The sequence below is a fragment of the Euleptes europaea genome, chromosome 1 (assembly GCF_029931775.1).
Source record: "Euleptes europaea isolate rEulEur1 chromosome 1, rEulEur1.hap1, whole genome shotgun sequence".
Lineage (NCBI taxonomy): Eukaryota > Metazoa > Chordata > Lepidosauria > Squamata > Sphaerodactylidae > Euleptes > Euleptes europaea.
The window spans coordinates 132,629,478-132,756,822 of NC_079312.1; the positions used below are offsets into that span (position 1 = coordinate 132,629,478).

At 46.6% G+C, this 127,345-nt stretch overlaps 5 protein-coding genes across 6 annotated transcripts; 2 read left to right on the forward strand and 3 right to left on the reverse strand.

The window, feature by feature from the left end:
- Window positions 1–23,715: 23,715 nt before the first annotated feature.
- Window positions 23,716–36,295, reverse strand: SLC25A10 (solute carrier family 25 member 10). Its single transcript, XM_056867328.1, has 11 exons — window positions 36,201–36,295; window positions 31,730–31,849; window positions 30,722–30,836; window positions 30,587–30,635; window positions 30,271–30,312; window positions 29,861–29,904; window positions 28,175–28,245; window positions 26,729–26,821; window positions 24,911–24,988; window positions 24,616–24,672; window positions 23,716–23,837 (listed from the first exon to the last, which is right to left on the reverse strand). The coding sequence occupies exons 1-11, from the start codon at window positions 36,288–36,290 to the stop codon at window positions 23,736–23,738; spliced, it is 861 nt and encodes a 286-aa protein (XP_056723306.1). The 5' UTR covers window positions 36,291–36,295; the 3' UTR covers window positions 23,716–23,735.
- An 8,150-nt stretch (window positions 36,296–44,445) lies between these two features.
- Window positions 44,446–50,299, reverse strand: MRPL12 (mitochondrial ribosomal protein L12). Of its 2 annotated transcripts, none has more exons than XM_056867332.1 (5): window positions 50,168–50,299; window positions 48,503–48,689; window positions 48,211–48,285; window positions 45,653–45,790; window positions 44,446–44,842 (listed from the first exon to the last, which is right to left on the reverse strand). In XM_056867332.1, the coding sequence occupies exons 1-5, from the start codon at window positions 50,218–50,220 to the stop codon at window positions 44,726–44,728; spliced, it is 570 nt and encodes a 189-aa protein (XP_056723310.1). In that variant the 5' UTR covers window positions 50,221–50,299; the 3' UTR covers window positions 44,446–44,725. The 2 variants fall into 2 exon arrangements, with proteins under 2 accessions (XP_056723310.1, XP_056723311.1); XM_056867333.1 differs by having other exon boundaries at window positions 48,503–48,685; window positions 50,168–50,289.
- Window positions 50,300–54,505: 4,206 nt separating this feature from the next.
- On the forward strand, window positions 54,506–57,253 carry LOC130493542 (methyltransferase-like 26 B). Its single transcript, XM_056867330.1, has 5 exons — window positions 54,506–54,699; window positions 55,531–55,690; window positions 55,823–55,882; window positions 56,769–56,836; window positions 57,094–57,253. The coding sequence occupies exons 1-5, from the start codon at window positions 54,506–54,508 to the stop codon at window positions 57,251–57,253; spliced, it is 642 nt and encodes a 213-aa protein (XP_056723308.1).
- Window positions 57,254–58,269: 1,016 nt separating this feature from the next.
- On the reverse strand, window positions 58,270–73,846 carry HGS (hepatocyte growth factor-regulated tyrosine kinase substrate). Its single transcript, XM_056867339.1, has 21 exons — window positions 73,756–73,846; window positions 68,986–69,070; window positions 67,741–67,816; window positions 67,446–67,538; window positions 65,600–65,723; window positions 64,842–64,894; window positions 64,230–64,298; window positions 63,949–64,073; window positions 63,604–63,682; window positions 63,347–63,445; window positions 62,775–62,870; window positions 62,348–62,386; window positions 62,112–62,255; window positions 61,563–61,776; window positions 61,071–61,243; window positions 60,780–60,920; window positions 60,142–60,319; window positions 59,872–60,005; window positions 59,463–59,588; window positions 59,156–59,251; window positions 58,270–58,552 (listed from the first exon to the last, which is right to left on the reverse strand). The coding sequence occupies exons 1-21, from the start codon at window positions 73,790–73,792 to the stop codon at window positions 58,439–58,441; spliced, it is 2,295 nt and encodes a 764-aa protein (XP_056723317.1). The 5' UTR covers window positions 73,793–73,846; the 3' UTR covers window positions 58,270–58,438.
- Window positions 73,847–74,022: 176 nt separating this feature from the next.
- ARL16 (ADP ribosylation factor like GTPase 16) lies at window positions 74,023–78,354 on the forward strand. The gene is given in 5 exon segments (XM_056848579.1): window positions 74,023–74,118; window positions 74,805–74,903; window positions 77,109–77,222; window positions 77,659–77,774; window positions 78,107–78,354. Coding segments are annotated over 5 exon segments (597 nt in total). The 3' UTR covers window positions 78,279–78,354.
- The last annotated feature ends 48,991 nt before the right edge of the window (window positions 78,355–127,345 follow it).

Sequence of the window (127,345 nt, forward strand, 5' to 3'; positions counted from 1 at the left end):
CAGGTTCAGACCCTGGCATCAAAGGATGAGGCGATAGATGATGTGAAAGACCTCTGCCTGAGAACCTGGAGAGCTGCTGCCAGTCTGAATAGACAATATTGACTTTGATGAATCGATGGTCTGAGTCAGTATAGAGCAGCTCAATGTGCTCGTGTGTGTGTGTCCTATACTGAAACTTGCTATAGGTCTCTCCCCCACCCTTGTTTCTTTCCCAACAGGCCCTCCTAAGAGATGCTGCAGAGGAGACAATAGAGCTGCCAGTAAAAATTGGTTCTTACAACTTTTTAAAAAACCAAACGCCTCCTCTAAATGTATTGTAAAGAAATGCCGCTTTTGTCCCCTGCGCTCTCTTTTTGGTAATTGGATAGAGCGATTGCAATCGCACTCTGAACTGCATATTACAGATGAGCCTGTCAATAGACAGGGAGCTTATCACATTAGCAGGAGAAAGAGAGACCACAAATCCTGCCGCACAGCAGGGAAGTTAGACTGAGAGCGTTGACAACAACTTGGGAAATTCAGGCTCAGACCTGAGCTTTGGCCCCCAGCCAAAGGGAGCATGTTACTTCCTTTTTCAAAAGCATCTCTCAATGTGCTGCCCTTTCTCTGCCAGCCTCCAGGGATGGGAACATACATTTACCATGGTGCTAACTCAGCTGATAAGCTGTTAGCTACGTGGCGCTCTGTCTCAGGAGCAAATGAGCCCTGAGTTGAGATTCAGAGCCACCTGCTTCCCACTGCTTGGGAAGATGGGCAGCAGAATGTCTAGGGAGGGTTCTTTGTTTCCTTGAGGAAGATGGCAAAGGGCAAAGGTGCCGCAGAGTGAGGGTGCGTTCATGAGAGGACATGTCTAAGCAGCTTCTGAGTTACTCAGCTTCGCCTGGAGACCAGCTAAGCCAGCACAGGAATATTGGCAGCCGGCAGAAGGAGCACATACTCAGTGCGGCACAATGATGGTTGCGTGCGTGTGTTCTGCACACTGGAATTTGCCAAACAAAAAGAGAGAATGCTTTAGAAAAATGCCACGTCTCCTGCTGCTCGCGACCTCCTTCCAAATCAGACCTGATGCAGAGAGCAGTGGAAGCCATCATAATGTTGTGCTTCAAAGGCTGTTTTCAGAGATCGCTCATACCTCGTGCTACTAGATCAACGTCACCCTTTTATTTTGGAGAACTCTCTAATGCCGTTAATCTGGGGGCAACATTGTACGTTTGTGGAGGGATTGCAAGGAATGATTAATTAGGGCTGACGAAAGGGCAGTATAAATAGTGTGAAACGATCTGATAGTTTACAATTTATAAACATGATTTTAGCATTATTATTTTTAAAAATATTGACCCTTAGCAGCAGCAATATTTGAGAAAGTTTGGGGCTAAATGAGGATCAGGGCCAGATTAAGACATGCTGAGGCCTTAACCTATGTTGTTTAAGAGGCCCCTATAGACTTGCAAAAGGGGGGTTAGTCAAACGTAGCATTTTTTTTTAATTTAAAGGCTCAACCTCATCAAGAAAAATCAGAAATTAGAAGCTGCTATTAATAATCTGAGGTCTTAAACGGTGAGTAAATCTAGCTCTGAGGATGGATAGGGTTGCCAGGTCCCTCTTCGCCACCAGCGGGAGGTTTTTGGGGCAGAGCCTGAGGAGGGCGGGATTTGGGGAGGGGAGGGACTTCAATGCCATAGAGTCCAATTGCTAAAGCGTCCGTTTTCTCCAGGGGAACTGAAGCCGATCTCTATCAGCTGAAGATCAGTTGTAATAGCAGGAGATCTCCAGCTAGTACCTGGAGGTTGGCAACCCTAAGGATGAAGCATTTGTGCCTCCAGGTCATTTTCAATGGTTTAACGCTTGCTGTAGGGAATAACAGCTCTCTTGTGGAGCCCCATTCCTGCCACCCCTCTAGGAAGAGGTAAGGCGGCATTTGGACTGAGTTTGGTACACACATCATCCTCTGTCTGCCTTGATGATCAGCTTGGACACTGCAGGCTGCATTTTGGGTCTGCAGAAGCATTTTCTCTTTAATTCCAGGTGTTGTATGACAATGTATCTTTCCCCCTCCCACAGCAGCCTTTTACAGCAAAGATGGAGCTGCTCTGCGTCTGATTTCTCCCATTTTCTGGACCAGAACATTGGACTGCAGGTAAAACCCAGCTTTGCTGTTCCATTCGGTAGGATTAGAGAAGACATTTGGCTCTTCTTTGTTTCCTAACTCTCTCCAGTATTACCTGGTTTAGGGATGAATGGATGTCCTGTCTTTCTTTGTACAAAAATTCCCTTCAAGCTGGGTTCAGAAATGCTCATGAAAAAGAAGAGAGGTACAAAAACCAACCACTGGTAATGTATAGAATCTACAACACTTTTTTAACAGTCTCACAAGGCACTTCTTACTGTGGAGCTCTTTACGTAGCAACGCTAGTGTGCAGTATATTAACTGATTTGTTTGGACAGGGGGTGATATCCACCAACTCCACCCTCCCTCTGAGGGCCCCCAATTTTCCCCTCATGCTTTCCTAAGGGTCCCCTGTCCCTGAGGGGGAATATTTTGGCCTGCAGTAGGAAAGGGGAAGCCCTATCCTGGTGAAGGAAATGCCTTCCTTTAGCAGAGATTTTCCATGGAAGCTAGGCTATAGGCTGCCACCTCACAGGTGGCTACATTTTAGTGGCATTATGTGGATATGTGCCACTTTCTGCTACAGGGAATGGCTGGCACAGCACTGTGTACACATTACCAAAGGCCAGGTTTCTCAGAAAACTAATTTTGAAAGACATCACACCGAAAGTCTCCTCTGCAGCACAACCTGTGATAAAAGCAGAAACCTTTGTTCTTTAGCCCCCTGGCCTGTAGAGCCACATTCAGGCCAGTACGAGCCCTTGCGCACTGCAAATTAAACAGGACTCCTGCTTTAAGGAGCCCTCTGGCACTATGGGTGATTCAAGAGAGCGGAAGAGACTTTAAAGCCACCCTGGCCTTAACATAGTTGTGAGGGTCTCTGTCTTTGTGTCTCTGCTTTCCATCACCTGCGGTATTATCAGTGAACTCGTAAAAGCAGTTCACACCTTCTGGTCTCAGGCGCCAGGCCTGATGGCCCATGTATCTTCCCCCCCGCTGTTTTCCTGCCAGTACTCCCTCAGGCCGGTGCGGCCTTGGAAGTGTGATAGCCGCACCAGACTTCCTGGGATCCGTCTGATGTTTTGTATTATGCCAAGCTTGTAACTTCCCATAACAATAAGTGTGAACCCCAGTGCCCCAGTGCCCTGGAGTCAATATATTCTGTAAACCCGTATAGCCCCTCACTTGCAACTTTCTACCTGTGCCTGTCTCATCTCCTGAAGGCTTCAATAAATCTATTGTTTCTGTATCAACGTCTGAGCAACTGATTTGGAGAAGCAAACTCAGAGAGGGGGATCTCTCACATTAAGTTGCAAGTCCTTGCCTCTCGGACTGCAGCTGTACCGCTTTGGACAGAATGTCAGCCGACGAGGACACCACCCCTATCCCCGATGCCCCCAAGGCTCCGGACGAGCCGGAGAAGCCGGACCCGAAGGAGGAGGGAGCCAAGCCAAAGAAACCGAAGGGTCGCGCCCCCGACCAAGATCGGGACGAACGTCCCCGGGGGCTTACTTATTGGCTGGACTCTCCCAAGGGCTGGTCGCTCTCGCGGACTGCGGCGAAGGATCGCCGGTTGGCCTTCCCCAGCACGGGACTCGAAGGGGACCCGGCCCGCAAAGAGGCCCTCATGGAGGAAGAACGAAAGCAGTGGCAGGAAGACCGCCGGGCTATGCAGGAGCAGATGGAGACCATGCAACGCGTAATGGGTGAGATGGCCACGGCCCTAGATGCGCTGAAGTTGCAACCTCCAGCCGGTGCTCCCCCAGACGGGGCGCCGGTAGTTCCGCCCGCAACCCCTGCCCCCCCGGCCCGTCGGGACCTGAAAGTCACGTATGACGGGTCGGGAGACCAATTGACCTTTTTTATGGTCCAAGTGGACATTTTTATGCGGGAACAAGGCCGAACCTTTGTTTCTGAGGAGTCCCGGGTGCAGTACGTGGCTTCCTTACTGCAAGGGGAGGCGGCTGCCTGGATGGTGTTGCAGTATGAACTCCGCTCGCCGGTACTGCGAACCCTGGACGAGTTCATGGTAGCACTCCGAAACCGTTTTGAGGACCCGACTCTGGGTGAGCGGGCTAAAGCCTCCCTGATGCAACTGCGCCAAGGGACTAAGTCGGTGGCGCAGTATGCAAGTGAGTTCCAGTCACTGGCTAGCCGAATTCTGGACTGGAGTGAAGCTACCTTGGTACAATGTTTCAGGGAGGGTCTCAACCCAGACCTCCAACATTGGGCCTTCATGCAAGGGAACCCCCCGGATGTGGAAGGTTGGGTTCGCCATGCTGCTGACATCGAGAATCGCAAGCAACTCCTGAACTTGTCCAAGCAACGGCTTGGGCGAGACCCCAGGCCCCGAGGTGACCGTGGCCGGGAACTCCGGCAAGGGGGTGGCGGGGGTCTCTCGGCCGCGGAACGCCGCAAGCGGTTCGAGGCCGGCGTCTGCCTGATCTGCGGGGGAAAGGGTCACTTTGCATCGCAATGCCCCTCTCGCTCAGGCCGTCCGACCCCTCCCCGCCAAACCCAGGCCGAGCCGACGAAACCGGCCGCCGACAGCCAGCCTCGCCGTAGAAGTGGACCACTGAGCCGGCGCTCCGGCGCACCCTCCGCTCTCCACGCGCGCCCCCAGGATGGGGCATCCGACTCTACGGTCCCATCGGGGTCCCGGATTACAAATACCGTCTTTGATTCGGACGGCTCCCCGGAGGCCACCACCCCGTCCCCCTCTTCCAGCGAAGAGGAAGAGTGGGAACAGCCGGCAAAAAACGCCGTCGGTCTGCTGTAGAGGGGGCTCCGCAGCAGACCGTCCCTATCGTTGTGCAAGGAGCTCCACCGATGGTAAGCGCCCAAGAGGACAATGTATTTGTGCGTGTTCATCTGTCCCTACCCAAAGGGGGTCCCCCGTTAGAGGTCCCCGCGTTGGTCGACTCGGGGTGTGCCCGCACCATGATAAATGAGGAAACTGCCAAGAAGTTGGGGGTCCGGCGCAAGCGGCTTCCGGGACCCCTCCGTTTTTCCCAAATGGACGGGAGTGACTTTAAACGGGGCCCTGTGACCCACAGAACTGCAGCCGTGATTATGTCCGTGGGGGAACATTGGGAACGGTTGTATTTCACCATCGCCCCTATTGTAACCCCTGTGGTGTTAGGGATGAACTGGTTAAGGGGACACAATCCCTCCATTGATTGGGTTAAACGGGTGCTTTCTTTCCCCGAAAACCCCTGTGGGTTACATGACAAGGAACGGGTACTCAGAACTCCAGCCGCCGCACTGGTAGGGTCCCCCGCCCCAGTCTCTCCACAGTTACCCTCTGAGTACTCGCAGTTTACTGATGTTTTCGATGTTAGAGAGTGCGACGAACTGCCTCCCCACAGAGAAACGGACTGTGCCATCGAGATCGTAGGGGAAGGCAAACTGTCTAAGGGAAAGGTTTACCCCATGAGCCCCAGTGAAAAGACTGTATTGCGGGACTATCTGGATGTCAATCTGGCGAGGGGTTTCATACGCCCCTCCAAAGCTCCTTATTCAGCCCCAGCTTTCTTTGTAAAGAAAAAGACGGGAGATTTAAGACTGTGTATTGACTTTCGCAGACTGAACGCAGTCACCCAGTCTAATGCTTACCCCCTCCCTCTTATTCCTGACCTTCTAGCACAATTAAAGGAGGGCCGAATCTTCACCAAACTGGACTTGGTAGAAGCCTACCACCGCATTCGCATCAAAGAAGGAGACGAACCCAAAACGGCCTTTTCCAGTTGTTTTGGGATGTTTGAGTACCTGGTCATGCCGTTCGGACTTTCGGGGGCTCCGAGTGTCTTTATGCAATTAATTAATGAAGTTTTGCATGATTTACTGTTTCGGGGGGTGGTGGTATTTCTCGATGACATTCTTATTTACTCTGAGACCATGGAAGAACATGTGCGCCTAGTGCGAGAAGTGCTCCAGCGGCTGCGGGAGCACAAACTGTATGCTAAGGTGTCCAAGTGTGAATTCCACCAACCTTCTATTACATTTTTGGGGTATGTGATTTCCCACCAAGGGTTGGAAATGGACCCCGCCAAGGTCCAAGCGGTGCGGGACTGGGAAACCCCCACTACCCGCCGCCAACTTCAACAGTTTTTGGGGTTTGCCAACTTTTACCGGAATTTCATTCCCAACTTCGCCCAAGTTGCGCTTCCCCTCACTTCCCTGTTGCGTACCAAGGACAGGGGGGCTAGCGCCGCACTCCCCTCAGCCCGTCTGCAATGGTCTCCCCAGTGCCAGCAAGCTTTTGAACGTTTAAAGCTACTTTTTTCATCCGAACCCGTTTTGGCTCACCCGGATTGCACCAAGCCCTTCGTGGTGCAGGTGGATGCCTCGGATGTAGCAATGGGTGGGGCCCTATTGCAGAGGGATGAGGGGGGACGGTTAAGGCCGTGCGCCTACTTCTCCAAGAAGTTTTCCCAGTCCGAAATCAACTGGGCCATTTGGGAGAAGGAGGCAGCAGCGGTCAAACATGCCCTTACCATATGGAGACACTTCTTGGAGGGGGCCGAACTGCCGTTCGAAGTGTGCACAGACCACAAGAATCTTGAGGCTCTCAAGGGAGCTAGAAAACTCAATGCCAAACAAATTCGGTGGGCCCAATTTTTTGCAAAATTCCGGTTCACCCTCAAACATGTCCCCGGCAAAGAAAATGCCCTAGCGGATGCTTTGTCACGACTTCCCCAGTATCGCAACGATTTCGATCGCCCCGTCGACTCCCTGTTCACTCCCGAACAGCGAGGGGAAGTCCCTGGCTTAGCCGTCACCACCCGATCCCAAGCCCGCCAACCGGAGACCCCCCCTACGCTCAAGGGTATCCCGGAAGTGTTCCAACAGCGACTCCGGGACGCCTCCTTGCAGGAGGAGGAGCACAATCTCCTCCCTCCTGGCTTGGAACGAACCAACACTTGGTGGGTGCAGGGGGGGAAACTATATGTCCCATCTTCCCTTCGCAAAGAAGTGTTGGGACTTGTACATGGGGCCAGGCTGGCAGGTCATTTTGGTTTCGTAAAAACGCTTCACCTGGTTCGAAGGCAGTTTTGGTGGCCCGGTATGAGATCTGATGTGGAGTTGTATGTGCGCAGCTGCCCCATCTGCGCCACAGCCAAGAAACGGATGGGAAAACCCCCGGGGCTTCTCAAACCGCTTGAGAACCCCTCCCGTCCCTGGGAAGTCATCGCCATGGATTTTATCACCGACCTACCTCCAAGTCGGGGGAAAACGGTTCTCTGGGTTATCACAGACCTCTTTTCCAAACAGGTTCATTTCGTTCCATGTGCAGGTCTTCCTTCAGCCCAGGGCTTAGCTAAACTGTTCATCACGCACGTCCTCAGGCTACACTCGATCCCGAGGAAGGTCCTCTCCGACCGGGGGGTCCAGTTTGTTGCCAAATTCTGGCGGGCTTTCCTAAAGTTAATGGGAGTGGAGGAACAGGGCCTTTCTTCCGCCTATCACCCCCAAACGGATGGTCAAACTGAACGAGTAAATGCGGTAGTAGAATGTTATTTGCGCTGCTATGTAAATTTCCACCAGGATGACTGGGTTGACCTGTTGCCATTTGCCGAATATGCGTACAACAATGCGCCTCATTCCTCTACCGGCTTTAGTCCCTTCCAAGTTATATACGGGACGGATTTTGGCCCTTTCGGTTCTGCCCCCGTCTCGCCAGAGCTCCAGTCTACCCCTGATCTTCAGGAGTGGATTCAGGTGGTTAAATCCACCTGGCCATGGTTGCTCAAAAATCTGGAAAGGGCAAAAAGCAAGTACAAGGAACAGGCGGACAAACACCGGTCTCCGGGATGGGAACTCAAGGTGGGGGAGCAAGTCTATCTGTCCACCAAAAACCTCCGCTCTCTTCGCCCCTGCAAAAAACTAAGCGACCGTTATGTAGGACCTTTCCCCATTACCAGAGTAATCAACGAGGTTACCGTGGAACTGAGTCTCCCTAAAACACTCAAGGGGGTTCATCCAGTCTTCCATATAAGCCTCCTCAAACCTTATGTAGCGGCTCCCCAGTTCCACCCCCCTCCCGCTCATGAGATTCCTACCGTAGTAGGAGGGGACACCCATTTGGAAATATCCAAGGTTTTAGATTCCAAATGGAAGAAAGGGAAACTGTTTTACTTTGTTCGCTGGAAAAACCTTGGCTCCGCTCATGACGAATGGGTGGCCGCACCCCACATGGCAGCTCCTCGCTTGGTCCGAGAATTCCACCTTGCTTATCCCGATAAGCCTCATCCTCCCGGAGGGGGGCCTTAAGGGGGGCAGAATGTGAGGGTCTCTGTCTTTGTGTCTCTGCTTTCCATCACCTGCGGTATTATCAGTGAACTCGTAAAAGCAGTTCACACCTTCTGGTCTCAGGCGCCAGGCCTGATGGCCCATGTATCTTCCCCCCCGCTGTTTTCCTGCCAGTACTCCCTCAGGCCGGTGCGGCCTTGGAAGTGTGATAGCCGCACCAGACTTCCTGGGATCCGTCTGATGTTTTGTATTATGCCAAGCTTGTAACTTCCCATAACAATAAGTGTGAACCCCAGTGCCCCAGTGCCCTGGAGTCAATATATTCTGTAAACCCGTATAGCCCCTCACTTGCAACTTTCTACCTGTGCCTGTCTCATCTCCTGAAGGCTTCAATAAATCTATTGTTTCTGTATCAACGTCTGAGCAACTGATTTGGAGAAGCAAACTCAGAGAGGGGGATCTCTCACAATAGTCCTCAGTTGTGTTAACATTGAGCTGGCTGCATGGAGAGAACCTGAGCTGGGGTTGGGAAGTGTGCATGATATGGACCCCCTTCCCCCCTATTCATGGTGGAAGGGGATATGGGTCACTCACATAGGCAACAGGCACAAGATCCATATGTGCTAGGGTTGCCAGGTCCCTCTTCGCCACCGGCGGGAGGTCTTGGGAGCAGAGCCAGAGGAGGGCGGGGTTTGGGGAGGGACTTCAATGTCATCAAGTCCGATTGCCAAAGTGGCCATTTTCTCCAGGCGAAGTGATCTCTATCGGCCGGAGATCAGTTGTAATAGCAGGAGATCTCCAGCTAGTACCTGGAGGCTGGCAATCTTAATATGTGATCAAAGGCCTGAGTGTGAATCCCATGTTCTCCAACAAACCAATGTGTTACTGAACTGGACAAGAGGACATGGCAGGTCCCCAGGGCTTCAATTTAATCTGCTCTACCCACCCGCTGCCCTTAGTTTTTTTCAGTCAGTTTGCCAGATATTGGCCTCTGTTGGGAGAAACTAGATCGGGAGTCCCTGGCTAGCTAAAATTTCCTTCCATACTTTGTACACTGCCCTCAGCTGGTCAACATGGAGATTACAGCAAGGAGTTTGCTACACCTTATGTTCTGCCCTGTTCCCTAAAGCGCTGTTGGTATAATTCAAAGGCCAAACCAGTTGTGACCTAAGAGATCCCCAATCAGGGCTCTTGCGTTTTAAAAAAGGAGATCAGGAATTGTAGGAGAGTGGGTTCCTTTGGGGTTATGATGGAGGTCAACCCTCCTTCTGTGCCATTTTCTCTGTAACTTATAGCCACAATGACATGAAGAAGAAGGAAGAAGAAGAAGAAGAGTTGGTTTTTATATGCCAACTGTCTCTACCACTTAAGGAAGAATCAAACCGGCTTACAAACTCCTTCCCTTCCTCTCCCCACAACAGACACCCTGTGAGGTAGGTGGGGCTGAGAGCTCTAAGAGCTGTGACTAGCCCAAGGTCACCCAGCTGGCTTCATGTGTAGGAATGGGGAAACAAATCCAATTCACCAGATTAGCCTCCGCTGCTCATGTGGAGGAGTGGGGAATCAAACCCGGTTCTCCAGATCAGACTCCACCGCTCCAAACCACTGCTCTTAACCACACCACCACACTGGCTCCCATGATTACACATTTACACACCAAACCACTGCATTCCTGGATAGGCCAAAAGCCTGCAGGATCTTGTTTGCTTTTTCTAGTATGTGCCAGTTGTTGTCTGCAGGCGGATATCAGTTCTACTAACCACAATCACGGTGAGACAACAGAATTAATCTTTGGTCTAAGAGATTGGTAGTAGAGGAATGCAGGGCTCTAGATGGATTTTAATTGAAATTAAAGGAAAACAATACAGAAGAAGCAACAGAGTATGTGTGTGTGTGTTAAGTGCCATCAAGTCATTTCTGACTTGTGGCGACCCTATTAATTAATGACCACCAAAGCGTCCTATCATTAACAGCCTTGCTGAGCTTTTGCAACCTGAGGGCTGTGGCTTCCTTTATAAAAATCCATCCATCTCATGTTGAGTCTTCCTCTTTTCCTGCTGCGCTCAACTTTTCCCAGCATTATTGTCTTTTCCAGTGACTCTTGTCTTTTCATAATGTGACCAAAGTACGATAGCCTCGATTTAGTTATTTTAGCTTCTAGGGAGAGTTCAGGCTTGATTTGATCTAGAGCCTACTTCTTGTTTGTCTTTTTGGTCATCCATGGTATCCATAAAACTCTCCTCCAACAGCACATTTCAAATGATTCAACTTTCTTCCTGTCAGCTTTCTTCATTGTCCATCTTTCACACCCATACATAGTAATGGGCAGTGCCGGATTTACGTATAAGCTAAACAAGCTATAGCTTAGGGCCCCACTCTCTTGGGGGGCCCCCAAAAATTTAAAGGAAATAATAATTATTTCACAATTAATATACTTCTTCTTAATTGTATTCCAGTTCAACAATTAGTTTGATAAAATACATATTTTGTTATGTGCAAATGGCTTTAGATACCTATTAGGGCCATAAATTACCATATAGCATATATTCAACACAAAAAGCAGTGACAATTTGTTGTTGACAAAGGACAACTGGACATATAAAGGGCCCCATTACCTTCAATAGCTTAGGGCTTCATCAAACCTAAATCCGGCCCTGGGGGGGAATACTATAGTCTAAATTATCTTGATCTTGGCTGATAGCAACAAATCCTTGCACTTAAGAATCTTTTCTAGCTCCTTCATGGCTGCCCTTCCCAGTACAATCTCCTGATTTCTTGGTTGCAGTGTCCCTTTGGTTGATGATGGAGCCAAAGAATAAAAAGTCTTTAACAATTTCAATGTTTTCATCATCAACCTTAAAGTTGTGTAATTCTCCAGTGTCCATTACTTTTGTCTTCATGATGTTCAGCTGTAATCTTGCTTTGGCACTTTTTGCTTTAACCTTCATCCATAGTCATTTAAAGTCGTCACTATTTTCTGCCAGCAATGTGGTATCATCTGCATATCTCAAATGGTTAATGTTACACCAATTTTCACTCTACCTTCATCTATACTTATTTAAAAATAAGATTTAAAAGCAAATGTGCAAAGAAAAAGAAAAGGAAGCCTGTGTAAAGACAAAAGAGTAGAAACATGATCATAGTTATTGGTAAGAAACCTGAGATGCAGAGTGAAGAACAGACACCAATCATTTAAATGGGATCAAGGACGAAGCATAGATAAAGTAACAGAACAAGCAAGAATCTTTGGAGTTACTTTACAAATATGTGCAAGTCATAAATAATAGCATAATTTTGGAATGATCCAAACGAGCAATGAATTCTGAGAAGTGTAACAAAATTGCACCAAGTTTTTTTGGATCATGAAGCAGGAGAAATGGAAACACTACCACAAGTTTTTAAAAAACAAAGAATTAAAGAAGGGGTTGAAGGAGGAAAAAATAGAAACCCAGCCCTGGCAAAATTCAACTTAAGCAAGTCAGAGGTCACCAGAGGAGAAATAAGAACAAGATGAGCAGCAGCAAGATGGGCAGTTGCAGATTGAGTAAGACCTAGAACTGAAAAATAAATTTGTAAATCATCAGTACTAATGAAAAACAAAAGTATTTTAGAGGTCTAAGTGGCAACAGATAAAGAATAAAAAGGAGCCTCGATATAGAATCCAACAGACTAAGGAAATGAAGTAGAAGATTCATTAATACCAACACAATAGAAACAGCTGGACAAGATGATAAAGAAACTATGCAAGAACAAGATCCTGGAAACCAAGGGACTTTTCACATGGAGGTTTTCCTCTGGTCCAGGTGCTGAACTGTGGCAGTTTTTCCTGTAACAGTGTCACAATGGGCGAAAATGCATGGTCGCTTTATCCTCCTTTAATCCTTGTTTTAGCCAGGATCGAACGCATGTCTTTTTCCATTTGTTCTTGTTCCCTGGTTTCTTTGTGGTTCCTCTGTGCTTTCTCAAATCAAAGGAGATTTGACAAGGCATGGAGAAACAGGGGAAACATCATGGGAAAAGAACAGACAGACAACGATGTCTTGAAGAAGAAGCAGCAGCTCAGGGAAAAACCACTGCAGTTCAGAACCGTGGCACATCTTCCCAAGAAAAGACCATGTATAGCTTTTGCAAAGATGACAGAAGGGCTGCAGGCTCAAGGATATCAACAGATGCTATTCTAAACCCTGCCTCTGAACAGCTTAGGATGGCAACTAAGCTCTGCATTGTGTATCTCTAAGACATGCTAGTGGGAAGCACCAGGCATAGGATACTGACTAGTAGTGCTGGCTGGCTCCACATCAGTGTTGGTGATGCTTCTCTTAGGTATGGGCTGAAAAACAACAGAAAGGTCCAACAGAGAGAGAACCTGGCCAGACCAGACAAGAAGTAAAGAAACCCGTGAAGGGCAGGGTTGCCAGGTCCCTCTTTGCCACCGGTGGGAGGTTTTTTGGGATGGAGCCTGAGGAGGGCGGGGTTTGGGGAGGGACTTCAATGCCACAGAGTCCAATTGCCAAAGTGGCCATTTTCTCCAGGTGAACTGATCTCTATCGGCTGGAGATCCGTTGTAATAGCAAGAGATCTCCAGCTACTACCTGGAGGTTGGCAACCCTAGTGAAGGGTCATCCCACTTAAGAGGAAGGGCATGTGGGTCCCCGATTCAGACTGGGGCCGTAGTACCAGGGTTTAATCCTTCCCCATTGCATTATTTGGCACTGGAACTGAGCCCACAACACTGTTATTAGCCCTGGAAGGGAGAAACAACAGGCGAAGAGAAGATGCCTGTGTGTTTTCCCTCCCAGGGTTCACACTGTCCTGGGAGGGCTGGCTTCAGTTGGTGGAATTGCAGAGATCTGTAAGGCAGTTACTTCCCCTTAAAAACTCTGGGGAGGATCCATTCACAGATTTCCAGGAATTGTGTTTAGTTCGGCCTCTAAGTCTAAGGAAGACCATTTCTGTCAGTTCCCCCTCCCCTTCCAAACCCCCATATCACGCTCAGTGCTGTTCCTAGAAGTTCCTTGCCCTTGGAACAGGTTTTTAGGGGAGGGTTGCAGTTAGGGTAAAGGAGAGGTGGGAAGTGGAGTTCTCCTTGTGATCCTTAGGATGCAACACATGAAAAAGAGAAAGAAGAACCAAGTAGTAAGATGGGTTCAAGAAGAAGAAATGATTTTTTAAAACAATAAAAGCACTTCCAAATGGCTTCCAAAAATAAACCAGTTCAAGGTCCATCAGTTGTGTAGGAAATACAAATTTAAAAGTTATATTGACATTACTAATGATTTAGCTTAGCGCTTTTAGATATCATTGATTTTAACAAGCGATCATGCTCTTACTAGAGTTGCTAGGTCTGGGTTGGGAAATTCCTGGAGATTGGGGCCTGGGGAGGGCAGGGAGGGTTGCCAGGTCCCTCTTCGCCCCTGGCAGGAGTTTTTTTGGGTGCAGCCTGAGGAGAGTGGGGTTTGGGGAGGGGAGGGACTTCAATGCCATAGAACCCAATTGCCAAAGCAGCCATTTTCTCCAGGTGAACTGATCTCTATCGGCTGGAGATCAGTTGTAATAGTGGGAGATCTCCATCTAGTACCTGGACTGGAGGTTGGTAACCCTACTTCTAAGATGGCTCATTTCCCTTCATGATGACAGCATCAGACTACAGAAACCTGCTGCTGACTTATCAGACTGGTGCAATAGTTTCTCCCCAGATTTGGGACAGATGGTCACAGATACTGGGCCATCTCCTACATACTCTGGCCAGTAATCCTCCTGAAACCTCTGCAGGGAGATTGGGGCTAGGCATTGAACAAATCAAGTATTGCAATGTTTACTTGGAAGATATTTATTTTTTAAAATGTACGCTCCGCTTTTCACATAGTTTTCAAGAGGCTTACAATCATGTGGCAGGGGAGGAAGCTGAGAAGAGCTTGCTAACAGCACCTGAGTACTATATGGATTGACTTTGTTTCTTCCTCTCCTTGGAAGTATTTTAGCCTGGATGGGACCAGGGGTAAGAGTCAAAGGGCTTTTGGCCCTTGGCTATTAGTCCATGGCTTGCAGTCTGAGATCTATGATAGCCAGTCCAGTGAATGAGGACACACCCAGAATATACTTGCTTGTTTTGTCAGTATTGCTTGTGTAATTATATTGTTTTAGAAATGTTAGCAAGCTGCATTGCATCCCTTTGAGGAGAGAAGCTGCTTAGAAATGCCCTGAAGGCCAATAATAATAACAGGATAGAATAAACTTCCAAGGGCAGGGTACCTTGGAGCTTTGGTGCCATTGCTAAGGCCATGAAATCAACTACGTATCCAGTAGTGAGGGATTATGCAATGGAGTTTCAAAGAAAGATCTTGATCTTCAAGCAGGCTCAGTTGGGCAACAGAAGCTGGACTACAAGGAGGGGAGATAAAATGAACTCTTGTACCTGGATAGCCCAGGCTAGCCCAATCACGGATTGTCCGGTCCCTCTTCGCCACCGGCAGGAGGGTTTTGGAGCAGAGCCTGAGGAGGGCGGGGTTTGGGGAGAAGAGGGACTTCAATGCCATAGAGTCCAATGGCCAAAGCAGCCATTTTCTCCTGGTAAACTGATCTCTATTGGCTGGAGATCAGTTGTAATAGCAGGAGATCACCAACTACTACCTGGAGGCTGGCAACCCTACCAATCATGTCAGATCTCACAAGCTAAGCAGGGTTTGCCCTCGTTAGTATTTGGATGGGAGACCACCAAGAAAGTCCAGGGTCACTACACAGAAGCAGGCAATGGCAAACCATCTCTGAATGTCTCTTGCCTTGAAAGCCCTATGAAGTTGCCTGCGACTTTCCACCACCAGGTCAGCTTGGGGGCCTTTGCACAGTGGCACGCAAGCCTATAAGAATCGCCTTGCTGCACTGAATTGCTTCTTTCCCAGCTATTGTCGGCCTGCCAAATGACTCTAAGAAACCCATAAGCATAGCAGGAGGAAGATAGCCATCTACTCTTATGTGCCCATAACCTCTAATATATGACCTCAGAAATGGAAGTTCAATTTTGGTTGTTGTGGTTAATAGCCATTGATTTCATCTATTCCCTCATGAATCTGTCTGATCCTCTTTTAAAAAGCCATCAGAGTTAGTGGGCAGCACCACAACCTGTGGTAATGAAACCACAAGTTATTTACGTGTTGTGTGAAGAAGTACCTTCTGTTATAATCCAGGACTTAGCAGCCATTCCAGGTGATTGGGAAAAGGAGTTGTACTTGCTTGAGAAACAGAATAATTATTGTCCGTTTACTTCTTCTACATCAGTCCCAGCATTATAAATCTCCATTATGTCCCCTGCTGGGCGCCAATCTGTTCCTGCTTCAATAAACTCCTTGACACTTCTGCTCTGCAAGAAGTGAACTCAGGACAACATGCCGGCAGCTGCTGTCACCCCAATAGCTAGGGTTGCCAGTTCCGGGTTCGGAAATACCTGGATACTTTGGGGGCGGAGCCTGAGAAGGGCGGGGTTTTGAGAGGGGAGGGACTTCAATGCCATAGAGTCCAATTGCCAAAGCAGCCATTTTTTCCAGGTGAGCTGATCTCTATCGGCTGGAGATCAGTTGTAATAGCAGACCTCCAGCCACCACCTGGAGCTTGGCAACCCTACCAATAGCAATAGCTGGCCAGTCAGACTTCTCCAATTCTCTCCTCCATAGCAGTAGTATTTTCAAAGGCTGAATGTGATTTACTGTGTTAGATTGCCAACTAAGGGCCAATGAGAACCTCAGAGCAAGGGTGGTCTGCTGATTTCACCCATCCTTCCAGCAAGCTGATAGCTGCTTCAGGAGCCATGTTGGTTGTGTGGCCATAAATGCAAGAAATATTAAGATAACACACACACCAATGTATGTAGGGTTTTGTCTGTCATTTTGGAAGCGTGTCTTGTTATTCCAAACAGAAAACAAAATGTTATGCAACTCAACATTTCATCAAGGATATATCACATGATCTTGGATGTCCACGTGATGGTACCTGTTTCTAAAAAGAACTTTCATACTCAAAATTAGTAATTCAGAGGGAAGCGTTTATCCTAACCTTTTTTCAGACATGCCATTTTTTATGTAAAGAGTGTTGAGTGTTTGCAGAAGGGATGTATACACTCCCCACCTCCCAGAACTGTAGTGATAAGAGACCAGGAAGAGCTTGTGTCAAAGGCTCATGCCTACGACCAAACTCCCTATTGTATGTTATGTGCCATCAAGCCACTTCTGACTTATGGTGACCCTTTGAATTAATGATCTCCCTATTGATCCTACTGTTAACACCCTTGCTCAGGCCGTGGCTTCCTTGACTGAGTCAATCCATCTCATGTTGGGTCTTCCTCTTTTCCTTCTGCCTTCAGCTTTTCCTAGCATTATCTTTTCCAGTGACTCTTGTATTCTCATGGTGTGCTATAAACTATAACAAAAATAATTACAATAATAGCAAGGTGTACATGTGGAAAACATCAACATCCATGTTTTCTTCCACAGAGAGACACAGCTCCTTGGGAAGCATCTGAGCTATAAGGGACGTTAGGAATATCTGATCTGATTCTGAGTTTTATCTCTTCAGGGAACTGAATGGCAGCTGTATGAAAACTGTGTGGTAAATCCCTTAGTCAGAAATCCTGCAGTCCTGTGTAAAGGCTAGGAGGGGGTAGATCAAAACTACTCAGGTGACTATGTCTAGTGGTACCCTGAAAGGGGTTACAATTTTGCATTTATGAATGACAATGCGGAAAGACCCTGGGAAACCTTTGGATTTTCAGATCAAGAATCTTGCTATTTGGACCACTGTTAAAGAGTTGAGGGGGAGGCACTGAAGAACAAGCTTGTTCTAGACCCTTTTCAGTCTGGCTTCAGGCCAGATTATTGGACAGAGAGGGCTCTGCCAGCTTTAGTTGATGACCTCCATCTGAGTGTAGACAAAGGCCAAGCCTCTCTGCTGCTCTTATTGGATTCATCGGCAGCCTTTGATACAGTAGATCATGCAGTCTTGTTGAGGTACATGGAGGCAGAAGCAGGTGTCAGGGGATAGAAGTTCAACTGGTTCAAATCATTCCTCACGGATAGGGCTCAAAGCGTTGCTATTGGAAACCAGTCATCATCCATGTGGGACCTATCCTGTGAGGTTCCAGAAAGTGCAGTTCTATCCCCACGCTTTTTAATCTCCATGTAAAGCCCTAAGGACAAATAATTAATGGTTTGGGGTCTGGTTGTCATCAATATGCTGATGATACTCAGCTGTATATATCCAAATCTCCAGGTGATGCGGTAGAGGTCCTGAATCTCTGCCGGCAACAGTGGTTTAACTGGCTAAAATTGACCAAATTGGAATTAAATCCCAAAAAGACAGAGATAATGCTGGGTGGGAAGCCATAAGCCTTGAAAGATATTGTTCTCCCCTCTTTTGATGGAGTTCAACTGACCTTTGCTGACTTAATTAAAGCCTTGGGGTCATACTGGATCCAGCTTTATTACTGAAGAAGCAAGTTTAATGCAACTGCAAAAAGGCTTTCTACCAGTTCAGCCTAGCCAGTAAGATAGCCCCTTACATAGACACAGCTGACCTGGCCACTTGGATCCACACCACAGTAACATCAAGACTAGACTACTGTATAGCACTGTACACTGGTCTCCCTTCAAAATCAACTTGGGAACTCTTAACTGGTCCAGATTGCTGCAGCTTGGCTATTAGCGGGAGCTGGGCGGAGCATGCCTATTACTCCCATTCTGCAGACTGCAGAATTGGCTGTCCATTTGCTACCGGTCTCAGTTTAAGGTATTGGCTGTCACATTGTCAGGAGCAGGCCATAAGGATGGTTCGTGGTTGTGCTTCCAGGTGTTGTTTTGCTATTCTGTCCAAGGCCAGTCCATGCCCCGTGTTTAGTCTTCATAGATTCCCATACTGTGGGAATCGCCAAGTACTCCTTCCTCTGGGAGGGGGGTTGCCTGGGTTACCAGTTATCTCCTGCTTTTCCATATATGCCATGTACCTTGCCTTTGCCCCTTACTAGTGTCCTTTTGAATATGGCTTCTGAAACCTGTCGATGATAACCAATAAAACTGCTTTCGTGGATTAGCCGTCTGCTGGAATCTGTTTACGGTTTGCCGCAGGGCTAGAGCTCACACACATACAAAGCCCTATGTGGCACGGTTGCTCTTATTTGTTGAACTGCCTCTCTCCCTATGCTCCACCCATGACAATTTTGCTCATGTCAGCAGCTGCTTCTGCAGGTGTGAACCTACAAATGGGCAAAATCACTAATTGCCTGTACAGGTGCTTTCTCCATTGTGGCTCCTGCTTTGTGCAATGGCCTACCCAAGGAGGTCAAGGATCGCTCCCATGCTCCTGGCTTTCCTTCTGCAAACTACGGAAAACTGAACTGTTCAAGATGGCTTTTCTGTGCAGGTAATAGGGTTGTACTGTACAAAATGGTCCAAAAACTTACCTGGATAGATTATTGGGACTGTGGTCTATATTACTGAGCATAGCTTATTGTAGTAGGATTCTATTAAGTAATCTTTGTACTGCTTAATGTGTCATGTAAATACTTATGCTATGCTTCACTCCTTTCTGGTGGTTCCTGACTTCTAAAATCCTAATGCATTGGTTACTGAATGTCCCATATTGTTGACTGTACTGACTCATTATGTTTAATTCACCTTAACTATAAATAACATAAATAAATAAAAAATTCTGAGGGAACAAAGGGTATGACATCAGTCAGAATAAGTGTTAAATCCATTCCTCTCCGGGAAACATGGTAAAGCAAACAGCATGCTGGATTTAGGGGCAAATTAGATGTTCCATGTCAAGGCAGGCAAGTCACACTCTCCCAAGCAGCAAGCAGCTATGGCAGGGGGTGATGCAAAAAGGAGAGGCAGAGGAAAGATATTCAGACCTTTTCTAATCCACCATTTCTCCTTTTCAGATTGACCCTAGTGACTTAGGGGTGGGAGAATAGAAATGCAGCAGGCAGGAGAAAGGCGTCCTCCCCATCCTGAAACTACTCTGTAGGAGAAAAAGAGTAGATGGGGTGCTACAAGTGTGTGTAAACATTCAGTTCAGCCTTTATAATATGGAATCCTCAGCAATTAACCTCGCTGGGTGGTGCCAAGACTATAACGGGATACCCTCCCAACTCCCAATTTCAAAGCCAAGCAAGCAGAATCTAAAGCTCCCAACCCTTCCAAACCACAACAACTAGATCCACACTAAATACTAAAATACAAAATTTAACAAATCCCTCTGGAAGACATTTCAATAGGTATGATCTCAGATGAGGGCCTGCCAGTTCTCTCAGTATATGAAAGTTGGATCTTGTTTAATTCGGTGGCTCATTCAAAATCCACTCATGAATGAAACTGCCAATATGCCTGCTGGAGTGTCTGGGCTCGTAAAACGTGGGAAATAAATAATGTAGGAAGCCCAGTCACTGGTGAAACTAGGGACTATGCAATTATAATTAAGATTTAATAGCCTTACAACCTTGCTTTGGGCAGCAGATTAGAGGTACTAGCCAGTTCCCTCCTGACAGCTCTCCTGGGTGTGTGCATTCCACCCTGGAGGAAAAGGGAGCATTCTACTAGCCTGACACATACTGTAGTTTTTTAAGAGAGATGCAGTTGCTGGATCATACCACAGGATCATGGCTCATGGAAAAGGGCCTTTGTTGGCTATTCAAGATGTTCCATACCAGCAAACCTCATCCCAGCTTCTTGGCCAGCTTGACACTCACATTTGCAAACACAGTCAACACTTTAAACATTAGTATGCACACCTTTTAAAACGTTGTCGCAAAATCCAGATTGTCTTGATCAGGAGGCAGACAAAGCATCCTTGAAGGAGAACACAAAATCACACATGCTCATCTCTGTTGCTAATTGGGCTCTGGAGTGAGCTGTCAGTGCTTGAGATCCATCTGCTGAACGCTAAGAATTGCCTGCGGCCACCTCTCGTGCTGCGCATCATGCAGCAAGCCAGCGCTGAATGCCTGTCAAGCTGAGGAGAAAAAAGAAAAATGTTCCACAAAAACCAAGGATGAATATAAACTGGAGCATGTCACACCGAACAATGCAGTTTATGACATCTACTCTACCTCCAGAGGTCCTTTGCAGGCTAAATACCAAGCCTGAGGGAGCAAAGAGGACCTAAAAACACCTGTTCTCTCTGCTGACACAGAAATCCGTGCTAACATATGTGGATTAATTGGATGGTGGCTGAAAGGGGAGAAGAGTTGATCTCTAAGCTCCTCCCAGTCTGTGTGTGCCCCAGCCATTAAAAGGCCCCTCTTTTACCCAGGGATATTGGAACACGGCCCAAGAAGCAGCATGGAGGATGAAGCACTGCTGGCACCAGGCATCATTAAGCTTTGCTATGATGAAGAGAGCTTTCACACACACCCCCGCCTCCCTTCCACAGCCCAATTAGCACCCCATGCAAGACCCGTGTCCAGATTCAGCCCCCCAGCATGGGATAAGTGGGGTTGGCACCCAGGCATGTATGTCGTAACCATCATGGCGGGCTTTGGAACAGACCCCTGTATACTTACCGTGAAGGTTCCGTCTATTCTGAGGGCATCCCTGTGTGAGGCAGGAGGCAAACTGGAGGGCGGACTATTCCGGGCATAAACAGGAAATGAAAGTTGATCCTGCCTACCCTGACCACGGGAAGGGAATCACCCGTCTCGCCAGATGCCCTCCCCCTCAGAATGAGAACAAGCAATGCTTTCACATTTACCCTTGCAGGAGCCATATCACTAACTGCCAGCCCGCCAGCCCTGTGCTGCATCTGTAGCAGAATGGGGGCTACCCACCAAAATCGACAGCCAAGCTGAACATAAAGGCTGTTAAGAACAAGCATAGTGGAGTGGCTACGAGAGTGGGTGACGGCCAGAGTACTTTTCCCCTCCCCCCACTCCAAAAGCTGACTGTGCCGTGGGCATCCTACGCAGCCCAAGGAGACCGGCCTTTCCACAGAGGCTCCACCAAGGCCTGCTACATCACCAGGGCCTTCCCTGCACTCAGCTGTGAATCACAATAAAGTGGCAGAAACATGAAACTAGGACTAGCAGCACAAGAGAAAAGGTAAACAAGACCCTTCACTCTGGACTGGATGTTCTATCTACCTGATGAATGGGAGACAGTCAGGCGAGCTGCATGTTCCATGTGACTGAGAAGAAAGGATATCAGATTCAGGCCTGTTCACCCCACACTCTTACTGAAACAAGCAATGCCACTACCAGTTTTCAGTTAAATTTGCTGAGAATCCTTCTTCCACACATTATTTCAAAACTGCTACAATTCAACATTTTGCTGAACTTATTCCAAAAGCAAGCTGCCATTGATATGATTTTTAAAAAATGTCACCCAATTTACACCATCAGGATTAGGTTTTTGTGTGCATGTGTTTTTTGCAACCAGCATTCTGTAATGCAACATTCAGATCCTCCAGAACTCTGAACCTGTGCACGTAATCCCAAAGTTACACGCCACACGCCAGAAGCAATTAAAGCTCCAGAAATGAACACCGGCTTTGTACAATTGCTTTATTAACATGATTACAAAAGTGCTGATCACTCGCTCTGGTTCTCCAGGCCCACGGGTCACCACCCTCTGGAATGAATGACAAGTCACATACTGGGGACAGTCCATCCACATGTCAGCGGGTGGGCAGATGGGTGATATGACCCAGCAGCAAGAAGGAACACAACAGACAAAATTTATTTCATTAAACAGAGCCTGGGGTAGGCCAGTTCCAGAGACATTTTTTTTTAAATCAATGCTACAGCAGAGGCAACCTGGAGAAGTTCCATAGCCTTCTAGGCTTCCTTCAGTGCTACCAGAAAAGGTTCAGCCAAATTGTCACAGCAGAGCTTGGACAGGCAGTATGGAAAGGAAGAGGCCTGAAGGTAAATGGGGGGTTTACTCTGACACTTGTCTTAAAGTAACTAGTAAATAAGGAGCCCCCACCTTGCAGTCTTAGCCCATCCTCCTGAGTACAATGCAGACAACATTATCCCTGGGTGAGGCCAGGTGTGACAATGACAAACTGTAGGTATTTAGAGAAGCACTGTCCGATGAGACCTTGACCACTCGGGCCTACCCTCCCCCCCTTTCCCCCCCCCTTCCCTCAGCTTGGAGCAGGCTAGTTACCTACTTGACTGGTATAAAGAAGCAGGGTGAGAAGTTGTCCTTGCTCCCCGCAGGCCAGCTAACTTGACTCCTGGTTCTCACCGGTACTTCAGAATCCTGCTCCCCACGGTCGTTGGTTCTAGACACCAACAGGGCTTTTTGGTTTCAGGAGGCTTTGGCTGATCAGGGCTTGAATGCGGAAGCAAGAGGCAAGATAAAGGCAAGGGATGCTAAGCTTCTCTGGGGATTGGTCTGTGGGTGTGGCTTGCAGATTTCTTCCAGACCCAGGTGATAACCACAAGGAGATACCTGCTCCTTAGGCTGTAGCCCTGAAGGCAAAGGGACACTGAGGTAGGAACAAGGGAGCAGGCTTGAAGCAGTGAGAGAAATTATGTCTTTCAAATAAAGCTTACACTGGGATCCTGAAGGGCAAGAAGAGGGGGGAGAAAGAGACCTTTACTCAGTTTAGAATATTGCTATTATGAGGTCCGAGCAGCCACCAGAAATCTCTTTCACGAGGAGCTAGCTGATCACTGCTGTAAACGTTTAAAAGGGCCAGAGTAATGATCATCTTAAGATTCTACATAACCACTTTTTTCACGCCCACCATGATGGGATGACTGGGAAGGAGGCTACTGGTGCAATAGCAGGATGGCAACAAATCAGAAGGCCACAAAAGAAGATGGCCTTGTGGGTATGGTGATTTACTGTCCACGACACTGAAAAGGAGAACTATGGGACAGCAGGGTACAGCTGAGAAGCACGTTGATCGGAAGTGAAGCAGATGCAGTTATTGGAATGCGGCTGTCAACCAGAGACGTTGTGGTATTGTTGGGTATAAAATAAGAATACTGTGGGATTAGCAGGGGTATAACACTAAAGGCAGCACTGTAGTGCTGACAGGCAATAGACAAGAGTCACCAGCGGATTCGTGGGCATGGGAGAAAGGCATTTCTGGATTGTCTACTCACTGACACTGGGCACTGAGTGAGGAAATTCTACAGTTGGCTGGCTGGCTTATACCATTAGGCAGCATACAATACTGAAGGGCTGGCTCATGATTAGCCAACACAATTGTGAGACTGTCAGGCACTACGGAGGGGGCGTTCTGGGAGAGGACAGCTATCGGCTATGGCACTAGAAAGGGCACTGTAAGACTGCTGCATTTTGAGCACGGCAGGGTCCCAACTTTCTGGCCCATTTCCTTCCTTTCTTTCAAGTCTTCTGCTGGACAAGCCTTTTCTGCCTTAGGCCAACACTACAATCCCAAAGTACTTTCGCAGCTGCTCCAGAAAGATGAAGGTGAGCACAGTGTGCGGAACCAAACGGATGCCAGCAGGAACAAGGCCCTAGAACAGGAGATGGAAAAGGTCAGTTTCTGCCAGTTTTGAAGACCGAGCTCATACCTACTTTGAGAAGCACTCTACTGAGAAGAGCAGGTTGGGCTAGAAAGCTGAGGGCAATGGCAGCTTCTGAAGCATTTAATCCCATGTGTCTGGCCTGGGACTGGGTAGGAAGCTGCCATGTACCAGAATCTAGAGAAACCATCCTCAGATGAGCCAGCATGGTATAGTGGTTAAGAGCGGTGGTTTGGAGCGGTGGACTCTAATCTGGAGAACGGGGTTTGATTCCCCACTCCTCCACATGAGTGGCGGACCCTAATCTGGTGAACCGGGTTGGTTTCCCCACTCCTACATGTGAAGCCAGCTGGGTGACCTTGGGCTAGTCACAGCTCTCTCTGAGCTCTCTCAGCCCCACCTACCTTACAGGGTGTCTGTTGTGGGGAGGGGAAGGGAAGGTGATTGTAAGCCGGTTTGGTGGTAGAGAAAGAGAAAGTCGGCATATAAAAACCAACTCTTCTTCTACCTATAGGCTAAGTAGCATGGTGTGTTGCTGCAGCGCTGGGGACACAGAGGAAAAGCAGTAAAGGGATGGCCACAGGGCCCCTTTCCATCTATTTTGGATGGACAGAGGGAAAGCAGCCTCGCCTGGTCAATGAGGTTTGGTGCAACAGGAATGATGGAGGCGCCGAAAGCTACACCAAAGCTGGGATTCAGTCAGTCTGCACTCCAGGCCTGACCTACTTGCTATGATTGTCCATTTCTGCTCATGCCCCATCCATATTACCTTATAAAAGGCCAATGGTCCAAGCTTGGCAGTCTCCACTGCGCAGTGCATAACGCCCTGGAACAAAATATGATGGCGTCAGTATCTCCTCAGGTACACTGGCCTCCACCTGCAGAGCTCACACCCAGTTCTGCAAGGCTCGATCTCAAAATCAACATGAAATCGCAGAGCCCAGAAAGTTGGGGGTAGGGGAAACTGTGTCCAGAGGGAGCAAGAGACCCAAACACAAGGCCCTTGAGCATATATGATGTGGTCTGGTGATGTAATCAAGGAGATAAAAGATCTGGTCACTCACCCGATACTCGCCCTGGGAATTCATTAACCGTGTCTTCAGCACGTCCAAGGGCTGACACAGGAATGTGGCACACCCACCCTGTGTTTCAGAGGGGAAAAAACACATCTGACTGTAGAGAGCTACAATCATTAGGTATTGTATATGCCTAGGATGGATACAAATGACCATTCACCAAATGGTAACTTACCACAGCTGGATAATACCAAGTGGTGAGATCATCAAGCTGTTTCTTAAATTTAGAACAGAGCAAATGGTCATCTGTATTCATTCAGGGAGGACAGTACATTGGAATTAATTGTTTAATTCACACTGGAAGAAAGTGTACAGAAGAACCGCAGTTCCCGACTTGAAACAACCTGCCTCAATCCATTCATCTTCCTTCACCACAAAATGCACTTTTTTCTGAGAAGGCCTTTGACTCTCCTTTTCTGCTGTGTCAACTCCTAGTTCTGTCTCTCCCCCATCCTTTTATCAGATCTTGCCCTCTTCCTTCACTTTAGCCAGAATAGTGTAGTGGTTAAGAGTGGTTTGGAGCGGTGAACTCTGATCTGGAGAACCGGGTTGGATTCCCCACTCCTCCACGAGTGGCGGACGCTAATCTGGTGAACTGACTTTGTTTCCCCACTCCTACACATGAAGCCAGCTGGGTGACCTTGGGCTAGTCACACTCTCTCAACCTCACCTATCTCACAGGGTGTCTGTTGTGGAGCGGGGAAGAGAAGATGATTATAAGCTGCTTTGATTCTTCCTTAAGTGGTAGAGAAAGTTGACATATAAAAACTTCTCCTCCTCTTCTTCTTCCTTTCCATCTCCATTAAACCTTTATCCAGATAACTCACCATCTATGTCACTTCTCCATGGCAATGAATGCGCAACTGGGAATAAACTGATGCTGAATAATAGAACAAGACCTGACCTTCCTGTACTGTCCACCCTGCCCGTTAAGATCCCAAGTCTTGTTCTCCATGCCCCTGCTGGCTGAAGCAAGGGGGGGGGCAACTAGAGACAGGGCTTCACCTCTGGAATACCCTCCACCGTGAGTGTTGCCTGGCAACTATTTTATTGTCCTTTAAGTGCCAGGCCAAAAACATTATCTTCACCCAGGCTTTTAATAGTCTTTTTATGGCCTGTTTCTAGCCTAAGGGCTGTTTTATGAATAGTGTTTTAGGCTACTTAATGAGGTTTTATGCCATTTTTATCGATTGTTCTTTGCTTGTTTTCAAACTGCTAAATTTACAGTGGTTGTTTTTCTGACTTTTATTATAATGTTTCTAGCCACCTTGAGTAAGTCTCTTGAGAGGGGCATACATTTATTCAGAAAATGTAGAGGACACACGTTAGTCTTGTATAGGCCTGAATATCTTATAGCCTCATCAAATGAAATACAGCCCCCCAGACAAGTATGGTAAACTGCCAGCTACAGCCCCTCCCCTCATTTTTTGCAATCCAAGCTCAAAGCAAAAACAGAATTATCAAGTTGTCAGTTGATACACATGGCTTCTACTTCAGCTTGCTCTTTCTCAAGTTGTGCAGGCCTTGTCCAAGATTTCTGCTTGATGGGTTTACTACTGAGGCTTGAACGCCAGACAATTCTACTTTAAAGCCACAAGCTTCCCAATTTTGCAGTGCAGACTGTGATTCTTACAGGAATGAAGGATTTCACAATCTCCATCTCCCTGAGAAGACAACTTACAATTCAAGTACAAGGAATTTCATTCAAATATGGCTAGTGGTTGTACCTCCAACACAAACATACACACTCTTCCCTAGTTTTGCATCCACACACAGATATATATATATATATATATATTTACTTACAGCAATAAAGCTGGCCAGAAAGTGGGTGAAAATATTGTCAGAGAGCAAACCGGTCCCAAGAACCAACTGCTTGGCTTGATCATAGCAGGAAAGCTGCAGGAAAGTAAACAAGTGGTAAGACTAGCCCCAATTCTGTCAGGGCTCTCAAATAAGGACATGCTGCAGAATTGCAACTAATCCTCCATCTCAGTGTCTCCAGGAGACAGCCTAGGAAGGAGAGAGGTCCCCAGTTCCATTTGCACTTCTAGTGAGATATGTTAGAGGCCTGACCGGGTTACTGAGTTCCCTGTCAACATGCTAAGGGTTGCAGGACAGGCTTGCAATCCATACCCCATAGCTGGTCTCTTGTACTACTAGGCAGGTGTGACATCATCACACAGACTCCTGTCCCAACAAAATGATTACTAGCTGTTCAGCCATCATGCCTCAACTACCCCCTTCCCAACTTATCTCTGCTACATGAGAGAGATACAGTGCATTGTTAAGCCTGTTGGCCACTGTCTCAGTGACTTTAGAGACACAAAGAGAAACCTTACATAATTAAGCATCCTAGTGGAAAATTAACATGACCCCCCCCCCACGCTTCTGGAATGATCCAACACAGAATATGTCTACAGTGTTCTATCTTGCACTGTTTACAAGTCCTTCTTGCAGATTATCTCTCTACAGAAATCCATGCTGCCTTCTGCACACTGCTGTCCTAAGGCAGCTGCCTTTAGCCCTCTAGTGCTGACAGTGGCTCTGAACAGATGGATTGCAGGAAATCATGCCTAAATTCTACATCTAATCCTCCAGCACTTGCAGAGGGGTCACTCTTCCCTTATGATTCCTTGGGTTAGAACACAGTTTCTACTAAGTCATATTTTCCTTCCCCAAGGGATGAGTGAATAAGAGCCTTCAGGCATAACAAGCCTGTTCATATGAGAACAAGTATCTCAACTGTTCAGAGTCACACAAACCCTCTCTCAACCTCTTTTTCTCACATGCAGTCATATATGAAAGCATTGGAGTTCCTGACAAATCTTGACACGGCATCATCACTAGACAGAAATGAAAAGTTGTGGCTTGTTCTCTCCTCCAAACCTGGATTAAACTATGGGCTTGGAATCCATGCTTGTATGCAAGAGAACAGATCACAGTTGCTTTTTGCCCTAATTAGATATAAACTACAATTTCTCAGGAACCCAGAAACTTTCAATACTTGAGCTGCCTAACCGGGTGGGGGGAGGAGGGTGGTACTTCAAAGGATCGTTATTGTAACCAACACACCAAATTTGGCTTTTGTTACAGGTGAATGCAGCCTATGGGTCAGTCATTTGCACGCATATGCTGAGATGGTGGTAGATGGTGGGACCTAAGTGCACATGATGGAGATGTGCCTAGTTCAATGCATGTGTATATAGATGTGCATACTCAGGTAGCTACAAATCTCTGCTGAATTCCTACCTGTCCAACAGTAACCAGGGCTCCTCGACTGGATGCCATTGTTGCTCCAGAGAACAATTTCTTTATACCCTCTGCAACAGTAAAAAGGATCAGTGGATAGAATTTATATCCTCAAAGCAGAGATTCCCAGCAGACCGTTCACTGACACCTCCCCAAGCTCCTCCCACCCATAAATCTGCACTGGTTCAGAAACATCCGCATCTCCTAATCATGAAATCTATCTCTGCAGCTCATACTTTCCTGGCCCCAAGGCATTGTTCAGGAATTCTCCATTGTTCCTGCTCCTGTTATGTACTGTAATGTTCTTATTTAGGAAGAAAATTAGAAAGCAGATCAATAAATAACTTCACTGAATTCTAATTACAGAATAGAAGTCTAAAAGTAATAAATAAGTTTTAATGGGTCTGAAGGAGTTTATAATCTAACCACAGTCGGAAGACCAGAAACCCTTATAGAGCATGATAATGATCAGAAATTGATGCCTCAATCAAAAAACATATCTGTAGTTGAAAGGGTTTTTAAAATCTGTTGGTAGATATTAAAGCACTAGGTGGAGATAAGATACCCTATTAGATATCTGCAGAAGGTGTGCAGTTTTAGAGATACCGGAGTTAGTAAAAGTAGAATGTGGCGGAGCCAACAGCTAGCTTTCAATGAACAGTACCAAGAAAGGACCATTCTTCAGAAACTCTAGTACTTTTGTTTCTTAAGTTTTCAGTCGATCCCAAACATTTCAACAACTTTTTTTTTGGGGGGGGGGTTAAAAGTCAGATATGATTAATGGGTGACTAGCCTCACTATCACCCATTTAGTAAGGCAGTGATTCCCATACTTTTTGGGCCACCGTCCCCTTGGTTCTACAAACTCAACCCCAGCACCCCCTACCCTATCCAACAACACAGTCAAAGGGGCCCACCTCTAGCACCCTTCTGCCCCCTTGCCTCTTAGTGCCCCCCTAGGTAATCCCACCGCCCCTCAGGGGGTGGTACTGCCCACTTTGGGAACCACTGCAGTAAGGCCTCCTACCCAGTACATTACCACTGGGGGGAGGTTGCTGCCACCCAGTAGGCCTAGTTGCTCAGACTGGTATGCAGATGCACACCACGTGAAGTTGGCAACTGGTATCCCAGCCAACTTGGATTTGCATGCACAAGTCCCAGGAGGAAGGTCCCTCTAACCCCACTTTTTCATACAGAGCAATAACTCTTTTATGTTCTCTTTTCACACTGTGCACGTCCTTTCTCTCCGAGGACCTATAATGCAAAGGTGTGGTCACCTTTTACACTTTTAATTCCATGTGTACCAATGCCAGATTTGTAGATTTCTTCACTCTTCCAGACAATTTATCCCCTTCCTGCCAAAGTTCAGTAGCCAGTCCTGGAATGCATGCCCAGGTAGCTTGCAAGCACCTTGTGCTACAGAACACTGTGTGGGTCGTTAAGGAAGGCCTTTTCCCATTATTCTTGTGCTTCTGCATCCACATACAAGCTACACTTTCTGGAAACCTGCCATGGTCAGATCTGCCCATTCCTCCTGCCACTAATGCTGCCACTAGCCACCAAGCCTAGTACCTCCCAACACCTATGCACAAGAGGCAAATATTTCAGTGGATTGAAAGGAGACTGCTCCTTGGAAGCCTCTCAGAACTCCCGATCTAACCCAGTCATGCATTGACCAAGTTCTTACCTTCATGAAAGACTCGATATAACCCATTCAGAGCATGCGAGTAGCTGAGATGCAAAGAGAGACAATCAGCAGCCTGAAGCCATCTTGGTGCAACCTTTGCTTCCATTTATCACTTTGCACCCGCAGTACAGTCGGCTGCCACTGCAGGCTCCAGTCATGAGCCCTCACTCTTATGGCTCTGACCAGCACAACTGAAAGCGCCGGGGTTTTGTCCCCACAGGACTCATGTTCAGGTATGAATCTTCCAAAAAGAGGCATTTCAGTAATTATGTTGCCTCCCTGAGGCCACACAGTTTCAGTGTAGCCATCTTGGGAGGATAAAGGCTTTCCTGGTACATCTTGCCCTTCGTCCATCTCTCCCCCCACCCCCCGCAACCTGCAACCCCACTCACTGCAAGCTTGACACTCACTTGCGCCTCAGATGCAGCGGTAGTTTCATATCATTCTGCATCCTGGAAAAGAGTCAATGCAGCATTAAGAGGATTTGGACAAGATAAAAGCCACCGTGCCTTGCCCCCAGAATATATATTACAGGGATTGTTTAACAGCAAGGTTAAAGAGATGCTGGTGTTTACCCATCTCACTGGATTTTAGTAGGGAGTATTACCAGTATCCCCTCCCCACAAGCACTGTATTTCTTGCAAGGATAAGCTAGCCGATTACAGAGAACCAAAATAGGGGAAAGATCTGCATCGATGTGGAAAAAAAGGGAAAGGAAACACTGACCTGACATTTACCATGTCAGCCGGGGTCCCCACGAACCCACCAGTGAAACCTGCAACCAGACAACAACAGGTGAAAGAGGACTGTGTAATCTGCCCCGAGCTGCCCGTCAATTGTGCTCGCCCAGTTCCAGCTCACCTCCTACTGCACCTAGCAACACCTTCTGGTAGAAGGGCATTGGCCCCTGGGCACCCTGGGTCAAGTGGTCCCTCACAGTCTCATAGATGGCAAAGCGGGTGAGGGAGTACGTCATCTGAGGAAGCACAAAGAACCACAGGATGACAGCAGTGTCTTGGTCCCCTGGCCCTGCCCAGAACATGGGAATGGCTCAGCACAACCACAACACAGCCACAATGCCAGCCTTGCCTCTGCCCAGGTGTGGCTACTGTCCTTGAGTTACGGAGCCCAGGACACTCATGATCTCCATAGTCACAGTGTGTTCCTTTTCAACAGTTAACTGGCATTGCCTACTACGTGCGAGAGGCCAGGGCCCGAATGATGCCTCCTTCTTCCCCCTCTCCCCACAGCCCAACCTTTGCAACAAGAATTGTATTCAAGAATGCTTGATTGTAGCTACAGAAATTGCATAATCCTGTTGAAATCCTTCATCTTGTTTCTTGCATGGATGCTCATGCACAGTTGTGGGAAATGCAGCAGCAGAGACACTGGTGCAAAAAAGGAAAAGCCATTGTGACTGTCAGAAGCAGGATATCAAGAAGGAAGGTGGAAGCAATTCAACAGACTGTTGCTGTTCCCAGTTTGTCCTCCACACAGGTGTTCTACCTCAAAGGTTTAGAACCGAGATGCTACAGTCTAGAAAACTGGTCCTAGAACCTTGATGCTCCCAAATGGAAGTGGTTACTGGGTCCCTGCAGTCTTACATTTTAATACCAATGCCACGTTCTGCAGTTCTGGCACTACCATGACAATTTATGAGAGTGCAGAACTACAGAGTTCACAAGCATCGGGTCATGAAGTAGAGCAGAATTTCAGTGCTTAATTTGCCCAGGCCTTTGGAAGATACTGGGAGAAGCTGCAGAACTGTTATGATGGAACCAAACAGCTAGCAATTGAAGGCCCTACAACAGGATCATGCAGGTCAGAATGGGTTATTGTAAGCAATCTTTGCAGTGGCCCAGCATTCACCTGTCGGCAGAGGGAGGCACTAAGCCCATTGTAGAGTGCTAGAAAGCCATCACAGCGAATCACATGTAGTGCCATCCCTGTCATGCGCAGCTTCACTTCCTGCTGGGTTTGCAGATGGACCTAGGCAGGAACAGCAGACAGCAAATGGGTCAGGCTAGAATTTGTTGAGTTTTTCATACTCTGTAGGACAGCCCAGGGTGACGGGAGTGGGGCTGTTCAGGCCCTGTAGCACTTGTATACCTGGTGCAGCAAACCCAATGAAGTGACAACCCCATACATCAGCAAGACTTCAGGAATCCATTGTAGCTCCACCCCTGAAGGCAGGGAGAAGCTTAAGGGGCACGGCGAATGAGCGCTCCAGCAGGGATTCTTCTAGCTTTAAGGCATAAAATTCTCCCAAACCTGTAACGCTTCTTCATGCAATGCAAGAGAACTCCTTTGTATAGGGATTTACAGTATGAACATTTTACTGTCTTCCCAGAAGCTGGAACAAAATTCACTCCTTAACCCCCTACTCCAGGCTGCCTTGTTCAATAAATCACTTTGTCCTTCAAGGCAGCATGTGGCTAACCTGAGAAAACCTTCCAAAAAGACACAAGCCCTGATTCCTGAACACCTCCCTAGCCCCACTTTCACCCACTGTCTCCCTGATATTATTCTCCCCTTCAACAAAAAACCTGCATTCTTTACCCCAGAGCCCCGTGGTTCTGATTGTGAACTCATCCTAATGTTGCTCCCAAACAACAATCAAATGCATAAACTGCCTGGCCTTGCTGTGAAGCTGGCCTGTGCTCATGAGACAGCAACATGGGAAATCTGGGCAAAAGGCCTGCAAACTGATAAAAATTAAACCTCTGCAGGGGCATTGGCCATTCCTCCTCCTGTAGTAGGGCAAGGGTCTAACACGTGGAAGACCAGGCAGTCTAGATGGGTTCTGAAATGGAAATAAGACACAAAATACACCCACATTGTGCCCACAGGAGGGCCCCCCACATTGTGTGGAATGCTCCCAAGGGGCAGGATTCCAAGAAAGTAACTGGCAAGAGACACTTAAATGTGCTACCAGGGATTTCTACAGATTTGGTCCGTCGAGCAAAAGGCAAAGTCCAGACCCACTTCCTTTAACAACCAAGTGGCCCAAATTAGCCCTGAAGAAAACGCAGAACAAATTAGTTATGGGTGCAGAAGTACTGGATGCCAGGAGAGGGCAGCGAAGAGAGGGCTGTGTAGCTTGGATGGGCAGTGTTCCCAGGCAGCCAGTGGCAGCTCAAACATCCATTGTAGAGGCTGATGCAAGAATTTGCTCATCAGGCAGCTGGCAGGATCAGAGATACAGAGGGAACAATGACGGAGGCTGAAATCTGCAGGAGTCTACAGAGCTAGCAACCTCATGCTAGCATTAATGTGCCAGAATATTGTACAAGAAAGGAATTTCACCCACAGAGGACCAGGCTAAACATGCCTGATGTCTTGGGGAAGAAGGGAAGGGGAATTGTAGAATAGGCTTTGCCTTATGATTCATCATTGGTAGGACCTGGAAACTTCAGAACACAGTACGTTGTAGTTCTATGCAAGCTGGCTTTTTGGTTTATTCACCCTGGCCTGTCCACCTCCTCCAGTTCTACACTAGCAAGTAGGCTCTCTGTTGCTCAGCTTTAACCAGACAGTGCCAGAGCTAGGCAGACATGGTAGTCATTATAAGGAAGGCCAGATTCCACCATTCTGATCACTGTTGCTTGAAGTTCAAAAAAGTAGAAGGGGGAGCAGAAGGGCTTAGAACAGAAATGTGGAACATCAGAGAATGACCAAGGGAGGTTCAAAGTCCTTGCTAACGCTGACCTCTTCCTAGAGCACATGTTGACAGTCCCAGTACACATGTTGACTGTCATTGAAAGGAATCAATACGGCAGTCATTTATCCCCCCCCCATAACTTTTGTCTTGCTTTGAAGCATTTATTAGCAATATTTGTGCGCCATTTTGCTACCAGTGGACAGCTACAAGAACATACAAGCAATCTTGCTGAATCAGACCAATTATTTGTCTAGTCCGACATTTGGTTTCACACAGTGACCAACCAGATGCCCCTGGAAGATTTGCAAGCAGGGCAAAAGCTTCCTCTGTGGTTTCTTCTAGTGCTCCAAGGGTTACTATATTTGAAATTGCAGATTTAGTTGCCATGGCTAATAGCCGCTGACGGACTTCACCTTCATGCATTTGTCTAATACTCTTTTAGTCAACTAAACAAGTAGCCATCACTACAGAGGCTCAGGACACACAAATAATAAAACACCAAGCATCATAAACCATATAAAATATACAAATGCAAAAACTACAAGATAAAATATAACTAAAACATCAAATTAAAAAAATCAACATTCTAAAAGCAGCATAGCATCAAACTGTCTAAAATCCTGATGGATAAAGGCAGGAACCTGCTATAAAGGGGAATTTTAGAAAGCTTGAGAAAATAAGAACATCTTCACCTTCACTCGCCAGGCAAACCTGTGGGAGGGTACATTTCAGAGCATGGCCACTACTAGATTGCTGTGGACTACTCAACCTCACCTCCTTTTATTTGCTACCCCTTTTGTCGAAGTGACTGCTACAAGCTGAGCTCTCTTTCTCCCTTACATTTGGGGAGGCTTCACCAGCTACTTTCTTGGCTTGGTGGAACCCCCACCTGGACTGTTTTTGAAAATCCTTGGCTTCAAAATAACAGCAATGAGGCTGACAGAATCAGTTAGGGTAGTGTAATAGCAATTTTAAAACCAGGAAAATCATTTATCAGGATCTGTTCCTTGCTTCTAAGCAGTCTGTTGATCATTTATCGGGATCAGTTCCTTGCTTCTAAGCAGTCTGTTGATCAGAACTGTGTCCCAGGGACGGAGAATCTCTTCCTGAGCTTATCTAGATGACCTTGGGCAGGCTACTTCCTCTCTCTGCGCTCCTCCCCTTTAGAGCAATAAAAGCGACTATTTTATGCCTATATCAAGCAAGAAAAGCAGTATCATGACTGACTGGGTTATACTTCTACAGATGTACCTAAGTCCCAGAAGATAAGGCTACTGAACCAAGACTGCACCCCAGAAGCTACTAAATAGAGCAATCTAACTTCAGCTAGCTTGAACCAAAAAACTGGTGCCAAGACTTCTGAAATCACTGAAACAGACCGACAAGTTAAACTAGCTTTGCAAGGACCTATCAACTGATCTCTTTGCCTAATGCCCAGCCTTGTTGTGGCGATGACTGGCACAGACTCCTACGGGCACCTGGGCACCGTTTACTGGAAAGGAGCCACTGTCCCCAGGCTGGAGGGAACCACTGCGTGGCACAGCCCTCGCTGCCTATTCCTAGGAAACGAGACGCCACAGGGTGCCAGGGGCTGAACGCCAACCGCTGCCCATGTCTCTTGCCTGGGCAACAGGGGGCTTCTGTACACTTGTCTAAAGCAAGGCTCTCCTCGTGGGGGTTTGACAGGCACTTCCCAGGATAAACAGAGCCAACAAGGCAGCGAGAGGGAACGGCAGCCACGGGGGGGGGGGATTTCTGCCTCCAACGCGCAAGTCACCACACACACACACCCCTTGCTCTAGAAAGGGTCTCTTGGTCACCTACAGCAGCCTGGGGTGGAAGAAAAAAAAGGGGAATGAAACCCAGCCTAAACACAAAAGCTGGGTACCCGAGGTTGGGTGAGAGGAAGAGTTATATAAGTCTATGTAGAAGTATTACAAATATAATTTATGAGAAGCGCTATGCAAAATTTAAAATTCTTTGTGTGTGTGTGCAAAGTGCCGTCAAGTCGCAGCCGACTTATGGCGACCCCTTTTGGGGTTTTCATGGCACAAGACTAACAGGGGTGGTTCTTGAAATTTCTTTAAAATTTAAAATTCTTTAAAAAGCATTAAAATAGCTCTTTTTGTATTTCTTGTATTTTTGCATTGCTTTTCAGTTATCTGTTGATGTGATTTATAATTTGTTATTTTTTTTATTTTACAAAAAATTATATATTAAACAAAGCATTAAAATAGCACAACGGCAAAACTTAGGTTGATATCTATGACCCCAAACCCAAACGCGTTTCGGCCATTGTGCTATCTTAATGCTTTTAAAGAAGTTTAAATGTTGCACAGCGCTTCCCAGAAATTATATTTGTAATATTTCTACGTAGACCTCTATAAATCTTTTTCGCACCCAACCTCGGGTGCCCACCTACAGCAGCCTGCCAGGCCGTTGTGTCCGCCCTCGAGAAAAACTGGACCGTGCGTCCAGGCACCTGCGGCTGCAGCCCTTGCCCGGCCACCTGCTGCAAGGGGGACGAGCGGCCTGCAGCCCAGAAGGGGGGAGAAAGAGCAAAGGCGCGGCGGCGCACGCGCACCTGCAAAGCGAGGGGGGCGAGGCGCGCGCCGCGAGGCGCCTCCTCCCCTCCCAGGGACCCCCGCCGGCCCTTTCCCAGAAGGCTCCCCGGCACACCTTGAGCAGGTCCAGCGGGTGGGTGCAGCAGGCCGCCCCGCACGAGGCCAGGCCCCCGAAGTACCAGCGGGACACGCGCTTCTCCGCCATCGCGTCGCCTCCCCTGCGCCGGGGACCCCCGCAGCGCGCGCGCTCGCCGCCGCCTCCCCACCCCGGGCAGGACCCGCGCGAGCCGCCCAGGCCTTAAAGGGGCAACGCCAGCCAGCGGTGGGGGCGGGAGCCCTTAAAAGAGGCGGCAGAGGTGCGCCCGGGAGGAGCCGGGCCCGGCCCGGAGGAAGGGCCAGGTCTTTCCCCGGCGGTTTCGCCCCGCCCACAGATCCGGGCTCCTCTATCGGCTCCACGCGGCGAGCTCCTCTTCGCGGCTTGGCGCGACTCGCCCAGGAAAACCATGGCTCCGGCTCAAGGGAGCAGTAAAACTCCCTTTGATTTGCGCGAAGGCAGTGCATCGCTGCAGGCTGGCCCGTTGCCTGGTTTATTTTTTAAAAAAAGGTTATTTGTAAGATGCTTTCGGCGTGCCCCTCGAACATCAGGTGAGGTTTTAAAACCAGATGTTTGAAAACAGGTGCGTCGCACTTATCAGGAAGTACTGAATGCACACTTGGGAGGCAGGGTCTGGGTTTTCATATGAAAACGGCCCTTAGTATGGAGACTGAGACTTAGGGAGCTTTCACACATGTTGAATAATGCATTTTTAATCCACTTTCAATGCACTTTGCTGCTGGGTTTTACTGTGTGAAATGGCAAAATCCACTTGCAAACGATCGTTTGGAAGTGGAATGAAAGTGCATTATTCACACGTCCTCAGTGATGTCCCTCTGCCAAAGCAGCTCTCAAAAGCAGGGGAGCACCCCTGCTTCTCTCATCTCTGGGTGAAAATAAGCCAATTTCAACCAGTAGGAGTACCAGAATCCCTGACCTGGATGGCCCAGGCTAGCCTCGTCAGGTCTCAGAAGCTAAGCAGGGTCGGCCCTGGTTAGTATTTGGATGGGAGACCACCAAGGAAGACCAGGGTTGCTGTGCAGAGGAAGGCACTGGCAAACCACCTCTGTTCGTCTCTTGCCATGAAAACCCCAAAAGGGGTCGCCATAAGTCGGCTGCGACTTGAAGGCACTTTACACACACAGAGGAGTACCAGAAAGAAAGTGGCCCTCCCATCATCTGCTTGGAGCCCGAGTACACCAGGAAGAAATTTAAATTACTTTCACACCAGCTCTGTTCCATTGTGATATATTTTTGTGGCAGCAGAGCCAAAAGGTAAAGTCTGGTTTAAATGTGATGTTGAGGCAAAACAGCGTCCCTGTGTGAGTTTATGAGGCCCTGATCCAGTGCAAACTACGCTAGCTCCTATGCAAAGCAGGGACAAGTACTTAGTTTGCACACCTGAGATCCTTTGCAGATACTGTGCTGGCATGCAAACTAAGCACAGGGAGCTGCTTTGCACTGGTAAAAACCTAGTAAATGAGATCCTGCTTAGAAGTAAAGTCCCATAGGGGAATTCTTATGCCTGGGTAGTGTCATTTTTAAAGGAGGCCTCCCCCCCCCCTCACTGAAGCAGCCCGAAAGGTTTGCTAGTGCCTCCCATACCAGTATTGCCTTTCCCTTGTCATACAGACCCGGCTACAAACATGCTGTGATCCTTGAACCCACAGTAAGATTGAAGCTCTTCTGGGCATCATGTCATACAATGCAGACTTTCCCTTACCTACCAAGCTGTTGTGATTGGAATAACAGCCCTTCACCTGCCTGTTCCTGTTAAGAGGGTTTTTAGATATTTATACACTACTTCCCCCCAGCCATGGGGACTCAAAGCAGTTAACATCATCATTCTCCTAATTTTATCTTCACAACAATCCTGTGAAGTAGGTTAAGCTGATAGTGATTGGCCTAAGGTCACCTAGCAAGCTTCCATGGCAGAGTGAGGATTCAAACTTGGTTTTCTCAGATCCTAGTCCATCAGTCAGCCACTACGGCACAGTGGCTGTTACTGTCAAAACCCTGTTGGGTAGTGGTGAATGGCTTGCAGCCATAGGCATGAATCATTTCCCTCCAGCCATTGAGCTCTGAAATCTGATAAGAAAGGCCATGTGGCCGCTTCTTGTAAGCATAGTTGTGGAGTATGTGTGGGAAGGAAAGGTGTGGATGGGATCGAATGACAGTTTAGAAAAGAGATGACTAAGGGGGGAGGTGGTCACATGATAGAGGTTTATAAAATTATGCATGGGGGTGAAGAGAGTTGACAAAGAACTTTTCCTCTCTCTCCCAAAATATCACTTGGGGGCATCCAACAAAGCTGATGGTCAGTACTTTCAGGATGGACAAAATGAAATACTTCTTTACACAGTGATTAAAACGAGGAATTTGCTGCCAGACGATGTAGTGATGGCCACAGGCATAGACAGCTTTAAAAGGGGATTAGACAGAATCATGGAAGATAGGTCCATCAGTGGATACTAGCCATGGTGACGAAAGGAAACCTCCACATTCAGAAGCAGTAAACCTCTGAATACCAGTGTCAGGAGGCAACATCTGGGAGGGCCTGGGCCTCTATGCCCTGCTGTTGGACCTCCAGAGGAACTGGTTGGCCACTGTGAGACAGAATGATGGACTAGATGGACCACTGGTCTGATCTAGCAGGGCTCTTTTGCTCTTATGACATCATCACAGTGTTTGTGCTATCACAACAGGTTGGTAGCTTCCATGTATGACTAACATGGGTATTGTCATTGGCAGAGATGCTGTGGTCAGTGGTATTGCTACATTGTCTCATTTCTGCACCTACTCTTGTGCCTCTTACATTGCTGCTGGGACCACACAAGATCACAACATTACAGATTTGGTGGTGGGAAGTGCCATCAGGTCGCAAGGCATGAGACAAACAGAAATCATTTGCCCTTGCCTGCTTCTGCGTAGTAACCCCAGCCTACATTTGTGGTCTCCCGTCCACATACTAACCAGGGCCGACCCTGCTTAGTTCTACGATTTGATGAGATCAGGCTAGCCTGGGTCATCCAAGTTCAGGACACAGCAGATGTAGCCCTGACATAATGGTAACTGGCCCAGTGGGATGATGTGAACAGTCTGCCTGTATAGCAAAAAGAGGGCCTGGACATCTGCCTGACCACGATCACCCCATGCACCACAGCACTGAAGCGTCTGATGCATAAGCTTGCGCAATATCCAAAATTGTGAAAATCTCTTTGCATTTTGACAGTACGCCATGGAAGAGCATGAAAATACATGGGCACTGGTTGATAAACTACTGAAATAGAGTGCCAAGGTTTTTTTAGTATGCCAAGAACTAAGCTTTGCCACATTTTGTAGCACCTCACATCACGCTTTCATCTATAGAAGTTACTCTTGCTGAAAGTCCAAATTTCATTTTTTTCAATAGAAACCATCTATTGCATATTTGTCAACTGTTTTGTGTGATTTACTCATTGCAAAATGTGCTATTTTTAAGACAGCGGCCCAGAGTCCCCAGGGTCTTGCATTAGCTTTACAGTGTCCCCAGAGCTGGCATGGGATACCTTTTATTTTTCCATTGCCTAATTAAAAAAAACCTACCCCTCACCTGCTTGTCTGTCAATATTATTTTAAGAGCACCCACCCTAACACGTTCATTAAGCAGAGTGAATAGGTTCAGGTGAGTGTCACACACATTGTTCCTAGTGAAACAAGAAATAATACATTTAGCAGCTCAAAACAATGCATGGTTTTTACATACACATGTATACTATTGTTATTTCAGACCGCTTTGAGCTAGTTTAGGCATTTTAAAATGTTCTACATGCAATCACAATCATCCCCAGGATTGTGCTTGCATGTAAGCCTACCACGTGATCCAGCCCTTCTTCATTACAGACAAGACCTTTTGTGAGAAATTTCTGTGACTGTAGTAGCTGAAAACTATACCACCATACTGGCTGAAATTGCTTACAGGCCATGACATACATGGAACGGCCATATCCTTCATTATTCCCTCTGGAGTCATGGTTGGGGGTCGTGGTCATAATGTATTGCAGAGACCATTACAATCTACTTGAGAAAACATGGTACTTTGTGTTAGAGCGGTTTAGCTGAAATACCTAATAAGAGCCCCTCCTAAATTCAAAGCTCCTCTTTAGGGAATAGTCTGCAAGACTGGCCATTTGCACAACTTGAAATCTAGCAGAGCTACCAAGTTCTCCTGGCATTGATAAAGTCTACAAGAAAACAAAGCTTTTCACTACCACTCTTCAATAAAGCTACATTGAAAGCAAATTATTCCTCCCGGTAGGTGGGCCTGAACATGTCTGGTCCTGATTTAGGAACCACCTCCAAAATTTAGGCGCCACTATCAATCCCTTATTCAAAATTTATCAATACCAACTATTTAAAATCTGAATAATATAAAATACAAACATTATGCTGATTCTCGGAAGACTCTTTGTTTTTAATGACCACTCATTCAATGCATGTGCATTTGTGTTCTGCGAAAGGCTGAAGTTCAGGGAAAAGGGAACCTCATCCTCTGATGTGGAGGAACTCTCTATTGGTAACGTGCTGTGAGAATGCCTAGTGTATAAAGGACAAAATCAGACTAGGGGTGCAGTCCAATGCACATTTACCTGGGCACAAATCCCATGAATTCCATGGGACTTGCATGCCTAGAATGGGTTGTGAATGCCTTTAAAACAGTAGGATGAATCACAGTAGTAGTGGGAACACACAGTTCTGAATTCTTTTGCAAATGGAGCATCTACAAAGAGCTCAGGTTGTCAGCTGCGGTGGGCTAGGGCCAGAGTTCAGTGTGCTCCCAGAGAAAATTATCCAGCTATATTTACTTTAGTCTGTAAATTATTATGTACTTCCTTTGTTAGTGATTTTTAAAAAGACTTCACATTTGTATAGCAGCAAGTATGGTACAACAAAATCACAAAGAAACTTAAAACAAGTGAAATGTGTTTTGGGATTTGTGAAGCTAAGACATCTGTAATAAACAGCCTGGTGTCAGCTATCCAGGGAAATGTAATGTACTTAACATCATACTGAGCCCTTTCTTGATTTAAGTCATTGTCTGCATTTGGCTCTCCAGTCATATTGTGGGGCAAAATATTCAAGGATGGAATTCAAAACTGTGATGGGAAAGGTGGCGTGAGTAAGGGAGATCGCTGTAATTCATCATTTTACTTACTAAAATGGGATATGGCCAAGTATTACCTTCCTGCAAATCACTTCTGGCTACCTAGAAACTCATCCCATAACAGATAGGCTGCTGTGTGTTATTACTGCATATTGGAGGAAAGGCCCTCTCTGCACATACCAAGAGTAGCCTTTTTATCCATTTGCAGTTTGGGGAGTTACAGCAAGCATTATCCCTAGCTCAAACTCATCTAGATCCTCCCCAAGAGCTTACTTTTCTGTAGTGACATGTGGTAGAGCTTAAAACTGCTAGATGTTATGCACCAGTGAGATTTTGCGCAGAACGAGATTCTGTAGTTTTAAGCCAGTCTTAACATTAAGCTTCTTCAGACCTTTAAGCCATGGGTATCAAACTCATTTGTTGCAAGGGCCAGATATGACATAAATGTCGCTTGGTCATGCCAAGCCATGTCTCGCCAGCCCAGATCGGGACTAGTGGGAGGAGTGGCTGCCTCAGCTGATTCGTGAACCGGATAAAAGCTCTCAAGGGGACGGTTCTGGCCCCCAGGCCATATGTTTGACACCCATGCTTTAAGCCATAATCTCAGGGCTTTTAATAATGGTCATTCATAGGCGAGGAACAGCGATTCTGCACATGCTCTCCAAAACCACATTATTTCACACCAGCAAGCTGCAGCAAAGGGGACTTGCAACTCAGGATTCAACAGAGGTAACTGGGTGAATGAAACTGGACATTCGTTTTTCTGCTCTCCACCTACTAAAGGAAATTTCCACTGCAAACAATTAAGGCAACACCCAGATAATAAACATCTCAATCTTGCTTTCTGCCTAGTCCTCTCACTTGGGGCTGCTGCATTTAAGTGAGAAAGCAAATAAGCGAAGAAGGAAAGTGTATGAAATGGGGCGTACAAGAATTAATCTAGTCAGTAAAGGGATTAACAAAATCAGGACAAGAGCCAGGTCTAGGGAGCATTCTTTCAGCTTTCCTTCCCCCATCCCTTGCAAGGCAAGAGAAAAGCTGATTGCTCATTTTCCTTTCAACACTGTAAGGGAAAGAGCTAGACACTCAAAGCATGAAAGCTGGAAATTCACTTGGGAACCATCCATGCCTCATGTCTGCCCCAGCTGGACTCCAACCTAGCAGCTGAGTTTGCAAAGCTCGGGAAGCTGGATCCCCTTCCACGAGGCAGGGGACAGAGGAGCTGGAAGTAAAAGCCACCACACTGTTAGGGTCTCTCTTTGCTGCTGCAACTCAGTTGGGTAACAGCCTCTGACCTGCTTTAAGCCACTGCAGAAAGGTGCCATGAACTGCTCAGGGAGTGGGCACCTGGAAACTGTCCAGCCCTGAAGTTCCATACTGCATAGTCTCTCCACTGCAGCCTCCTGCTCGGAGCTAGAAAAGCACAAACAGTCAAAACAGTTTTCCCTACCATCAGCCTTGCCTCAAAAGCTGCCTTGGGACAATTGTCTGCACCTTGTCTGCACGTATGGACAAGGGCCAAGTTAAGGGGACGGCAATAGCACAGATGTTGGCTGAACCTGTTCCATCGGTTTGGCCTACTAAAAACAAACTGAGGATATTTTACTTTGGGCAGTTCGGCACAGCAATCTAAGAAAGAACACGTTGCTTTTGCACAAAACAGGCCAGGCTAAAGAAAATAGTGGACTATAACCCACTGACCCCCTTCTGCTGGCACCAATCCCTCATTTACAAGCAAGCCTCCCTAACCCTGTTCTAAACTGCGGCACTCAGTACTGGCTCCCATCCACCCTTGAAACAAGAGCTTCCTTTCGGGTAGATTCAGCACTCAGCCTCTACTTTGTGATGCCGTAGCTCAGCAAGCAACACTGGGAAGAGGCGGGTTGTAGGCTGTGCCACTGTAAATCACCCCAACCAGGACTCGGGGAAGGGGGAGGAAAGAACATAACTGAGCCTACGTCTAGCTGAGATCAGCTCATTATTCTGGAAGGTGCCCAGGGAGACTTTCCCACAAGGCTCAGATTCATGGAATAGAAAATCAGGTGAAACAGACCGGCACGTCCAGGAGCAGTGATCAGGGTGGACAAAAGTAATTATACCTTATGGAAGCCTGCGCAATGCATTATCCCCACCTAGGTTTAACCAGGGGCAGCAAGGGGTTACAACACAGGTGAATACCCCAGGAAAAAGAAAAAAATAATGGTCCACAGATATACTCAGCGTGGTAAAGATTCCCTCCCCTCTTAGCAATTGTCACTCTCCACACAGCTCCTTCATCTGGCTTCTCCCTTCCATGCCACACAGTCGCAATCCATGTCACGTGCTCAACAGCACTCCATGCACAAGTGGGCCATGTCAGTGCCTGCCAGCTTGGGCAGATCAAAGCAGATACTGTGGGACGGACCACAATCGTTTGCATGGTGGCCACTATAAATGAGAAGGATAGCCTGCTTGGCACCCCCAGCGCTAGGAAGTTGGGGAAGAGGCAGACACAATAACGATACCCAGAGAGATGGGCAGATGTAGGGAAGAAGAAACAGCTACAGAAGGGTCCCCTCCTCAGCATCAAAACTGTGAGGAGGGCAAAGAATGGAGATCTTCTGCGTGGCACTACATTTTCAGGTGCACCTTTCAAGAACAGCGGAATACAGACAATCCCCTTCCTGAGCTTGGAGAGGCAGATGGCAAAGAGTTTTCAGATTTGCCATTTACTTCAATGGCACTCGCCTATGAAATTCAGCACCAAGACCTAGACTAGACCTCGCACCTCTGGGACAGGCAAAAATAAATTTTGAGCATGGTCTGCCACAGAAAAAGATGAGGGCTGATAATCTCAGGGTCCTCTTCTGTGGGGGAGGGAGAAATTGTCTGGTGACAGAAAGTTCCAGTTGCTATATGCTACAATACATTACAGGCAAAAAGGACACCTCCTTTCTGATACACAGCCCCTTTCCTTGCACCATCCATCTCCAAGTAAGTCCTATTAGAAGTGGCAGCTTAAGACAGTGCTGTTGAATACTATCAAAAGCAGATCTGGCAAGTGCCTGTGATGAATTATGAATGTAAACACACACAAACTGGTGAGGACATGGTACATTAAAAAAAAGTGTTCTCACACATCACTTGTTCCAAGGTGGTCTCCCTCATATAGATTCTTTATAGACTCAGTTCTTTGCAGTGCTGGTACAAATAGCAAACCTTACGGTGCCAAAGGCATTCATCACGGACTGGGCTATCCCAGCAGAAACCCCCCATTGCAGAGGAAACAAGGCAGGGCACAGCTTCCTGGGATCGCACATTACCCTCCACCAGTTGGCAGGCAGTAAAAGCCAAGGGTGGGCAAGACAGATCAGATGGCTGGCCTCTGCTCCGCTGTAGTCTTTTGACAGGGAGACTGACCCCATTACTCCAGAACCACAGTCCCTCCGGCTGCCTCTAGAGCAGCTTTGATCTTCTCCGCTTCATCCTTAGAGATGTTTGCCTTGATCTCTTGAGGAAGAGACTCTACCAACTTCTTTGCCTGCCAGAGATGAAGAACAACTTCGTTGAGTAACAGGGGAAATGCTGGGCACAAGAAACTGCCTGCTCCTGACCGTTACACACACTCCCCTTATCTCACACCCAAAGAAGACTGGTTCCCAGAACAGGCATTTCTTGAGCAGAAACTACAGCATTAATTTTGCTAACTTGGTATTAGTCTGTGGGTCAGTTCTGATCAACCAAATATCTACAGAAAACCCTTGCACAGTTACCACAACCCATAAAGGTTCCTGCTACATTCACTGTCACTATTGTTAGAATGCCAATTCATTTTCACCAGCTTTGGCACAGGGGAACTGATGCCAAACTGCCCCCTCAAATTTTCTTCATACTAACACTCCTCAGCTGAGTTTCTCTATTTGGAGTTTGCTGCCCCCATGTGTCAAGAGTGTGTACTAACGGGGCTGGAATGGGTATTAGTCCTTTTTTTTATCCTGCCATTCTTTCAAGGAGCGCAGAATGACACACATTGTTCTCCCCTACTGCACTTTATCCTCACAACAATTCTGTGAAATAGGTTGGGCTGAGAGAGAGAGAGAGAGACTGGCCTAAGGTCACCAGTTAACTTAATGCTAGAGTGGGGATTCAAACCTGGGTCTTACTGGCACGTCAAATAAGTTGCAAAGAAGCCCCTGCAGGTCCACTAAATGCACCATGATGAGAGCCTGGCAGTTTTGGGAGCACATTCTGCTTGATTGTTTGTCTTGTGTGCACCCTGTGCAGAAAGAGCCTTGCCTCCTCCGAGCCCTTTTAATAAGCACGTCTTGAGAACTTGGCACTATCTTCTTACCTGGACAAGGTTCAGGCCTTGCATACAGTTCTTCACTTCCTTGATGAGCTTCACTTTCTCTGCAGTCTTCACCTCAGTCAACTTGACAGTGAAAATGACCTTCTCCTGTTTCTTGGGCACATCTTCCTCCTCTGCTGCCTGGGGGGGCGGAAAAACTCTATTCACCATCTGCAGGTGTAACCTCCCCTCCCATCGGCTTCATAGAGCTCCATCAGCCAAAGGAGGGGCAGGTTTGCTCAGATCAGAGCCAAATGGCAGCAAGACTTAGATTTAGGCCTGTCTTACGTCCTCTCCTGTATATGTGTTGGATTGCTGGATCCTTGTATCTCCTGGCGGTGGAGACAGCTGGTTAGGCTTTTTAGTGTAAAGGCTTGCTTTATTTAACAGCAGGCACTTTCTGTTGTTGCAGTTGGTAAATTTAAGCAGGTGCTGCTATAAGGAGATTGTTCTGAGAAGCTCCCAGTGAGGTGGTGACATCTTGGTAAAGAGATAACAGTTTATCAGACTACTGGGGTAGTAGCAGGTAGTTTAGAAATTCAAACTTACATGTGAACTTTTGAACTGGAGAATGGATTTCAGGCTAACAAGGCTACTATAAGGATAGTGGGGGATAAAGAACACGTTTTTCACTCAACGCATAGTTCAATTGTGGAACTCCCTGCCCCAGGATGTGGTGATGGCTGCCAGCTTGGAGGGCTTTAAGAGGGGAGTGGACATATTCATGGAGGAGAGGGGTATTCATGGCTGTTAGTTAGAATGGATACTAGTCATGCTGCATATTTATTTTCTCTAGTATCAGAGGAGCATGCCTATTATTTTGGGTGCAGTGGAACACAGGCAGGATGGTGCTGCTGCACTCATCTTGTTAATGGCTTCCTAGAGGCACCTGGTTGGCCATTGTGTGAACAGACTGCTGGAATTGATGGGCCTTGGTCTGATCCAGCAGGGCTGTTCTTATGTTCTTAGCAATGTTATGCAGGGAGAAGAAGCTTAATTAGGGTAGTCACAGGCAACTGTGGCCCTAAGCTGCTCTCTCATCAGTCTGGGCAATGCAGATCTTCGCAGAAACAAAGCTGACGCTGCTTTTTACTAATGCAAGCTCAATGACCTCCCCCCAAAGCGAAAAAAAGACACCCATCATTCATGATCTAATCCTGGTTGAGATGTCTGACTTTATTTATATACATCACTAAGACCTAGCTGGGTAGTACAGGTTTGTTTGTTTTGACCACACTGGTTTCAGCTTGGTTCTAAGTGCAGCAACAGTCTTGAGATACCCACCAAGGTGGGAGATATTGCAGCTGCGGGTAAAAGTTTGCTACTTGTCAGCTGCAAAACTGCTGGCTTCGGCTTTAATGTGCCCTTCTAGCTTCATTCTGTCTAAGCAACTGTTCTCAACCACACATTTGCTGCATTCACAAATAATTGTTTAGAGCAGAGATGTAAAATTTCCAGGAATTTTGAAGCCACGTAAAAACATTTTTGTGTATTTTCAAAAGAAAAAAGGAAATATAAGCAATACTTATTCCTCTGTCAAGCATAAACTTATTTTAGGGATTTAATAGCATAAAAAGCATCATTTTTAACTTAGCATATAAAATTTTACTACTTGGCATATTTATGGGATTTAAAAGTATAAATCCCTTCATTTTCTATAAGAAAAATTGCAAGTATACCAAATACTTGACAAAGAGTTGAAAACTGCTACCCTAACACATGTATTGTTGCTTCTTGCCCTCAGAGTTAGGGAAACAATAAGCTGAAGGTATAACATAAATTCTGTAGTAAACAGAAGAAACTATATTATATGCATAGAAACTGAGTCATAATAGGTAGGACTGTCACAATGTTTGGATATTAAGTTAAACTTTATAACATTGAAAACACAACTGTTTAATAATGTACTATCATTAAAAACATTAGAATATTAATTGTTGCCAAAATTATTACATTTAAACAAAAAAATCCTGAAATTATTGTATATGTCAATAGCATAAGAGTGTTTTCACTCAGAGCTCCCCAAAATTTCCCAATGTTTCCACTGGAAAAATTGGGAAAGTCCTTAGACTTTTTCATGCTATACATTATGAGTGTGAAAAACCTTGCCTTAAGAAGCAGTTTACTCAGTCTAAAAGAGAAAATATTTCATAGGAGGCTTTTGCCAGTCCTCCCCCAAATTTCCTTTCAAAAAAACTGAAAAAAGGCCTTACAGGAAAAAAATGGGGTTTTTTCCCCGTTAATTTTTCTAGGCCCTCTCATTTCTAGCTCAGCAACACTATGCAACAGCTCCACTTCTCCCTTAAAAAGCCACTTACTACTGTATTAGCCACAGGGCAACAATAGGCATCCTTGGCTCTGCTTCTCCATCTTGTAGGGTCAATGAGCAGCTATTAGAGCACTGCATTCATACAATATGGTGCTGTGGGGCTTGCAGGCACAGTTCCCAAACCAAGCACACCTTTGGCATGTTCCTTTGGTGCATTAAGTGCAAGCTGCTGGTCTGGGGTAAATTGCTGTTCAGCCCAAGGGAATGGCAAGTTGCAAAGCTGATCTCTTACCGAGGCTGCTGGTTGTGCTGCTGGCATCATCCCTGCCATTGGCATGAGTCCCATGTCTTGGATCTTCAAGGTTTTCTGAAAAAGCAAACATAGGAACCACGATCAGACCCTACTTCATGTGTTCCTTATACCCAAGAGGCAGGGAAAGCCACGACATCCCACCTCTACCTACATACACACACACCCTGCTACAAATCAGTAGTGTCAACTGTGCCCCTCCTGACTCTGCCCTCTATGTATATTGTCATTCCTTGGTACGGCAGCCACTCTGCTCATCATGCAAATATTGTACCTTTAAAAGCTCATTGAGGTCAGAGATCTCCAGCAGAGTCAGGCTAGCAATATCCTGAACTAGCTGGTGAATCTTGGGCGAGTACACTTTGGGGGCATCATCCAGAGGAGGGCTTGCTAGGGCTTCACTTTGCTGGGAGCATGTAGCCTTCAGCATCCTTACAGCACAGGCTCGTGGCTGATGCTGTCTACATAAAAAGAAGAAAATGGAGCATTACACATCATGCTTTCCAAGACAATGATATGCGTGTAGCAAATGCATACAGCTTCAGATGACCATAGACCACTGCCTTAAGAGAAAATACTAACCCAAGCCCGACCTGTTTCCCCCCCCCCCAGCAATATGCATGAGAGAAAATGTTATTGGAGAGGGCAGAGGATCCAGCTCCCAACAGATGAAGCTGCAGCTTCGCAATCCAGTTAGCAAAATTACCCACACAGAGCTAGAAGGCATTTTCAGATGGCCAAAGAGAGTATTCTAGTATGCGGCAGATAGTGATTTGCTTCACACACAGTGGATAAATACCCAATGAAGTGTTAAGAGGGCAGCAAAATGGAGGAGAGAATCAAACATGTTGCCCTGAATGCAAGAGGAAGGGAAGAATGAAAATGTGATGACAGAGAAAGGTAGATTCTTGTATGATGTACTTTTTTACTATACTCTGCCTCCACCAATGCATTTTAAAATTTCAAAGCAAAAGTAGGCACTTGAGATATCAAACAGTAGGCACAATGACTGTTTAAACTGAAAAGTATGTGCCCCTAATTAAGGACATAAGAAGTGCCTTGGATCAGACCAAAGTCCAGCAGAGTCAGTGTGGTCTAATGGTTAGAATGTCAAGACGAGGCCACTGAAGGTCAAATCCCCACTCATTCCATAGAAGCTTGCTGGGTGACCTGGGGCCAGTCACAGACTTAACCTACCTCACAAGGTTGTTGGAACAATAAAACTGAGAAGGAAACAATATTGTAAGACACTTTAGGTCCCCACTGGAAAAAAGCAGGGTATAAATGAAGTTTTTAAAAGTCCTGTACTGGCTTTCTTTAAAACACCACCAGCAAACAGGAGGCCTTAAGCAGTCCATCAGAAACTGTCCATTGGCTCACCAACAGACCACAGTCAATCTCTTGCTAATTCCTAATGTAGCATCTGTAAAGCATGAACAAGGAAGTTGCCAATTCAAAAGTCACGTCAGCCATGAAATTAGTAGGTGGGGCTAACCATGCATCTACTTTTCCAGAACAACCCCCCCTTGAAATGTAAGAGTGATCTATACATACAAAGCTTCCTGAATACTAAAACAATATGCAGAGATGCTTTTATTAAAAGCAAAGCAAACGGCCAAGCGTGCCTCAGACAAGGCAATCATCGCTCCCAGTACCCTACTGGTACTGGGGCATCTCAGCAGCAATTCCTCCGCCCATAGGGATTCTGCGAAGACGGGCACCGCATGTCAGCCTTGAGCTTGCAGACACCACTGATCTTCCATAGGCTACTACTGGCGAAAGGCTGCAGGGATGGGCGCTCCTCTGATAGCTCCCCCCAGGTTGTGGGACTTTTGCTCGGCCTCTGGCTCACGTGAGAACCCCAACCCGGGGTGACCTCTAGCCCTCCTTGGTGTCTTTCTGCTCCCCACGACTCCCTCTCCCCTCCAGCTCCTCCTACCGCAACAGAAGGCGGATGGCGGCCCCCATCCGCCCCGCAGGCAACATGGCCATGGCGGCAGCTACAGGAGGCGGCAGGAAGGAGACACCGGCAGCCTCCTGGACCTCAAGCGTGCGAGCCTCCCAGGGCGCCGAGAGGGCGTTCTAGCCATAGCATCTCGGTGGTTTCCCCCAAACTGACCAATCACCGCCGACAGTACAATGCGGCGCTCTAAGCGCCAGTTTTTTCATTTCCGGATGTGACGTCTCGAATCGCTGCGCTTTACGGTGCTGGGCTTGGCCGAGGGCCGAGGCCATAGATTAAAAAAAACCAAGTCCTAGAACGACATTTCCATCGTTTGGAGGTGTTTTTTTAAGGTGGCTTATGGTGCAGAACTTTCCCCTTCTTCTGGGGTTAAAAGTGGCAGCTGCTTATGCGAAAGGGAAAAAAAAATAAGGGTTTTTCCCCCCCAGTATTTAAATATAGCCGTGATTGGACAGCACAGCAGAAACTCCTCTCCTCTCCAAAGACAGGAACAGTGGCAGGAGTCTGTGCTCTGCTCCTATTTCTTTGAACAATATATATGAGTATTGTCAAAGGCTTTCACGGTCAGAGTTCATTGGTTCTTGTAGGTTATCCGGGCTGTGTGACCGTGGTCTTGGTATTTTCTTTCCTGACGTATTTTCTTTCCTGACACAAACAGGACACAGGGTCTTATTCCAAGACACTGAAAGACTGGACAATTCTACCAACTATTTTGTCAGATTGCACAGAGAAGCCATTGAAATTCATAAACATCAGCACAACTTTAACAGAAAAGAAGAGAGTTTAAGAATGAATAAGGCTTGGCTTCCTGTCCTGAAAACCTCCAGACTAACAAAGACTACAGTCCACAGTAGCCATGCAGATTAGCCTTGGATTTCACACATTAACTGATCACTTCAGGATACAATGGTTCCATATTAACATACCACACCCTCATTAGCACATTATCTTGATACTTACAGGACAATGATTAGCACATTACCTTTGATACTTTTTGCAGGACAATGATTCAGCTCAAACCCAACCCCTTTCTGACTATATATTACTCTTCCTACACACTTGACACTGAGAGACACTGTCCTTCAGTGTTACTCCTCTGAAGATGCCTGCCACAGCTGCTGGCGAAACGTCAGGAAAGAAAATACCAAGACCACGGTCACACAGCCCGGATAACCTACAAGAACCAATATATGAGGCTTTTATGTGATTTTAAAATACATACATCGTAGAATGATAGAGTTGGAAGTGGCCATCTAGTCCAACCCCTGCTCAATCCAGGATCAGCCTAGCATCCCTGATACGTTTGCCCACCTGCTGCTACCAGAGAGGGGGAAGCTCACCACCTCCCTAAGCAGCCGATTCCACTGTTGAACAACTCTTAAAAAAATTCCCCCTAATACCCAGTAATACCTTTCCGCCCGTAATTTACACCCATTATCGCCTGTCCTGCCATCAGGAACAGCTCCCTGCCCTCCTGTAAGTGACAGTCCTTCAAATACTTCAAGAGAGCAATCATGTCCCCCCTCAACCTCTTGTCCAGACTAAACATTCCCAACTGCCTCAGCCTTTCCTCATAGGGCTTGGTCTCCAGGCCCCTGATCATCCTCATCACTGTCCTCTGCACCCGCTCCATTCTGTCTACATCTTTTTCAAAGCGAGGCCTCCAGAACTGCACACAATACTCCAGGAGTGGACTGACCAATGCAGTATACAGTTGGACGATGACATCTTGCGACTTGAATGTTATGCCTCTGTTGATATACCCCAAGATTGCATTAGCCTTTTTTGTCACTGCATCACACTGGTTGCTCATATTTAACTTATGGTCCATCTGTACCCCAAGATCTTGTTCACACCCACTGTTACCCAGAAGTGTATGTGTATCCAATATGTATATTCAGTATGCGTGCTCCTCATTTTTGTTACCCAGCTATAGAATTCGGCACTTACCCTTGCTGAATTGCATCTTCTTCACATCTGCCCACTTTCCCAGTGTTTTCAGATCTCATTGAATTCTATCTCTATCTTCTGGTGTATTTGCTGCTGCTCCCCATTTGATGTCATCTGCAAATTTAATTAGTAGACCCTCCACCCCTTCATCCAGATCATTTATAAAATGATGGTACCCCACTAGACACCTTCCTCCGTTCAGAAGAAATGCCACAGACAACTACTCTGAGTGTGGTTCTCCAACCAGTTCCATATCCACCTAACTATCCTAGAGTCCAGTCTACAGTCCTCTAGTTTCCCATCTGAACATCATGGGGAACCCTGACAAACGATTTACTGAAAGCCTCAGTTTTGTCATTTTAGCTTCTAGGGACAGTTCAGGCTTGACTTGATCAAGAACCCACTTATTTTATTTTTGGTGGTCCACAGTATCTGTAACACTCTCTTCCAACACCTCATTTCAAAGGAATCTACTTTTTTCCTGTCACCTTTCTTCCTTGTCCAGGTTTCACACCCACAGAGAGTAACAGGGAATACTATGGCATTAATTAATTTGATCATGGTTGCCAGTGACACAATACACCCATTAGGGGTAAGGGTAGTCCCCTGTGCAAGCACCAGGTCATTCCTGACCCATGGGGTGACGTCACATCCCGACGTTGCCAAGGCAGACTTTGTTTACGGGGTGGTTTGCCAGTGCCTTCCCCAGTCATCTTCCCTTTACCCTCAGCAAGCTGGGTACTCATTTTACCGACCTCGGAAGGATGGAAGGCTGAGTCAACCTTGAGGCGGGTACCTGAAACCAACTTCCGTCAGGATCAAACTCAGGCACTCTCAAAAATGTTTTTTAACTTGATTAGGTTTTGGTATACTATCTATTAAAGCTATTCGGTTTTAGCTATTCAAGTAATTTTCCATTTCCAATGCTTTCATTAAGGCCCACCCATTAGCAGCCCTATATTGCAGGGGCCTTGCGGGTGGGGCTGAAAGTAGAATACAACATAACAGACATTGTAAGTGTGGTGTAGGTCATTTTGTTGCCCTGAAAACAATACATCAAAATACACTGTGTGCGGAAATGATTTCCAGTACATTTCAGAATACATGACTGTTGCCACACAGTGAACACTCTCAGGAAATAGTTCTAAATTAAATTTTTCTGAAAGGGTTTTGTCAATGTTCAAAGTTAGTGGTGACCTTTATGACAATTGCTATTTGATATGTTTTAGCACTTGAGTGAGCTAGGATTTGTATAGAGCATATAAGTGATGCCCTCTTTAATCACAGGGCATGCAGTCTAATCCGGCCTGTGAACAGAAATAGCTTTGTAGTATTCTGTTTATAGCCTGATCCGATCTGCCTTCTCCTTAACAAAGGACTTCTTTCACTGGGTGCGCAACCAGAGACTTGCGTCACCCTGTGCTCAGTCTGTGTTAACTGCTAATAAGGAAGAAACAGGTAGGAAGATGTAGTTCAACAATTCTGCAGAGCAGGAACCCAACAAAGTTCACTTGGAATTTTGTATATCTAAGCTGAACCACTTTAGCAGAGACTTCAATGGGCACCTATAGGCTTCATCAAGGATATAATAACATGCCAGACTTTGTAATTACATTAACCTGGTATTTTAGTCCTAGAACACATTCTTTAGATTGAATTATTTATTATAGTCAAAGACCAGTTCTAAAATACATACAATAGCACCACTAAAATACAACGTTCTTTACCTTTAATACTGATACATTTATAATATAGACATTTTAAGTTTTCCTTGTTAATTGGCACTGCCCATTGATCCCAACTGTAACAAGTCAGAAAGTAGTCAAATATTTAAGGTGATAGTTCACAACAAAAGGAAATGGTATGTTTTATTTTAACCCACTCCATTCCTTTACTTGTTCCTCAGTGGACAATGGTGACATTCACCATACCAGTTCCAACACTGCACTAATCAGAAAAGCACAGATTTGCAGACTTTTCAGTTTAGGATATCCTAGCCAAGATTTCAAAGATATCAGAATATTGAATAAAAGAGTCCAGGTGGCATTTAAAGCCCAACAACTTTTATTGTGGCATGAGTTTTTGTATATGAGCTTATTACATCAGAAGTAGGAAGCTGGCGGTCAGATGATCAGAATATAAAAGGATGTTCTCATGAGAATAAATGTGGTTAGCAGGAAGTGCCTGAGCTGCAGATCCCAGAACAGCACTTCTCCAGACAAGTGTGTCTCAGCATAATCTCCTTTGCTTTAATAAACCTAGCTTAGTCCAGTTGTGTGGGGGTGGGTAGGTGGAGGGCATCAGAGGGTGGACAGCAGGAGGACAGAAGGAGGCAGACCATCTCCTGCAGCAGCCAGCACCAAGATGTTGGTTTCTCCCGTGGCAGAGAGGAACAAAAAACCTATCCTGGAGGTTCTGGCTGATTACGTAGATGAAACAAGTTCAGCTTTCGGGCTGGAACTAGGATCTGGGACTGGACAGCATGTAGTGCACTTTGCCAAGGCCCTGCCCAGCGTAACCTGGCAACCTTCCGAAATCAATCCAGCTTCTCAACAGAGGTACATTGGGGGCCCTGTGCTGCTAGCAGGAGTGGACGGTGGGCTATTCTCTCCCTTGTTCCCATGAGATAGAATTGTGTTAAAATACAAAATCTTCACTTTATTACCCTGTTCTGTCTCAGGGCTCAGTATGTGTAGCAATTTCAAGGGGTGGCTCATTTTGGTCTCAGTTTGTAGCAGAGCAGAAAGGACAGTTAAGGACTGCATAAAAGTACTTGTCTTCTGTGGCTTGGAAAAGCAGCTAGGTCATTTCGTATTGTTGGGTGGATCAACTTGGCATGTCTTTTGGGTATGTTGTTGAAGGGATGCCTGTTGGTATATGTCCAGGGGAATGATCACCTGTAGTACAGCACCAAGGATCACTCAGGTAGGTGCACTTTGGGCTTCAATATCTAGTGTTGCTAAGACTGCTGAGCCTGGTTCTGCATGCTCTTCAGTGGATGACGGGTATTGTGTGCCAGATTAAAATACAAAAAATTAGCAGCCGTTTGGAATTGTGATAATGAGAACAAAGGGACATTGACTATATTGCATTGAGTATGAAATAAGGGACAATGGTCAGCTTTAATTTGGGGCAGGTCATAAGGATTTTTCAGACAGCCAACCAATATAAGCACCAGCGCCACTGTATCATGTTTCTAGTCCAAATTCCTGTCAAAGTAGGACAAGTTTTTTTTTTTACAACAGTCTCGGAGAGATACTTGCTATCCTGTTATATTGCCCGACTGAATCTGAAGCAAGTGCTGCTTATTTTGGAAGACTGGGAAAAGCCATTCTTCCATTTTGTGACAGCACACTAGAAAATCATATGACTCTCACCTTTGCCTACAGCATCCGTGCTTACATCAGTGCCACCAAAGTGACCAATGTCCGAGAACCTCTGACCATAGATGTATCGCAGCCATGGAGCCAGTGGGCTGGCCTGGGGCAGGGCTGCTGTGACTTTATTGTCATCATCAACCTACTACACATGACTGACCAAGGCCTCGAGGTGAGACGGGAGAAGTGGGAAACACATGAGGGACCCAACCCTCTCACAGAGCTACTAACTGGGACCTTGTGGAATGCCTAGCATCAAAGGGACAGGGTAGAGCTTTTTCTGACTCTGTATTTTATGTTGTAGGCGATGTTTAAAGGTGTAGGACAACTGCTGAAACCAGGAGGCATTTGCCTGGCCTATGGGGTGAGTATAGAAAAGCCTTTCTTGTAAAAACTAAGTGATGAGCATTTACAACAGAATTCTAGTCTCTCTGCATCATGAACTGTCCCAGTGATGCTTCTATGCCATTTATATACCATTGTTGAAGGGGGGAGCAAGGAGCTGTAACAAACTCCACCAGTAAAGCACCACAGGGACTCAATGGCCAGAATTTCCTGTGCCTGGAGATTTAAAAGCTGACATCACTTCAAGCTCTTTCTTCCGCAAACACAAGAGAGGCCATTTCTACTCCACTAGCAGGGAAATAGTATGGTTCAGTACTATTCTAAAGAGCCAGCATATTGTAGTGGTTAAAGTGTTGGACTAGGATCTGGGAAAGCCAGGTTAGAATCCCCACTCTGCAGTAGAAACTGGCTGGGTCACGTTGGGCCGTTCACACACTCTCAGTCTCAATCCTGGCAAGTATTTCGATGGGAGACCTCCAGGGGAATACCAGGGGCATGGTGGGGAAGCAGGCAATGGCAAACCACCTCTGAACGTCTCTTGCCTTGAAAACCCTACGGGGTCACCAAAAGTCAGCTGTGACTTGATGTGGGGGAAAGGTGCCTCCCATTAATGGGGCTATGCAATTTCACTTGCTCATTGCAGACCCCCACATTGCATCTAATGTCGTTATGTCATTGCTGCTGTGTGTGTGGGGGGGTATCCCTTGCACCCCAGAGGCATTAAAGGAGCATGAAGTAAGGCAGGAAAGTTCAATTCCACTTGTTCACATTCAAGAAATTTAGCTCTTTTCAAAAGTTGTTCATTAGTCCTCATCTTGATGTGCCTTCAAGATGGCCTACGAATGCCACAAATTACTCCTATCTGCAGCAGCCAACATAATTCTGATTCTGTTTCAACTTCACAGCCCTTTGCCGTGAATGGGATCATCCTACCAGAATGCAACGTGCAGCTAGACAAAATGCTTCAGGCCAGGTAAGTTAGAACGGAAGGACTGGATCTCCCCTCTGTAGGACCACCAAAGCCCCAGCGAGACCAGCCAGAAGGGAAGCACAAAGCCTGAGTGTAACATTTCGCTGTTATGCCATAAACATTCAACTGACAGCATAACAGCATAGGTGATAGAAAGTGGGGTTTTATGTGCAGCCCCTTCACCCCTTTCCTTGGGATAAGGCCTAGATTCAAGGAAGTTCTGTTCCATCACTATCTCACTGTACTTTTTTCAACGGCAGGAACCCTGAGTGGGGGCTGAGAGATGTGGAGGAGCTTCGTCAACTGGCCAACACCAATGCGTTATGGCTCGAACGGATGGTAAGAGGCAGAAGCCAGCCCAGACTGTCACAGGGCCCAATGCACTACAACTGCATGCCTTGTCCTTGGAGAACTCTGTGATGCTTGTTCCCCCCCCCCCACTAGTTTGCACTAATCCCCTCTTCTACAGTTCAATAGGTTATTTTCCTTCCTCAGCTGGAGATGCCTGAGTACACCAAATGCCTGGTTTTTCGCCGGAGGTCGTTATCTGAATGCTAGCTATTGGATAGGAGTGGCAGAAGAAAATATGATCGCAATATTTCCAGGAAGGATGTAAAAATTAAACACTGAAATCAAAATGGATGCTCCAGTTGTTTCTTCAGGGTTGGGGTTCTGTAAAGGGCTTTGGGGACCTGCTCCCTCAGTAAAAAGTTGCTGAAGGGCTCCTTTTTCTACCCTCAAACCACACGCTAAGTGCTACAGTCACACATCACAATAGCTGCTTCTGCAGAACGCCCCTGCAGGCAGAACTAAAGCTTACTACAGAGAAAACCCAGACTGGGAAAGTTTTAAATACTTTATTGTCACTGATTCCATTCTGTCTACGCCAGCACTAAATATGAGAGATGAGTCTTCAAAAGCAGAGAGGGTGGGGAGGGGCTAGGAGAGAACAAAGGGAACAGAAGAGATAACAGTCCTGGGGTGGGGGAGGATGTATAGATTTGTTAACGTATTATGGGCAACATGGAGGGTTCGGAGTTCATGGGGGTTGGGGGAGTAGTTAAAGTGAAGGCCACTTGATTGGCAAGATACAACCATACAGGGCACTAAGGGGGGGGGGGGAGATGCAGGCCATGCTGCGGGTTGGACCCCATTTACTCAGGCTTTGGAGCATGCTTAAACGTTGTAGTCCCAGAAGAAATGGAAGCTCTCTGGCTTGGTAGTAGTGCACACAGGAGCGAGTGGCTTGAAAAACTAGTCTGCTACACAGGCTCCAGGGAAGCTAGGTGAGTCTGGGGGGGCCACCATCACTTTCCAACCAAAGAGAAGCCCCAAAGGAAATCCGAACACCGCTGGCCCTGGCTCCGGCCCTGCCAAGAAGGCTCATAAGTAGCATCACAGACAGGGATGGAGGTGGAAACGGGTGTGTGGGGATGGGGAGGTAGCCAGTGGGAGACTACCTAACAACAGAGGCTCAGTTCTCCATTCCCCTAAGGGAAGGGTGCAAGGTAACAGCCATGGTGTAGCAAGTACAGCAGTGACCAAGAGATAGTAGTGTTCAATGTCTTAGAAACCCACCCCTCCTCTTCCTTTTAAGATGAGAGGTTAGTCAAAGGAAATGAGCTGAGCCTCTCCACTGCCCCCCTGTGCCTGTTGCACTTGGGCTGGAGCCTGCTGGGGAGGGGGCTGCTGCTGGGGAGGTCCTCCAGGGGGCGCCATCTGCAAGGAGACAACCACAGAGGTTAGCATATAGGCCATGCCCAAAAAACATCCCATGCCCAAAAGTTTGTTCCCACACAAACTTTACTGTAAGCAAAAGGTTCCTCCCTGATCTCTCAGCCCTCAGAGTTGGTTGACAGGAATTATGTAGAAATCACAGAACCATAAAGTTAAAAGGGACCGCCAGGGTCATCTAGTCCAACCCCTGCACAATGCAGAAAAGTCACAATTATCTCCCCCCCACACCCCAGTGACCCGACTCCATGCCCAGAAGATGGCCAAAAAAAAACCCTCCAGGATCCCTGGCCAATCTGGCTTGGCAGAAAATTGCTTCCTGGCCCCAAAGTGCCCCAAAAGTATTGCCCTGCACATGTAAAAAAGGGCCACGAGAGCCAAACACTGACACAACCCTTCCTGCCCTCCCTCTCATGATCTGCCTAAGTTCACAGAATCAGCATTGCTGTCAGATGGCCACCCAGTTTCCACTTAAAAACCTCCAAAGAAGAAGAGCCCGCCACCTCCCGAGGAAGCCTGTTCCACTGAGGAATTCAGGGCAACCCCCCCCAGCCCTGAATGGAGTACTTCCTCAGTGTCAGGACTCACCTGCTGATACATCGGTTGCTGGCCTGATAAATAAGGCTGCTGGGGTGGCAGATTACTCAAAGCGGGATCCTGGCCAGGAAGGGTTGACATGAGGTTCTGCCAGGAAGAGAGGGGAGGGGAAGTACAGCTGATATCAGTCCAAGAGCCCCCCGCTACTGCAAGCAGCTTTAATACCAGGTGAGATTTCCCTACCTCTATACAACCGCAGTAAGAAACTGCCCACTCACCCCCTTCTGCCAGTCACCCTCATGCCCACACTGCACAGCAGAGAAAGCAAATGGCACAGCAGTATGAACGACTTTCTTACCTGCATGTTGTAGGGCTGGTAGCCCATGGAGACAGACTGACTGCCCATGTAACCGATTGCGCCACCAGACTGTGGAGCCTGAGTCATGGCAGGAATCGCCTGGGTCTGTGAGGGGGCAGCTGCGTTCTGCAAGGCGGAGAAGACAGGAATAGGCAAGAATGCAGAATCTGTGACGGAGCAGCGGCTTGGCAGCAGAGAAACTGCAGGTCCCTCCAATTTCCCAGGACAGTATGGACATGACTTAACTCGCAGGCCAGACAATGTGTCAGGACAGGACCTTTGACTTCTTACAAGCCAGCAAAATTAGTACTCTTCCCCACCCCCGCCTTCCACAACAGCTTACATAGTGCCAGGGCGTGGGGGTAAAGCTCCTGCTCTGGGGCAGAAGTGAAGCTCTGGGCAAACTTGCCTGATAGCCCTGGGTTGGTGTAGGCTGGTAGGAGGAATAGGCAGGATTCGTGGCGGGCACAGCCTGCCCCTGCGGAGCGGTTTGTGCATTATTCGTGCCTGCTGGGTACATGTAGGTGCTCACCATGTTGGGATCTGAAACAAGGGTACAGAGTGAGAAAACTAGAGCTTAACCACACACTCACACCCCACAGCTGAACATCCGACCCACCAGCCTGGGTTTAGGAGCTTTGGCTGAACCTGCGCAGCCCTTCCCTCCCAGCTGACTCACCTGTTCCTGCCATGGGCATCGCAGTGTAGGGCCCCGTGTTGCCCTGGGCTGGCTGGCTCATGTACACCGTGTGCATAGGGGACCCTTCCACAGAGCCTGCGGGGCTGAAAGTGCCTGGGAAGTTTGTGGGGCCCGATGGCTGGTAGATCACCCCGCCAGCAGCAGGCATGGCCTGGAGCTAAAAGGGACAGCAAGCGGCCTCGTTAATTTTTTTTAATTGTTTTTTTAATTAGAGTTTTATCCCGCCCTTTCCCAGCCTACACGGGGCTCAGGGCGGCTCACAATATATGAAACCTTACCAGGCGATAATATAAATACCATCTAAAACAATACGGTAAAATTTATATAAGAATTCAACTAATGATGGTGCCATTTAATATAGTTTATATTTAATATCGTTAGAGAGGGGTGCCAACTTGGCCACTTCATTTCTATCTCACCTTTTGATCCCAAAGGATTCCCAGTATGGCCTGCTGAAGATAAATCTGGGAGAGTTTCCATCCTCTGTCCGAGACATCCCACCCAAACTACACTTCTCATTATATCACTGCAGTTACTCCTTTACACATTATTGCATCAGTATAATAAGCAGGCAGGGAAAGGAGGAGAGTTATCCCGGGCCTCTCCATCCCTCATACCTGAGCATAAGGCAGAGAGAAAGCAGGCATCTGTGCCCTCATCTGGATCGTTTGCTTTTGCTGCTCCAGCCGTAGCTGGCGCTCCTTTTCCTGCTCCTGAAGGCGCTGGATGGCCAGCTGCCGTTGCATCTCCAGGTATTCCTGCATGTGGTAGAAGGACACACTGTATCAGCCACCACAGCCGCCATGCCTTAAAAGCTCTTTTAGGCCCTGCCGCTCGCCAACCATTTTACAAAGAATGACAAACCCAATCTTGACACTAGTTTGCCTCGGCACATGCACGGGCCTTACCTGTTTCTTCTGCCGCATGATCTCCAGCTTCTGGGCTAGCTGGATCTGCCGCTGACGCTCCGCCTCTTCGGCCGCACGGCGCAGCTTTTCTCTGTGCTCCTCTCGCAGGGCATTCAGGGCTCCCCGTGCATCCCGGATCTGGGCAAGTTTATCTTGGAGTCCCTCATAGTACACTGGTGGGGAAGACTGTGGTCAGGGTTCCTGTTCATGCTCCCGTTGTACCCACATTTCCCCTTAGGATTTAAGACCAAATTTGGATCCACAGATCTGTAGCTCTTACAGGAACAGACAGAAAGGCTGGCAAGGGCAGAAGGTGCCAAACCACCTCCCCCTCCCATCCAAGCTCTAAAAAACAGCACCAGGTACTCAATGCCATTGGAAGCACACAAGAAAGCTGATCAGCCTCCCGTGATTCTATGTGGGGAGAGAGGGGATCCCAGTCCTGCTACAACCCTCCTGTCTGTAGTGCCGACTGAGGCCCTAGTGACATACAGCGACGCTCGTCCAACTGGTTGAGCAGCTCCAGGAGCTGGGGGTGCATGCTGTTGATGGACTGAAAGAGCGAGAGCACTGCTGAGTCATTGGTGATGCTCCGGCCCCGCAGGTGGTTGCTTTTCATGCGGTTGACAAAGGTGGTGACGGCATTCTGGAGGGCCTTAAGGAACTGCTCGTGGCTCTCGTCGGTTTCGCCGTTTTGATACTGCTGCTGTGGAGAGACAGGAGACCATCAACCGGGAGCCTCAATTCCTATCTCAACTCAGGCTGCAATTCTGGTATAAAACTTCTTCCAAGTGGTTTCTGCCTAGCTAATGTCGCCACTCTTTCCCATTGCCTTGACTGTTCAATGGATGCGTTGCCTATAAAGGCAGAAATCCCAACCCCAGGGGAGCAGAACAATTAACTTGGTATGCCTAAAACTTTGGGGGCCAGTTTGGGATACAATAAAATGAGGCATCACTTCAAAAAAAGAAGCAGCCAGGCCTACTTTCTCTTTACCGAGCAAAACCCAGTAATATAGTGGATGAGAAGGCTGTTACTTACTTCCACCACGCTGAGTGGAGCAGGTTGGATTTCAGTGGTCTGGGCAACTGGCTCCCCCATGGAGAGTGGGGCTGATGGGGTGGGACTCTTGCGGACCTCTTCCTGCTTCTTTTCCCAGTAGTTGCGGTTCAGATAACGAGCCAACTGTCGGGAAATATTGGGAAAGAGAAGACAACTCAGATGCCAGAACCTCTCTAAGACCAGCTGTAAACTGGTTTAGGGGGCTGAGACCTTACCTCCGGGTCAATGTCCTCAGCCAGAGGAGCAGAGGAGTTCTGAAATGACACACATGGAATTCACTACAATTGCAAAAAATCAAGCCCTCCCCACATCTCATTAGGAGCCATCAGCAAAGAAATAGTGGCAACAGGAGATAGCACGATTCTTTCTTCCAAGCCTGAAAGCATGGGAAGGCTGAATGGTAAAGGGAGCTGCTTGTGGAATTAAAGCAATGGGAAGCCACCCCCTCATCCCCTAAATGGCCCCAAACAAGACTTGCCAAAGCACCACAGAATTTTTATGAGTGATGGGAGAAACGTTTGAACCACAGCAGGGAGCTTGCTGATCTGTATGGCTTCCAGGCTGTAGCCAGCAAGTGCGAGAAACTTGCTGGGAAGAAACATTTTCTTGCTGCCAAATCTCTCCAGCTGGGTGGACACTTACCACAGGTGAGGAATAGAGGGTACTGACTGGAGGGGCAGATGAAGTGATGGGTGTTGGCTCAGCCTTGGGGTACGTGGAATATGTAGTTTTCTGCCTCTGAAGAAGAAAGCACAAGAGGTTACGGGAGTGGGTTTTGATGCCCCAGCCTGCCACATCTAGACAGGAACATGGATGGAGTGGAGATGGGCAAGAGCATTAAGCTAGGCCTTGTTATAGCTGCAGCAACACTTACTCTGCATGGTTGTGCATCTCATTACAATGCAAGTGGCAGAGGCAGGTTTGCAATTAGAGTGAAATTAGGTTCATCCTGATTTCATAAGACCTTTATTATTTCAATTAGGCAACCAAATTCAAAAACCAGTATAACATTTTAATTATTTGAACACAATTATGATTAATGACCTTTCTTTAAAACACGTTTCCTGGAATCAGTTTCTGGGTCAGTTACAAGCAATGGATCCTCATTTACAGAACCCCACTCTAAGATTCAGCCCCAGAAATGTTCTAAGCAGCCAAAAAGATTCATGTGCATCCATGGCATGGGATCCCCCCGTTATCCCCCCAACACAAACCATCCTCTCCTTCTCCTCTGCTTCTGACTGGGATAATGCAATTGCCAGCTGGAGCTCCTCCTCCTCCTGCAGGGCGGTCTCATCCCGCTTTGGGGGCAGCTGTGGGGCAGAACAAGCAGCAAATCAACACAAACCAGGAAGAGGAACTGACTGGTCAAATCAAAGAATCCCACATGTATCCAACATAGCCAAGGGCTTACCTGAGATTGCTGTGAAAGAGGGCTGGTCAAGGACTCAGGGCGCAGCTCTGTGCTTACCTGAGATTGCTGAGAAAGGGGGCTGGTCAAGTACTCAGGGGGGAGCTCTGTGGTGCCAGTTCCTTTCCCTTCAGCTTTTCTACGTGGGGAGACAGAGAGGCCCCAAGGCTGTGACCAGAGCTCAACTGCTGGCTTCCTTATCCCACCGTGGATAGGGGTGGTGGGAAAGAAATGCTCAACAGCTCCTAAATAGGGGCCCTTGGTGATTTGTTACACGCCAAGTATTCTGAGGGAGGTTGGGCTAGACAATTAAGAGAGAAGTACAAAAGAAGAATGCCAACGTATCACCTTTCCCACAAGTTCAGTACCAAGATCCCTCTCTATTAGCCAAGCCCCAGTACTCACTTGTTGAGATGCTCGTAACAGGGCTCACACACCCGCACCTCCTTCTCTATGCCAAACTTGGGAATGGTAGAGTACTTGGATGAGCACTTTCCACAAAAGATCTGCCCACATGCCCGGCAGTGATGCTGTGAAGACAGCAGACAAGTCAAAGGGGCAGCCGATCAGGCTAGAGAAAGAACAGGCTTATGGCTTCTGTACCCTCCTGCTGCCCCAACACGGCCTTTGCCATGTCATCCCAGCAAAGGGTGCCCAGGAATGGGACAGGGAGCGACACCACCCACCTTGCGGGTCACCACTCCAAACTGGACTCGGCAACGGTGACACTCCTCTGCATCCACCCAGTCCGGAGCCTGCCATGCAGAAACAGAGCAGCAATTGGGGTGACAAAACAACCATCACAGATCATAGCTGTGGACAGGTAATAGAGATGAGGGAACTGCACATATTAGCTCGATGTGTAGAATTAAAGGGACAGTTAAAAACCAAAGGATTTTCCTGATCTGTAATTTTGTCCCAGAAGTTGTAGACACTGAAGAAGGGAGTAGGCTATTCTGCTGTGTGCCAGTAAATAATGACTGCAGGAGTAGAATAACCCATGGGAGCTGTAAAGTAATTGGTGATGGAGAGGGAAAGGGGTTAGGAGGGAAATGAACAGTTCTCTTGTGCCCCATTTCACAGTTCCAATGATGCAGATGCAACATGATACTTGATATTGCCATCTGCTGCTTCAGTCAATGTGTCTCGGTGGGGGGGGGATAGTTCAGCTGGAACACTTGCAATCCCCCCAAAGAAATACAGTATCGAAAACAGTACTGACAGATCATAATTACTACTCGAAAAATCCAAGTAATTTCCCTTTATAGGATCTTCCCCTCCCCGACTCCAACACTCACCCTTTCTGCTGCAAACATTGCATCACTTTCCTTGAATTCTGGAAAAACATGACCTGCAAAAGTAACATTGTCGTTCTGAACTGGAACCATTATAGCTTGTGCATTCTATCAGGTCAGTTGTACAAGTTCTATCCCTAGCTTTCCTTCCGTTGTCAAATAAATGCAAACAATTAACCTACCCAATCTCTCGCTTTTCTAACCAAACTTAGTGTGACATTGCATTATACTAGTGAGATGGGATTAAGATGCCTGGCATAGCCCAGAGAGCCCTCTAGAATACAATATAATGGGACATTTGACCCACAACATAATATACAACACTGTAAGGTTGCAAATGGCTTCCTTCTAATCAAGTGGCAGCGATTGCTCCTTTGGGGCTTATTCTTTAGCAAGTAAATAATAATAGCCTGTGAAACAAAATGCAACAAAATTATGTGCGCTCCCTTTATTCTGTCTACCACTCTACCCATCATGCTTAGAACAACAACATAATGTGATGCATCAGCATTTCCCACACTGGTCATTAAGGGACTGGCTGCTAATTTGCAAGCTCAGCAGAAGGCCCAAGAAGTGAGGCAGTTACCACCACAGCTACTGGAAAATACAGCAACTAAAATTAACACACACACACACACACACACCACAACAACTCCACGGAGAAGAAGCTCTTCTGGTTCTTCCTCATAATCCCTAGCCAGACATCAGCAGCCTGTTATGTGTCCCACCCACACAACAGAGGAACCTCCATCATTCCTTACCTTCCACCTTCATGATCTGATAGGTGTCCTGCACCACCTTGTACTTGGGCTCATTGCGGAAGGCATGAGCCCACGCTTGGATCAGGTAGAGGATTTTATTCCGAACATTGGCCTCAACTTGTCTCTGTAGAAATGGGAACAATCAGGATCAGGCACTAGGCCCAGCGGGAGCAAAGTAACCTACAGCCTTCAAGATGACCACATAAATAATGCCTATTCGGAAAATAATATTCAGAATTGTCTCCCATTCCATGTTGTGCTAGAACCCTCCCATGTCTCTATATTAAATGTTTAGTAGCAGCCAAGACAGGATTTTCTACTCAAATCTATTCTCACTGGGGAAGAACTTAAAGTTTGACCTAAGAGGTATTTCAGGGCCTGAAAACACTGTTCTTACCTCATCAGAATCTAAGACCATATAGATAGCCAAATGTAGCACAAAAGATGAATGTAGCCAAAGGTATACTGATCAAGACTTTGGTTTCTTTTTATTTAAATGACTTTTCTTGTCAATTAGCATCTCTTTGAGTTACTGATGAGGGGTGGGAGCGTATCCCCCTCCCGTGCTTCCTCTTAATGGTCCTCTGCCTAGTAGGCTCAAGAACTGACTTCACCTTTAGATGGACCAAGAAGTAAAACCACGGGAAGAAAATTTATATTAAATTACTACCCATGAAGAATGGTTTTGTCTTCATAAGATCAGTACATAAATAAAATATACATACAAAGATTATTTCTCGGTATCGAGTACCAATTAGGCTAAACCAAACTGAGAGTTCTAATATTTGTTGAACACAGAATGAAAACAGTGCAAACTATCTGCATATCTGCTGGTGGGGAATCAAAACCTGAATGTGCTGGGTAGAAATGATGAATAATATCTACATAACCACTGGGCACAGAACTCTTTTTCCAGGAGGTAATTCTTTGGGGATGACTGAGAGAACATATGAATGAAGATTATTGTGAGTCAACACAGGATTTACTCAGGCAGTTGAAATATTAGTAGCAAAAATAAAAATAGAAGATTAAAACTATCCCAAGTCAGATGCGAGGAATACCATTCACATGAATTATATTCCTTTTGTATACACCAGGACCAGCACTTTTAAATCATCTGAAGCAGCTGGATATTTTTGCTGGACTTACTTGACTGTTATCAAAGAGCACACTTCATTTTTTGTAATAGTGTTGGAAGAGACCATGAGGACCATCCAACCCCCTGCCATGCAGGATCCCACAATCAAAGCACTCCCGACAGATGGCCATCCAACCTCTGCTTAAAGACCTCCAAAGACGGGGACTCCACCCCCCGCCCGAGGAAAAGGGGGCGGGCAGCATAATTGGATGTGCTGTCGACCCCAAGCCCCCCCCTTTTTCTGCCAACCAGCTGAAACGGGGGGAGCTTGGAGCTGAAAGTACAGGTGCTCCTTCAGTTGCAAGCTCCATACATCAGCTGGCCAGAGATGTAATACAGAGCTGCCTGTGGGTGTGTAAAGTGAAATCAAGTCGCAGCCAACCTTTAGCAACCCCTGGTGGGGTTTTCAAGGCAAGTGGTTAAGCAGAGGTGGTTTGCCATTGCCTTCCTCTGTAGAGTCTTCCTTGGAGGTCTCCCTTCCAAGTACCGACCCTGCTTAGCTTCCGAGATTTGACACGATCGGACTATACCATGCTGCCTTACCAAAGAGCTATCTAGCAACTCACAAATGACACCACTGTGCAGATTTTTTGATCTACATGCTGGAACCAGCTTGGGAATTAGACACATGATGTTCAAGGCTGTTTTTTATTCTCCTGAAGCTTCTTCTAATACCTTTTAAAGGAAAAATGGCCAAAACATTATTACCTTTAGCAATTCCTTCAGCTCCTCCATGGTCTGTTTGTTAGCCATTTCGTCATGGACCGTCTGACCACAGTTCTTTACCACAGATTCCAAAACCTACAAAGAAAATATGCAAGAACATGCAGAGTCCCTGGCCATAGCGCAAGGAATTTATTCCAAAGAATAGCAGAAGCATAAGACCTAGTTCTTCTTTAAGTGTGCTGGCTGCACTTGCTACAAGAATGGGGGGAAAGCCAATTTTCCCAGATGCCAAGTAAGAGTGACTATAATCAATAGAGGCAGTATGCCTTCAGATTACCTCGAGTGCATACAGAGCCACATGAGGATTCTTGTCATTGACCTTCTTCTTTATTGCGCCCACAGCGTATTTAGCCCTAAACAATAAAAAGCAGACAGAACACAGCTTAACCTATAGTGAGCCTGCAGTGAAAGCCAGCTATCATTTGTAAACTGTTCCAGAGAACATCAACATTCACAACAGGTGCAAACTCTGTGAAGGAGGGAAGAGAGCCAACTGCTATACATGACGTTCTCAGACCTGTCACTGCTCTAGGCTAAAATAGTCAACAAACTAGTCAACATTAGTTATATTGCATTACTAAGCATATTCTGCACATATGGGTGTTGAATATAAATGCAGGAACTGCCATGTGATTAAAGAAAAAATATGATCCATTTTCCTACAAAGTGTTTCTAGCCTTAGAAGCTGTGCTTGAACTGAAACCTCTTTGTTGTAACTAGTTTCTGAAGAAAAACTCTCCAATCCCATATCCAAAGCCAGCTATCTAGAACGGTAGATTTTATCTTTAGAAGAGTTGGTTTTTATATGCCGACTTTCTCTACCACTGAAGGAAGAATCAAACCGGTTTACAATCACCTTCCCTTTCCCTCCCTACAACAGACACCCTGTGAGGTACATGGGGCTGAGAGAGCTCTAAGAGAGCTGTGACTAGCCCAAGGTCACCCAGCTGGCTTCATGTGGAGGAGGGGGAAACCAACCCGGTTCCCTAGATTAGCATCCGCTGCTCATGTGAGTGGAGAATCAAACCCACTTCTCCTGATTAGAGTTCTCCACTCCAAATCACTGTTCTTAACCACTACACCACGCTGGCTGGTGTTAAGTTTTTTTCTGTTAATGTTGGTATTTCCCAGATTTCAAAACAGTAATAAACTGACATGAATAGCAGCACTCGCTTCGCCTGCTAACCCTGTTTCTGTTAAGGAGTTAAACTTGCAGCTGCTCAAAACATACCTTCAGACACCATCTGGAAGGCCTACTTGTATGGTTAGTCTCATAGAGCGCCATTGTGATATAATGACTGGAGAAGTAGATTTAAGACAAAACAATTCAAATCCTTACTTCATGGACAATCTTAGACATACCACAGCCCCTCAGGCTCCTATTGTACTGGGCGGTGGTAAACATAAAAATAACACCTTCCTAGCCTTCCGCCTTTTATCAAGGATACAACTGTGAATACAAAGTGTTCTTGATGGACAAAAACTGAAGAACACAAAGGCTGGTGTAGATTACAGCACTTACTGGGTGTCCCCCTGACGAATCATATCACAGATCTGCAGGATGGACTCCCAGTCTGTCTCTAACAGAAGCTGACTGGTAGCTTTATCTGCAAGACAGAAATAATCATTTATATAAATAATAATTAGGACTTCTGGAGATGAAGGCAGTAAAAGTATCTTTGCTGCAAAGAGTTCAGGGCAACTATGACTGGGCCTGTTTGATATTTGCTTGCAGTTCTCCACAGTGATTATTCAGAACTAAGACCATTTTGGTCATTTATGCATGGTCGCTTTAACCTCCTTTAGTCCCCATTTCAGACAGGATCAAAGTAACCCGGGTTGGGGGAAACTGTATGCATTGACTGGAATGATCAGGGACGAAACTGTGTGCTAATGGAGGCATGAATACAGAAAAGCAGTCTCCCAAGTTCAAATCAAGTCCCATCCCTTTAAATGCTGCTCTGTAATTGGCTGACCTTGCGAGAGAAGATCTTCTTCTACCCAAACCCAACTGCCGCATAAAAAAGCATTTTAAAAACAAAAAAACAGAGCAATCTGAAAGAAGGAAGGGGGGAGCAATCCAAGCCTCGTTTTAAAAAAGCCTTTCTTTTGCTCAGAAAGAGCTCCGAGGTAGCAGGAAGCACTTGAATCCCTGCCGCTTTACACACTGCTTCATGATTGGCTGTTAGAGAAGCCAATCTTCTGTGCTTCCCCTGATTGGCTATCTGCATGCTGCCTTGAAGAGGGGTTTGGAAAAGGGTGGGGCGAAACTCAACCCGAGAAAGTTGTACGCTCGCTCAGTGATTCCACAATGAGCCAGGAGGAACGGTTTAATTCGGGCAAGAAGAGGAATGGGAAAAGCCGGGTTCATTTTGCATTGAAGCAGTGTTGAGCTTCCAAGGAATGAGGTAACGTGCACACCCAAAAATTTGATCCTGGCTGAAACAGGGAATAAAGGAGGGTTAAGTGACCATGAATAAAACACCTTTGTTAGATAATCAGCCATCTGTATGTCTCCCAAGCTTTAGCAATTTAGCAGATGTTTCTCCCTCAAACAGAACTCCTGCAGTCCTATCATCTCTCTGTTGTTCAACAATCATCTACACCCTCAAATGGCTCCATTGCCAGAATGCCCTTTTCCCAAGCACTCATAAAGCCTTTGGCTTAACTCTTCATCCATAACTGGAATAAAGGTTCATTACTGGTAACTGCATTTGTGCATATTCATCCTGTTATCCTAGCCTCTCCTTTTCCTTCCTTAAGTAACCCCCCCACTGGAAAAAAACAACATGGATTATACACTCTTTTTTGCTCACATTATTCTAAAGCAGCAAGTACATCACCATCATCATTCATACATTCTAACGGTTAAGTTGGTCAAATCCGAGGATACTTAAAAGCAGAGACTGGTTTTAACCCTAACTGTGAACAGACAAGATATATCTTTCTATAAACCTGAAAAACACCCCAAGTTTGAAAAATCTGAATTTTTTTAAAATTACATTAAGGGTTAAAAAATCCCAGAAGGAGAATCTACAGCTTTAAGAAATGGAAGCCCTCAGTGACCACTGCTAGGCAACCAGTGAATTCTAGGCTTGGTTTGTCAGCAAAAGACAGGGGGAGGGGCAGGACCTTTTCCAGGATTGTTTTGGCCTTTGAGGGAGGACTTATTGGGACCAGGCCTGGCAGCAACCAGAGAGTGACTTGATACCCCAGACTTGCATGGCTCACCTAGGCCAGGCTGCTTGCTACTGTTCAACAGCAGCCACCCTATGAAAGCCAGTGTGGTGCAGCTGTTCAAGTTTCAGAGTAGAGTCTGGGAAACCAAGGTTCAAATGACCAGTCTGCCATGGAAGCTCACTAGGTGATGTTGGGTGAGTCACATACTTTTAGCCTAACCTACCTCATAGGGTTGTTGTGAGGATAAAAAGGAGAGGAAAATGATGTAACCTGCTTTGGTTCCTACTGTGGAAAAAGGTATAAATGAAGTAAATAAACAATACATATAGCTGAAAATAGGAGGCAGATAAAAGGTGGGTTGGTGAATGGCTGAGAAAATGAAGCAGGGAAAGGAGAGAGGATATGAGGACTGCCAAGAGGAGGGAAAGGGGAAATAGTGTGAGGAGGGGGATACAGGGGAAAGTGATATGTCCCCCCCACAGGTTCTTGAGGGTTCCTTACTATGCAAAATAGGCTTGGCCCAGCAGCCAGCACCACATAACCGGGCTTTAGTTTTCCTAGGTAGATGTTGCTGGGGGCGGGAGGTGATGCCGAAGAGAGGCAAATAAAGGTAGGTTGGCTGGGGTGTGAAGGACAGAAGGAAGCAGGAATAGAAGAGAGTTTATGGGGCATTTCAGGGAAAGGAATGAAGAAATAGTGGAGGAAGGGGAAATGATATCCCCCCACAAGCTGTTGCAGGTTCCCACTTCTGTATTCTAACAGCACAGTCGGCCAAATCTGAGCATACCTAAATCTGAAGATTGGCCCGTAAGTGGACAAGACGGATCTTTCTATGAATCTGAACAATGTCCCAAAAAAACAAAAACAAGAAACAAAAAACAAACATGGAGGGGTTGAAACCCCAAAATGATAAAAGGAGCACCGGTAACTTTAAGAAACAAATGCCCTCAGTGGCTGTTGCCAGGGAACCACAGCTTGGGTTCTGTCAGTAAAAGGCAGGATCTGTCCAGGGCTGTTTTGGCCTTTGAGGGAGGACTACTCAGAGAAGGAACTACTCAGAGATTTGATCCCACATGACTTGCATGACTCACCTAAGTTTGGTTGCTTGCTAATGTTTGACACCAGTCACCCCACAAAAGCCAGTGTAGTGTATTGGTTAGAGTTTCAGACTTGGACCTCAAATTCCCATTCTGTCCTGGAAGCTCACTAGTTGACCTTGGGACAGTTACACATTCTCACCCTAATTTACCTCACATGCAGGGCCAAGACTCACAATTAAAGCACACCTGGATGTTTCCTGTGGGCCGGCCAGCCCTCTGACAGAAGGGCTGAGCCTGACCCTCCCAAGTCCCATGTAAGGTGGTGCCCCGCCAACCTCAGATGAGGCAGGGCAGACAGAGCCTGGCCTGCAGGAGACAGTGCAAGAGGCGGGGTGGTGGCCGTGCCTGTCTCAGCCCACTTGAGGCGAAGCAGACACTGATGTCCCACCCGACCAAGCCCCACGCCAGGCAAAGTAGACAGTGGTGGTCAGCCAAGCTTTATGTGAGGCAGTGGGCATTGCCTTGGTTGGCCCAGCTGAAAGCTGTGTGAGGTGAGGGAGGCAGCATCTGGCCTGTATTAGACCCGCCTGAGTCAAGGAAAGCAGCACTTAGCCAGTTGTTTAGGCAGGCTACCTCTTCCTCCCCCCTTTGGGTGGGAGGGATAGGGTCAGACAGACTGCCTCTTCCTCTCGACCTCCCTCCTTTTGGGCAGAGTCAGGGCAGGTTGGGGGAAGGGCCCTTTCTCAGGATTTGTCACTCCCACTCTGACCCAGCTCATAGGGCTGTTCTGAGGATAAAATGTAGGAGAGAAGAATGAAGTAAGAGGCTTTGAATCCCCACTGTGGTGAAAGGTGAGCTATAAATGAAGTCAATAAATAATAAATATAGCTGAAGATGGAGAGGTACATGAAAGGTAGGTGGGAACCAGAAAAGATTGAGGATATAGAGGTTGCCAAGTCAAAGAATTTATAGTGTGCGGGTGATGAGACCGGGGAAAACAGGTGCTATTTACAAGTCCTTACAAGTTCCCCACCATGCAACTGGGCCCACCCTGGCAACCACAACCATGAAAGTGGATCATCGTTTTCCCAGGTAAAGGATGCCAGGGGAATAGAAAGGCAAAAAAATGAAGATAGGGAGAAGATAAAGGCTGGTGGATGAGAAAGGCAGGAGGCTTTCAAAGAAGGGAAATAGTGTGGGAGAGGGAAATTCATCCCCACAAGCTCTTGTTGATATTGTTATGCATATATTAACCAAGCCAACTATCCTCCCTCCAACCCATTTAGCCTCACTTTCAGGAAATAAAAAGCTGTCTACACTCCACAGCAGCCAACAGATCTCTTATATTTTATTAGCTAACGTTTGCCTTAATGCACTTAATCACGCCTCCTCTTGACTCAGCCCTGATTTCTGTACCTATTCTGTGACTTCCTGGTTGTTAGTCACTTTGCAGAGCTTGAGTGTTAGCATTACAGTGAGGTCAACAAAGCTGAAAAAGCACAGATATTCTGGCCAGTAAACAGATTACCCCCCCCATCTCGTTATCTTTCTTTAGTCCTCAAGCTAAGTCAGTGAAGTCTGAGAAATGTTTCCATGCGGAACGAAAGAAATAACAGCCCTGATTCAGAGATGTACCTTTATTCAATAGGGAGCCAACGAGAGCAGGTTTGAAAGAAATGCCTAATTTGGAGGGAAGTTAGGGGAGCAGCTGGCAGGATAATTCCAGCCACGTTGGCAGATAAGATCAGTGAGGATCACAGCTGTTAGGCTCACCATTATTCGAGGGGCGGGGAGAAAAAGAAAGGACAGTAGTTTCAAAGACACCACTGGTTGGCAGAGATAAGAGAACCTAGCGAAAAACAGAAGCTCAGGCACCTACGGGGAGTGAATCTTTTCCATGCAATAACTGTCCCCAATAAATGCAGGATCGGGCGGGGGTGGCGGTGGAAACGAGGCCTCGACCCCTTTTCTCCCCCAGAAGGGAATTAGGCTGAAGGTCGCAGGTTAAGGGGCGGGTCAGGAGGGGCTACATCGGGGGCTCCTTCGTTCGCTCCCTCCCTCTTATCCAGTACCTAGAAGCCGTTCGAAAGTTCCTCCGCCTCGCCCCATCGCGCTCCCCTTCTCAAAACCAGGCAGGGCCGACCGCAGTTTGCTGTTTCGTCTCGGACCTATTTCCGCAGCCTAGGCCCTACTTCCGGCTTCCGCTCGGAGGTGAGGCGGGTCCTCCGGTGCCGGCGACTGTCGATTGGCCGGCGTGTCATGCCAGTGGCCTGTCGTTCCTCCGTTCCGTTCTCATGGCTCATTGGTTTAAGCGTGGCGGGTGGGCGCGCGGGGTTGTTATGGCAACGGCCTGCCGCGGCGGTTCCACCTTCCTGCTGCTGGGGGGTTCAGGCGCTGGAAAGACTCTGCTGGTCAAGCGGCTGCAGAATATCCCCGCGAAGGGGGGGGGAGAGTGGAGTGGGGAGAGGGAGAGGGGGGGAGAGGGGGGGAGAGGGGGGTGGGGGAGGGGAGAAGAGGGGGGAAGGGGGGGGAGGAAGAAGGGTCGTTTAGGCCAAGGCTCGCTTATCTGGTCTTCTGGGTGGCTGTGTGCGTTAAAAGGGGAAGGCTTTGACTCTTGTGTCCCCACTTAATGCTTTTAATGGGGGGGGGGTCTTTTTACAACGAGTCTTTCCTTATCTGAGAAACAAGCTGGTTTATCGTGGCTTATGCTTGGAAGGACAGCAAGGCGGTTCATGGAGGGATGCGCCATCAGTGGCGACTGGCTGTGTGATGATTAAAGCGAACCTCCACATCCATTTGACAAAGGGAGCTTTGATCTCATGCCCCCCAAAATCGTGTTAATCTCTAAGGTCCTTTTGGATTCGAGTCCAGAGGCAGTTCACCTCTGAAGAGCAGTACTGGGAGACAAAATGGGGGAGACCTTGGCCTCCGTGACTTGTTTGTTGTTGGCAGCTGTTTGGCCACTGTGTGAAAGAGGGTACTGGGTTAGATGAACCACTGGCCTGATCCAACAGGACATCTCTTATGCTGTTATGTTTGTGCCGTAATATATTCTTGTTTGCAGTTCATTTTTGTCTGAAGAATCTGGCCAGGGCCTACCTTTGCTGACTATTGACTCTAGTCATCCCTTTCCTGCCATTTTCCTTATCAAACTCTTTAACAGCTGAGCTCCAGGGATGGCGCCAAGGATCTTGGAGAGCCACCCCCCACACTGCCTACGGTATGTTAGACTGAGTAGTTCTTTCTGGTGCAGGATGGCCACATTACTCAGATTAGTTGGTCTTTCTGAGTAGTTTATTGTTGAATCTAAAACATGGCGTAAGAAACGTTGCTGCAGCCTGGGTAACTAACATTTTAGTCCCATAGAAATCAAACTGCATTGCTAGTCATTCCTGTGCTTGTGTGGATTAAGTTACTTCGGTGAGAGTTGCCTTTGTGATGGAGATCAGTTGTGCTGAGAGGTCCATGCCTATGTCTATATGCTATGATTACTGACTATTCCTTATTTTCCCCCTCTGGTCTAGTATATAGCGTGCATCGCCTAACATTTCAGTGAGTAGTCAGCCTGATTACAGTGTCCATTGCATATTGCAAAACCATTCCTTCCCTAATTGCCTGTTTTTGAGAACTGATCAGTACAGGGATGTAATGTTATTCCCACTTTTTTCAGAGGCGATCCATACCCTTTATCAGATTTCAAGAAAAGTGCATGCAGGTACAAATTGGGGAACTATACTTGGGGGAAGGAGTTTTAGTTAGGCGCCATTATGGTAGCCAGCTGGTCTGAAGGGGGGGAAGTCCTATTATTTTAATAGAGGCTTAATGGGATGTTATTTGCCAGGTGATATTATTACCTCTGTCATAAAAAGGAGCCCGTGGCGCAGAGTGTTAAGCTGCAGTACTGCAGGTCAAGCTCTGCTCACGACCTGAGTTAGAACCCGGTCGGAAGTCGGTTTCAGGTAGCCGGCTCAAGGTTGACTCAGCCTTCCATCCTTCCGAGGTTGGTGAAATGAGTTCCCAGCTTGCTGGGGGTAAAGGGAAGATGACTGGGGAAGGCACTGGCAAACCACCCCGCAAACAAAGTCTGCCTTGGCAACATCGGGATGTGACGTCACCCCATGGGTCAGGAATGACCCGGTGCTTGCACAGGGGACCTTTACCTTACCTTATGTCATAAAAAGCTTCAACTGCCTATTGCGGCATGGGTAACCTTTATTAAAGGCACAGGACATTTTTCTCCTGGCTAGTTGGCAACCCTAAATGGTGTTCATAAACCAGTACTGACTTCAGGATTTTGGGTCCCCCAAGCAAGAGACCATTAGCAAGTCTTCTTAATCATTAATGGGTTCTTGCACATGTACCCCAGAGCTCTCTGCACAAACGGCCCATGCAAACAAACTACATCAAATCTTCTGAAAAGTAGTCTAGGGTTGCCAACTTCCAGGTGGGGCCTGGAGGTCTCCTGGGATTACCATTTATCTGCAGACTACAGAGATCACTTCCCCTGCAGGAAATGGCAATTTCAGAGAGTAAACTATGGCATCACATCCATGCTGAGCTCCCCCACCTCTCCAAATGTCACCCTCCCCAAGAACCACCCCCAAATCTCCAAGAATTTCCCAAGCTGGAGCTGGCAACCCTAGTTGCTTACAGTGCAATCTTAAATACATGTTTCTGGGAGTAAGCCCCACTAAATAGACCTGTTTAGGATGACACTGTTGGTTGCTCTCTGTGGTATAATTAAAGGACAACTGCAAAATTATCAGTATCAGTGTTGCCCATGAAATCTGTCACTTCCCCATCCTGCTTATCTTTCAGCTGCCTATATTCTGCATTAATCCTGATTTATAACAAGGTTCAGATTTACTCATAGGTATATTTTGGAAGGATGTTTTAAAAATAGAGCAAATACCAGTTTGCTACCCTAATTGTGAGTACAAAATGGGTTCTACCAAGCCTAATTAAGATCAAAGAGAAAGCTAAGACCTGTTATATGTTTATCTGAAAGTATGTGCTGCATTTGTATGAATGTTTTGTCCAGCATCCTCAGGGTTCCATCTCTGTCCTGGAGATCATCATGGCAGAAAGTCCCACATTCAAACCCTGACATTTGAAAACATCTCAGATTACTGGTTGGGCAAGAATTCTGTGTGAGGCCTTGGATGCTTAATATCAGGCAGAGTAGTCAATACTGATCTAAATGCAGTAAGAGGCAGCTTCATATATACATAAGTAGATTTTTTGCACTTCTCCAGCTTGGTTGTAGGGAGGAGCTTACAGAGGGATTCTGCACACCTTTTGAGTCTTACCACATCCTCAGCAGAAGCAATGGGCAGGGTTAGCACCACTCACTGTGCAATACTGTCTATTACAGCTTCAGCGGCACACTAGCTTAAAAGTCTGACCGGCTGTTGTCCCTCTGCAGGTGGGCACAAACCTTACTGATCTTGTGATAGGAAAGAGGATCACAGTTCGGGAACTGGGCGGATGCATGGGGCCCATATGGTCCAGCTACTACAGCGACTGTTGCTGTGTTTTGGTGAGTGCCTTGATTTATAGTTTGTGTGTAATTCAGACTGTCATAGGGCAGAGTAATCTTTTCCACTCCCATCCCGGTGGCTGATTGGCCCTATGCTTGTAGCATTTAAGATAATGGTCCCATAACCACATTTAACTGTACATAGCTCTTATGTACTCAGAGAAAATGGTCACAGTGTAAGTTGGCTGTTGATTATGCTTTCTTTTTGTCATGCTGACACGACAAAACTGCTATTTACAGTGATTCCACTTTTTTAAAAAACCTCTCAAGTGACAATCTCAGGAAAATCTGGTCCAAGCAGTCTCTGCAGAGCTGCATTGCCATTTGAGGGGTGCCGTTCATTATCTACCTTTTCTGCCTTTTTTTTAATGTGAGAAAGTTCTGCAGCAAGCAGCTCCCTGTCCTTTCAGCTGCCTTTTCTCAATCTCTTCTACAGTATGTGATTGATGCTGCCAAGCCCACTCAGATTTCCTCTTCCTGCGTTCAGCTCCTGTCGCTCCTCTCTGCTGAAGAGCTAACATCAGTCCCTGTCCTCATCATTTTCAACAAGATGTAAGGACTTTTTAGTTTACATTTTCAGGCCAGAGGGATGAGGATGGAGCTAAGATTCAATGGGGAAAGAGTTTAAATTAATTTAATAGATTGCTTTAGCTGCAAATAATCTTGTGGGGGTGGGGGAGAGAACCTACAGCTAACAAGTTGGGAAATGGTCACCTTCAATGGATTTGCACTTTGGTCAGCAGAATCCAGGGGTGTTATTCCTGGAGGCAGATGGGAGTGCACAATTCTTCAACAACAAAATAGTCTTGTGGCATCTTAAAGACTAATATGGCTTCCCTCTGGAATTTGCCCATCATTGTTTCCTTTCTTTACCTTGGCTCTAGCGACCTACCCTGCTACATGTCCCTGGCGGAGATGAAGTCATTGTTCCGAATCCAGGACATTGTTTCCTGTGCAAAGCAGCCCATCACCATCATGGAGACGAGTGCGCGTGATGGCACTGGCTTGCCTAAAGTGATGCAGTGGTTTCGTTCTGTCCTGCATGATTTCAGATGACCCTCTCGCCTCTGGTGCCTTGTATAGACCACAAACAGAGGAAAGAACCTGGACCACAGCATTAGCTTTGTATCAGTGAGAAGAAATTGCTGCTGTCCTGGACACTGATGTGGTTTGAACTTGAAAGTGAATGTTTCAGTATTTTAGTATATTGTGTTAAACTACTACAAGAATGCAGGCAGAGAATGCGTCTGTGGAATGGGAGGTAAAACCCATGGAGTCACATCCATCTTTTATTGTCTTCATTTCTCAGAAGTCAAGTGACCCCATACTTAGTACCAGACTGAAATTCTTCTATGGTTTAGAATCTCTCTGCATGATTCTTTACTCACATAATAAATGCACAGTTGCTGAGATCTGTTTCACAGGATCACAAAGTTTTCTATTATAGGAGTACTTTGGGTGTGTTGCACCCTTTAAGGATTCAAGTGTGATACTATACTGCTTGACATATATGGTTCTTCAGCTATTAAGCCACCTGTTGGGATGAAATATGGTTGTATAAATGGTGGGGGATCTCTATTGGATTTAATATCCCACGAGAGATGCTGGGTAAAACGTGTCATTTTGTGACTCAATTATTATTACTGGCTAAGAGTTTATGAGGTGGCATGGGAAGGAGAATTCTGGCTCTTACCCCAGAAACTGTCCTGCAACTGTCCTGCACACCATACCCATTACCATGCCCCTTGCTTTGTCTGCTACAGCAGCATTAGCCCCAGTGATGAATGGCAGGGCAAGAAAGTGGTGAGTTCTTCCATCCATACTCTCTCCTGCAGATTACCAGGAAGGTCATAACCATAAGCGGAGCAAGTGGTGGTTCTAGTCTGATTTTCTGGAATTAGCCCTGCCTCTACTTATTCACAATAGGCTGAAGTCATCAGGCCATGTGAATGAAATATGGAATCTATCACTCCCAAGCCCCCAGTTGGTGATGGTGCAGGAGGAGACAACAGGTGAATTAATGACCATTGTTACTGCTGCTGGTCAGGTCTGAGCTGAGTGGCCCCTGCAGTGCTGGTTTTGCCACAGGGGCCACTTATCGTGGCTCAAGGATGGATCGGGGGGGGGGGCGAGGAGGCAGCTCCCCTGGGCGGCAGGCAGAGGGGGGCGCCAATGCTGTAGCCAGGTCAGAGGCTGTGGGTGCGGCTGCCCATCCCACTGCTGCGCTTGCCACCTGCACCCTGGTCTGAGCATGTGACGACGCCCAGTTCCTACTGACTCATCGGCCCACATGACTTCTACAGCATCAGCATGACGAGGCTGGCCCACGCATGGCAGTGAGCTCGGCGAAGCAGCAGGGAGAAGTTGCGGCCTGGCGCAGCCCCCAGGCCCCTGCTTCCAATTTATGGCAACCCTATGAAATAATGACTTCCAAAATGTCCTGTTAACAGCCTTGCTCGGGTCTTGCAAACTGAGGGCTGTGGCTTCCTTTATCAAGTCAATCCCTCTCATGTTGGGTCTTCTTCCTGCTGCCTTCCACTTTTCCGAGCATTATTGTCTTTTCCAATGAGAAGTTATTTCAGAAGTAAACTTGTCTGCAGGTTTCACCAACTAGAGTTTTATCACAGATTTGCCATGGAGTCTGAGTGAGGAATGGGGGATAAGGGTAAGATTAGGTGTGTTTATTCAGGCACCTTAATATGTGCCTTGGGCACCCCAGCCACAAACTACATTTTGGGCATTCTTGTGTGAGAACGAGGAAGGGCTTCATTGTTCAGGCCAGATCTGTGGAAGTCTTTTTTCTTTTAGCCTTCATACCTTCAGCAGAATGATGAGACATGAATACTTTTGCAGGATGGGACATATTTTCTCCACACTATTCCTGGTTCATCTAACCAATATCTAAGCTGTAGGAGTGAAATTGTTTTTCTATTATCTTTGTGCAAAAACTGGGGTTGTTTGTTTTAATCACCAGCCTAGAGGTGGAACACCTTGTAATTCTTTATCAATATAGTACTTTTAAAACACTTCCCTTCCTCCAAGGAGCTCAGGGTTGCATCCTTCATTCTTCCCTTCTTCATTTTATCATGTGAGGTACGTTGGGCTGAGAATATGTGACTGGCTCAAGGTCACCCAGCAAGCTTCCTTGGCAGAGAAGGGATTTGAACCTGGGCCTTCCAGATCCAAGTCCAGTATTCTGCCGCTACACTAATCTGGAAGACAATTAGGAAATGGAAAAAAGCTGAGTCAACATGCCATTTTTATTGACATAAGAAGAGCCCTGCTGGATCAGACCAGTGGTCCATCTAGTCCAGCATCCTGTCTCACACAGTGGCCAAACATTTCCTCTGGAGGCCCAACAACAGGGCATACAGGCTGAGGCCTTCCTATGATGTTGCCTCCTGGCACTGGGATTCAGAGGTTGACTCCCTCCTAACATGGAGGTTCCCTTTAGTTACCATGGCTAGTAGCCACTGATAGACCTCTCCTCCCTGAATCTATCCAATCTCCTTTTAAAGTTGCCTGTGGTGTTTAACCACCCATGATAGCTTCATGGGGTTTGCATTCTCAGTTCAATGCATTTTCTTTTCTGATTAGAGTTTTGTAAAAATGATATCTAAACAATTCAAAAGGAGAGGATAAAAACGAAATGAAGATTATAAAGAAAAAATGTTTTCAGTTAAGAACCTTTCTTCCACCTGGATCCTAATATAAGTTTTTCTTCCCAGGTAGGAGGATTTGTGCTTTGGTACCATAGCCTAGAGGCATCTACCTCATTTTCTTGAATACTTGAATCTATTTTCTTTATTTGGGTAGTGGGCTCCCTTCATTGGAGTTACCTTTCCCCCATCATAGTAAATTCTCTACCACATTTCCATCTTACTGGAATACTGATGGCTTGAGCTTGCAAGAGCTCTTGTTTTGGGAGAGCCCACCCTTCACTGGCTCCTCTCCCAGCATTCTTACCATGGAATGACTCTCATCGTGCCTCTGAGTTCATTAAAGTCTGTCTTCCTAAAATCTAACACATGTCTGGCTATAAATTCCCTTTGCTCCTGACAACAAAAGGAACTCTAGGAGGAATTAATAGATAATAGTGTGATTATTCATTAACAATTCATAGAGATCAACATGACACTATTTTATCTTTTAAAAGAGTTGTTGATTTTATATGTATATTATATACATTGATTATATGCGTATATATAAAGAAAAACATGTACCAGTATATAATATATGGGGCATCATTTTGTACTTTTCCCCTCCTTTAAAAAAGAAAGAAAGTGGATCTAGCCCTGCCTTGGCTTGCAGTCTGCCCATGTAAAGAAAGCAGCAAAGTAATGCATGCCATCTTCAGTGCCTTGCTATGGTGCTTGAAGCATTTTCTCCCAAGCCTGATTGTGATACCAGAGGTCAGCCAGGTTGGGAAATCAAATGCTGAACTCCGATGTGTGCAGTGTAGTAAAGTGGATTAGCAGGGTTTAGCCTCCCTTGCTTGTGCACTTCATTTTTAAAAAAATGGTCACACATGTTACCACCTTAGGTCTCTGAGAAAGGAGGAAAAATTCATGTTAAGTTCACATCTTCCCATCCCGCATCTGCAAGCATATTTAATGACCTACTAAATTTGAATGTTTTTTCCTATCTGAAATTTTGCAGGGAGAGTGCCTCGCGTACAATCCTTGGTAATTTCATTCCAATACAAAAGAAAATAAAAAGACTACCACTGGGCATGTGTCTTCCACTGAATGGAATTAAAGTTAAAAATGGAAAATTAAGGAAGTAGTAATGAATGAAATTTTAAAAGTACAAAAGACATGTAAAAACAAATTTTGCACACACCTATCTGATTATTCTACATCTGCCCCGATGCTGTGCCATGAAGGGCCCACAAGCACTGTTAATTGCAGTGTGATGGACTTTGAGTGAGGAGTTTGAATGCACAGATTTGCCTACAATTGTGCTAAGGCCTGTTCAACTGTACAGTTCATGTTTTTGCTTCTGTGGCCAGAGTTCTTTTCAATTGTTTGTTCATACATCAGCGAAGGAGTTGGGGCTGAGAATCTGTGATGTGCTCAAGGCTATGACCAGCAAAACCAGGTCGGTGCTTCTCTCTTATGCAAGTAGGGCAGATGGAGTTCTAGAGTTGCACATAATTTGACATATACGGTAAGGGGGCTCTTTCCTTTGGCAGCTTGGCACCAGTTTTTGTCGCTACATGGCTATGCAAAAGTTGCATCAGCCTCTTCCAAATGGTTTACCAACCTCACCTTTGGTAGCCTTTGCCTCTTGTACAACAATTTATTTAAACAATTTCTAGCCTGTTCTACCAATAGTACTTGAAGCAATTTATAAGCAATTGAAAAACAATGTAAACAACCTAATAACACAGTATTAAATAATCACACAAAGCCCAAACATAATCATCAGGCAGCCTTGGTAAAGAAGTATGGCTTTAGTGTGGGCTGGAAACTGTATATTGGGTGTTGTCTGTTGAGAGGGTAGGGCATTCCATAACTGGGCTACCCCTAGAAAATTGTTCCAACATCCTCAATTAGATGATTGATGACTCAGAACTCCAGTTGTATTCTGGTGGCTGCTGTGTTACTGTTGCCTTAGCTAACCAGCAATAACACCATTCTTAAGGCAGATGGAGCAGAGCACAGAGAGTGCTGTTGGGTTGTTGTTTCTGGCTTGAGAATTTTTTTGGAGATTTGGGGATTGTTGCCTGGGAATGGTGGAGTTTGGGGAAGGGAGGGAGCTCAGCAGAGATGTGATGCCATGGAGTCCACCTTCTAACGCTGTCACTTCCTCCAGGAGAACTGGTCTCTGTTTTCTGGAGATCAGTTGTAATTCCAGGAGAGCTCCAGGCAGCAGCTAGAGATCGGCAATCCTAGTGTTACTGAGTCTTGGCTGGGACTGAATCCAGAGAGTTCTGTTAATCTAATGCCAGGCCAGATATTATGGGCAGAACCTATGATAGATATTGGCTTTTCCATTCTGCCTGCAATCATTATTATTCAGACTGAAAAATACTCTAATGTATATACCAAGTTGTTTGATCTCAGCTCCTGAATAAGTTGTTGTTCAATGATTGCTCTATCTGTCAGATTTCCTGTAGCTGCATTAGGATAGTGCCGTAGGAGTTTGCTGAGGGCCTCGGTCTCAGCACAGTTCCCATAATTCCATTTTGCATTTTGAGAGCCTTGGAACGGAGGGTAAAATGTCACATTCTGAAATATTTCATTACATTTCTTACAGGGAGGCTTCTCAATGTAACAATTTCCGTTAAACTGATAAGCTTGGCATGACACTGTTTCAGAGAACACAGTGGCAGGGCGAGATCCTGAGGACAGAAGTGCAGATGCCACTGCAGATGCCACAGCCTCGTGCCACGCTTTTATACAGGACACATAAGTCATTATTAGCTTTGCTGCTTTCCCTCTGCATGAAAGGGATGCTCCAAAGAACATATTATGGTTGGCTGCATCAGAGGAAGCTCGATAGGTGCTGCGAGCAACAACAGCAGCAATAAAGAAAAATGTGCTGGGCGTGAGCTGACCGTTGTTATTGGCTGAGAGTTGGTACATATCTTTGTTAATAATTTTCAACTCGTTCATCAGTTCAGCTGGGTCCACAACACCGATTTCTTCTGTCACCTAGAAATATAACAATTCTTTATAAATAACAAATATATTTACCGTATATCCGTGTCTTTCTGACACCATAGTTGAAGACTGCCTTTAAAAAGAGAAAGTGAATAACAAATCATTACGTAGGAGAGTGGGGAAGGGAATGAGAAAAGTTAAACAGACCTGTCTGACCTGTTAGAGCTTATTTGCAGAATCAAGGGGATTGTCATTCAACAATATATTTGGTGTAATGTACATTCAAAAAGAGCTCTTTAACAAGAACATTGAGTAATAACACAATATATTGTGCTGTTAACAGCTCACAATGATTATTTGGGCTAACAATTTGAGACATGCCATAGTTTGAAATGCATGTTACTTCAAACCTAATTGTTCAGTTTTCATTCATGAAAGGTGGGTGTATCTGTGTACATAGACAATATTTTCTGTAGAAATAAAATACGCCTGAGGCTTTTAATAGATGTTAGTCTAGAATGGTGAAATCTAGATGTCTTACCACTAAATGAGCAGAATGCCCTTTCATCTTTAGCTGTGCCTGTTTTTCTGAGTGCCAGAAAGAGGGGTGAAGATAGCTATGCATAGTTTGAGTGGTAAGCCCGCTACAGATCTCCACTCCTTTTTTGGACTGATGTACAAACTTCAAACTGAACTGAACCTTCCTATTTTGGAATGTTCTTATAATAATACTGGAATGAGTGCTTAAAAGTATTCAAAATGTTGAAGAAATCTAGAATTAATATGCATACTCCTCAAGACACAATGGCAGGAGGAGGTTTAGGCATTCCTAACCTCCAAAAGTACTATTGCTCAGCTAGAATTGCAGTGCAGTCCTAACGGGGAGGGGGGAAACAGGCTTAGGGAGCTGGCTGATCCTTATGCCAGCACATCTCAGAGATATGCCGGTGTAGAGGCCAATTACGCCAGTGCAGGGGCCTAACGCTCCTGTGCAGCTGTGGACCAGTGCAACTGCGCCAGCATATTCGTGGGCAGATCATGTGATGTAGCTGGAGTTAGTTGATTCCCTAAGTCAGCCAGGGAACGCCCCCCAGACAGAGGCACAAAGATGTGCCATCAAAAACTCAGCGCAGCCCATAAGCAGCCATAGAGTGGCAAAGAACAAGTGCCCCCCCACACTGCTGCAGCCACACCTATTAGACCCCAAGCAGTTCAGGATGCCAACTATGGGCGCGACCAATCGCCTCCCTCCCCTGTAGTGGCCAAGTCCTCCCCAGCCCTACAAAAACACCAGCCAGGATACCCCACAACTCATGAGGTAGGGTATGTGGTGCGGGACACCGATAGCTTCCGGCTGTGCGGACTTAAGGCAAGCGCTGAGGCACCTTGGCGGTGGGGAAAGCACAGAGAGGACACTTCGCACTACTGGGTGAGCACTTCGCGCCAACACCTTACAGGGACAGCAAAGTCCACACTCTGTGGCTGACCTCTCCCAGTTCTGAACCCAAACAGGTACCCCATCTCCTCAGCCAGGACCCAAAGGGTCAGCTGTGCACTGACAGGGAAACAGAGACTGTTTCCCCAAGCTTCTTCCCACTTTCCCCTTGGCTACGGCCTGGCAACACCAGCCCCTGCACCTGGCAGTCTAGCAGGGGCATCAGGAGCCCCAGACGCCCCCCACCCACCCCACACACACACCATGGCCTCCATGCACAAGGGGGTTTGGTGCCTGGGGACTGGGCCAAATGGCCGCTGGGGGAGGGGGCCCAAGCTTTCGGCTCTGCACTGGATTGACAGCTCAGTCAGTTGCTGAGCTCCCCCTTGGAAAAGGTGCTACGGGGCGGGGGGGGGGAGCTGGAGCTAACCACACAATACTGGAACTCACTCACAGGAGCAGAGTTCTGTGGACCCATCATTTGCTTTTGGTTTGGACATGTACGCCAGACCGGTGAGGGTGTTTTGAATGGCGTGAGCCCTTGTAGGGGAGGGGCGGTTGTGGCAGAGCTCTGTCCCAAGGGCCCGGAGTGGACTTTCTGGCAACCCCGAGGGACCTGCAAGCACCCACCAAAGAGTTCTTGGCCCCATGCTGCAGATGCACGTGTCTCTGTTTTGTCATTCTGCAGGTACAGATCCAAACATCTGTATAATTTGTTCATAGAACTAAAGAGGAACTTGTAAAGCATTGTATCCAACTTTCTGCTTACTGAATAATTTTTTTCTAAAAAAAAGCTGTGTCTCCCCCCCCACACCAAATGAAACTTTTTTAAAATTGATGCATACTGGGTGCCTAAGCAAAAAATGGTTTTAAAAGCATGCCCAAGGTGGGTAGGGACAGAAATCTGCAAAGTCAGAGCTAGGTATGTCTGATGGAAGAGGAGGGAATTTGCACTGCTGTAGAAAAACTTGCTCCTGGAGAGAGCGTAACTCTGTTGCCTCCAAAGGAGGCTTCGTGCCCCCCACCCTCGCCATGAAGCCAAAACCTTGGCCTTACTTGGAAAACGCATGGAGCCACTCCATAAGGTTCCACAGGGATACACCATCTAAAAAGGTGGTGTATCTCCAAGTAAGGGCAAAAGGGGCATTCTCAGCCCGAAAGGATTTCGGAGATGACTTCTAAAGGTGACTCCTCCCCTGGCCTGGTGCTGGAATTCCCCAGGAACTCCCTTGGGAGGACAGTGCACAGAAATGTGCTGTCCAGACACCAGCGCCAGGCTGTGCGGGTGCCCTTGGGTGGCATTGCTGCGGCAGCGCCAGGTAGGGTTGCTAAGTCCCTCTTCGACACTGGCGGGAGGTTTTTTGAGCAGAGCCTGAGGAGAACGGGGTTTGGGGAGGGGAGGGACTTCAATGCCATAGAGTCCAATGGCCAAAGTGGCCATTTTCTCCAGGGGAACTGATCTCTATCGGCTGGAGATCAGTTGTAATAGGAGATCTCCAGCTAGTACCTGGAAGTTGGCAAGCCTAGCACCAGGAGAATGGCGTGTGCGGCCCCCCGCTGACCTCTGTGCCACCCTGGGCATCGTAAGTGGCACGGGCACTGATGCAGGGGGCTTGGACACCAGCACAGCCCCTTCCTGGCCTCCTAAGGACTTTTGTCCTTTCAGCTCAGGAATGAGCTGTTAGTATCTCTTCTTAGGTGCCCTAGATGTTTAATACGGATGGAAGCACAGAATCCTTTTCCAGTTAGGAGAAGTATAATGTTACAAAGTGTAAAGGTCTGGTTGAAAGGGGTAGGTTTATCTCCTGAAATTGTTTCTGTACACATGATTGGACCACTTCACGGTTCCAGTATTTTCATATTGGGCACCCCCCCTCTAGTTTTACAACTACATCTGAATTTGCAGAAGTTCTTTAATTGGTAACTTTTGATATTTATAATTTATTTCAGAGATGGGCAGTACTCTGTCAGGAAGATATGTTGAAGGTCTCAAATAATTTTTGTCTTCCAACAAAACCTTTCCTTTTTTTTTAATATATTTTTTTTATTTTTATAATATAAAACAAAACAATAAAACAAAAAATACAAACGGGTACATATAAAATTTAAACACTTCCACTCCTGTTCCAAATGATTAGAAACTTGAATGCTGGAAATGGAAAGTGTTAAGGCAGCTCTCTACATGTTACCTGAATAATTCTTTTTTATGTTAACCCCCTTTGATTTTAACTCCTCCTTGCTCCCTTCTTATGCACCCCTGCCCCTGTTCTCTGCATTCTTTATCTGCTCTGTCAATATACTTCTCTTTTCTAAAATCCAGCCTTCTACTGCTATTTCATGCTTTTTTCTTGTTTTTCCTTGTATCTGGAATTTGTTCTCTGATAGCCACAGCTTACTAACATGCACACCATAACAGCGCCTCCTAAATATATCCTCCTGAATCAGTACATTATGATCGCTGCTTCATCTCTTCCCACTGTATGTACTCCATTAATTGTCTTTAAAAAAAAGATTGTAAACTTGAGCAAACTTTGTTCTTAACTTAATCACTGCATGTAGTGTTGAAATGCTTCATAATGAAATATTAGATACATACATAGTCCAGAAGAATGGAGTAAGGAGTCTGTGTGGGAAGGTGGGTCTTGTACTGAGCAAATGGCTGTGGGAAGCGTTCTGGAAAACTATCTTGATGATCCACAGAAAGTAATTCTTCAGGTTTCACTTTAGGTTTATGTATCTCTCCAAAGAAAAAAATAGCATGCAGCACCTGTTGGGGACATAAACATCCTGCATAGCTGGAGTTCTTGTTTCATCAAACAGAGAAGTCCCCCCCTCAACACCCACCCACCCACACAAACTTCACATCTCACAGTTGTGGAATATCTAGATAAAATAGTAAAAGGGTCCCTAATGGCAGGGTCTGCAGCATCACTGTAAAACTGATGGGTTGGATGCAGTGGAAGGGCCCTGTGAGGACTGCACAAGGATCTCATGGAGTAGCCATGGAGGTTGGTAGGCTATAGGGGTAGGGATGCCAGCCTCCAGGTGGACCTGGGGATTCCTTGGAATTACAGCTGACCTCCAGAGTACAGAGATCAGTTCCCACTGAGATCTCTGTTTTCCCCAAGCTCTATCCCCAAATTTTAGTACCGGTAGTTTCCCAACCTAAATCCAGCCACCCTACCCTCTCATACCCGCCAGTGGCCAGGGGGTACTTGTCAACCCTACCCCTGCCCCCCAAAAAGATTCAAGGAAAATGTATCCAAATCTTCCCCAAATTCATAATTGCCACCATTGAAAGGAAGGATATATATTCCTAAAAAGAATTTATCAAAAATATTCAAACATGATCATTTTGTCACTTGATAACTTCTTGTCTTGCTGCCTATGAATCTGCTATTGTCTTGTGTGGTTCTAGGCCCGTGTTGGCAAACCTATGGCACGCGTGCCACAAGCGGCACGTCGAGCCCTTTCTATGGGCACGCGTGGAGCCGCCCCCCCCGCCCCCCCGCCCCCTCCTGGCGGCCTCGACGCCATCTGCCTCCGTTGCCCCGCCCCGCCTTAGCAGCAGCAGCGCCGCCGCCCCACCCAGGCGCCGCTCCAGATCGGCTGCCGCCCACTCATGCTCGGCCCCGAGGGCTGCCCTGCCGGCCGCCCCGCTACGCCCACCGAGTCGCCCCCGCCCCCTTCTCCGCCCCCTTGGCTGCCCGTCCCCCTCCTCCGCCCCTCCTCGTGGCCTCGGCGCACGTTTCCGCCGCGCCGCAGCCAACTTTGTCGAGGGGCGGGGGCGACTCGGCGGGCGTAGCGGTGCGGCCGGCAGGGAAGCCCTCGGGGCCGAGCATGAGCGGCCGGTGGCAGCGGCGGGTCCAGAGCGGCGCCTGGGTGGGGCGGCAGCGCTGCTGCTGAGGCGGAGCGGGGCGGCGGGAGGCTGGCGGGAGGCTGGCGGCGGGTGGCTCTTTAGCTTGGACTTGCCACTGAGATGCACATTTACCCCATCCAGATTCTCAAAACTGCATGGGGGGTTGTTGTCTATTTGTGAAAGAGAGGTTTTGCCTTGGACTTGCCACTGAGATGCACATTTACCCCATCCAGATTCTCAAAACTGCATGGGGTTTTTTTTTTTTGTCTATTTGTGAAAGAGAGGTTTTGCCTTGGACTTGCCACTGAGATGCACATTTACCCCATCCAGATTCTCAAAACTGCATGGGGGGGTTGTCTATTTGTGAAAGAGAGGTTTTGCCTTGGACTTGCCACTGAGATGCACATTTACCCCATCCAGATTCTCAAAACTGCATGGGGGGGGTTGTTGTCTATTTGTGAAAGAGAGGTTTTGCCTTGGACTTGCCACTGAGATGCACATTTACCCCATCCAGATTCTCAAAACTGCATGGGGGGGGGGGGGTTGTTGTCCATTTGGACTTGCCACTGAGATGCACATTTACCCCATCCAGATTCTCAAAACTGCATGGGGGGTTGTTGTCCATTTGTGAATGGGAGGTCTTGCCTTGGACTTGCCACTCAGATGCACAACTCAACGATAAGCCCCCCTGCAGAGTTTTGAGAATGCAGATGGGGGAAATGGTGTTTGTCAGTCATTGCCATGATTTAATTTTATGGATGACAAAGGATAGTACAGTTAGTTCTGAAAATGAAACCCTTAAAGTGTGGAATTCTCTGCCAAATAATTTTAAATCAATGAAAGCACTTGTGATTGCTTTCCTTACTTTGTTTGGATCATTTTATGCTTGTGAGCATAAGATGTTAACGTATGAGTTGTTTTTTCTAAACTAAAACCTCAGTATTCAGGTTAAATTGCCGTGCTGGCACTTTACGATGAATAAGTGGGTTTTGGGTTGCAGTTTGGGCACTCGGTCTCTAAAAGGTTCGCCATCACTGTTCTAGGCTGTGTAGCTCTAGTCTTGTGTAGTTCTAGTGGATTTTTATTTAACCTTGTTCATTCTTTTGTACTGTAAACCAGGACTTGTTTTGTGCTTGTACATGCTGGTACAGTGTACTGGCACCTCTTTTCGCTGGTGGGATGTCAGCCATCTTTCCCAGGATTGGGCCAGGCTGATTGAGAGACCGCAGCCTTTCCTGCAGCTGAAGTCATGCCTGCTGATTATGTCCATCAGCTGTTCTCCTGCGTATTTTCTGGCCCGCCTATATCCTATGTTTGCTGACCTGCTGGTCCTCTGCCTTCCCCTCAGTTGGTCCTAGGGCTAGGTTGGGAAATACCTGGAGATTTTGGGGGTGGAACCTGAGAAGGGTGGGGAAGGACTTCAGCAGGGTATAATGCCATAGCGTCCACTCTCCAAAGCAGTCATTTTCTCCAGGAGACCTGATCTTGGTCATCTAGAGATCAGTTGTAATAGCGGGAGATCTCCAGGTGCTACCTGGAGGTTGGCAACCCTAGCCAGCCCACTGGCCCTCTGATGCCCCCTTTACCAACCCACAAGCCTTCTGCCTTCACCACCAGCCTGCCTTGCCTGGGGCCTTCTGTAGCCTGAACTCCACCTTTGACTAATCGCCTGCCCTGCAGCCTTCTAGCGCCCGCCCACCATCATTTTCTCCCACCTGCCTGCCTGTGGCCTTCTGAGGTCTGCCTGCCTCCATCTTCTGCAGCCTTGTTGAATGGCCTGTCTGCCCTGTGGCCTTCTTTGAGGCCTGATGGCTTGCCTACCCCCTTCTCTGCCATTGGATTAGGTCTGGGTAGTGCGATGGACCCGCCAGAAGGAATCAGAATCATAGAATCATAGAGTTGGAAGGGACCACCAGGGTCATCTAGTCCAACCCCCTGCACAATGCAGGAAATTAACAACTATCTCCCCCACACACACACATCCCCAGTGACCCCAACCCTCCCCCAGCCATGCAGGATCCCACAATCAAAGCACTCCCGACAGATGGCCATCCAGCCTCTGCTTAAAGACCTCCAAAGGCTCCAAAGACCTCCACCACCCTCCGAGGCAGTGCATTCCACCATTGAACAGCCCTCACCGTCAGAAAGTTCTTCCTAATGTTTAGGTGGAATCACTTTTCTATTAGTTTAAATCCATTACTCCGTGTCCTAGTCTCTGGAGCAACAGAGAACAAGCTAGTTCCCTCATCAACATGACATCCCTTCAAATATTTAAATATGGCTATAATGTCTCCCCTCAACCTTCTGTTCTCCAAACTAAACAAACCCAACTCCCTAAGTCTCTCCTCATAGGGCATGGATTCCAGACCTCTGACCATTCTGGTCGCCCTCCTCTGGACATGCTCCAACTTGTCAACAACCTTCTTAAATTGGGGAGCCCAAAACTGGACACAGTATTCCAAGTGAGGTCTGACCAATGCAGAATACAGTGGTAATATTACTTCCCTTGATCTAGACACAATACTCCTATTGATGCAGCCCAGAACTGCATTGGCCTTTTTAGCCGCCATATCACAATGTTGGCTGGGGGCTTATAACATTTCTTGGAAACTGTGTGTGAGGTGTGGTGTGGGGGTACTTTTGAGTAGCCAAGGTGCTCAGGCCATATGAAACAGCTCTGGTCCTCAAACTCACTTGTTTCACTGACCATATCTTTGTTTCTTAGTGATCTGTCTCACTGAGTTGTGTTAAAACTTATCTTTGTTTATTGTTTGCTCACCTCACTAAAAATGGAATATGAAACATTTACTCCTTAATTTGTTCCATGGATTTCTAGTCACGTAAATAAATGTATTTATACAAAAGCATTCACAATATAAAAAGAAGTATGTTTAAATCCATTAATTCTTTATTTATTAATAAATTAATTATTAAAAAATTTCTATGCCACCTGAATAGGGTCTTATTTTTCTTTTTTTTAACAAGAAAGTTACCTTGGGCATGTATGTCTTCCAGATGTCATCAGATGCATTGTTTTCATCTAGCAGCTGACTGAATTTTCTAATGAAACTATTCCCACTTCGAATGAAATTATCTTTGTCATTTCTTTTCTTTTCTTCGAAAATTCTGTTAAATAAAAGGATTATTGCTATTGTTTCCACTGCAATGTATGGACAAAGCTTATCACCCACCCTACATTTACATCCTTGTAAGCAGGTGGCACGACCAACCTGTAAGATGTTATGCACGGCAAACATCACCCATTCAGGTTATCAAAAGACTTTCTTTGATAAACAAGTTTGGCAGAGGTTTGTTTGTTTCAAAAAGCTGCCAAACCTGTTTAGCCAAAAATGGGACAAAAGAAACGTGAGTGAACATGTGTATATTTAATTTTCAAAACTACTGTCTATTTCCCTCATGAAGCTTTCTTGAAAACTTTAGATCATCAGCCAGTTTCTCAGCCAAGACTGGCTGTCTTTAATTTCCAGCCTATTCTTTGTTTTTGTCATCTCAAAAGCTAAGTGTATATTGCATGCAATGTAAAGGAGCATCAGCACCATTTTTTAAACAAGCTGAGGGGAAAGGTGGAAGAAGAGAACAATTAATCCTTTCCCTGACAGCTGTTTCTTTGTTCCAAATTGTCTTGTCCTCAGGAGCCTGCTTTCAGGATCGAAATCAAAGTGTATATACAATTTGAATCTCACAGGAGAAAAAGCATTTTGGAGGGGAAATTGTGTTGACTCCTCATCTACAGGTAGCTGCCATTTCTCCTTCTGATTACTTGGGGGTAGAGTTGCCAGCTCCGGGTTGGGAAATATCTGGAGATTTTTGGGGCAGAGCCTGAGAAGGGCGGGGTTTGGGGAGGGGAGGGACTTCAATGCCATAGAGTCCAATTGCCAAAGCGGCCATTTTTCCCAGGTGAACTGATCTCTGTTGGCTAGAGATCAGTTGTAATAGCAGTAGATCTCCAGCTAGTACCTGGAGGCTGGCAACCCTACTTGGGGGCAGGGTCCTCTTCAATATTCTGGATTGGTCAAAAGAAGAAATTGTGGTAGACACAGAAACGCGGCCTCGACTCACCGATGAGCCCGAGGTTGCCGGGTTGTGCAGGGCGGGCACAGACACGCCGGAGTCTCTTTTGGGAGCGGCGGGGGCAGCAGAGCCTGGAGCTAGGGCTGCTTGCCGGGCTGAGGGCTCCCATGTCCGCCCGGAATGGCGGCGGGGCAGCAAATGGCGGCGTTCCGCCCGCCTCCCAGCTGGGCCACCTCGTGACCACCTGGGGGCCGGGAGCCCCAGTTTGAATGAGCCAATGGGGCTCGAGGCTCCTTCGGGGGCGGGCCCTCCCGAAGTCGGACCGGGGTGTTCCCACTCTGGTCCGCCTCCACTCCTTATAAGGAAGGGTCGCCGTTTGACCCTTCCTGTTTGCTTCCTGTTGAGTTCGCTTCCTGTTTCACCAGTCGGCGCGGAAGGAAAGGAGCGGCGTGGAACGTTACCCCACCTACTCTCACTCTCCCCGATCAACAGCTGATTTCACTGCGGAGAGCGGGGGAGGCGGCGGCAGCTGCTGTCCTTTTAAGGACAGGGAACCGGCCGGGAAGGGGTTGCCAGTTAAGGCGCCCGGGAGCGAATTGACGGAGGCAGGGTTGAGGCGGTCGGGGCCTCCTACGAAGCGGCGTGTGGGGAGGGGAGGATTCACCCCCCATTTGCATCCGGCGGAGCCTGCATTACGCGGAAGGAAGCTGTGTGCGAGGGGCCCTGCTGAGAGTTGGGCACCATGCCGTCCGGGAAGTCTGCTGCCTCGACGCAGAGGAAGGGGGCGAGGAACGCCGCAGGAACGAGCAGGCAAGACTCTTCACCTCCTCGCACTCGGGGGGGGGGGCAGAAAGTCATGGGCGGCATTGGCCCCCAGGGCTAGACAGCAACCAAAGGAGGCTGCTCCAAGCGAAGCATTGACCTCCTCGGCTGCACCTGATAAAACCATACAGGGGCTCACTAAGGTGGTCCAGCAGCTGGTCAGCGAAGTGGGCCAGTTGAAATCCCAGTCATCGGGGGTGGGAGCTGCGGGGCCAGCAGGGGCCAAGGATGTGGCGCCCAGAGACAGAAAGCAACAGATACAGCGCAGGAAGAGGGTCGACGTGTCCTCCAGCTCTAGCAGCGCCTGCAGTTCTACCAGTAGCAGCACCTCCAGTGGGCATAGTAGTTCCAGTGGGTCCTGGTCCAAGGGGAAGAATAAGCGACGGCGCACGACAGGAAACAAGAAGGGACGGCGACGTACGAAGAACAGGAGGAGGTCTGGCAAGAGAGCGGGAGAAGGGGACTCGACTGGTGAGTCTTCTTCAGGGGAGGAATCCGAGGGTGTACCTGAGGGTTATTGGCGCACACACGCTGATTTGCCTGGCCTACCGGCTTGGGCTTGGCGCAGGCGGTTGGAGGAGGGCTCAGTCCCTGATAGTGGGGTCAAGGCCGTGTGGGAATCAGGAACTAAGGGGAAGAGGTCCAGTATCCAATCTACTTATACTGAGAAGGAGAACCCTCCAGGGTTACACCTTTCCCGCAAAATAAGGGAAAAAATACTTGAAGGATGTTATGTAGACATCTTCGCCCTTGTTAAGCCTGATTCAGTTAAGGGGAGGGGGGCCAGCTCGGCCAGTAAGGAGCAGAAAGCCGAGGCTGGAGAGAAATCTCTCAGGAAGTGGCGTAAAGGTTTTGGGGTGTATGCCGGTGTTGTGACCATGGCGTACCCAAGGTGGGGGTGGCACCTTTGGAATTACGCCTCATATGTAGAAAGGGCGGCGGAAGTGGCCGGTGAGGCCGCTGCCCTTGAGTACGATGAGGAGTTTAGGAAGAGGGCTTCATATAACTCTAGGGCTCGTTGGGACCTGGTGAATCATGACATTTGGAGCATGGTCGTCAACCCACACATCAGGGGCAAGGGGGATGCCACGAGACCTGCGAAATGGGGTTCCAGGAGGGAAGTGACAGGAGGGTGTGTTGGGAGTTTAATAAAGGGTCGTGCTCCCGGGCCAAATGCAAATATGACCACTTGTGTGAGCTGTGTGCAGGCCAACACTCAAAGGTGTCTTGCCCCAGGCCTACAGGGGGCACCCAGCCCTTTCGCGGCGGCCGGCCCTCCACAAGGAAGGATGGGGGGGCCGGCGGAGCTTCAGGCGAAGGCAAATGAGGACCCTCTTTTGGGGGGCTTGGCAGAGACTCCCGTTAAATTGCAGGCCTTACAATGGTGGGTGGACCGATACCTGTACAGGGAGGCTGCCAAATATTTATGGGATGGGTTCACACGAGGGTTCCGGATACCTTTTGTGGGTCAGAGAGTAGCTGGATGCAGGCAATTTAAAATCCGCCCGGGACATGCCAGCGGTCGTGAGCGAAAAGGTACATAGGGAATGTACTGCGGGTAGGGTGGCAGGTACCTTTAATGCCCCTCCACTACCCAACCTGAGAGTGTCACCTCTGGGGGTGGTCCCGAAGAAGTCCCCTGGGGAATTTCGGTTAATTCACCACCTGTCCTATCCGCCTGGGGGCTCAGTGAATGAAGGAATACCGCCTGAATTTTGTTCAGTGCGGTATGCTTCCTTTGATCAAGCGGTCCGTTTGGCGTTGTCCTGTGGGAGGGGCGCCCTTATGGCCAAATGCGACATCCAATCGGCGTTCTGCCTTCTCCCGGTGCACACAGATGACTTTAACCTGCTGGGTTTTAGAGTGGGCAATGATTGGTATGTGGACAAGGCCATGCCGATGGGGTGTTCTGTGGCCTGTGCTGCCTTTGAAAAGTTCAGCAGCTTCCTGGAATGGGTGGTCAAGTATAGGACCGGCTCTATACACGTCACTCATTACCTCGATGACTTCTTATTTTTGGGGGAGGCGGGTACTGGTGCCTGCGCTGCAATTTTGCAGGCTTTTTGTGAGCTGGCGGAGGAGCTAGGGGTCCCATTGTCACAAGAGAAAACTGAGGGTCCCATTACAAAGTTGGTTTATTTGGGAATTGAGCTTGACTCGGTGCACGGGGTGTCCCGCCTCCCCACGGATAAGCTGCTCGCGCTGCAGGCACTGGTATCACTCTTCTTGGTACGCAAGAAGTGCACGCTCAGGGAGCTGCAGTCCTTGGTGGGGCATTTAAACTTCGCCTGCCGGGTGGTAGCCCCTGGGCGCCCCTTTTGCGCTTGCTTGGCCAGGGCCACCGCCCAGGCTACCAGGCCGCACCACAAAATTAGGGTCACGCTGGGCATGAAGGAAGACTTAGAGGTCTGGAGGGTATTTCTCAGCAGGTACAACGGGGTTTCTTTATGGCAGACTCCCCTGGATGTAGGTGGGGGGGTCCTGCAAGTCCAGTCCGACGGAGCTGGGGGCGTGGGTTTCGGAGTGTATTATAACGGGCGTTGGTGCGCACAACCCTGGCCTAAGCATTGGTCAAAAACGGGGGTCGCACGGGACTTGACCTTCCTGGAGCTGTTCCCTATTCTGGTGGCGGTGGTTATTTGGAGCTCTGAGTTTCGCAACAGGAGGGTGTTGTTCTGGTGCGACAACTTGGCAGCGGTACATGTCCTTAATAAGCAGTCATCTAAATCGCCCAGGGTTATGCACCTAATACGGAGGTTCGTGCTTACCTGCTTGGAGGCTAACATATCTTTCAGGGCCAGGCACGTTGCGGGAGTCCAAAATGACCTAGCGGATGCTTTATCCCGCCTCCAGGAGGAGAGGTTCCGCAGGCTCGCCCCAGGGGCAAACAAGCACGCAGACCCTTTCCCGGTGGAGCTCTGGACCATTGGCGACAAACATTAATGGCTGGGGTCTTCCAGTCAATGGCCCCGTCCACGCTGCGGGCATATACCTCAGCAGCCTCGGCATTTTTGACATTCTCAGCTGGATCCAAGGGGCCGGTCACATGGCCGACTTCAGAAGAAATGGTTCTGCGGTACATGGTCAGTCTCCTGGAACGGGGGGCCGCGCCCAGAACTATACGTTGCCACATGGCGGCTATTTCCTTCTTTAGTAAGGCCTATGGGCACCCCAACCTTTGCGCATCTTTTGTCGCAAAGAAAGCCGTGGAAGGTTGGCAACGGGTCTCCCCACGCCAGCCTGATTCACGCCGGCCTATCACCCCCCGCCTGCTATCTAAGATAATCAGTTCCCTTCGGGCAGTATGCCGGTCGCGCTATGAGGCATCATTGTTTGAGACAGCATTTTTGTTGGCCTTTTTTGGGGCGCTGCGGGTGGGGGAACTGGTGGTCAGTTCAAAACATGACAAATCGGGCCGGGCCCTGGGTTTGTCAGACATCTCCTTTGGGAAGGGGGAGATCCACCTCAGCATCCGGCAGTCCAAAACGGACCAGCGGGGTCGGGGGGCAGTAGTCAAACTGGGCGCAGCACACGTGAAGACATTGTGCCCTGTCCGAGCTTTGTCAACCTTCCTTGCGAGGCGCCCAAAATAGGGGGGGCACTGTTGTTGCATGCCAATGGTTTTCCTTTGACCAGGTATCAATTCGCCAGCGTACTGCGGTTGGCCCTGGCTAGGATTGGGGTCCCCCCCGGGATGTACAACACACACTCATTCAGAATTGGGGCGGCCACAACCGCAGCTGGCGAAGGGCTGCCAGAGCCGGTTATTAAGTCCATGGGCAGATGGCGTCCTGGTGCATATAAGGGGTATATCCGTCCGTAAAGTTGGGGGGGGTGGGCTAACTGTTTGTGTTTAAGTTGCAGCCCTCTCTTCAGTTCCAGCCCTTTCTACAGCTACAGCACGGAGGCTTCATGTTTGGATATGTGGCCACAGCATTGTACATTGGGCTGGGAAATATGCGATATCGTCGGGGTGGGGTCAACACTTGGGGTTGGACGGCGCGGTCCGTGTGTCCTGGCAGGGCTGCCGGGGCATGAGATGGAGAGCACTGGTCCCTACGCTTTTGAGGCGAGCTGCGTCTTGCGGGCCCCCGGATGTACTGGTCATACAATTGGGCGCGAACGACTTAGCGAAGGTGCGCAGTATGGACCTTCAAGCAGCGGCATCTGACGACCTGAGAAGCCTGGCAGCAGAATGGCGGCACACCGGCATCCTGTGGTCGGATCTGCTGGAAAGGCGGTCCTGGCGAGGGGCGGTGGATCCGGAGAGGGTGGACAGAGCCAGGCAGAGAGTCACGTCGACTGTAGGGAGGGTGACCCGCGAGCTGGGTGGGTTGGTGATCCATCACATGGACATTACACACCGCGTCAGTGCCTTATTCCGGGCTGATGGGGTCCATTTGTCTTCTTGGGGTTTGGACATTTGGTTGCAAGGCATCTGCCATGGCATACATACTTGGTTGCAGCGCTAGGTGTTGGCGGGAGTCGGCTGGGGTCTGGGGGGACTCCAGCCGGCTCTAGTGGCGGTTTGGCATTGGGGCAGCATCCGGTTTTGGGGGGAAAAGGCCTGCGTGCCTATTTTCCCATGTAGAAGATCCCAGTATGGGATTTTGGGGGAAGGCCTGACGGGGACATGCCAAGATGGAGGGATGCCAGGGACGAGCCTCACTGAAGGCTGTCCGGGGGGTATACCCTGCCATGGGCTGTCAAGCGGGCCTCCCTCCAAGTGGCAGGGGACCACACAGCTGGCTGCCGCCCTCGTGTGTCCCTGAACTGCCATCTCTTGCCTTCTCAGCAGGGGTGCTGGAGCTGTGCATCGGCCTGCAGGGTGGCAGGTCGATGAGGGGGATACGCCCCCATGCCATGCCAATGCCTTGCTGCTGCAATCAATAAAGTTGTGCCATTTCTTCCAAACTGTTCTCTGTGTATTTTGTTCAGGTTGGACTTACGTTACATGGTTTGTCTTGGGGGGGTCAGGTCTCCGGCTGGGAGTGCACCACACAGCTAAGCACTAAACCGGCAAACGCGGCCTCGACTCACCGATGAGCCCGAGGTTGCCGGGTTGTGCAGGGCGGGCACAGACACGCCGGAGTCTCTTTTGGGAGCGGCGGGGGCAGCAGAGCCTGGAGCTAGGGCTGCTTGCTGGGCTGAGGGCTCCCATGTCCACCCGGAATGGCGGTGGGGCAGCAAATGGCGGCGTTCCGCCCGCCTCCCAGCTGGGCCGCCTCGTGACCACCTGGGGGCCGGGAGCCCCAGTTTGCATGAGCCAATGGGGCTCGAGGCTCCTTCGGGGGCGGGCCCTCCCGAAGTCGGACCGGGGTGTTCCCACTCTGGTCCGCCTCCACTCCTTATAAGGAAGGGTCGCCGTTTGACCCTTCCTGTTTGCTTCCTGTTGACCCACCCACCCTCCACTGTTACAATTGGTGTTTTATTTTATTGCTCCGCACAACTTTGGCGGTTTGGCATTGGGGCAGCATCCGGTTTTGGGGGGAAAAGGCCTGCGTGCCTATTTTCCCATGTAGAGGATCCCAGTATGGGATTTTGGGGGAAGGTCGGACGGGGACATGCCAAGATGGAGGGATGCCAGGGACGAGCCTCACTGAAGGCTGTCCGGGGGGCATACCCTGCCATGGGCTGTCAAGCGGGCCTCCCTCCAAGTGGCAGGGGACCACACAGCTGGCTGCCGCCCTCGTGTGTCCCTGAACTGCCATCTCTTGCCTTCTCAGCAGGGGTGCTGGGAGCTGTGCATCGGCCTGCAGGGTGGCAGGTCGATGAGGGGGATACACCCCCATGCCATGCCAATGCCTTGCTGCTGCAATCAATAAAGTTGTGCCATTTCTTCCAAACTGTTCTCTGTGTAAAATATTGTCGAAGGCTTTCACAGTCAGAGTTCATTGGTTCTTGTAGGTTATCCGGGCTGTGTAACTGTAATAATATCCATCCAAACATTCAGTTTACCATGGAAAAGGAAATTGAGGGTAAACTCCCATTTCTTGATACCCTTGTCATCCGTAAAACAAACTTTCAGTTAGGTCACAAGGTCTACCGGAAACCAACTCACACAGATCGCTACTTAACAAAAACTCCAACCACCACCCCCGACAGAAAAGAGGAATAATCAAAACATTAATGGACCGTGCAAGACAGATCTGTGAACCACAGTTTCTCAAGGAAGAAACTAATCATCTAAATCACGCACTGCTAGCAAACGGCTATTCCAGAAATGAAATCAGAAGGGCCATTAAACCAAACAAAAATCAGAAAACTCAGGAAAAACAGTCTCCCATAGGAAAGGTATTCTTGCCATTTATTAAAGGAGTCACTGATAGGATGGAGAAACTTTTGAAAAAACATAACCTACAAACAGTGTTTAAACCCACCAAGAAAATACAACAAATGCTACGATCAGCAAAAGACAAAAGAGACCCCCTCACCTCTGCAGGAGTATATCGTATACCTTGCAGCTGTGGAGAAGTTTACATTGGGACCACAAAACGCAGCATACAAACAAGGATAAAAGAACATGAAAGATACTGCAGACTTGGCCAGCCTGAAAAATCAGCAGTGGCTGAACATGGACTGACACAAACAGGACACAGGGTCTTATTCCAAGACACTGAAAGACTGGACAATTCTACCAACTGTTTTGTCAGATTGCACAGAGAAGCCATTGAAATTCATAAACATCAGCACAACTTTAACAGAAAAGAGGAGAGTTTACGAATGAATAAGGCTTGGCTTCCTGTTCTAAAAAACCTCCAGACTAACAAAGACAACATTCAACAATAGCCATGCAGATTAGTTTTGGATTACACACATTAACAGATCACTTCAGGATACAATGGTTCCATATTAACATACCACACCCTCATTAGCACATTATCTTGATACTTACAGGACAATGATTAGCACATTACTTTTGCAGGACAATACTCAGCTCAAACCCAACCCCTTCTGACTATATATTACTCTTCCTACACCCTTGACACTGAGAGACACTGTCCTTCAGTGTTACTACTCTGAAGATGCCTGCCACAGCTGCTGGCGAAACGTCAGGAAAGAAAATTCCAAGACCACGGTTACACAGCCCGGATAACCTACAAGAACCAATGTTCTCTGTGTATTTTGTTCAGGTTGGGCTTACGTTACATGGTTTGTCTTGGGGGGGTCAGGTCTCCGGCTGGGAGTGCACCGCACAGCTAAGCACTAAACCGGGAAAACCTTGCTGTGTCACTTGCTATTGGGCTTGATAGAGTTTTCTCCTAGCCATGATTATGACGCTCAAGTGCTGAAGGAGCAGTAGATGGAGCCTTCAGTGAGGACATTTGAGCTTCTTCCTCCTGCCCCAAAGCTCCTTGCCATAATCTGGTTTGAGGAAAAACCTTCCTGCCAAACACCAGCTTTATTCAGGGACATTTGTTTGTTGTATTATAACATGAGAGAGGCAAATCTTGATTTGGAAAATCTCAATGGAGACCCAGGGCAGGGGAGGGGAGAGTGCAGTTTTTAAGATTACCTTTTTCTTTGGGCTTGATCTTCAGTCTGCAAAAATACAAAATAAAAACAAGGCAACAGAATTAACGATCGCAGTATAGCAACTGACTTTGCATCCCATCTTCCTTGTACTCATTACTAGAGTATTTAAGTAGTTTGTAAGACAAGCTGTACACTTCTCTGATGTTGGACAGACAAGAATAAAAGTCTTGAAGCCACAGGGAAGAGTGAGGGGGAATGGCCTCTAAATAATATTGCTTTCAGAAGTGTCACCCCACACCACTAGAACTGCCAGATTGCACCCAGAGATTTACAATGTACTTCTAAAATCACCAGTGAATTAGGAGAGAAACAGGGTTGCCAACCTCCAGTTAGTAGCTGGAGATCTCCTGCTATTACAACCTCTCTCCAGCTGATAGAGATCAGTTCACCTGGAGAACATGGCCGTTTTGGCAATTGGACTCTATGGCATTGAAGTCCTTCCCCTCCCCAAACCCTGCCCTTCTCAGGCTCCGCCCCAAAAATCTCTAGGTATTCCCTAACCTGGGGCCGGAAACCCTATCCATAAAGCTGCAGCTCTGTTTTCTTGTGTCCTGTCTCTTCCCTGGTACTTTGGCTCAAAATTAATCGCAGAGTACATTGGTGGGGAGACAGGTAGAGTCTTATCACCTGTGCCCTGTCTCCTGGTTCCCATTAGATTCTTATTTAACAACATCAGCATCCAGAAGTGAGTAGAAATAACAGGCACAAAAGATTGCGGGGGGTGGGCAAATTAAAAACACAAGTTCACTTTAACTCCATCACTTCAGTCAGAAACCAGTAGGGAAATCTTGCTTTTATAGAATGACATATGGCAACAAAACACATATTTCATTTAGAGAGCTGGCAAATGCTGCCATTTGATAATAGCCACTTAAAACGTGTAAGGGGGGTGTAGGTCTTTAAGGGCAAATGGGCATCTAATCCCACCAGTATGAAAAAGGATACATGGATGGCCCTACATATTTCTCAGAAGGAGATACAGTGATATAGAGCTTGGCTTAGCTCTGTCCATGATGCCTAAATACAGTGTACTCACCATTTTTGTGATCTGGAATATGCTTTTCAAAGCAGATGTCAAACAATGTCTATATTCCAAATGCACCACAAGATGTGAGGAAAAACAACCAAACCAGAATCTCAAATCCACATACTGTAAAAAATAACATGACTGTTCAGAGGGAGTGATTCATTCACCATTTATGAAACTCACAGTCTTAATCTGCATTTTCCCTAACACCTTGTCCCTTTTCTTAACTAAGTGCCAGGAAAGTAACATCACTATTTTAAGCCCAATTTTACACTTTGCCTCTGTCCTTTGTTATTTTTGCAACATTTCTGTTTTTACATGGAACAGGAATAATTGTTAGAGACCACTGTGATGTGACCTAAACATAGTTAAATGGTGTGCAGATCTAACAGCAAGATCAGTATACCGAGAAGTAGTTGATAAATTTAGCCTGATGCTAACTATATAGTAGCTTCCTTACTTGGTAATTGTCCACACAATTAACCATGCAGAGTATTTTGTGGAAGATGAAGCAGTTCTGGAAGATGAACCTAACCTAAAATGCTGGCTGAAAAGCTGGTATATTTAAACCTATATTTTCATGCTGATTCTTGGGACCTTTCAACAATTTTAGGGGCTCAAAAACCTCCTCACCAGGGGTTGTATTGGGGGAAGATTGTTTTGACAGGAGAGGATCCTGTCTTTGAAATTAACTCAGGAAGGTGGCAGATTGTCCTGTGTGATGGGCTAGTTTTATTTGGAAATCTGTTTAAGTGTTCTGGAATGTTTGCTAAAGCCTCATGAAGGCTTTAGGCTGGGGTGCCTAGTTTGTCACAGATACCTGGTTGACTCACCTTAGGCTTGCATTTTATTAGATTTTATTTCCTGAAAGCAATACAAGCCCCGTGAAATTGGTCTATGCAGTTTCACAAGACTATGTCACCATTTTTGCGGATGTAAGTTTGTGCTGGTAAAAGGGTGTGTTCCCAGGTCGAAAAGGCTTAGGAAGCTGACTAAAGTCATCCCCGCCCCTAGGAACGGCCTCTTTGGCCCCAGTGCAAGTCCTTGTGTTGTAGAAATGCTGCTGTCAAGGCTGCACCAGCACCTGTACCTTGCACTGCTTCCCGGTGCCGGCATAAGTGGCCCTGCGATGGCGCAAGTGCCTATTTGGACGGCGCAAGTGGCACTTATGCTGCCACAGGGGTCACTCTGCCTCCAAACCCCTTCAGGATCTCACTGATAGTGGCATAGTGTAATTTCCCCTGTATGCTGTTGTCAATTGTAGCTCCTTGGATGCTTAGTAGTGTTGCCAACCTAAAGATAGGGTCTGAAGTTCTCCTGGAAATACAACTGACCTCCAGACTACAGAGATCAGTTCCCCTGAAACTGGTAGCTTCAAGAGACAAATTCTGTGCTATCACATTTCCTCTCAACTTCCCTATCCCCCAACTCCACCTTCTCCCTAGATCTCTAGGAATTTCCCAAGCCACAGTTGGCAACCCTACCTCTTAGCAGCTGAGGGTGAAAAAATTAAAATACGGAGTGTGCAAATACAGCATGGGGGTCAAGTACTCAACAGGCCATAAATTATGGCTGAGTTACCTTACGTTTATGGGTTACATTATGTTACATATAATGGTCAGTTCTGCCAACAATATCAGTCACCAAAATGTTTGTCACCTAGTATTTCATAATATTTTGTAGCATAATAGTAAATGACAGACACCATAGCCAGACAGAATTATCAAGTACAGATGTTTCTATATGCAGCGCAACCCATTCTGTGCTCTGTTGCTGATACATATATGATCAGTGTAATCCATTTATGCCTATTTTCTTTACTGAGGATTATTGCTTATTCCATACTGTTGCCATTTCCTATAGTCCACAATTCCTAAGACAACTTCTAAAAAAATGCTACCCACAAACTGTGTGCCCCTCTTCCCCACAGCTGTGCAAATGTGTTTTTACCTTCCATGTATAAAAGGCAGGCAGCTATGGTGGAATTATGCTTTTGCAAATATGATTTTAACACACTAAAAAAAAACAAGAATGAAGAGGTACATCACATCTCATACAAGAAATATAATGTTCCCCAATCATAGAAGATCAGGAAAACGTCAAGTATTTGTATAGGAACACCAGGTATTGCTTCTATGTAAATAACATTTTATGTTTCAGTGTTGCAGTTGCCAGTGGCATGCCATCTGTATCAAACTTCATCAACGGTATTCAGTGCATGTTGGTGGTATTTGATCAGTTATGTGAGGCATAAGTGAATGGCGAATCACTTACACTGCCTATGCTATTCTAACCCCAGAGAAGTGCATGTATTACCACACATACATTCATTCCCTTTAAAAAAATCAAAATAACTTTCTTATTTAGTACAAAAGGCATATAAATGTGCAGCCTGAGTGAGAAAGCCCTATGAAACTTGAAATTTATTGCATTAAGAACATTATTCCAGGGGGGTAGTTTTATTAATCAGTAGTAGCAGAATAAAATAAAATTTATTCAAGCATAAGCTTTTTGCTCACTTCATCACTTTACACTCCAATGCATCTGATGAAGGGATCTCTGATTTATAAAAGCTTATGCTGGAATAAATTTTGTAGTCTTCAGTGTGCCACTTGACTCCTGATTTATTCTATTTTATATGACCATTGACTGGTCATCATGATTTCCCCCCTAACTCACCAGCATCAAAATCTGCTTTTGATCTTTCACTTTTTAAAGTTTGTCAGAGCCACAACAATAAGGATGGAGTTACAGAGAATAAATAATTTGCTAGACCATGAACCTACCTCACAAACGTACAGCTTCTCCAGATGTAGATGCAAATGAGTCGATGAAATAGTCTAAAGTTCCTTTCACTTCTCCAGATATTATGCCCAGTGTATGAAGGAGGAGTTTTGCTATTGCAAGACACTTGGGCGGAGGAGGAAACGGTCATGCTTCAAAGCTGTCACTTTTTTTCTTTTTCTTTCTTTTTTTGTAATTTAGCCAAGAATTATTTACTTGGTCTCTAGGAAGATTTCCTTTTACAATAAGATGCATTTTTACAGCAACATGACAAGGCTGCAGCCCAGGAGAATATATAATAGGCATTGTAAGGATGGATATTTTGTTTATTAATTTGATTGTACAGTTTGATTAGAGAGCCACAGAAGCATTTTAACTATACAAAAAAGAACTTGGATTATTGTCCCTGGGAGGATCATAAGCTACATTTTGTATCTGACGGAGAAATTCAATTTAGGGTTCAGCCAAAGGGGTCTGAAATTACTGACCAGACTAATACGTAGAAGCAAGCTCTTTATTATAAAGGCTGATCATGATCAAGGAGAGTACCTGTTCCCAAAAGAGTTCATGATACTAACGGGCAATTTTGTCTGCACACAGTATATATAGAGAGTTTGACATCATCAGTACATTACTATAGGACCAGTAACTTTCCAACAATGCATAATTGTCAAATGGTGGTACCCAATGAGAGATGAGTATTTTTCCGCCATTATCAGTTCCCGGTTGTTGGCAACCCAAGGCTGGCTTATCTACAGGACTTATTCCTTACTGCATTCTGTGAGTACTACTATGTTTACCTTTAAGTAAGACATGTTCAACATGTAGGCACTGAAGGCTAGAACCAAGAAGCACAGGAAATAGCTTCGTACAGGTTGGAATGCAGCCTAGCTGTCTCCTACCAGTAGATAAAGGGAGAGCTGATATCAAGCTGGGCAGCTTGCCTTTTATATAGGTTGTCAGCAGGCCAAAAAAGACCCAAAAAAAAAGACACAAGGTGACTGGTGACAGCTTTATTGTCATGTACAACCCCTTCGTGTTTCGCTGTTTAAGCATCATCAGGGGTATCAGCAAAGGAACTCTGATCTCCCTGATGAAGCTTAAACAGCGAAACACGTAGGGGTTGTACATGACAATAAAGCTGTCACCAGTCACCTTGTATCTTTTTTCCTTTTTTGGTTTGCCGACATGGTGCTTGGTATAGCCCTATTTTTTCTTCTCTTTTATATAAGGAAAAGATAGAGATAAATCTATAATACTGCCCATCAAGATGTATTAATATTTACTGCCAGCCAATCGCTGAGAGAAAACTGGTATAAGATTTTCTATCACTGGTATATAACTCCTAAAGACATTTAGAAAATGAACAGGAAGCATAGAGGACTGTGCTGGAAATGCAAGGAACAATGAAGGGACTTTTTATCATATGTGGTGGTCCTGCAAAAGAGTCAAGAAGTATTGGGTAGAAATACATACGGAAATGCAGAAAATTTTAAGATCTAAGTTCCCGATGGACCCGAAAAACATGTTGCTGGGAATCATCCCAACAGACATCACAAATTTTTTATTAATGTGGGTGGTGATCACTGTTCTTTCCTTCCCACTACTTGGAGAGCCCCATTTTGCCCCCCTGTGCTGTTTTGGAAAGTCTGCTGAAACCCTCCTTAACCAGGAATGAAACTTTAGAGAGCTCAGTGGGCTACAACAGAAGGGGAATTAGGAAAGTTCCAGTGGGTGAAGTCTGCAGATGTTTGAATATCTGAATTATAACCCCTTAAATCATGATGGTATAGATCCCATAGTGATGTTAGTTAAAATTGTGCAGGGGTCATGCAATACATTGTTTGACATTTGCCTGTTAAGCCCAGAGTAAGAGTTGTGAGAAAATGGAGTGCCCTTTGTGTGACACCTTTGATATGACTCTGGGTGGAAGGTGCGAGGGGGTCGGTCTATCTGCAGGGTGCGATCTGGTGCCCTGGACCTTCAATTTTTAATGGCTGCTTATGAAGATGCTTATCTACACTCAGAACTGGGGAACTTCATTTTAGTTCTGGGCTATGGGAGCTGCAGAATGTTTGGGAGGAGTGATTTCCACCTTAGAATTGCCTTGGCTTTCATGTGTTACATTTTTGATTTTGTGTTCAAAACATATAATTACTTTAAAATGTTTTGTGGTGGTCTTTGCAGCACTTAATGGTAGATATTCTTTTTATTTTTTGTTGTCCATTTTATCTCTTCTGGGGACTGGTCATGTGGCCTGGGTGGGAGTTTTTGTATTTTCTGTTCATATAATGTCTATGTATTTTAATAAAATTTTTTTTTAAAATAATCTTTTCTAGCTCCTTCATGGCTGCCCTTCCCAGTCTCAATTTCCTTCTGATTTCTTGGCTGCAGTCTCCGTTTTGGTTGATGACAGAGCCAAGGAATAGAAAGTCTTGAACAATTTCAATTTCCTCATTGTCAGCCTTAAAGTTGAGTAATTCTCCTGTAGTCATTATTTTTGTCTTCTTGATATTCAGCTGTAGCCCTGCTTTGGCACTTTCTCTTTTAACAGCAATACTACAGGGGAGATTTCAAACAATACCACTCACAGCAAGGTTATGCCCTTGTGGAATGAACTATATAGAATTGGTAAGCGCTGTTCGTAGGATTTGTAGACCTGGCCGCTGCATTTGATTCCATCGATAGGGATCGTCTAAAATTCCATCGATAGGGATGGCTAAAATTAATAAGGAAAAACTTTGATAAACGGCTATTCTTGTTGCATGAGTTACATACGGACAGCTATGCCCAAATTAGAGTGGATATAATTGGCTCCTTAACCAACAAAATTCCAATCCGTAAGGGAGTGAAACAGGTGTGTTTTGGCCTCCTTGTTATTCAATTTGTTTATAAATGACATCGTTGAGAAGCTGTCAGGTCCACATTTTGTTCCACCCTCACTTGGACATCAAAAAATCTCGGTCCTATTATATGTGGATGATACAGCCTTAATCTCCCTGTTAGCCAAAATGTGCTTTTGATTGGGGAATTAGTGTGCAGATGGCAATTACAATATTTATATAGTGAGATACAACCAATGTATACCAGAGCCCGTATCTGTGACCTTAGAATAATGACAAGGGATTCCAAAATAAGAGTTTATGTAATTCAAGCATTCAATATGGCAATACAAACATACAAAGAGTCTAGGAGCAAAAGGTGGTAGAAAGAGACGTTTGCCAAGGTGGGAAATACTTCACCTGTCTTAGAGCGGAGTTGTCCTGAGTTCCGTAGGCTAAGAGGAATAAAAGGGGGCGGGGGTCCCCTGCATGTTTGAGCATGGCTGCCCCCTCTGACAAAGTGACAGCAAATATGGAGGGGAAGACCTAAGGTAAGGTATGGATAGTATGGATCCCAGATATACTGTTCTCTGGGGGCGAGGTGATTGGATTACCCCTTCGTGGTTCCCGCGTGACAAAAGGTGACAAAGACCCCAATGGTCGGCTCCTGGGGTGAGGCAATGGGCAATTTGCGTAAACTATCCTATTTCCATTGATTTGTGCAATTCCAGGAGAATCAGGAGTTTCTGGCAGATGGGATTAACGATCGTACACAAAGCCTCTAGTATCTGTCTCCAGGGCGTGCCATTTTGCATTGCCGGAGAAACGACTCATCGTTGGTATCAGGATGTCTTCTGATGGGCTGATGAAGGAGGCGAGGTGGGGGGGAAAGGACTGCGTGCGTGCCTGGACATGTCTTGCAGAACGACAGCTTACTGGAGACTGGGTCAGAGAAGATGGATTTCCTCTGGTTCTCGCTGAGAGGCTACTCCGTCCGTGCTTCCTCCTTGTCAGTTTCACTGGCTGTAGTGGGAGCCTTCCCCATTGCGTTTGGGGCTTGGCACGCATATGGAACAGTGGTGGCACGCATCTGTTTGGGTTGCCATGACCAGTCCAGGAGACTGGCAACCCGTTTCCTAACATCCCTTACTAAAGTTGGCTTGAGAAGGTTGCTGCAACAACTGGGAATGTACTGCAAGGAAGAGGCCCTTAATAATAATTACGAGAAGCAAAAGTGATGGTCTTCAGGAAAAAGCCCAAAATATCATATTGGAGTATACTTGGCAACCCAATAAAGCAGTGTAGCTCCTTTTACCTCAGCGTCACATTCAAGGAGACCCTAAATTGGAATGTGTACCTAGCAACAGCTAAGGCCTCTGCATTAAGGACAGTGGGGTCCATTTTACATTTTTTCTACACTAAGGGAGGTTTCGTTATAGACCCTGTCCTAAAACTATACAAAAGTAAGGTCATACCACATCTACTTTATGGAGTGGAAGTATGGGGGTGGAAAGATGACATTCTTAGTAGTTTAGAATCAATTCAAAATTATTGGATCTTGTAGGTTATCTGGGATGTGACCGTGGTTCTTGGTATTTTTTTTCCTGACGTTTCGCCAGCAGCTGTAGCAGGCATCTTCAGAGGAGTAACACTGAAGGACAGTGTCCTGTCAAGAATAAACAAGCATGCTGTATTATTTTGACAGTACAGCTGAGAAGGAGCTGTCAGATCTATTTGATCTTGCTGATGCAAGGTGTAGTAATGACTTGCCCCAGCAGAGTGGACTGGAGAGAACTGGATGGAACTGGTGGTGTGATGCAATACACCAGGTGGCCAGGCAATTAACTATACCTGAGATGTGTATATAAGGAGCACAGCCTCTAGGGTTTAGTGTTGGACTGAATATACTTCTAAGCCGGAGGCTCTGCTGGAATTTGTATATAGAGCATACTAACTGCACTGTGAATAAAGGAGCACTTTTGTATAAGCGGCCGTCTGGAGGAGTTTCTTGGGCATCTGATTAAATCCGCTGAACTCGCGATATGTCCTTCAGTGTTACTCCTCTGAAGATGCCTGCCACGGCTGCTGGCGAAACGTCAGGAAAGAAAATACCAAGACCACGGTCACACAGCCCGGATAATCTACAAGAACCAATGAACTCTGACCGTGAAAGCCTTCGACAATAATTCAAAATTACTTTCTCAGGCATATTTTGGTTCTCCCCAAGCGGACTCCCGCTTCCCTGATGAGGGCCGAAACAGGTCTTCCCTCGTTCAGGGTGTGTGTATACCTAGTGGTATTAAAATTATGGGGGGGGGGGGGGAAACAGAACAGCTAGAGCAAAATCGTTTAGCAATCAATCATTTAATATCAACAAAAGATCCAATACGCCTTAACTTCTTAAATAAGATATTTCAGTATTCAATTTCAGACGACCTGTTAGGGCTATCAGCAGATTATTCCCAACTTAAAGATTGATTCGACAAATTCAATGCCCTGATGGACAGAACACAGATTCTGAAATCAGGAACTGCTCCTTGGTTTAAACTTTTCAAAACTGACCATCTTAGAGCTTCTTGTTTAGCCAATTTACCAAATCCAAAGCTTAGAGCAGCCTTTACGTCTGTACAGTTTCAAACAATGCCAATGGTTGTATTCATCAGGCATTATTGCCAGATTCCAAAAGATCAACGTTTTTGTATCTGTAGAATGTCTGCTCTGGAGGACTTATACCACTACGTATTTGAATGCCCTCTGTATGTGGAACCCAGGGCTAAATTTCTTGCCGGGTTGGTTTCTGGCCTTAACACTTGCCCTACTGCTGAGAAATTAGTATTTTTGTTAAAAGACACTGATGGGTTCGTTTCTTATAGGACTTCTCTGTATGCTCTGGCAGCAAAGAAAATAAGATCCAGTATGGTTGCCCCATGGCGCAGAGTGGTAAGCTGAAGTACTGCAGTCAAAAGCTCTGCTTGCGACCTGAGTTCGATCCCGACAGAAGTCAGTTTCAGGTAGCCAGCTCAAGGTTGACTCAGCCTTCCATCCTTCCGAGGTCGGTAAAATGAGTACCCAGCTTGCTGGGGGTAAAGGGAAGATGACTGGGGAAGGCACTGGCAACCCACCCCATAAACAAAGTCTGCCTAGGAATCATATGGATGTGACGTCACCTCATGGGTCAGGAATGACCCGGTGCTTGCACAGGGGACCTTTACCTTTACATTTTTATGGTTGCTAAGAGAGCTGATCCTTCGAGTTGATTTTAATGGTTGCTAGGTCCCATTGGCTGATTGGGACACCACTGCAACTTTTAGTTATTATTTCTCTGTATGCATCAATTTAGCATAATTTTATTATGTATATCTATTATTAATCCAGCATTTTATTAACCTCGTATTTCCTTTTATTACATATCTGTGGTATCCTGGACATGTTTGTAATGACCTATGGCTAAATGCAAATAAAGCTATTACATACTTTGGGTAAATATAGAATTGGTTGCACATGTCCTTTTGCACTGCCCCTTTTATCAGATAATCCACCTTAAATTTATCAACCCATTATTTGTTAGCAGGGAGTGGCAACTGGTTGAGCGAAGGTCGCTCAATAGACCCATTATTTGCTAGCAGGGAGTGGCAACCGGTTGAGCGAAGGTCACTCAATAGACTATGTAGCCAGTTTTTGCAGCTGGCCGGCGGGAGTGCACTGGGAGAGGGCCCGGCAGGCGAATTACCGTATTGACCCGAGTATAAGCCAAGGTGAGTTTTTTAAGCCAAAAATCATGGCTAAAAAACTCGGCTTATACTCGAGTATATACGGTAATCCTTTTACCTTAGACTATGCTGTGTTATTCTCCGTGGGAGATATCTGCGCATAACATATGTTTATGTATATACTAATACATTTCTGAATGTACTGTGAGTGTTGGAAACAATTTCATATCAGAGTCTGGGTGCCAGTTGATACACTGTTAGTTCCCAGCCGGAGGCTGGCATCCCTAGCTCCTCTACCCCGGACAGACGGCAAATATCAGAATAAAGTCTGGAAGTTTTCCAAAGCCATCTGTTTTGCCACTCAGGCTTTTTTTAAGAACATAAGAAAGGCCCTGCTGGATCAGACCAAGGCCCATCAAGTCCAGCAGTCTGTTCACAGTGGCCAACCATGTGCCTCTAGGAAGCCACAAACAAGACGACTGCAGCAGCACAATCCTTACCATCTCCCCCCACAGACACACACACTCCAACCTGCTTTGCCGATGCCTCTCCTCCCCCTCCCCCTTTCCTCTCCTTCACCTCAGTCTTCTCTCAGCTGTCGGTGCTGAGCTCGAGCCGGAGAGGAAATGCAGCCGTCGCTTCTCTCTCACTGCTATTACTATGAACTGAGCTTCTCCCCCGCCCCGCTTTTCAAATTCCCCCCCCTCCCCAGTGAGTGTGTTTTAACTCTGCCTTAGTGGATGGGTGAAATTTGAAGGAATAGTTTTGTGCAACGCCGATCCCGATTTAGGGAGCCTTCTCCCCCCCTTTCTCTTTTAGCTTCTAGCAAAGGAACATCTTGTCGGCAGGTCCATGAACTCCCTCCACCCTCCCTTCCCACTTGCTCTCTCTCTTTTTACGCTTGCTCATTCAAACACACTGGGCGAGGTGGGGGGGGGAAGGAGCTGGACGTGGCAACCAACCCCAGCACTCCATTGCTGCAACACATGCTCAGAAACAAAACAAAAACAAAACAAAAATGGGGCTAAGTAGGGAAGCACCTGCAACATCACAAATGACATAATGCTCTCACCCAGAACATATTGTTCCTTCTTTGAAAAGCACAGATAGAAAAAAGCATTCTTCAGTAGCCATCCACAACGATGTAAGAGGCAAAATGCAGACAGAAATGTTGAAAATGCAGCCAAACCTCACAGATTGACCATGGAAATAATATGCAGTACGTGAATGGTGTGGTAACGGCCTCAGTTGGGTCCCATGGTTCTCTGAAGGATGCCCTTGATTTCTGGATTTGTTTGCTACTCATCGTCACTCTAAAGAATGGAGATATGCCGTTAGTAAACTAGCAGAAAAGCAGTTAAAGTTCATTTTGCTGAGGGTACCCTGAAACATGCTAAATAGGGCAGTGGCACAAAAACATTAATATTTAACTGTTGATTGCTAAAAAGATGTGGGACATCAGTGGAGAAAGGTATGTACCGGTAATCAACATTTTAAATAAGCTAAACTCTGAAGTAGCAAAAATGCATATCTTGTACAAGGCTGCTGCAATAAACTTTGCAATAGCTTCCCAATAATGTAACTTACCTCTGATTCTAGTCCCTGCCCACATTGATAAGAAACAGACTGCCCAAAGAGACTGAGTCCTTCATCCAAGAACTGTTTCACATTGTCTCCAACATGGTGCAGCTCCTCCTCTTCATATGCATAAACTTTCCCATCTTCTGCAACAAGAATTACCAACTGCTGGGCAGGGGCCAAGCATGGCACATCTTCCACAATGCCAAATACTACCATCTTTGTGGGGTTTGGTAGATAAAGGTTTTGCCAGTAGCTCATCATTTGCTGGTCCCCCACATAAAAAGTGCCATCAAGGCCACAGATGTGCAGCTTAAAGCGTTGCTTTACTGTAAAGGTGACCTCTTTATCTTTGTAGATTTCAACAATCTTTGACATCACATCCAAGACGTTTGCTGTAAGAGAATAAAAGACATAACTACCTGGAGGCCATGTTAGATCTGTTGAGTTTCACTTGGGTTATGATCCCATGCACACCCAGTAGAACTTAGAGGGATTTTCATCTAATGCATAAGATTACCATAGTAGTTGATGGAAATCTATTCCGACATTCCTCTGCACTCCTTTAAGCCCCGCTGGAGAAAAAGTGTGAAAAAGCCACATTCTGCTCCCTGAAGTGGTTCTCTCAGCAGGAAATATTGCTCCACAGTGCCCTGTTGTATTATGGGGCACTTTGGGGTGAGCTCTCATTTCTTGTGGGGGGCTGCCTGGAGAAACAGCGGAGCATGGATTTGCACTTATTTTCTCCTGCAGACCCTGATGGGGCTTATAGTTGGCTTGCAATCTCACATTCTTCAACTTGAAGCTCTGGATGAGTTCATACAACTAAACTGGTTTGCAAAGAGTAGGAAATGGACTGAATCTGGGCAGAGTCCAGCACATCTGGTCATATGAAGCTGTCAAAAGTGCCACAATAAATTAATAGTTTTTGAGTTTATTCAGTGGGATGTATGTTGAAACAGCAAGACAAACTCTGGATGGATCCACAAAACCCACATTGTCAACAAGGTAATCTGTGCATATTCAAAGATGAAGCAAAATGACAACTCCCCAATCCTGATTTTATATGCTGTGCCACCCTCTAGTCCCCGTCCCACCCCCCATGTTGCCAGGCTTCTTCTCTGTACATTTGATCCACCCATGTTCCCCAGTTTTCCTATCACAATATCAAAAAAGGGTTTTACAGATCCATTAGCCTACATTATTCCACTCTCCTGACATGCAGTGTATAATACAAACACTGCCAAATGTATTGATTTTAATAAACCACCGTAATCTGCTTTATCACTCAATCTTCATCTGAAACCCAAGACTAATCCTGTTTTTCTCCATACTGCCATACTGCCAGTGCATTGTTTGTTGGATCTCCTCTCATTAAAGAGTTTTTATAGAAAGGCTTCTGAATGTGCAGTGAGCCCTTAAGCCTCCAGTGACTAAAACCTATCAAAGATGATCATTCCATGAATAACAAAGACTTGTTTGAAAAAACATGCCCACCTTATAGAGCCTCAGAGTTCACAGCTTAACAGCCAACTCTATTCCACCTTCCTGCCAGGGATGCTACACTGCTAAGAGTTGTGTGACAATGAAAAACTCTACAGGTGATGTTTCTCCTATCAATGTATCTCCATACTGGGAAAATACATGTTGTATGTGTCATGCACCTTCTACAGTAAAATCCTAAACAGATCTATTCAATGGGGTTTACTCCCAGGAAGGTGCTCTTTGGATTGCACTTCTAAAATTGCAGGAGTCCTGACAAAACCAGTGACAACTCAAATTCTGAGGATGGAAAGTTACTCACAAGTGCCTTGTAATTGCCGTGAGAGGTGATCCCCTAGTTTACTGTTATTTGGTTTTTTCCTTAAAAAGAAAAAAAGATTACATACACTGTCATTGTACAATAATACAAAATAATATCTGAACCAGAACTTCAACCACAACATCAATTATTATCGGCAGTATACATCTATTTCATGTGATCTTACTGGAATGATTGATGATGCAAAAATATAACCAGTCATCTCTCTCAATTTTTCTAAAATGTACATGTTATCCCAATGTTTTACCACTGAACTGCAGAGAAAATTATCTAACATACTGATTTGATGCCAATTTCCTCAGAAGTAAGTCTGAGATGCTGAGATGGCTTTAAAACAAAACTAGACATATTCAGGGAGGATAAATCTATCAATAGGTATTAGACATGGTGGCTAAAGCAAGCCTTTATGTTCAGAGGGGGTGTGCCACTGAGCAACAGCTGCTGAAATACTTCCAGGCTGAATTCAGGGTCCTTAACACCCTAAATGGCCTGGGATCACGGTATCTAAAGGAGCCTACCTGTTAAGATCATCATAACCACTAGCCATATTCCATGCATTAACCTACAAATACGTCACTTTACCTTTTGCTTTCTTTATCAGTCAGAGGGCAATTGAACAGAGACACGTGCAGTGGCATGGCAATGAGTTCAAGAAGTTTCACAAAACCGATTCAGTTGGCACCAGGAAAATACCACCTTGATAACCAGAAAAAGAACGCTGGTTTAAGCTTTAAGTTCTAATACAAAACTAGTTAGAGAGAATTCAACTAGATTTACCAACAATTGACCAAGGTGAATTTCACATGGGCTTTTCAGCCACTTTCTCCCTATTGGTATGCACAAAGTGAAACAAACAAACAAACCCAGATCTTCTGTCAGGTTTCTACAACTCACTCATGGCCATTAGAAAGACTGATTTACAACTGCATTCTAACCAAACGTTTACAATGCACACATGATTTCAACCTTATCGACTTGTGTTAAATCCATTTTATACCTCATTAAAACTATTTTCAACAGCCGGTGACAATGCAATTCTTTACCCAGGTTTTTAGATGATGTTTTCCACCTCTGCATACTGGGCTTCTGATTCTACACTTTTAAAACTGCCTCTTTGGGCTATTGTTTTGCTGAATTTTATGGCTGGCTAATTGATTGTATGGAAGTTCTTATGATATTGCATTTTATTATTTTATTTTCTATTATTGTTTCTCGTTACGTTGGAAACTTCCTCATGAACCCCTGTGCATCAAGGTGGTTTGTTTTTTTAATATATTTGGCAACTTCATTGCCAACGCTGGTAGAACTGAGCTAGCATAGACTAAGATCCGTTTGAACAAATTATACTAATATTGAAACCTACACGCAAGGCTGCCAACCCACTATGGATCTGTGTACAAGAGTCCAACTCAAGCTCAAGAGCAACAGGTTATTACTGTTCCCAGAACTCCACCGGGCAGAGTGCAAATGGCATGCGGGGGGAATTGGAAAAATAAAGGGGGTTACTGCACTTTGTATTCCCAGCGATGTATTAAGAGTTTGAAAATGTTATAAAAAACATCGCTTTAAAAGGGTTTTTGGGTACCACGGCTTATAAATGGTTGGAAGACGTCTTCACAGCGAAAGGGACCAAACAAAGTGCAAACAGTATTTTTTATAACGCTTTCAAACCCTTAATACATTGCTGGGAATGCAAGTGTGATAACCCCAAACACCTGCAGGAAGCACGGGTGTGTGTGTGTGTGCGTAAAAGTCATAAGAACATAAGAAAGGCCCTGCTGGATCAGACCAAGGCCCATCAAGTCCAGCAGTCTGTTCACACAGTGGCCAACCAGGTGCCTCTAGGAAGCCACAAACAAGACGACTGCAGCAGCACCCTCCTGCCTGTGTCCCCCTGCACCCAAAATAATGGGCATGCTCCTCTGATACTAGAGAGAACAGGTATGCAGCATGACCAGCACCCATGCCAACTAATAGCCATGAATACCCCTTTCCTCCATGAACACGTCCACTCCTCTCTTCAAGCCCTCCAAGTCCTGGGTTTGGAAACCCCAGTAAAAAAGCGAGGAAAAACAGAGCTTGCCCAGCAGCAGAAAAGCCCAGTAAGGATGCACTACTGGACACAACGTTGGTCAAGTTTCCCAGTGGCGCATACCAGCCTGTAACGCTGGGGGCGGAAGTGGTTGGTTTCCCCGGCTCCCCTTCGAGCCCAGCCGCTGGAGGTCCGGCCTTGGCGAAGACCCAACCGAGACGGAGGAACAAACAGCAGCTCGGCCTCCGATCCCCCCTATCCCGCCGTGGTCAAGACGGGTGAAAGGCTGGAGGCGCCCAAGCAACCCCCGGACAGCCCCGTTTACCGACCCAAGTAGGGCGAAGAGCCTCCTCCACGTCCTCCAGCCACGGGAAACCGGACCTCGCTCCGCTCCTCCCGCAGGCGCCGGGGCAGAATCCAGAACGAAAAGCCCCCCCAACCAAGCCCTCCCCCCACCCCACTGCAGGAGCGCCGAGTCGCCCGACGGACGCTCGCCTTGCGCCTCGCAAACGGGCAGTGAGGCTCTGGAAACGCCCGTAGAGGAGAAGGAAGTACGAAAGGGGGCGGTTCCTCTTGCCGAAGCGTCCAAAACGCACGCACACCCAACGCAGACCCATGATGCGCGTTCGATCCTGGGGTTACCGCACTTTGTATTCCCACCGATGTATTAAGAGTTTGAAAACGTTATAAAAAATACTGTTCGCACTCTGTTAGGCCCTTTAGCTGTGAAGACGGCTTCCAACCATTTATAAGTCATGGTATCCCAAAAAAAAAAAAAAAAACTTTTTAAAGCGATGGGGGTTGCCGCACTTTGAATTCCCAGCGATGTATTAACAGTTTGAAAACGTTATACAAAAAATACTGTTCGCACTTTGTTTGGCCCCTTTAGCTGTGCAGACGTCTTCCAACCATTTATAAGCCATGGTATTAAAAAACAAAAAACAAAACCCTTTTAAAGCGATGGGGGTTGCCGCACTTTGTATTCCCAGCGATGTATTAACAGTTTGAAAACGTTATAAAAAAATACTGTTCGCACTTTGTTTGGCCCGTTTAGCTGTGAAGACGTCTTCCAACCATGGGGGTTACCGCACTTTGTATTCCCAGCGATGTATTAAGAGTTTGAAAATGTTATAAAAAACATCGCTTTAAAAGGGTTTTTGGATACCACAGCTTATAAATGGTTGGAAGACGTCTTCACAGCTAAAAGGGCCAAACAAAGTGCGAACAGTATTTTTTATAACGTTTTCCAACTCTTAATACATCGCTGGGAAGACATAGAAAGTGCGAACAGTATTTTTTATAACATTTTCAAACTCTTAATACATTGCTGGGAATACGAGTGCAGTAACAGCCCATTTATAAGCCGTGGTATCCAAAAACCCTTTTAAAACGATGTTTTTTATAACATTTTCAAACTCTTAATATATCGCTGGGAATACAAAGTGCGTAATGCATTCCCAGCGATGTATTATGAGTTTGAAAATGTTATAAAAAACATCGCTTTAAAAGGGTTGGAAGACATCTTCACAGCTAAAAGGGCCAAACAAAGTGCGAACAGTATTTTTTATAACGTTTTCAAACTCTTAATACATTGCTGGAATACATAATGCGGTAACCCCCAGGGGTTAAAGGAGGATAAAGCGACCATGCGTCGCCCAAAGGCTCCGTTTTTGAATACTGCACTTTACTCGCGGGGGGGGGGGGATGGATGGGGTTTTCGCATTGTCCTTCCCAGGCTAATAGCACCGCAGTGGAATGGGATTTCAATAGGTAAAACCTATGAGAGAGTGAAAAATCCTCTCTGTTCCCCCAAAGCGCCCCGATCTGGCTCAGTTGGTCATGGATCTCCCATTAACGCTACCCTCAGCTGCATGACACATGAACTATTTTTCTTTTAATCTCTCTTTTAATCCACTTTGTTTGGGATGCTTCTGCCCCTCGCCCAGAAGACCCCCATTATTTATTTCTTGTTCGTAGAACAATTAAAAATATATATAAGGGACAAGTGTTGTCAGTTTTGGCCAACTTCTCTATTAGAATATACAAGTGGGAACCCACAAGGATGTGCAGGAGGTACATATTAGAATTATTATTAATTATTTGTGTTGTTTAATTATGTGTGATAATACAGATACTAGCATTTCATCTCCTTCTCTCCCACAATTTCCTCTTTCCCTTCCCTGAAAGCCCCCATAGTCTCACTCTTTTTCATGCTTTGTGCTCACCTTCCCACTCAACCCTGAACCTCCATTTATCTGCCCCCTCTGTCTTCAGCCCCCCCCCCAAAAAAAAACTAAGGCCCGGTTGTTTGGTGCTAGCTGCTGATCCAGGCCTACTTGCATGGTAGGGAATCCTCAAGGTCTTGTTGGGGGTGCATATTTCCCCTCTCTTTCTTCCTGGCAAACCCCCCCCCATCCTCTTACCTTTTTCCTACCTCATTTTCTCCTCTACTATTCACCAACCTACCTTTTATCTGCCTCCCATCGTCAGCTATATCTATCATTTATTTACTTCGTTTATACCTTTTTCCACAGTAGGAACCAAAACAGCTTACGTCATTCTCCTCTCCTTTTTATCCTCACAACAACCCTGTGAGGTAGGTTACACTGAAAGTATGTGATTCGCCCAACATCACCTAGTGACCTTCCATGGCAGACTGGTCATTTGAACTTCAGTTTCCCAGACACTACTCTGAAGCTCTAACAGTTGCACCACACTGGCTTTCATAGGGTGGCTGCTGTTAAACAGTGGCAAGCAGCCAGCCTAGGTGAGTCATGCAAGTAAGGTGATATCAGGTCATCCAGTGGTCCCTGCCCAGCCTGGTTCTAATGAGTCCTCCCTCAAGGGCCAAAACAGCCCTAGAAAGGATCGTTCCCCCACCCTTTACTGACAAACCAAGATTAGAATGCTGAGGTTGCCTAGGAATGGCCATTGAGGGCATCCATTTCTTAAAGCTACAGATGCTCCTTTTATCATTTTGGAACTTTTCAAACTCCCAATGTATTTTTCTTCGCTTTCACATTTTTTATTTCATCATATTTGGCTGACTTGGCTATTAGAATATACAAGGAGGGGACCTACAAGGACTTGAGGGGGGCATCTCACTTTCCCCGCCCTCATTGCATCCTTTTTCCTTTTCCTGGAAGCCCCCATAGAATCTCTCTTTTCCCGCTTGCTTTTCTCCACCAGCCAACCTACCTTTCTACCTCCTGTCATATATAAGATCTTAAGTTGTCTTCAGCTTGCCTTCCTTCCCTCCACCTGGCAACCTCTCCCCATGAAAACGATGAACCAGTTGTGTGGTGCCAGCAGTGCTGGGCCCATTTGTCCTCCATCCACTCCCTGCACTATTTTCTCTTTCCCTCATCCTAGCAATTCCCATACCTCATCTTTCCTAGTTTCTTCTCTCTTTCACTCCCACCCACCAATCCAAAGTTTATCTCCCCCCATCTTATTTCCCTCCTTTATTTATTTATATCCTGCCTTTCTCCACTATGGTGACTCAAAGCAGCTTACATTCTTCTCCTCTCTTCCAGTTTTAGGGTTGCCAACCTCCAGGTATTAGCTGGAAATCTCCTGCTATTACAACTGATCTCCAGCTAATAGCAATCAGTTCACCCGGAGAAAACGGCCGCTTTAGCAATTGGACTCTATGACATTGAAGTCCCTCCCCTCCCCATACCCCGCCCTCCTCAGGCTCTGCCCCAAAAACCTCCCACTGGTGGCAAAGAGGTACCTGGCAACCCTATCAATTTTATCCTCACAACAACTCTGTAAGGTAGGTTAGGCTGAGAATGTATAACAGGAATCCAGGTCACCCTGGTGTTTTTACAGCAGAATAGGGATTTGAGGTCCCAGTCTGAGGGCCCATTCCTGAAAATTGGGCCGAAAGCCCATAGGAGGCCGACTAAGGCCTCTGCTGGTGCAGGGGCCCAAACCGCCGGCGTGAGTTGCCCCAGCACCAGTGTGCAGGCCTGGCCCCTGGTCCCCGGCTGCCGCCGCCAGCACAAGCCACGGCAGTGAGCCGGGAGGCGTTCCCGGGGTTTTCCAGCGCCAGCCAGGGGGCGGGGCTGACGTTGGCCCACGCCCCTTTTTATTTTTTAAAAGATACACCAGCTTTTTGCTGGCGTATCTCCCGTGCAACCCTGTGAGGGTTGCATGGGTTTTTTGAGCCAGGCGGCAACGCCGCTGGGTTGCCTCCTAAGCCCGGGCGGCAACGCCGCTGGGTTGCCTCCTAAGCCCGGCCAGGCAATTCCTTTCAGGAATGCGCTGTGATACTCCTAACCACTGTGTTACATTGCCTTTTGTGGGTTTGCTGTTGTTGAACAGTAGCAAGGAGCCAGGCCTGGATGAGTCAAGCAATTTGGGTGGTATCAAGTGGTTTGGTGTTTGCTGCAGGCATGACCACAATGAGTGTTCCCTCAAAGGCCAAAAATGCCCCCTCCCTCCTGCTTTTATTGAAAGAAACCAAGTAGATACCAAGCTTGGACTGCTATAGCTACAGGCGCTCCTTTGTTCATTTGGGTTTTTTTTAAAAACCTTCCTTGTTTTTTTTCTTTTCAGATTTTGCATTTTTCTGCAAACCTGGGGCATTTTTCTTGTTGGTAGAATGATCTCTTTTGCTAACTCACAGCTCCAATCGCTGGATTTAAGTATTCTCAGATTTGGCCCACTTCACTATTAGAATATTCTTTAATGATGCAGTTCATGTGGCTAATTTGGCCCTGAACAATGTCACACTGAGACCAAAAATTAAAGGAAAAGAAAAAGACTATTAGAATATACAAGCAGGAACCCGCAAGGACTTGCAGGGGGGCATTTCATTTCCCCATCCTGCACTATTTCATCTTTCTCTTCCCTGAAACCCCCCATAGCCTCTCCCCTTTCCCTGCTTCCTGCTTCCTTCTCTCCTTCACATTTCCGTGACCTTTTAAAGGTATCTAGATAGGATATGTTTAGGAGGCAGGACAGTGGTATGATAGATGCTCCTGCCTGCTGCGCTCACCTGTTTTGAATGTTGAGGACTGAGGGCAGATAATATCCTTCAGCTATTTTGATCTTCAGTTTCGGAAGTGGGGGATTGGTCTCAGGATATAAACTATACCATACTGAGCAGTAAGGAAGGGGTGTGTGCAAATTAATTATTTTTTGAGGCAAACTGCCTATCTTGGTTTGGGAGTCAAAGCTCCTATTGTGGGGCTGCTAGAGCCCCCCATTTCTCCACACAAAGTCTTCCTTAGAGTGATGCTTACTGCTTTTCACCTTGTTGTCAAAGCCATTCTTATTCTTATTGTTTCATAATAATGCTGTAATAATTACAAAAAACTGAAGTGGTTTTTAGCTGCAAAATGGAAACCAGGGCTTAATCCCTTCCCCAAGCATGTTGTGGTACAAATGTTCACATCTGGGAACAGAAGAATTCAGAACAGAAAATAAGTCAAGCGAGGAAAGGGGACTTCCACTGCAGAAGTGAAACCACAGTTTACGAAACCTAAGGCTTAAACTGCGTAGGACACTGGGAGATGCCTCCTAGTTTGTTTGTTTTTTTAAGATAAATGCAGGTTTAGGAGGCTGCAAATTTAATTGTGAAAACTGTGCTAGTATAAGTGCTTAAACTACACATTTTGCAGAGTTAATATCATCGTGCTAGGAATGACTGAAGATACTGTCACCAAAAAGTCCTTCATGGCCTAGGATCACATATTTCAAGGACCATCTACCCTAATATGCCCCATTTTGAGAGCTGCACTTTGATCAAAGTCTGCAGAAGGTGGCACCCTGCAAATGGATAACATCAGCAGCTGCCTGAACCAGAGCATTTTCTGCTGTGGTGCCCACTCTGTGGAATGGCCTGCCTAAGGAGATCAGAAAGGCTCTCATATTTCTATCATTCTACAGAATGTGTAAAACAGAATTGTTTAAGAGGGCATAAAAGAGAATGGGACTGTAGCAAAATTGGAATTGTTCAGGAGGATGCTTCAATAAAGGGATTAAGTCTGTAGTTTATTGTATCACTATCTTATTTTACTGCATTGTAAAATTCATTGCCAGTAAGATTAATTTGCCTTATTGACCTTTCTTATGCTAGTTAAGTGAATAAGTAAACGAAACTATGTTTAGTTCCTGGAACTAATTCCTCATTCCTCTTGTGTGGGCAATCCTAGCTAAAGCCAACTTCTTTCTTTATTGTGAAAGAGCGGTTTAGAGATATCATTTCGGATTAAGTGGCTGCTCAGTCTGCTGTCATATCAAAAGCAGAACAGGAAAATTGAGTCAACTGAACATTGATGTTTAGGTGTTACTATTATTACTGAATTTCAGAAAGAGATCCCACCCCCGATGAGTTGATATTGTAATATTGTAAAAAGTGGAGAATCAGACTAAAAGGGGGGGGGACCAGGTCACTCTGCACCTGTTCATGCTCATGACAGTATCCCAAGCAATGTAGATTTTCCAGATTAGCCAGATCCTTAATATGTATGTCCAGAACTTTGAAACTCAATGTCTCAGCTTTCCTCTCCTGATCACAGAACAACAAAAGCATTCTATCTTCATAAAGCAAGCTTCTCCCTCTGATAGAAGCTGGGGAAAATCAGGCTTTCTCCATATTGCAACGTTGAAAATACAGGTGACCCCTGCTATTGTTTACAATTCAGGCCATTCCTAATGGTATAAATAGTCATGGAACATGGAGCTGAAGCATGTAAACACTGTCTGGCTTAACTTGATCACACCTACTTTTAATAATTATGACATGAATATAATTGTAATGTAGAGGACCAGAAACATGAGAGTAGATAAGCTTGTAATTGAAAGACATAAAGGTTAGTGTAGTGAAAGTTAGATCTGTCCCATCTTGGAATATTAACAAACTTTCCTATAGTGAAAGGAGTCAAATGAGCATTATATAAAAATGTCACGAATGTATATCAAGGTGAATTCCACAGGCTAATTAAATTGCACCTTTCTATGCACTTTAAACTCTTTCATGGTTAACATTTTCAAAGAATTTGTGTTTTGTGAGACAGGGTAGAAGTAATAAAAAGTGTCAGCTTGAGACAGAAGAGCAGAAAACAAGTGAAAAATACAAAACAGTTTCCAAAAGAAAAGGGTTGTGGAACTGGAACCCGTCTTCCACTCTGTGGCAACCCTGGCCGACTTTTCTTGCTTTACTGTATGAACTGCTAGCTGACTATCCTTCCCTGAGGTTTTCTTTTTAAGAGGAAAAGGGTCTTCAAATACTAAACTCAATACTTCATTCTATAATGTCTCACTGCACATAGTATGGCTCCATAGTTCTGTTTCTCCTAACTGAAGGCAATTCCATCAGTGGAACAGTAGTTTTTTCTTGTTCATTCCAATAACCACCAGTGTTCCATGCAGAGTTTTAGTATTCTAACATATCATTTCAAGTATTATTTTAGTATCTTTTACAAGCTTTCTTACTGCACGTCTTTATATGTCTCTGTTCTTTCTCATGATCTATCACCCGTGTCAGTCTTGTAAGTTTTTATCAGCCAAGAGCTGTCCCATAAAATACTTGATCTTAGCCATAAGGCTGAGAAGGTAATACTATTTCTGCTAATAATAATGCTTTTACACTGCTGAGTTGAAAGAGATGCTGCTGAAAGTTTGCATTCAACATATTTTATCACACTTCAGTGCTCTAAAACAGGTGTCCCAAAAAATGCTGCCTATAACTCCTGGCTGTTGTCATCATAGTTGGTGCTAAAAAACAACGACATAGTTACTTTTTAATTGGGGGGGGGGGAAACCCTAGACATAATGCAAAGCAATGTTACGCTGTTGTATGGCATGCAAACCACTGATACACTTAACTTTTTTACAGATGGTTGGGACTCTTTAGCCTGATATCAGTAATAGTGTGTCTTGGGACATTTGGCTCTGCACTGCTGAAGCAACTGTGTGCTGAATACAGGGGTTATCTCCCCCTTACACATGTGTGCCGACCAAAGTGAAAAAGTAAAGCTCAGAAAGTAATATGTGCGCTCCTCTGTCTTATCTACACATGTCATACTCCCATTCCTCCTCCCTTCCCCACCACAGTTTGAAATGTGCACTTTCCCTCTGGTAGCATGTGTCATGTAGGGTTAGGTGACTCGGCTGGTCAGGACGCTGTCCTGCCTCTCAAGGGGAGAAACGGCCACTGAGAGTAGCCCCCCACCCCGGGCAGGCTGATCCAGCCTCTGATAACCTTTCAGAAAGGGGTTGCAGGGAAACACAGAAGGGCAGATGGGCTCTGCCTCAGGTCTCTGTCACAGTTCAGATCTGGCTCAGGAAAAAGAGCAGCCAGTGTGAACAGTAGCTTTGCCTGATTGTGTGGCATAGTAGTTGAGTTCTATTTCTGTGACAGGACAGAGCCGCCCATTTGTTAGGCCTATCTCTGGTGATGAGCAGACCTTGTACTTTTTAGTCTGACTCTTGCAGAAGGGCAGGTGGACTCCTGACGATCCAACCTAGTTGGCTATTCAGTAATAGCCCGTTTGAGTCTAAAAGGGTTAAAGAAAATCCCTACTGTTCTCTAAAGCCACAACTGGTCTAATTTTAAGCGTCTCAGCCACGTTTCTCCTTTTGTCAACTGGAGTCCTGTGCTGCTGGTCTATTCCTTGAAACTATCTAATAAACCTTTGTTGTTTCTTCTAATCCTGCCTCAGTGATCTCCTTAAACTACTTGCACAGTACATATACTTACAGCTGAGAACCCAGAGCCTATAATCACGCTACCTTTAGAGCACGTGGTAACTGAGGGGAAGGTTTCTAGGTTAAAACAACCCTGTGTGTGTAAAGTGCCGTCAAGTCACAGCCGACTTATGGCAACCCCCTTTTTGGGGTTTTCATGGCAAGAGACTACAGAGGTGGTTTGCCAGTGCCTTCCTCTGCACAGCAACCCTGGTATTCCCTGGTGGTCTCCCATCCAAATACTAACCAGGGCCGACCCTGCTTAGCTTCTGAGATGTGACCAGATCAGGCTAGCCTGGGCCATCCAGGTCAGGGCAAAACAACCCTAGATCCCTGAAAATCTTAGGAGACTTATTTTTCCTCAGCAGGAAAAGACTCAAGACTCATGAAAAACCATGCCCCAACTGTTGCTGGGGGGGGGGGGATGCAACATGCTACACGCTAGCAATGGGGGAGGGGCATAGAACAGCCAGAGTGGGGGAGGGGCGACCAGTCGAAACCGTCGGGGTTGAAGATGACGAAGTGCACTCCTCATTTCTTCTAAGAAGGGCCAGTCCTGGTTAGCGTCGGGATGGGCGACCCCCAAGGAATACTGAGATTGTGATGCAGAGGCAGGCAATGGCAAAGCATCTCTGAACATCTCTTGCCTTGAAAACCCTATGGCAGGGGTCCTCAAACTTTTTAAACGGGGCCAGTTCACTGTCCCTCAAACACTGTTGGGGGCCGGACTGTTGCTGGGGAGGAGGCGGCGGCACGAGGGGGCTCTCCGGAAAAGCATCCTCCTTACAAGCCCGGTCCTTCCCCCTGTAGTGGTTAAGAGTGGCGGTTTGGAGCGGGGACTCTAGAGAACCGGGTTTGATTCCCCACTCCTCCACGTGAGAAGCGGAGGCTAATCTGGTGAACCTGGTTGGTTTCCCCACCCCTACTCACGAAGCCAGCTGGCTGACCTTGGGCAAGTTACAGCTCTGTTAGCACTCTCTCAGCCCCACCTGCCTCACAGGGAGTCTGTTGTGGGAGGGTATGGGAAGGGGATTGTAAGGCAATTTGAGTCTCCCTTTAGTGGTAGAGAAAGTTGGCATGTAAAAACCAAGGCCATTTATTCATGGAAGGGTTTGCCTTGGATTTGCCGCTCTCCAGATGCACATTTTCCCCATCCGAATTCTCCAAACTCTCCCCTGGGGTGGGGTGGGGAATTTACTTTTGAGTTCTGAGAATTTGGATGGGGAAAATGTGCATCTGGAGAGCGGCAAATCCAAGGCAAAACCTCCTGTGCATAAATGGCCACAAGTCTTTTTCTTCTCCATGGAGATATGCCCAGCCCTCCCAAGGGGCCCCTACAATTATCTCCAGGCCACA

Coding starts and splice junctions, on each gene's coding strand:
- SLC25A10 (XM_056867328.1), bottom strand. CDS start 36,290: ATGGCGGAGAAGCGCGTGTCCCGCTGGTACTTCGGGGGCCTGGCCTCG. Junction 31,850..36,200: donor ACCCGCTGGACCTGCTCAAG/GTGTGCCGGGGA, acceptor GTTCCTGCCTAG/GTCCATCTGCAAACCCAGCA. Junction 28,246..29,860: donor ATATCGAGTCTTTCATGAAG/GTAAGAACTTGG, acceptor TTACTGTTGCAG/AGGGTATAAAGAAATTGTTC.
- MRPL12 (XM_056867332.1), bottom strand. CDS start 50,220: ATGGCCATGTTGCCTGCGGGGCGGATGGGGGCCGCCATCCGCCTTCTG. Junction 48,690..50,167: donor GCCATCCGCCTTCTGTTGCG/GTAGGAGGAGCT, acceptor CTTTTTATGTAG/ACAGCATCAGCCACGAGCCT. Junction 48,286..48,502: donor ACCTCAATGAGCTTTTAAAG/GTACAATATTTG, acceptor TTGCTTTTTCAG/AAAACCTTGAAGATCCAAGA.
- LOC130493542 (XM_056867330.1), top strand. CDS start 54,506: ATGTTGGTTTCTCCCGTGGCAGAGAGGAACAAAAAACCTATCCTGGAG. Junction 55,691..55,822: donor TGACTGACCAAGGCCTCGAG/GTGAGACGGGAG, acceptor TTTATGTTGTAG/GCGATGTTTAAAGGTGTAGG. Junction 56,837..57,093: donor GACAAAATGCTTCAGGCCAG/GTAAGTTAGAAC, acceptor TTTCAACGGCAG/GAACCCTGAGTGGGGGCTGA.
- HGS (XM_056867339.1), bottom strand. CDS start 73,792: ATGGGGCGAGGCGGAGGAACTTTCGAACGGCTTCTAG. Junction 69,071..73,755: donor AACTTTCGAACGGCTTCTAG/GTACTGGATAAG, acceptor TCTGTCTTGCAG/ATAAAGCTACCAGTCAGCTT. Junction 61,244..61,562: donor CCAGTTGGACGAGCGTCGCT/GTATGTCACTAG, acceptor CTTCCCCACCAG/TGTACTATGAGGGACTCCAA.